This window comes from Bufo bufo, chromosome 5 (genome assembly GCF_905171765.1).
Source record: "Bufo bufo chromosome 5, aBufBuf1.1, whole genome shotgun sequence".
Lineage (NCBI taxonomy): Eukaryota > Metazoa > Chordata > Amphibia > Anura > Bufonidae > Bufo > Bufo bufo.
In genome coordinates this window covers 7,959,683-8,081,578 of record NC_053393.1, presented here as the reverse complement: position 1 = coordinate 8,081,578, position 121,896 = coordinate 7,959,683, and the positions used below count along the sequence as shown (strand labels likewise).

Below are 121,896 nucleotides of genomic sequence, written 5' to 3'. Positions count from 1 at the left end.
CCACACAATATACAGTATACCTCTACACTGTGCCACACAATATACAGTATACATCTACACTGTGCCACACAATATACAGTATACCTCTACACTGTGCCACACAATATACAGTATACATCTACACTGTGCCACACAATATACAGTATACCTCTACACTGTGCAACACACTATACAGTTTCTTTTGTATGAACGTCCACAAATTAAATCTCCAGACCGATTGATGAACCAGATGTGTGGGCCAGACACGATTAACGTAACAAAAACAAATACAGGTGCACTCTGCGGTCTTACTAACCCTCATACTGGTGTAAAATTGAGAATTAGCCAACATATCCTACTTGGAGGACATGTCTGAGCCCGAGCACTGCGCCAAGGTTTCTCAAGTAGCTCGAGAACTTAACGCTAAACCTACCTGGGCCGTATGGGCAATACCAGGAGCCAGTGGGCAAATTACAGGTGCACAAGGTCCGACTCAAGCCAATAACCAGTAACCTCCAGCATGTGACCATGCATACAATGGGAGGAGGCAGAGAGCTCTGAGCCCCACCCAAGACTGGCTGATATAGCCCGGGCCTCACATGTGCACCAGAATGCTGCCTGTGGATGGAAATAAAGGCACATTCAGACTAGGAGTTTCTACACCTCCAAAAATTCAAAATACAAACTACAAATTGGCGTGGTATTAAAAAGCAGGAAGTGCTCAACCCCATATGCAGTGGTGCATCTACACCGGGGGGGCAGATCCTGCACTTGTGGCCCGTTGCTAATGGCAATCCCCAGCAAAAATGCATACAATGGAGGATGCCTGCAGCGGACCACAAGTACCACAATGGACATCCTACACAGGATAGCAAATGTGTGGATGTGATAGACAGTCAAAATAACATAACAAAAACAAATACAGGTGCACTCTGCGGTCTTACTAGCCCTCATACTGGTGTAAAATTGAGAATTAGCCAACATATCCTGCTTGGAGGACATGTCTGAGCCCGAGCACCGCCCCAAGGTTTCTCAAGTAGCTCGGGAACCTAACGCTAAACCTACCTGGGCCGTATCGGCAATACCAGGAGCCAGTGGGCGAATTAGAGAGCTCTGAGCCCCACCTAAGACTGGCTGATATAGCCTGGGCCTCACATGTGCACCAGAATGCTGCCTGTGGATGGACATGTCCTCCAAGCAGGATATGTTGGCTAAATCTCAATTTTACACCAGTATGAGGGTTAGTAAGACCGCAGAGTGCACCTGTATTTGTTTTTGTTATGTTATTTTGACTGTCTATCACATCCACACATTTGCTATCCTGTGTAGGATGTCCATTGTGGTACTTGTGGTCCGCTGCAGGCATCCTCCATTGTATGCATTTTTGCTGGGGATTGCCATTAGCAACGGGCCACAAGTGCAGGATCTGCCCCCCCGGTATAGATGCACCACTGCATATGGGGTTGGGCACTTCCTGCTTTTTAATACCACGCCAATTTGTAGTTTGTACCAGCCACGATTAAACCTATTATTGTTTTTATTGATGACCGGAATGTTTTATGGTTTTATCGATATCACCGACGTGACACTCCTAGTGAGGGAGGAGCCACAGGCAGCCACTGGGGTCTGGAGTGATATCGGGTAAACTGAAATTCTGTGTTATTAAATTCACTTTAATACTTAAATATAAAAATAGACTTGAATATAACTATATATATATTTTTTAAGTATATTGTAAGATTATTGGGCCAAGGTGAAGTGATCCTATCTCAGCAGTTCTCAGAAAAAGAAAAAAGCAGAAGAAAAAACAAGGAAGTTGGAGACCTATCCAAAACTAACATCATTCTTTCAACCACATCGAGAATCACAGCAAGTTGAAGCTTCAGCATCCAGTGATGGAACTCCTTTACCACCAGCCACAGAAATGGGAGAGGAAGCTGAAGGTCACGGATCCAAGGACACAGTCTCTTCTGTGGAAGCACCAATGCAATGTGGAAGTGAACCAGTCACCACTGAACCTGCTGCAGAAAGCACTAATTCTGCTGTTTCCATGAGTATTATTTTACCACCGGAAAATGTAGACATTACTGATGTTTTCAGTGACGACCCAGCATTGTGGCCTACTGCAATTTCTGATGCCCAGAGAATGGAGTTAGTGAAGAGAGGCCCGAAGCAAGTTGTGGACATTGTCTTTCCACAGAACAAATCAGCAACTCTAAGACGTTTTACAAAAGAAAATGATTTCATTCAAGTAGGCAATGGAGACAAAATTCTACGTACATGGCTGGTTTACTCTGAGAAAGTAGATAAAGTATTTTGTTTCTGCTGCGTCGTATTTAGAAAACAGGACATCACAATATCCAAAGATGGGTTTAACAAGTGGAAAAATATCCATTCATACCTAAAAGAACATGAGCAGTGCATGTAGGACTGGCATAGCCTACGCACAGGAATGTGTGAAAAAAGGACGGTCCATAGTGCCAACATGCAGCAGATTGAACTGGAAAAAACCTACTGGTGCTCTATTCTAACAAGGATAATAGACATTAGTTGTCATTTGGCGCAACGCAATCTACCCTTACGTGGAAGTACAGATAGACTATATCATCCCCACAATGGTCATTTTCTTGGCTTGGTGGAGCTTCTTGCTAAATATGACTCAGTTATGAATGAACATGTGAGAAAAATTCAGAAGAAGAAAATTAAACAGCACTGCCTCAGTAAGGACATTCCAAACGATCTTATAAGGCAGATGGCTAATACCATACTACAGGCTGTGGCAGAAAGAATTTGTACAGCAAAGTACTATGGTGTGATCATGGCCTGCACACCTGATACAAGCCATGGTGTGATCATGGACTGCACACCTGATACAAGCCATGGTGTGATCATGGACTGCACACCTGATACAAGCCATGGTGTGATCATGGACTGCACACCTGATACAAGCCATGGTGTGATCATGGACTGCACACCTGATACAAGCCATGGTGTGATCATGGACTGCACACCTGATACAAGCCATGGTGTGATCATAGACTGCACACCTGATACAAGCCATGGTGTGATCATGGCCTGCACACCTAATACAAGCGATGGTGTGATCATGGCCTGCACACCTGATACAAGCCATGGTGTGATCATGGACTGCACACCTGATACAAGCCATGGTGTGATCATAGACTGCACACCTGATACAAGCCATGGTGTGATCATGGACTGCACACCTGATACAAGCCATGGTGTGATCATGGACTGCACACCTGATACAAGCCTTGGTGTGATCATAGACTGCACACCTGATACAAGCCATGGTGTGATCATGGCCTGCACACCTGATACAAGCCATGGTGTGATCATGAACTGCACACCTGATACAAGCCATGGTGTGATCATGGACTGCACACCTGGTACAAGCCATGGCGTGATCATGGACTGCTCACCTGGTACAAGCCATGGTGTGATTATGGACTGCACACCTGATACAAGCCATGGTGTGATCATGGACTGCACACCTGATACAAGCCATGGTGTGATCATGGACTGCACACCTGATACAAGCCATGGTGTGATCATGGACTGCACACCTGATACAAGCCATGGTGTGATCATGGACTGCACACCTGATACAAGCCATGGTGTGATCATGGACTGCACACCTGATACAAGCCATGGTGTGATCATGGACTGCACACCTGATACAAGCCATGGTGTGATCATGGACTGCACACCTGATACAAGCCATGGTGTGATCATGGACTGCACACCTGGTACAAGCCATGGCGTGATCATGGACTGCTCACCTGGTACAAGACAGAGATATAGGGAAAAAAGAAGAGGGGATTAGTCACAAACTCTCTGGTGTCTAGAGAGTCTGGGATATCCAGGCAGGGCGCCAAGAGGAACGGACCGTTAGGTGGTGATATGATGTATCTAGGGTCCAAAATATATTTCGGATGAATACTTAATGATTTTTATTATTGTTGTTGTTCTTTTTTGTATATATTTATTAATATATTTTTTTGTGTGTAGGATGTTAAAGGCTGCCACAGGTGTAATGTCCAGATAGAATTAATCTAAAGTGGACATGGTGCATGAAGGAAAAAACAAAAGAAAAAAGGAACCTGTATACGGCGCCAAATCCCTCAGAGGTAGTCAGCTGCTTAATTTAGAATGGTAGAACAGTGGGTAATGGAGTGTCAAAACCAGCCGTCGTCTCATTCACTATTGAAAAATCCCAGATGCTTGTGCAACCCAGCAGGGTTACTTTTAGGATTAAATAGTGATGGTGAATTGAAGGTGGTATATTAGAAATACTATATTAAAAGTAGTATATTAAAAATAGTATATTAAAAATGCCCCAGTGGGAATTTTTCAATCAAGGTATTCCCTCTAGAAAAGAGTTTTCTAAAATGCAATATTTAGAAATGGAAATTTTCAAGTAAAAAAACTTTAGAGTAAGAAAACTCACTTCACCCAGGAGGGGCAGGGTGGGATAAAGCACATAACACCCACTCTGCTTCCTCCTGCGCCTGGGTCGCCTAAACGATCGTCTGGAAATAAACGGCAGTCACAGCTGGAACGTCTGTTAAATTTCCTCTTTATTAGCACAGGGTAGGGTAAAGGTAAAAGTGGGCTCAACGCGTTTCGGGGTCACCAAGGATCCCCTTCATCAGGAGCATAAGTAAATTACAATCGTTCACATGTATTTATACTTAAAAAGAGCGGCAAAAACCTGTTTGCAGGGCATCAGCAGCGGGGAGAGGAAGTGATGTCACTTCCGGTATGCGTTCCAGAGTGGAGCGCATATCGGCCGGCTGAGTTTGAAATAGTTCCGGTTTGCGTTCCAGCGTGGAATGCACCGGAACCTAGGAGGTAAGAAGGCAAGCGCTTAGAAGGAAGTGACGTGGTTCGGAGTTGTGCTCCAGCTTAGAGCGCTTGGAGCGGCTGAGTAGTGAGTTCCGGTTTTCGTTCCACAGTGGAACGCAACGCAACTAGTACAAGATAAATGCAGAATAGTACAATTTCAGGAGTGATATGGGTGGCTTGTCTGGAATGGTGATAGGGGGCATATACGGTGGTGATAATGCAAGGTTTTTTACTCTAATCCTGTATATATGGGCAAGGAGGGGAGGGGGGAGAAGGGTTGGGAGAAGGGGAGGGGGTGAAATTGCACCGATTAGTTGCTCCAGAGTAAAGAGCAATTTGAAAATTACAGATAGTACAGACAGAAGTTACATATATATAAATTGTATACAGATCTGTGTTCAACTGTCATTGAACCAGGAGTGTTCCGCATGAGCTTATACAGAAATTGCGCAAGAATTGTGAACAGTAAGGAGTAAAAGAACACTATTAAAAAACTGTATGGTAGAAAAATTAGATAAAGAATGAATAAAAGTGGTAATACCATATATAAATAGAAAAAATTAAAATTAAAAAATAAATAAAACAGAGTGAAATGAATGTTAGTAAGACTGTGCTTTGGCCTCTCCAAAACATAACCAAGTTTTCCGATCCAAAGGAGACACATATACACATATATATACGCACACAAACACACACCTACATACACACACATATATACATATATACGCATAAAATACATACAAAGATGGATAAAAAATATAATGATAAAAAATAAAATAAAATATGCATTTAGTCATGTGTAGCATTGGTAAAAGATGTGATCTTTGCCAGATCCCTAATGTGCGGTTAGATGTTTTCGTATGTAGGATGCTTAGAGAGATATAGACGGAAATATGTGGAAAATAGGGAAGGTCTTGTGGTGGAGGCTGTGTCTGTGCGCGTGTGCGCAGACCGTGCATGTTGGCGATGTGGGGATATAAGTAGCTTTTTCTGTGTTTTGTTTTCAACTGCATACACATACAAAAACATATGTATACATACATGAATACACATACATACATATACATAAATTTACAAATATCTCGCACCCACACTTTCTGATTATATTCTGTTCTTGGCATAGTGGTATTTAGAGGTTCTGGTTAGTAGTTTGAGTATTCGATCGATTCGTTTAATCCAAAAGGTGTTAATGTATTGAGGCGATAAATCCAGTGCATTTCTTTCTGGCAAAGTTGTTGATAAGAGGTGGTTATGTGTTCTATAGGTGAAACTCTGAGTGTGGATGGGTCCTTGTTATGTTTCTCTGAGTAATGGCGGGATACGCTATGGGTTAGGACGCCTCGTCTGATGTTTGAGCGGTGCGCATTCATTCTTTCTCTGACTGTTTGTGTTGTTCTGCCGACATATTTTAATTTGCAAGGACAGGTTAGTAAATATATCACATGTTTTGTTCCACAATGTAGGTCTTGTTTGATGTTCCATGTTCCACTATGGCCTTCTTTCGGTGTATTGAGAGGCAACTCTTTGGTCCCATGGGTGATCATGGTGCAACATAGGCACTTTTTGAGTTGGCATTTTCGTATCCCTATCTTACTTGTATTTTGGGTGGTCCCTAGTGGTAGGATCATTTTTTGCGTCTCTAGTTTGGGACAGGACGGGGCAATTAAATTCTTTAGAGTTTTTGCTCTTCTGAATGTAAGGGACGGTTGCCTGGGTAGGGAGTCTCTTAAGATTGGATCTTTAAGAAGGATACTCCAATGTTTATTCAGAATCTGTCTGATGTTTTTATGTTTGGCATTAAAACGGGTGATTAAGTTATATTGGTATTTCTCATTGGTTGTAATTTTCGGTCGAGTGGGTTGGAGGGTGACTTTTTGGTTTAGGGTGCATACCTTCTTTGCGGTGGCATTGATTAGTCCCTTCGGATAGCCTTTTTCTTTGAATCTGTTTTTGATGATGTTTAATTGTTCCCTCATTACTTGGTCATTTGAGCAGTTTCTTCTGATCCTTTTCATTTGGCCAAATGGAATGTTGTTTTTCCATTTGGAGTAATGACAGCTGGAATATTCAAGATAGCTATTCGCATCGACTTTTTTGAAATGTGTTCTGGTTGTGATTTTGTTTGAGAGTGTTTTGATGTGTATGTCTAGGAATATAGCTTCCTGAGGGTCATGTTCGGAGCTGAATTGTAAGCCCCAGTTGTTGGCGTTTAGCTCCTTGATGAAATTGACTATTTCATCTTTTCCTCCATCCCAAATTAGTATAATGTCATCAATGTATCTTTTATAAAAGATGATCTGGTTGTGGGAGAGGAGGCCTAACTTTTCCTCAAAAAGGCCTACAAAAAGGTTGGCATAAGAGGGCGCAAATTTTGTCCCCATTGCTGTCCCCTTTATTTGTAGATAAAAATTTTCGTTGAAGGTAAAGAAATTGTGGTGAAGGATGAAGTGGATGGACTTGAGAATGAAATCCTTTTGAACTGAGGGCATTTCATGATCCATGGATAAAAAATGTTCGATTGCTTGGAGGCCTAAATCATGTTGTATATTGCTGTATAGAGAGCTTACATCTAATGTTACCCAATGGTAATTGGTTTTCCATTGGACCGTGTCTAAAATACTGATTAGGTGTGAGGAATCTCGGAGATGTGAGGGAAGTTGGATGACAAATTTTTGCAGGAAAGTATCTACATAGGCCGATAGGTTGGATGTGAGGGAGTTGATGCCGGATATTATAGGTCTCCCTGGTACAAGCCATGGTGTGATTATGGACTGCACACCTGATACAAGCCATGGTGTGATCATGGACTGCACACCTGATACAAGCCATGGTGTGATCATGGACTGCACACCTGATACAAGCCATGGTGTGATCATAGACTGCACACCTGATACAAGCCATGGTGTGATCATGGACTGCACACCTGATACAAGCCATGGTGTGATCATGGACTGCACACCTGATACAAGCCATGGTGTGATCATGGACTGCATACTGATACAAGCCATGGTGTGATCATGGACTGCACACCTGATACAAGCCATGGTGTGATCATGGACTGCACACCTGATACAAGCCATGGTGTGATCATAGACTGCACACCTGATACAAGCCATGGTGTGATCATGGACTGCACACCTGATACAAGCCATGGTGTGATCATGGACTGCACACCTGATACAAGCCATGGTGTGATCATGGACTGCACACCTGATACAAGCCATGGTGTGATCATAGACTGCACACCTGATACAAGCCATGGTGTGATCATGGACTGCACACCTGATACAAGCCATGGTGTGATCATGGACTGCACACCTGATACAAGCCATGGTGTGATCATGGCCTGCACACCTGATACAAGCCATGGTGTGATCATGGACTGCACACCTGATACAAGCCATGGTGTGATCATGGACTGCACACCTGATACAAGCCATGGTGTGATCATGGACTGCACACCTGATACAAGCCATGGTGTGATCATGGACTGCACACCTGATACAAGCCATGGTGTGATCATGGACTGCACACCTGATACAAGCCTTGTGGAACAACTTTCAATAACCATTCGCATTGTGAAATGTCAGTTGGAGTATCAGTTTTTAAACCCTTTGATGAGGAAGAAACCACTGGGGAGGCCTTGGGTGATATATTTTTAAAACACCTGGATGAATTGAACATCAGTATTGATAACTGCAGAGGTCAGAGCTATGATAATGGCAGTAACATGAAGGGGAAGAAAATGGGTGTCCAAACAAGGATTTTGGCTATTAATAAACGAGCATTGTCCTGCCCTGCAGCCGTCATACTTTGTATTTAGTAATACTGGACGCTGCCAAATCTTCCGTCTTTTCTGTCATATTTTTTGGCGTTTTACAGAGAATCTATGTTCTTTTTAGTTCCTCTACACAGCGGTGGGCTATCTTGAAGCAGAACTGCCCTCGTCTCACTGTCAAACCCCTCTCTGACACTCGATGGGAGTGTCGGATTGATAGTGTTAAGGTTCTGCGCTTTAACCTAGGGGATGTTGTTTGTACACTTGAAGATCTTATCATCCAGATGATGTGACAGCTGCAGAGGCTAATAGCCTTTCCGTGGAGATCTCTTCAGGTCCATTCACTCTCTGCACTGTGGTGTGGTATGATGTTTTGTACCACATTAATCGTGCCAGCCAGCTCTTCCAGAGTCCAAGTATTGGGATGGATGTCCTAGCAAAATAAATTGAAGCAGCACTGAGACATCTTGCAAGAATACAGAGATACTGGTTTTGAATCAGCCCATTCTATTGCTAAAGACTTGGGAGAAGAAATCGGTGTGGAATTTGTGTTGCCCATCAAGAGAAAAGAAACAAAAAGAAGAATGTTTGACTATGAGGGAATAGATGAGATGAACTGCACCCAGAAGGACATATAAAACGAGTTTTCTTTCTACCCCAGATTTGATACAAGTTAGCGAGAAGAATTTAGAGTCAGTTTGGGTTACCTTGCAGCTTGATAATCATAAGGTAACTCGTGTAGGTGTGATATATAGACCACCTACCCAAGTCAAAGAATTAGATGATCTACTAGTTGAGGAAATAGCTAAAATGACATTGAAGGGGGAAGTTATCATTATGGGAGACTTCAATCTTCCAGATGTAAACTGGAAAACCAAAATAGCTAGTTCTGCCAGGAGTACAGATATTCTAAATTCCCTACTGGGATTATCTCTACAGCAAGTAGTGGAGGAGCCAACCCGGAAGGAGGCCATTTTAGATTTAGTATTCACAAATGGGAATTTGGTATCTGATATTACTGTAGGGGAAAGCTTGGGATCTAGTGATCACCAGTCAGTGTGGTTTACTATAAGTACAGTGACTGAGTCACACCACACAAAAACAAAAGTTTTAGATTTTAGAAAAACAGACTTTTATAAAATGAGATTAGTGGTATACGAGTCCCTCTCAGACTGGAACAGTTTCATTGGAGTCCAGGAGAAATGGGACTACTTAAAAGTGGCACTATTGAAGGCAACAGAAGATTGCATTAGGCTTCTCAGTAAAAGCAAAAAAAGGAAGAGACCACTGTGGTACTCAGCAGAAGTGGCCAAAATCATTAAAAACAAAAAGATAGCATTTAGGAATTATAAAAAAAAAAAAAACGAGGATGACAGACAAATTTATAAGATTAGGCAGAGAGAGGCCAAACAAGTTATAAGAGCTTCTAAAGCACAGGCAGAAGAGAAATTAGCTCAGTCAGGAAAAAAAAGGCGATAAGGCATTCTTCAGATACATAAATGAAAAAAGGAAACTAAAACAAGGAATTACCAAATTAAAAACTAAAGAAGGAAGGTATATGGAAGAAGATAAAGAACTAGCTGACTGCCTCAATGAATACTTCTATTCAGTTTTTACAAAGGAAAATGAAGGAGAAGGACCTCAGTTGGGAAAGAAGACTAATGAATCTTTTGACGCATGTGTCTTTACAGAGGAAGAGGTTCTAAGTCAGCTGTCTAAAATTAATACAAATAAGTCACAGGGGCCTGATGGGATACACCCAAAGCTATTAAAAGAGCTCAGCGGTGAACTAGCAAAACCATTAACAGATTTATTTAACCAATCACTGGCAACAGGAGTCGTCCCAGAAGATTGGAAATTAGCAAATGTTGTGCCCATTCACAAGAAAGGTAGTAGGGAGGAATCGGGCAACTACAGGCCAGTAAGCCTGACATCAATAGTGGGGAAATTAATGGAAACCATACTTAAGGAGAGGATTGTGGACCATCTAAAATCCCATGGATTGAAAGATGAAAAACAGCATGGGTTTACTTCAGGGAGATCATGTCAAACTAATCTTATTGATTTTTTTGATTGGGTGACTAAAATAATAGATGGAGGAGGTGCAGTAGACATCGCTTATCTAGACTTTAGTAAGGCTTTTGATACTGTCCCACATAGAAGGCTTATCAATAAAGTGCAGTCATTGGGCTTGGACTCCCATATTGTTGAATGGATTAGGCAGTGGCTGAGGGACAGACAGCAGAGGGTTGTAGTCAATGGGATCTGTTCTGGGACCCATATTGTTTAATATCTTTATCAGCTAAATTGCAGAAGGCCTCAATGGTAAGGTGTGTCTTTTTGCTGATGACACAAAGATTTGTAACAGGGTTGACGTTCCTGGAGGAATACACCAAATGGAAACGGACTTAGAAAAACTAGAGGAGTGGTCAAAAATCTGGCAACTAAAATTTAATGTTGATAAGTGCAAGATAATGCACCTGGGGCGTAAAAACCCAAGAGCAGAATATAAAATCAGTGATACAGTCCTAACCTCAGTATCTGAGGAAAGGGATTTAGGGATCATTATTTCAGAAGACTTAAAGGTAGGCAGACAATGTCACAGAGCAGCAGGAAATGTTAGCAGAATGCTTGGGTGTATAGCAAGAGGAATTACCAGTAGACAGAGGGAGGCGCTCATGCCGCTCTACAGAGCACTAGTGAGACCTCATTTGGAGTATTGTGCTCAGTACTGGAGACCATATCTCCAGAAGGATATTGATACTTTGGAGAGAGTTCAGAGAAGAGCTACTAAGCTAGTCCATGGATTGCAGGATAAAACTTACCAGGAAAGATTAAAGGACCTTAAAATGTATAGCTTGGAAGAAAGACGAGACAGAGGGAATATGATAGAAACTTTTAAATACATAAAGGGAATCAACAAGGTAAAAGAGGAAAGAATATTTAAAAGAAGAAAAACTGCTACAAGAGGACATAGTTTTAAATTAGAGGGGCAAAGGTTTAAAAGTAATATCAGGAAGTATTACTTTACTGAGAGAGTAGTGGATGCATGGAATAGCCTTCCTGCAGAAGCGGTAGCTGCAAATACAGTGGAGGAGTTTAAGCATGCATGGGATAGGCATAAGGCTATCCTTCATATAAGATAGGGCCGGGGGCTATCCATAGTACTCATTATATTGGGCAGACTAGATGGGCCAAACGGTTCTTATCTGCCGACACATTCTATGTTTCTATGATGTTGCCCTGACAAGCATAAATGAAAGATTTACTCAAGTAAACACTTTCTACAATCTTTTCGGTTTCCTTTTCAGTACAAAGGAGATGACGGCTGCTAAAGATCAACAAAGACTGGAAGATTGTTGTTAACACTTCTCAGAAGAAATGGGGGACATTGATCCTAATGACTTGAAGCTAGAAATAATTACTGCCATTAGAAGCATGCCTGATGACGTATCTGATTCCACCCTGAATATGGTAAATCACATATACAGAGCCAACCTTTTGGATCTGTACCCAAATCTCAGTGTGGCCTATCCTCCTGAGTGTGCCAGTTACAGTGGCATCCGGAGAGAGAAGCTTCTCACAGTTCAAGCTAATCAAGAACTATTTACGATCCTCGATGTCACAAGATCGGCTAAATGGCCTGGCGGAGATTGCAATTGAGCAAGACATTTGCAGAAATCTAGATTTCTCAAAATTGATAGAAGAGTTTTCCTCAGCAAAAGCCAGGAAGGTTTACTTTTAAGAAGTCATAAAACTTTATTTCAAAGCAATAATTTTGTTGGTTCTCAAACCATTGCACTTTAAAGTATTTATTTTTGATTGATGTTGCAGTATTTTCTTTTATCTAACGTTAAAACATTTCATGTTAAATTATTTGTTAATAATAATTCTATTTATTTCTATTTGTTTATAATAATTCTATTTATTTCGATATGATCATTCTAATTATTTTAATGGAAACTATTTTGTTATAGCTTATGTTGATGTTGCATTTACTTACCTGGGCTGACTTTTTTTTATTCCCATGTCATAGTTGATGTAATTGCACATATAATATAAGAGCACTTTACTTATTTTCAGACCACTTTAAAAATGTTGTTCACATGCCATAGGTTAATTTTGAATTAGCAAAGTTATATTTATCTGAACATTTGTTAGAGACCAGTTTCAGGAATCAATTTTATTTGACTATTGCACGGTATGGTTTACATTGTGTTTTTGTTTGTAGTGTGTTATGTCCCAATTTGGGAGAAAATACCGAATTTTTCCCTACGGAGAGGGTTTTAAGCCTATCCAAAAAATCTAACTGCACTGTCTATTTGGAAAAATACTTTGGTACTTGGAAATTGTGATATTTGATTCCTTTTTTTGTTGAATTTATTTATTGTAATAATAAATATTAAATACATTTTACTTGTACATGTTACTTTGCCACTTGCGTTTGTTTACAATATGGGACGTTAAAGTAAGCAAGTGTCATGTGGGGGGGGGGCCTTATTGTTTTTCGCCCCAAGGCCCCATTTCACCTAGAACCGGCCCTGATTGCTGCCACACACAACAATAGTCCTTAAAAGGACTTTTGGGTCTATAACAAGTATAAAAACGAAAATATTCCTATTTCAATCCCTACACTATCTCTCCATTCTGCTCTCCAGCTCTCCCTGACTAAGACTGAGCTGAACACGTGTCATCGGGAGCTACTGTATATAGCACCCGATGATGCGTTCCGGCCAACCAATCACTGTAATGCCAGCAGCCAACATGGCTACGGCATTACAGTGAATGGCAGTACTTACCTGCACGTTTATTGGCTGCATAGCAGCCAACAAACGTGCGGGGAGGGGACTCGAGCATCACGCTCGAGCACACGCGGTATTCGGCCGAACACCGCGATGTGCCAAGCATCGCGATGCTCGAGGCAAACTAGTGTTTGGCCAAGCATGCACGCCTAACACTAATAATAAAGTAATAGTTAAGTATTTTAATTTTTTTAATTTCTGGAGAACCCCTTTAAGAGCAGTAAGCCTTTATTTCCTCTGTCTAACCCGTTACTTTTTTCTTCACCACAACATATGCAGCCAGCCAGTAGCGCAGGGGCAACACGTGAGGTGCACGGTGGACCGATGAGGGGCCAAATAATAACACACAGTTCATCAGTTTACTCACGGTTAGCAGAAAGCCTCCCTGGGCCGGCAGCACAGTGTTGAGGTGGACAGCACAAAATCCTCCGGGGCACGCTCTGTGGTAGGAAGCATCAGCCAAGATGGTAGTTGAGGTGCCCTTGAAGTTATGGGTGCTTAGGGTGCTTGTTGCGGCTGAGTCCCTTGATGGTTTTTGTCGTGACGCCAGTACCGCTAATGGTGGTACAACCAATAGTGGCAATAATGAGGTAGACAGTGGTAAGATGCAACTCACAACTTTTACTGATGTTGACTTTGGCTGCAGCAATACAAAAATACAGCCTCTTGTTGGTATTAGAGTTAATCAGCAAATCCACTGTTTCTAGGCTTTCTTAGGCTGGATTTGAGCTTAGAGGGATATTTTCTGTATCAGTGTAATTTGGTGAGGTTGCCGGAAGCTATGGTATCGTTCACCTGAATATCCAAAGGTCCTTGATGCCTGATTGGTGGCTTTTATCCTTTGGATGTTTAAGTCTTTTCTCTTGTCCCTTTCTGGACTAAACTTTCATCAGAGCAGAAGTGCTAGATCTGCACTCTCTCACTCTCAGCATCAGTCTACTAATCACTGATCTCCACACTGATCTACTCAGATCTGCTCTAATCTCAACTGACTAACTAGGCCTGAACTAGGTATATATAGAACCTAAGTTTTATCCCCATCTAGTGGTGGAATGTATAAATTACATCTAATCTACCTGGTAACAGGGATTTTGCAGATAAATTAGTACAAAGTCACATAATACAGCATAATACAGTTTTTAGGGTAAAAAGTGCTTTTAAGCAGTGCCCACACATGTAGTGGGACGCTGCACATACAGTCAAGTTGGAGGTTGTAGTCCTATGTCCTAACAATAATAATGAGGATTCCTGTCACAATGTTGTCTGTACCAACCTATTCTGGACAAATGTAGGAGAGCATCGAGTCCACCATGTTCTTGATTATGATCTCTTGGGGGTGAAGGTCTTTGGGCAGGTAATGGCAGGTGGTCATCTGCCAGGCATCTAATAATGTGACTGGAAGTCCTGAGAAGATGGCCCTCATCAGTGTGTCCAGCTGGAGGGACAGCCAGTCACTGCCGTGTTCATAGAGGAAGCCGGTGTTACCGGATTTGATGATGACCTTGGTCTGAGGGCTTCGCTTCAATAACCGCACAACAGCATTACGGATATTTCTTATCCTTTGCAGATAAAATGTCACTGGAAATAAGACAAAGTGCGCCATACAGTTTATGACAATCACCAGGCCATCATCCCCCCCTCCAATGTTATCCAGCTCATTGGCGATGTAGCGTAGCTCCTGCACACGTGTGCGCTTCATGCTGAGAGGCCTCTGGTGTGCCCGCCATTGCACTAGATAGACATGCTCAACATCAGTGGCCAGAAGGGGTCCGGGGGCATAGCTGACATGAAGGTCCACTCTCTGTAGAGCTGCAAACACAAAACACACTGTTATATTAACAGAGGTGACATCATCATTCATCATTGAGTAAAGTTTTTTTTCTAATCACGACCCAGTCACTCGATAACCACTTGTCCTTCCTTGGTCCACTTTTGAAAGGTAATAACTAAAGATGAGTGAACCAGTTCCTACTGAACCAGGTTCGGTCGTAAATTTGCCATTTTTTGCATGACAGACAAACCCGAACCTTTTCAGGTTTCTTTCAGATGAATCCAGTAAAAGAGCACACTAGGGAGGAAGAAGGGTTCTCACATGACCCTGGGAGGAAATGGGCGGGGGGCTTGCCCTGATTGGCTCCTCCATGCTATCAGTCTGGGAGCCAATCAGTGCTGCAGCAGACAAGGAGGTGCCCTAGCAGAACGAGCAAAACACGAGTGCTGGGCTGTGAATGAGGATGGATGGGTCTTACAGTGTCTGACAGAAAAAAACATCTTAGAGAGTCAGGGAGAGAAAAAATATCAATCAAGCTCATTGTATTCTACTGTCAGGGACATTGAACATAAAGGATAGAATCAGAAAGAAGAATTGTGTAGAATAGGGACAGGCAGGGAAAGCTGTCAGCCAGGAAGTGAGAAGTGAGGAGCTGAGGCTGGCTGTCTCTCTTAGTAGAACTGAAGCTGCTACATACCTCAAAAGCAGCGACCTGTAAGGACATTACTTAATTTTTTTTATTTTTTTTTATTTTTTTTTGGGGGGGGGGGGGGTTGGTGGAATAAGTATTTATTCCACAGGTATTTTACCATCAATCTAGCATATCATATAGAATACTACTGCAAACTCTGTGTCAGGGATTCTCACATTTAATTCATTTATTTTTAGTATGTAGGGTAGTGGACAAAATCATCAGTGATCAATAACATAATATTAGGGCTAAATCTGTTTATTTCTCCATACAGTTCCAACCTTCCATTTCGATTTATTTATTTCTCCACACAGTTCTACATTTTTGGGGGTCTGTTCAATTTAATTGATCCAGCATATAGGTGATCATTACACCAATACACTGTAACGCACCTAGTTGATCAGTTAGGATCTCAACTGCAGAAGCAATGGACATCCACTATTATCCCACCGCCCTTGTTTTTGGCTGTGGGATTCGCGGTTACTCAGTATGTACCCCAGGCGTCTCTCTCAGTCTTGGGCGGAGAGTTTGGGGTAACAAAATAATTTACCCATTTACCGCTATCCATCTAGTTTGTTACTGCTGGAAAGGAAGGTCTCCCAGTATTACAGGAGTCACAAGTTAGTATAAACTTGTGCACAGTTCAGAGTTAGTATATAGTATGCCCTCAGTTTAGTCTATAGTATGCCATAGGTTCAGGGTTAGTATATAGCATGTCCTCAGTTTTAGTATATAATAAGCAGTAGGTTCAGAGTTAGTATAGCATGTCCTCAGTTTAGTATATAATATGCAGCAGGTTCAGAGTTAGTATAGCATGTCCTCAGTTTAGTATATAATATGCAGCAGGTTCAGAGTTAGTATAGCATGTCCTCAGTTTAGTATATAATATGCAGCAGGTTCAGAGTGAGTATAGCATGTCCTCAGTTTAGTATATAATATGCAGCAGGTTCAGAGTGAGTATAGCATGTCCTCAGTTTAGTATATAATATGCAGCAGGTTCAGAGTTAGTATAGCATGTCCTCAGTTTAGTATATAATATGCAGCAGGTTCAGAGTTAGTATAGCATGTCCTCAGTTTAGTATATAATATGCAGCAGGTTCAGAGTGAGTATAGCATGTCCTCAGTTTAGTATATAATATGCAGCAGGTTCAGAGTTAGTATAGCATGTCCTCAGTTTAGTATATAATATGCAGCAGGTTCAGAGTTAGTATAGCATGTCCTCAGTTTAGTATATAATATGCAGCAGGTTCAGAGTTAGTATAGCATGTCCTCAGTTTAGTATATAATATGCAGCAGGTTCAGAGTTAGTATAGCATGTCCTCAGTTTAGTATATAATATGCAGCAGGTTCAGAGTTAGTATATAGTATGTCCTCAGTTTAGTATATAATATGCAGCAGGTTCAGAGTTAGTATAGCATGTCCTCAGTTTAGTATATAATATGCAGCAGGTTCAGAGTGAGTATAGCATGTCCTCAGTTTAGTATATAATATGCAGCAGGTTCAGAGTTAGTATAGCATGTCCTCAGTTTAGTATATAATATGCAGCAGGTTCAGAGTTAGTATAGCATGTCCTCAGTTTAGTATATAATATGCAGCAGGTTCAGAGTGAGTATAGCATGTCCTCAGTTTAGTATATAATATGCAGCAGGTTCAGAGTTAGTATAGCATGTCCTCAGTTTAGTATATAATATGCAGCAGGTTCAGAGTTAGTATAGCATGTCCTCAGTTTAGTATATAATATGCAGCAGGTTCAGAGTTAGTATAGCATGTCCTCAGTTTAGTATATAATATGCAGCAGGTTCAGAGTTAGTATAGCATGTCCTCAGTTTAGTATATAATATGCAGCAGGTTCAGAGTTTGTATAGCATGTCCTCAGTTTAGTATATAATATGCAGCAGGTTCAGAGTTAGTATATAGTATGTCCTCAGTTTAGTATATAATATGCAGCAGGTTCAGAGTTAGTATAGCATGTCCTCAGTTTAGTATATAATATGCAGCAGGTTCAGAGTTAGTATAGCATGTCCTCAGTTTAGTATATAATATGCAGCAGGTTCAGAGTTTGTATAGCATGTCCTCAGTTTAGTATATAATATGCAGCAGGTTCAGAGTTAGTATAGCATGTCCTGAGTTCAGTGTTGGTTTGGGAATATCGCCTCACACCAGCAGGAACCACCCCACTCTGAGTTCCAGGACCTTAATCAGAGCAGGTAACAGGCATATACTTGCGGTTAGTTGGTCCTGGCTAGGAAGCCAGCAGTGGGGAAGCCAGTGGCAAGAAGGTAGGCAGTCCTTCACAATGTTGTTAGGGATCCAGGTCTGGATATGTGGACAGAGTCCTCAGATGCAATGGAGCTAGCAGGGTGCGCACTCCATTAGTGGAACACCCTGCTTAACACCTGTCTTCTATTTAAGGCCTGGAGGTAAGTGGGCGGAGTCACAGGGAGCCGCTGCGATCCAGGCTGTACTGTTACATACACAGGGTAGTGAAATTATCTGTGAGTGATAACGAATTTAGGCTGCAGTCCATTTCCCTTCATTTCTATCTCCACATGGTGCCAATTTCTTTAGGGGGTTGTTGAATATATTCAGACCAGCATATATGTGATTACAACACCAATACATAGTGTAGTGAACATAATTATCTGAGATGCCCAAAATTATCAGGGCTGTGGAAGGGTTCCAAAGGAGAGACCCAGAACCAGAATATGGGTAGTGGCAGCACCAGCTATCTGGCCAGTAGAAGTAGTTGCCCCTGCTGGCTTCAGAAAGGCGCAATATTGTTGGGGAGAAAGAGATGAGATTGTGGATTGGATGAATCACTCCTTCTCTCAATCGCAGCAGGATGACGTGGAGGTGACTTCAGAGTCCGACACCATGCGTGGAGCCAGGGGTCACAGCGTTGCTCCTGCTTCTCCCCGTGCAGCCCCAGAGAAGGAGTCAGTGGAGTCCTTTCAGTCTTCACTGCTCATGCCTAGTGGAGCATCTTTCTTTTTCTTAAGAAGTGGCAAGAAAACCCCACCACGCCCTACGTCAGATAGTCAAGAGAGTCTCCCTGTTGACGATTTGTGTTTCAGCAGTCAGCATTTGTACTGCCCTGAGGAGGAGATGCAGGAGAAGGCTGAGGTCCCCCGAATAACTGTGTTGGTGGTGGTAGTAGTGGCACCCGGAGCTGCGTTATTGGCAATGGCGGCAGTGGCAGTTCGGGAAGAGCAGGGGAGTGGGGACAAAGGGAGGCAACATCAGAGGAGGAGGAGAAGGATGGCGGCAGCAATAAAGAGCAGAGGCCACTTACCTCCCAAAGAACAGCCAGAGCCACGTCTGCTTCGGGATCTGGTGATTGTGAGTGGGTTAGGCCCAAAACGTGCCAGAGCTAAGCCGAACTCGGCTGCCTATTCCTCTGCTGCATGAGTATCTCCTATCTGGCTGTTTTCTCCATGCTGCTGGAAGACAGAAGCATTGCCCTGGGCAAGCACAAAAGAAGATGTGGGCAGGCAAACAGAAACGTAAGCACTGCAGCTCTATTAAACCACATGAAGCGCCATCACCCCATCCTGTGATTAAACAAAGTGCAGTTGCTGCCGTACCATTTAGTTGAGTCTGCTGCCTTTAGGGAGCTAATGGCGTGCTCTCAGCCTCAATGGAAGATTCCTAGCCAGCATTTTTTCTCCCAAAAAGCCATCCCTGCCTTGTACTCTCACTTGGCGGACAAGATAGGTTGCAATTCTCACTGTGCGGAAAGGTTTGCACCACACCTGGAGCAGATGTTATGGGCAGGGACAGTGACAGCTCGCTGGAATTCAACATTGCACGGAAAGCCGTGAAAGATTTTGTCAAGCAACAGACAGCCTCAGCAGCAGGAAGCATGTGTTGCTTCGAGGTCAGGCAGTGGTAGCTCATCCGAAACTTCTGTTGAGTGCTGAAGCCCTGGCCGCAAAGTTTGTCAGCAGGGTCAACTGCGGCATGAATGATGTCATCCCCCTCAAATTTATCTTAGAACAGACGCTAATGCTCATGCAGCAGGGGATGATGGCGGAAGAACAGCTGACGCATCTTGTTGTTCGCCCTATAGCTGCTGGGTACACAAAGGGAATCTGCCATAGAGGAGGAGGATGAGGAGCTGCCACTCCAGGAGTTGGATGTGAAGGAGCAAGAGGACGATGATGACGATAGCACCTGCCAGGACACCCAATCGTCTCAGCGGGGAGCGGAGCTGGAAAGAAGTGGCTCCTCTTGCATGCTGGCCAGAATGGTTACTTGTATACTTGCTTGCTTACGCAGTGACAGGAGTGTCGTTGACATCAAGCAGTCTGACGATTACTGGGTAGCCTTGGTTTTAGACCCTCTATATCAAAGCAAAATGGGGGAATGTTTTCCACGGACAGAAGGGTAGGACAAATTATGTTATTACCAGGAAACACTATGCACGCTGCTTGCTGCAGCCTACGGTGAATGTGTAACACCCCAGAGGTGCATTACCACTTCTGCACCCTGCTACTGTCTTTATTGGCTAACCTTATGTCATCTGTGCGTTTGTTTCCAGATCCTATATAATGTGCATATCTCATTCCATGTAACTGTTATGTTCAATTGTGAGATGCCTGGTTCACCAGCCGGCGGCAGCATAAATGGCAGAGTTACAGGGACAGAGAATGGAGCCTTTCCTTCCATTCTAACACCCCCCTCTGTGGTGTGGTGGGCGTTTTCCACTTGCTGCAGGAAGGGTGGGGTCCAGTTCTAGCTTACCCCCTGCTAGGTGAAGGTTCTAGTTTACCCTCTGCCAGGAGGGTGTGCAGCTGGTGCACGTCCCTGTTGAATGTGGCCTCGCTCAGGCCAGCTGGAGCACCTTCAGCTCAGCTGGACATGGAGGCAGAAGCTGGAAGCCTCTGAGGCCAGGAGTAAAGTTTTCCCTGGACAGTTTAGAGACAGACTACAAGAAGGAAGTTACAGCCTGCAGCTAAAGCTAAGTTGCATAGCTATCCTGTCAGCACAGCAGAACCAAAGAGTTACAGACATAGCAGAGAGGAGTTTGCCTGCCCCAGTTAATGCCAAAGCCTGCTGGAACCAAGAGAAAGCCTGAGACTGATTGGAGAAAAGTGTATTGAGAGTAAAGCTGTTATCGGACTTCATCACAAGGTCTGGACTCAATTTATTTTTTTCAAATCCTTCAATTTACCCTATTTGCTCTGCTTTGGACAACAACGCCTGGGGTCCAGCTTATCCAGGTTGGAGCACCCTGACACGTGCACCAACATTAAGGGACATTATAGGCCACCCTATATCACTCTGGCATTCCTACATCTGGGTACCATATACATTATCACTAAAAAGGGGCCCTGTGCCCATGTTGCTTCACTGCAACTAGCGTCACGAAAACAAGTACACTTATTTCTCTTAAAGGGACCCTTTGCCGCTGCAGTGTGTCGCAAATGGATGCCTGCTTCTCCACCCCACAAGCAGCAAAATCTGCAGCAGAAGCCATTTCATGATGGAGCAGTTTTCCACTTGCCACTCCAGGCTAAGGCCAGTCAGCAAGCTGATAGCTCCCACCTCAAAACCCAGGTTCAGGCCTACTTAAACTCTGGCCAGTCTCTATCACATACCCTGTTCCTTGACACCATGGAATTCTGGACAGACAGACTGGAACAGTGGCCCAAACTGGCACATCAGTCTTTTTTTCTTGCCCAACCTCCAATGTCATCTCGGAAAGGGGTTTTTAGCGCTGCAGGTGGCGAGCTGACACCCAAACGGACCAAGTAGTCCTCCGCCAATGTCCAAAACAGAATTTTTGTCACAATGAAACAAGTCTGCATTGGGGAGGATTTTCACACTCCCCTGACTGAGGCCGATGAATAGATCTTGCCAGTGTTGCTGCCTGCCTGCCTCCATCATGCCCCCCTGCCATCATGCCACTGCTATGGCCTGCCAACCATCATGTTCTTTACGGCTGTTGCCTCCATCATGACACCACCGCCATCATGCCACTGCTGCGGGCTGCCGACCATCATGTTCCGTAAGGCGGCTGCTGCAGCCTGCATTATGCTGCTGCCGGCTGGCCAACATGTACCATATGGCTGCTGCTGCTCCTCGCTGCTAATCCCTACTGCCACTGCTTTTACCACAAAGCATCTGCCACTACTACCACTACAACTACCACTACTACTATTACTATTACTACTACTACTACCCATAGACAGCCTAGTATGTTCCATGCTATGCTGCTTCTGCAGCCGCTACTATTGAGGAAAAAAATTCTGAAAAACAAAAAGAGATAACAAGTTTCCCAAAATATTCAGAGTCCTTGGACACTAGAAGGTCTTATACACTATTTTTCAGGGCAACTTTGGTTGGGTCCAAAATGATTTGGATCGAACCAAATTTTAAAAAAATTCGGCAAACCTGAACTAAACCGAATCTCAAGTGGTTCGCTCATCTCTAGTAATAACCACTACATACCAGGAACATCCAAAAAGACCAACTGTTTTGGAGATGCACTGACCAGATATCTTTCCACCACAATTTGGCCTTTGTGAAAGTCACTTGGATCCTTACATTTTCCCAATTTTTCCTGCTTTTATCAAATCAACTTCAACAACTGACTGTCTACTTGCCGCCTAATATTTCCCACCAGGTCACCAGATACTTTGTGTTATTATCTTCCCTTTTAATGCTATGGCTGATGAGTGTAATATACAGACACACACATGCACACTCACTGCATACATGACAAGCGTGATCCATTGTCTTTTTTAGGGGCATCTACAAGAGTTTCATAAATAATAATGAGAAAAACTGATGTACTTTTTGCAGCAACTCACATGGGACGAAATGTATAAGGTATTCCCACCACTGGCGAAGTGTTGAATCTCCAAACATGTAGACAACCTTTCCCTTCAGACAGGAGGTGACGTTGGATGGAGAAGTGAAGCGTCTGTTCCTGCAGACACGAGACTGCCACACGTCCTGATAATAATACCCTGAGGGGTCCGGAATGGGGAGTCCAGGTCTACAAACACTTCTTTCATCTGCAACGACATTGTGCAATGACTTTTCATGTTACCAGAAGTAAAACATCCCTGAGTGTCCCACCTCCTGAATGTTCTCACCTGTGCTGGATGTCCGGGGAAGGATGGTGATTTTTCTCAGAGTTGATGAAATTGTCTGATCAGTGATTGACCTGTGAGAACACAGCAGATAGACTGGGATATGGTGGTTCTTGACTTGAGACATTATGTTTCTTGTGTACAGTGGTTGCCCTATGGAGATCTACAAAACCTTAACACTTTAAACCTACTCGTAGATATGATAAGCAATCCCCCAAAATTCAACTGAATTGGGTAACAATCATCTATTGTCTATGGTCACCTTCCCCCTATAAATGTTTCATGTATATCAATTCTATGTTCAGTATGAACCATCTAATACCCCTCATATTCCCTATGTAAAGATAAGATTTATCAGAAGGTTTCAGTTGGGTGACCATTGGGCACAACACATAGAAGAATGACATGATGTAATACCCAATGTCCATTCTTACTTGTACTCACTTTTGTAGGAATTGCTGCTCGGTGGCATTGAGTATTGGGCGCCTGGCACCTGCTGAATGCTCCCGGTAGGCACTGCAGGGAAAGCCCTTTGGCCGGTTGCAGAACCACTCCTCTCTGGATTGTACGTCACGGTATGTACAGATGTCAGGTCCTGGAGGCTGCACATTACACTCTACTGTAGCGCTGCTTCCATTGTGGATGAAATATCCGTGGTAGTAAATCTGTTAAAACAAAACAGCCAGAGTGAGCGGGGTCACTTATTATGCAACACGTTGTTAATACAATAGTAGGAATTTTTTGGGCAATAATAGCATTGAAGATGCAGTAGGTGCTCGAAACAGAAGTTGAATGTATTGGTCTATCTCATATTCAAGGGTACAACTAGCTTCTCTGCTGCTGCCATACAGTGCTAATGACTCAAAGTCCCTTTACATGATGTAATTTCATGACCAGGAACTTGTAGCTGCAGCGAGCCGGTGCAGAGGATTGGGGTGGTAGTGGCCCTGATGAAATGTCACGGTGTACTCCCTTACGCCGTTGCACCCTGGGGATCGGTGTAGTACTAAAGAAAAAGACTAGAGTTAAACGTATAAAACTCTCTGCAACTTAGAACTTAGATTTTAAGTGCAATCTCCTGGCACCAGTAAGGAATATGGAGGCAGTTTGGATGGCTGTAGTTTAGCGCTAGAATTGTACTGGCCTAGTGGGATTCTTAGTCTTTAAATGCTGGATATAGCTGTTCATTCTGCTGTCTTTCTCCTCAAGGATTTACTTAAGTACTTGATATAGTTGATATCTCTGGAGAATATTGTCCAGGAGCAGGAGCTCTGCAGTGTGCTTTCTCTCCTCTGTAGGTCTCAGCAGGAACTCCCCTCCTGGCAGGAAGCAGGACCAGCCCACTCCTACCAAGAGGGCAGGAACAGGGTGGTTAGCCCTGTTCCTTTCCAACCATAGCCAAACATTCTCTACTGGTACAAACAGCCAAATAACATACAAAAATGCATAACATAACAATGTAAAACAATAACATTATGCTGGTATAGTACCCCCAGGTCTGGGGTACTACATAGCGAACACTCAATTGTTTAAACCTTGCCCTGTATAAGTGTGTGCCCCAGAGGAGATACGGGTGGAAGTTGATGTGGCGGCAGAATATAGAGGTCCTAAGGTTATACGTGTTATGAAACCTTGAGGGGCCACAGATAAAAGAAAGAGGTTTGTCTCTGATTGGTTATGATCACGTTCATGTTCCCAGTCAGATGCAATTTCTTCCCTCCTAGAGATGCCATGATCAACTGTGAGTGCTATGCAAGCCTAACATCACCAAGCACAATGCCAAGCATGGAATGGAGTGGTGTAAGGCATGTTGACACTGGACTCTGGGGCAGTGGAGATTTTTTCTGTGGAATGACCAGTCACACTTCTCTATCCGGCGTCTGATGGACTTCTGAATGCCAGGAGAACATTACCTTCCAAACTGCACCGTGCCAGCTGTAAAGTCTGGTGGATGATACTATGTTATTTTTTTTTCAGGGGTCAGCCTCAGCCCCTTAGTTCCAGTAAAGGGAAAAGTTAATACTTCAGCAGACCAAGACATTTTGGACAATTGTATGGTGACAACTTTGTGGGAACAGTTTAGGGAAGGCCCTTTGTTGTTTCATCATGACTGTGCTCAATGCACAAAGCAAGCTCCACAAAGTCATGGTTGGTGTGGAAGAACTTGACTGCCCGCACAAAGCTCTGACCTCAGCCTCATCCAGCACCAGAACGGAGACTTCGAGCTAAGTTCTCTCCTCCAACATTGGGGTCTGATCTCACAAATGTTCTTCTGGATGAATGGGATTCCGAGGCCCTGGCTTCTTGTGAATCTGCACTGAAGATGTGGAGTAATAGTAGTTTCTCCAAGGGTGTGCCCTTGATATTGAGGTGTGATAGGACAGGCAGGGGACCAAAGTAAAGTAGAACAGTTTACTTCACGGTCTATACTGAGCAAAAAGGTGGGGGGAAAAAACCTTCTACACATGATGGAGGCAGAACATCTTGGTGTTAAATATGATGTGATCATGTATTTATTTAAATTGTATACATCATAAATGGTTACACATCATGCCGATATATACGTAGAGTATCTATCTGTATATACACTTGAAATACATATTGTAGTGTGTGACGGACTGAACCGTCATTGGGGCTGCTGGAGAAGCCTAAGGGCCAGCCTCCTTCCTACAGACTATGGACCCAGAACTATGGAGACCCCCTCAGACCTTTTGGGGTTACAAGGAACTATGAACCCTGATTTATGTGTAAAATTTATATGCCACATATTTCCTATTGCCCATTAAAAAGGGATGGTGTGGATTCAGCAACACAAAAAGGGTTAACTCTACACTGAGACTCCCACTGATTGTGTTAGTGATGGGATTAAGATAGCTGATTATAGGAGCAGCCGACTCCTAGATGAGTAGATCACCCTATGATACACTCAGGAGATAATCCCATCACATCTCTCCCTATTCATTATGGAGGGGGTGAAGATGTCTGTTTGTATGTTGTTCATGGTTGATTGCGTTATGTTGTTAGACTTCTTGAACTGTATATATACTGAGTTGATCTTCAATAAAGGGAGTTCCTGTTTTACCCTTCATCATGTTGAGGATGGTGTTTGGGTAACTGATCGACACTGGGGATTGCTATACGCTGAAGATTTGCTATACTCCCATGGCTATAACTACTAGCTTTTGTAAGAGCTGTTCCTGTTCCTGTCCTTGTTCCTGTGGTGGTTTTGGTGTAGAGCGGAGTGCTTGGAGTCCTCGGAAGCGCTAGGAGCATCCATCAATGGAGGTACCCGGTCGGGGTTCCAGGAGATCCGTTACATAGTGATATAATCAGTCTTGGAAAAAGCTATATAAGCCATACAGCAGTCTTATGAGTATTACATCTGTGGTAGGGCTGCAGCAAATGATTATTTTAGCAATCGAGTATTCTACCGATTATTTTTACGATTAATCGAGTTCTCTAATAAGAAAAAATGAATTAATAGACTGTTTTGCTTTATAAAAACTAATCAGACCCCCTGCCATCAGTCCCCAACACCCTTCATTCCCCCCTGTGCGATCAGCCCAAGTGTATCAAATCCCCCTAGTGCCATCAACTCCACTCTCCCCCAGTGCCATCAACTCCATTCCCCCAGTGCCTTCTGCTCTCCCCCACCCCAGTGCCATCAGCTCTCCCCCACCCCAGTGCCATCAGCTCTCCCCACAGTGCATTCAGCTCTCCCCCACCCAGTGCCTTCAGCTCTTCCCCACCCCAGTGCCATCAGCTCTCCCCCACCCCAGTGCATTCAGCTCTCCCCCACCCAGTGCCTTGAGCTCTTCCCCACCCAGTGCATCAGCTCTCCCCACCCTAGTGCCATCAGCTCCACTCCCCCAGTGCATCAGCTCTCCCCACCCTAGTGCCATCAGCTACACACCCCCAGTGCCTTCAGCTCTCGCCACCCAGTGCCATCAGCTCTCCCCACCCAGTGCCATCAGCTCTCCCCCAACCTAGTGCCATCAGCTCCACTCCACTAGTGCCTTCAGCTCTCCCCCTCTCAGTGCCATCAGCTCCACTCCCCCAGTGCCTTCAGCTCTCCCCAGTCAGTTCCATCAGCTCCACTCCACCAGTGCCTTCAGCTCTCCCCAGTCAGTGACATCAGCTCTCCCTCACCCCAGTGCCTTCAGCTCTCCCCACCCAGTGCCATCAGCTCTCCCCCACCCTAGTGCCATCAGCTCCACTCCACCAGTGCCTTCAGCTCTCCCCCTCTCAGTGCCATCAGCTCCACTCCTCCAGTGCCTTCAGCTCTCCCCACCCAGTACCATCAGCTCTCCCTCACCCCAGTGCCTTCAGCTCTCCCCACCCAGTGCCATCAGCTATCTCCTGCCCCAGAGCTATCAGCTCTACCCCACCCCAGTGCCTTCAACTTTCCCCCAACCCAGTGCCATCAGCTATCCCCTGCCCCAGAGCTATCAGCTCTTCCCCACCCCAGTGCCTTCAACTTTCCCCCAACCCAGTGCCATCAGATCTCCCCCACCCCGTTGCCTTCAGCTCCACTCCCCCTTGTGCCATTGTCTCTCCCCCTTGTGCCATTGTCTCTCCCCCATTGTGCCATAGTCTCTCCCCCCTTGTGCCATCGTCACTCCCCCCTTGTGCCATCATCTCTCCCCCCTTGTGCCATCATCTCTCCCCCCTTGTGCCATCATCTCTCCCCCTTGTGCCATCATCTTTCCCCCTTTGTGCCATCGTCTCTCCCCCCTTGTGCCATCGTCTCTACCCCTTGTGCCATCGTCTCTCTCTCCCCCTTGTGTCATAGTCTCTGCTCCCCCTTGTGTCCTCCTGCCCTCCTCCTGACACCCCGAGTGCACAGCGTCATTGGTTGCTACGGCGCTATGCACTGCGGGTGCCCGGTCATAGTCGCGCCCCCACCCCCTCAGTGTCACCAACTTACATTTCCATCAGGAGCGCCACCGACACTCCATTGTTCCGCGCTGCTCTAGGTCTGACGTCACACAGCGCGTCAGGTCACGGCGTGCGTACGTCAGGAGGTCAGTGCAGCGCGGGACAATGCACGTGCTGTGAAGTGTTCGGAGGTCACCTGCTGGAAAGGTGAGTATTCCAAGTGCATTGCGGGCCAGCAGGAGACCATGGAGCGGGAGTAATAGCAAGCGATTCACTCCCGCTCCGTGGTCACGTGACACAAACAAATCTTTGGTGCAAAAAAATTTGGTGTCGAGTACTCGTTGCAGCCCTAATCTGTGGTGATGTGTACAGTATAAGTGCTGGGAGGTATGTATATCCCAACCAGATACCTCAGCTGGGTGAGATAACTGAAATCTAGAAAGCTGCAGTGGTTTCAGCAAAGTGTAATTTGCTGAGACAGTTTTGTCTAGATGTTGTTCTGGGGGATAAGTTTGGTAGTGGGATCTGCCAGTCCACACCCTTCCACTACATGTATTGTCTTTTGCCAGAGATGATCGCAGGTGAGGCCTGCTGCTGTAATCACAGAAGGATAAAACAACCCTCTGTGTATAACTTAGGGGAAGAAAGGCTGAGGAAACCTGAGAGAGTTGGTGGAGCCTGAGAGGCTCTGTGTGGTCTCAGCCAGGAGGGCTGAGGGGTCACGAGGCTTTGTAAAGCCTAAAGTTTGCGGGGCTAATGAGGGGCTAATGAGGCATATGGGGGCTAATGATGCATAATGGGGGCTAATGAGAGGCATCATGGGGGCTAATTAGAGACACAATGGGGGCTAATTAGACTATTAGAGGCATATAGGGGCTAATGAGGCATATGGGGGCTAATGAGGCATAATGGGGGCTAATTAGAGACATAATGGGGGCTAATTAGGCATATGGGGCCTAATAGGAGGCATAATGTGGGCTAATGAGGCATAATTGCTTATAATGGGGGCTAATGAGGCATAAGGGCTGATATGGGAGTGATGAGAGGCATATGGGGCTAATGATGAGAGGCAGCATAATGAGGGCTAATGAGAGGCATAATGTGTCATCCACAGATGCCCCCATAACAGTGTGTCTTCCACAGATCCACCATAACAATACGCCTGCGCACTAACGAGAGACAGAAAGAAGGGGAAAGAATCCGCGGAAGCAAGCAGAGGACGGCACAGCAGACGACTGAATGGCTTCTTTTGTAAGTAAATTGTTTTATTATAAATGTATCCCTGCAGACCGCAATTCTCTCGTATTTTGTAATCTTATTCATATACAGTACAGACCAAAAGTTTGGACACGCCTTCTCTTTCAAAGAGTTTTCTTTATTTTCATGACTATGAAAATTGTAGATTCACACTGAAGGCATCAAAACTATGAATTAACACATGTGGAATTATATACATAACAAACAAGTGTGAAACAACTGAAAATATGTCATATTCTAGGTTCTTCAAAGTAGCCACCTTTTGCTTTGATTACTGCTTTGCACACTCTTGGCATTCTCTTGATGAGCTTCAAGAGGTAGTCCCCTGAAATGGTCTTCACTTCACAGGTGTGCCCTGTCAGGTTTAATAAGTGGGATTTCTTGACTTATAAATGGGGTTGGGACCATCAGTGGCGTTGAGGAGAAGTCAGGTGGATACACAGCTGATAGTCCTACTGAATAGACTGTTAGAATTTGTATTATGGCAAGAAAAAAGCAGCTAAGTAAAGAAAAACAAGTGGCCATCATTACTTTAAGAAATGAAGGTCAGTCAGTCAGCCGAAAAATTGGGAAAACTTTGAAAGTAAGGGCTATTTGACCATGAAGGAGAGTGATGGGGTGCTGCGCCAGATGACCTGGCCTCCACAGTCACCGGACCTGAACCCAATCGAGATGGTTTGGGGTGAGCTGGACCGCAGAGTGAAGGCAAAAGGGCCAACAAGTGCTAAGCATCTCTGGGAACTCCTTCAAGACTGTTGGAAGACCATTTCAGGGGACTACCTCTTGGAGCTCATCAAGAGAATGCCAAAAGTGTGCAAAGCAGTAATCAAAGCAAAAGGTGGCTACTTTGAAGAACCTAGAATATGACATATTTTCAGTTGTTTCACACTTGTTTGTTATGTATATAATTCCACATGTGTTAATTCATAGTTTTGATGCCTTCATAGTGATGAAAATAAAGAAAACTCTTTGAATGAGAAGGTGTGTCCAAAATTTTGGTCTGTACTATATACTTATTTTGTTTTTGCCCCCCCATTTTTGACTGTGGTATCTTTGTGCCCCCCCTATATATTGTTCCTAGAGTCGCCACTGCCGCGGGCACTTGCAGCCTGGCTGTCACGACGTCACTGGCAATTTTAATTGCATCCCTGTTCTCTAAATGGGCGGTTTTAGGGGCGGTCCTAGGGGTGGGTAGGGGCGTGGCCAGGAGAGGGGGGGTGAGTTTCACCACCTTTTCTCTGAGAAAAAAAGCCCTGGTCGTTCATGTAGAATGATAGATCTGCATCTGGAAGACCAGACCACAGGTAACGGCAGAGATTTATGATCAGACATTTGGCATTTTTACGTATCCAAGATGAGAAACTTTGCAATCCAACCAAGAAAGACTATCATTCAAAAATGTCCATCTGAAATCCCCAATGTGGGACCAGCTTATGCCCAGAGTGTACAGAGGTTATACAACAGATCACACTGGGTGTTCAACCTCAGGGGGCACCTTGGAGGAAACCACAAGTCTGCACATTTACTTCCTATGTCTACAATAGATCTAATTAGAGATGTTAAATCAATTCTAAATGGATCAAATTTGTCCAAATTATCAGAAGTTCATTGTGATTTAAAGGGGTATTCCCATCACAATGATCACTGTTAAATCTGTTAATGATTTGACAGTGATCATTTTTGTAAATACATTTAATTACCCAATTTCCACCCTTTTTGAGAAAAAAAGGCCCCTCTTACCTGATCGTTGTCTTTCGTCTCCAATGGTTACGGCCACCTCTCCTGTCAAATCCCGCCAGGCCGCGCTTGCGCAGAAGACTGAAGATTTTCTTCCGGCTGGGCCGCGCAGTGTCCTGAACGCGCACGCCGCCGCGCACGCGCCTCGATGACTTCTTCCTGGCCAGTATAGTACAGAGCCGCTATGTACTCTGTACTATACTCTGTACTATACAGGCCAGGAATAAGTCACCATGGTGCATGCACGGCTGCGCGCGCGTTCAGGACATTGCGCAGCCTGGCCGGGAGAAAATCTTCAGTCTTCTGGCCGGGAGAAGACGTCAATCAAGCCCAGCCGAATCCAGGAAGTGAACGTCACGCTCAACGAAGGTAAGTATGAAAACTGAAGATGGGAATACCCCTCTAATTCAGGTGAATCACTCAAAATGGCGTCATGTTACAGATCGGAAGACAGCACAGCTGGGCGGGGAAGCTGAAGAAGGAGGATTACATGACCCTGGTGGGGCCCCGGCCATCAAGCTTGCACATAATGCCTTGCAGTCAGCCTCAGCCAATCACGAGGGACAATACTGACACGTCATAGTCATTATATACAACCCCAACCAGGGAAGACATGCGCATTCTGAGCTTTTACATTGATGTGACAGGTCGTCTGTCAGAAAGATAGTAAAGGGAGCTTATCTTTGGACTCACAATACAACTAGTTTGCGGTCCGATAGGGGCAGTTTTAGGGAAGACAATAGTTAATTAATTGATAGACAAAAAGAGAGGTTTTTAGCCAGTGACAAGACCAGGGTTGCCAACCGTCCAGAAAGTTCTGGACTGTCCTTAAAAATAGACAACTTTTTTCATGTGTCTGGGAAAAAATAGACATGATTTTTTTGAGGCTGGTGATACTTGACTAGATTATTTTGCTGGTAATTATTATCATTTTACAGCTCACAGTAACTGCTGGTGATGAGTCCTTATCAGTATATTGAGCTATAGACATGTATTACTTAGAATCTTTATCATTCCTTATGGTTTTCCAATTTGTCCGTAAAAAATGTTGGCTGTCCGTGATTTTGGGATAAGTTGTCCAGAAAAAAAAAATTTTGGTTGGCAACCCTGGACAGGACTGTGTCAGTGTCAGACCCATTGAAGTGCACTAATGTGTGTTACTGGGCTACAGCCATTTCCATCCACTAAGGCTCTGTTTGCAGGTCAAATTTAAAGCTACAGTACAAAATTTTTCCTAATGTGTAGTTGCCAGCTATCAGCCCACTTACACATGCAAAAATCTTAAATGTACTGGCTGACATATTTTTGTGTCATCAGTAGGGTTGAGCGTACCGAACTTTAGGATTTTTGGACCCAGGACCCGAACCCGAACATTTCAGTAAAAGTTTGGGTTCGGTGTTCGGCGCCTTCTTGGTGCTTTTTGAAAGGCTGCACAGCAGCCAATCAACAAGCGTCATACTACTTGCCCCAAGAGGCCATCACAGCCATGCCTACTATTGGCATGGCTGTGATTGGCCAGAGCAGCATGTGACCCAGCCTCTATATAAGCTGCAGTCACGTACCGCTGCACGTCACTCTGCTGATACAAGCGTAGGGAGAGGTTGCTGCTGGACTTGTGATTTCAGGGAGAGCATAGGAGAGAATCTAACTCAGCAATCTACAGACAAATAGTTGTGTGGGTGCAGGGCACTATCGTTTTACCCTGCCCTGAGCCCATTGACCATTTTATGCATGCTCAGTGCACCAGCACTGCATCTGAGCTTTTGGGACATTGCAAATCACCATTTTTTGGGGGGAAACTACAACATCTGTATTAGTCAGTGTGCAATTTAAGCTAGAAATACACCCATCATTTTCTGGGGTTTGAAAAACACACCTTTTTTTTCAAAAAACAGTACAGTCCCTGACAAAAGTCTTGTCGCTTCTCTATTTTGTAGAAACTCCTGCTATTAACCTGACTTTTAATTAATCAATTGGTGTTAGAAATAGCGCATATGAAAAGCTAAAGCCCTCCCAAATGATGTTTAATGCACTGAAATAAATTTGTTTCACTGAAAAAAGATTTATCATTTATTCAAGACAGAAAGGTCAAATTTTGGCAAGACAAAAGTTTTGTCGCCTATACAGAAATTGAAGAACTTTACTGCAAATCCAAAAATATGTCAGCAAATTAAGTAATGGTGCTGTGAGATCCAAATTTAATATCTTGTATGACTTCCATGAGCTTGAAGGACAGCATCCATGCGGTTTGGCAAGGATTCATACAATTTATTGATGAAGTCATCAGGAATAGCAAAGAAAACAGTCTTGCATGCCTCCCAGAGTTCATCAATATTCTTTGGTTTCGTTTTCCATGCTTCCTCTTTCATCCTACACCACATATGCTCAATGATGTTCATGTCTGGTGACTGGGCTGGCCAATTCTGGAGCATCTTGATCTTCTTCGCCTTAAGGAACTTTGATGTGGAGATGGAAGTATGCGATGGAGCACCATCCTGCTGCAGAATTTGGCCTTTTTTATGGATGGGAATATAAGAGGTAGCTAAGATTTCTTGGTATTTTAGACAATTGATGTTGCCTTCCACCCTGCAGATCCCTCGTACACCCCCATACTTAATGTAACCCCAGACCATGATTTTGCCTCCACCAAACTCCACTGTTTTCTGGGTAAATCTCAGCTCCATGCGGGTTCCAGTAGGTCTCCTGCAATATTTGCGGCGACTGTGGTGTAATTCAACAGAAGATTCATCTGAAAAATCCATCTTCTGCCACTTTTCCAGAATCCATCCTTTTAGCAGGCTGTGGGCCTTGGCAAATGCCACACGGTTTTTCAATTGTCTTTTGTTTAGTGCTGGCTTATGGGCACTGATTCGACCATGGAGGCCATTTCGAGACAGAATCCGACAAACTGTTCTGGTTGACACAGGGACTTCAGGTGACCAGGTCTTGTGGAGCTCTGCTGCAGTGGAAAATGGGCTGGCCTTGGATTTTCGAGTCAACAAACGGTCCTCTCGAGCAGTTGTCTTGCGGGGTCAGCCTGACCTGGCCTTGTCCAAAACGTCTCCAGTCTCTTCAAATCTTTTTTTTATCCTCTGAACTTGACGCTGAGACACATTGAAGGTGTCTGCTGCATCAGCAGTGGATCTGGTCTTCAGCCTCTTGATAATCAACACTTTAGTCTCCGGGTGAAACTTTGGCATGTTTGCAGAGGTCTAGTTGCAGTTGATGTGAAGGTCTAGTGTACTGGGGTTCTTTTTATACACACCTGAGACCTAATTGATCCATTATTAGTCACAGGTGAAGCTCATATGACAAGGCGACAACACTTATGTCTTGGCAAAAATTGACTCAATGGGCTTTACCAAGCTGTGAATATTAGAATACTTTGTCAGTTTCGTTTTGCACTGAAACATTATTACAAAAGCTGTTGGGATTAAAATGACCCATTTCTTGTAACAAAATCTTGATTAGAAATATATTTTAGCGGCATTTCAGGTCAATTTGTACACAAGCGACAAGACTTTTGTCAGGGACTGTATTTGCCAGATCTGCAAGTGCTAAATTCAAGTTAAATATATACATCATTCATATTCTGTTAGCAAAAAAAGACTTTTTGTGCAATCTACAACATCTGTATTAGTCAGTGTGCAAATACAGGGGTTTGAATTAGGCATTTGAAATACAGCCTTTTTGTGCAAAGATATATTTACTTCAGGCCTACAGAGGTCCAGGCCCTCTGAGATACTACCTCTACATACAAGGGTTTGAATTTGGCATTTGAAATACAGCCATTTGAAATACACCCATTTGAAATACCGCCATTTTGTGCAAAGAAATCTTTAATTGAGGCCTAGTCTGGTTCAGGCCGTGTGAGATAAACCCTGTACATACTGTCGTTTTTTTTTACTATTAATTAAACACCCATTTTGGGCAAAATCCTAAATTCAAAAAATATGAGGAGAGCGTCAAATAAGGGACGTGGCCCAGGTCGTGGTGCTGCTGGTGGAGCTCCTGTTGCAGGGAGAGGACGTGGTCGATCTGTGCCAGCTACACGCACAAGTGAAACCCCTTCCTCAGGTGCGAGTAGGCGACAAAACCTGCAGCAGTATTAGGTCGGGCCTAATGCTGCTCTACGAATGGTGAGGCCTGAACAAGTACAGGCGATAGTAGATTGGGTTGCTGACAGTGGATCCAGTTCCTTCACATTGTCTCCCACCCAGTCTCCTGCTGAAAGACCACAGTTGGCACCTGCAGCCGATGTCCATCAGTCTTTCACCTAACCCCCTTGCAAATCAGCCAAGCAGTCTGAGCCCCAAGTCATGCAGCAGTCTCTTCTGCTTTTTTATTACTCTGTTAGCAGGGTTTCCCAGGGGCATCCACCTAGCCCTGCCCCAGAAGTGGAAAAGATTGAGTGCACCGATGCCCAACCACTTATTTTTCAAGATGAGGACATGGGAGGACCATCGCAGCATGTCTCGGATAATGACGAAACACAGGTGCCAACTGCTGGGGCTTTCGAAAGCGTGCAGACCGACAAGGAAGTTATGGGTGAAGACTGGGTGGAAGATGATGTGGAGGACGATAAGGTCCTCGACCCCACATGGAATCAAGGTCATGCGAGTGACCGATGTAGTTCGGAGGAAGAGGCGGTGGTCGCACATAGCCACCAGCACAGCAGAAGAGGGAGCAGGGTGCAAAAGCGGAGTGGCCGTCCTCTAGACAGTACGCCTGCTACTGCCCACCACAGCAAGGGACCAAGCACACCAAAGCCAGCTCCAAGGAGTTCCCTGGTGTGGCAGTTCTTCAGACAATGTGCTGACGACAAGACACGAGTGATTTGCACGCTGTGCCATCAGAGCCTGAAGCGAGGCATAAACGTTCTCAACCTGAGCACAACCTGCATGACCAGGCACTTAAGTGCAATGCACGAGCTGCAGTGGAGTAGACACCTCAAAAACCAAGAAAGGTCTCTGGCTCCTCCTGCTTCCTCTTCTACTGGAGTCGCGGCCTCTTCATCCACCTCTGGAGTGACAGTGCCACCTGGCACCCCACAAACAGATGATCTGCCAGCAACACCTGGGTCACCAAGCATCTCCACTATGTCACACGGAAGTGTTCAGCTCTCCATATCACAAACGCTGGATAGGAAGAGGAAGTACCCCCCTACCCCCCGCGATCCCTAGCCCTGAATGCCAACATTTCTAAATTACTTGCCTTTGAAATGAAGTCATTCCGTCTGGTGGAGACGGATAGTTTTAAAGGCCTTATGGCGGTGGCTGTCCCACAGTACGTTGTGCCCAGCCGCCACTACTTTTCAAGGCAAGCCATCCCTTCCCTTCACAACCAAGTAGGGGACAAAATCAGGTGTGCACTGCGCAATGCCATCTGTGGCAAGGTGCACCTGACTACGGATACGTGGACCAGTAAGCACGGTCAGGGCCATTATATCTCCATAACAGCACACTGGGTAAATGCAGTGGCGGCTGGGCCTAAGGCGGATAGCAGTTTGGCGCATGTCCTTCCACCACCGAGGATTGCAGGGCGCTTCAGTTTGCCTCCTGTTGCTTCCTCCTACTCTGCTTCCTCATCCTCTACCAGCTCCTCATCCGGTCAGCGTAACATCTTCACCACCAACTTCAGCACAGCCAGGGGTAAACGACAGCAGGCAGTTTTAAAACTTATATGTTTTGGGGACAAACCCCACACCGCGCAGGAGCTGTGGAAGGGCCTTGAACAACAGACCGATGAGTGGTTTGTGCCAGTCAGCCTCAAGCCCGGCCTGGTGGTGTGCAATAATGGGCAAAATCTCGTAGCAGCTCTGGGACTAGCCGGTTTGACACACTTCCCTTGCCTGGCGCATGTGCTGAATTTGGTGGTGCAGAGATTCCTTAGAAATTGCCCAGACATGTCAGAGCTGCTGCATAAAGTGCGGGCCGTCTGTGCGCGAGTTCGGCGTTCTCACCCTGCTGCTGCTCGCCTGTTAGCGCTGCAGCGTAACTTTGGCCTTACCGCTCACCGCCTCATATGCACCTTGCACATGGTGGCCAGGCCATAGTGGAGTTTCAGCTGCAGCACGCACGGGTGAATCGCTTGGCGGAACAGCACCACTTCACCACCAATGACTGAGCCTCCATGCGAGACCTGTGTTCCTTGTTGCGCTGTTTCAAGTACTCCACCAACATGGCCAGTGACGATAACGCCATTCTCAGCGTTACTATCCTACTTCTATGCCTCCTTGAAAAAACGCTGCTGGCGATGATAGAAGAGGATGTGGCACAGGAGTAGGAGGAGGAGGAAGAGGGATCATTTCGTAGGGTTTACGGCCAGTCATACCCAAGTGGCTCCGAGGGTGGGTTCCTGCACCCACAAACTCAAGGTGCACAATTGTCCAGCCAGGGCACAGTTCTGGAGGATGACGAGGTGGAGGATGAGGAGGAGGAACCATGTTCACAGCAGGGTGGCACACAGACCAGCTCATGGCCATCACTGGTGCGTGGATGGGGGGATACAGAGGACACAGACGATACACCTCCCACAGAGGACAGCTTTTTGTTGCCTCTGGGCAGCCTGGCACACATGAGTGATTACATGCTGCAGTGTCTCCGCAATGACCGCCGAGTTGCCCACATTCTAACTTGTGCTGATTACTGGGTGGCCACGCTGCTGGATCCCCAGAAGAAGGACAACGTACCATCCTTAATTCCGTCACTGGAGTGTGATCGTAAGATGCGCGAGTACAAGTGCACGCTGGTAGACACGCTGCTGGTGGAATTCCCACCTGACAGCGGGAGCACAGTGGAAGCACAAGGCAAAGGCAGAGGACGAGGAAGAGGTCGCCAACGCAGCTGGGGCACCGCCAGCACCTCAGAAGGCAGGGTTAGCATGGCCGACATGTGGAGAAGCTTTGTCAGCCTTGGAGGTGCTGACCTGCCCTGCAGCCAGTGTATAGTGGCACCGCCAGCACCTCAGAAGGCAGGGTTAGCATGACCAAAATGTGGAAAAGCTTTGTCAGCACGCCACAACAACCAGCACCACCAGCTGATATGGAACGTCTTAGAAGGAGGCAGCATTTCACCAACATGGTGGCGCAGTATGTGTGCACACACCTACACGTACTGAATGACGGGTCTGCCCCCTTCAACTTCTGGGTCTCCAAATTGGACACATGGCCTGAGCTTGCCCTTTACGCCTTGGAGGTGCTGGCCTGCCCTGCAGCCAGTGTAATGTCTGAACATGTGTTTAGCACGGCAGGGGGCGTCATCACAGACAAGCGCAGCCGCCTGTCTACAGCCAATGTGGACAAGCTCACGTTCATTAAAATGAACCAGGCATGGATCCCTCAGGACTTGTCTGTACCTTGTGCAGAATAGACATTTATACCACCATCAAACATACTGTACATTCTTGTACTCAAGTCAAGTGCAATGATTCTTTGTTTTCTTTTTTTTTATTTGTCCCAATATTTTAGGGGCTACCTACCCCAATAAAAAAATAAAAAAAACATTCTTGGCTACCTGTTCCTCCTCATTTATTGCTGCCTCCACCTACAACACCACATTCACCGCCTCCTCAACCTCCGACTCCATATCAACCTCCTTCTCTGAGTTGCAGGTTAATAATTTGTAATTTTTAGTTATTTTATTTTATTTTAAGTTATTTCCCTATCCACATTTGTTTGCAGAGCAGTTTCCACGCTCTTAAGCACATTTTACTGCCTTTTACATCCCTCTAGCCTTTTCAAGGACTATTTAAGAGCCATTTTAATGCAAAAAAGTGCCAATTTTAGTGCCCTAAATTGAAACAATTCTTATTTTCAATTGTCGTGTGACATTTTACCATTTTTGGCGTATACAAACCCCTGCTGTGCCTGGGTGACAGGGGCCTAAATCTCTCAAAATCCTCTGTTGTATTGCTGGGTGACATGAACCCCCTTTTGCTGTGAATGAACCCCTGCTCTGCATTGCTGACAGGGAACTACATTTAGTGAAAACATGTGTTACTGATCGGAAGATGACCGACTACAAGCGCACGCTGCTGATGGCATTCCCACCTGACAGCGGGGCACAGTGGAAGCACAAGGCGAAGGCAGAGGAGGAGGAAGAGGTCGCCAACGCAGCTGGGGCACCGCCAGCACCTGAGAAGGCAGGGTTAGCATGGCCGACATGTGGAGAAGCTTTGTCAGCCTTGGAGGTGCTGACCTGCCCTGCAGCCAGTGTATAGTGTGAACGTGTGTTTAGCGCGGCAGAGAGCATTATCACAGGCCGCAACCAATGTGGACAAGCTGACGTTTATTATAATGAACCAGGCATGGATTCCACAGGACTTGTCCGTACCTTGTGCAGAATAGACATTTATACCGGCCTCAACCATCCATTCTTGTACTCAAGTGCACTTATTCTTTGTTTTATTTTGTTATATGTCCCAATATTTTGGGGGATACCCCAATTTAAAAATTTAAAATAACACAAATCAGTGTTGGCTACCTATTCCTCCTTCACCGCCGCTTCCACCTACACCGCCACGTCAACCTACACCGCCAAATCCACCGCCTCCTCAACCTCCTACTCCTAGATCCAGATTGTTATTTTTAATTTTTCTGTATTTTATGTTATTTTAAGTCATTTCCCTATCCACATTTGTTTGCAGAATAGTTGCCATGCTCTTAAGCACATTTTGATGCCTTTTGCAGCCCTCTAGCCCTTTCCAGGACTATTTTAGAGCCATTTTAGTGCCCAAAAGTTCGGGTCCCCATTGACTTCAATGGGGTTCGGGTTCGGGGTCAAGTTCGGGTCAAGTTCGGGTCCCGAACCCGAACTTTTTTTTCAAGTTCGGCCGAAACTCATCGAACCCGAACATCCAGGTGTCCGCTCAACTGTAGTCATCAGTGCACTGATCTCTGTCTAATTGTGCATTTTATTCTGAAAACTGTTGCAAATCTTATTACATTAAATAAGTGTAACGAACCTGATTGGATGTATTTTCCTACATCACAGTCACTACATGTTGAGTAGTGTTGAGCGCGAATATTCGAATAGCGAATTTTTATCTCGAATATCGCAACTTCAAGAATTCGCAAATATATTGAAAATAGTGCTATATATTCGTTATAGTGAATATTCGTCATTTTTTCACATCTGAACACATGATTCCTTCCTGCTTCTTGCTTGTTTGGCCCACAAACAACTTAATCAGGGAGGAATCATGACTTCAGATGGAAAAAAATGACGAATATTCTAAAAAACGAATTTATAGCACTATATAGAATATATTTGTTTTTTAGAATATTCGTCTTTTTTTTTTTTTTCAATCTGTACAGTTGTTCCACTTTGGCATACTCATCCCCAACAAGCGTCCCCGTCACCATAGGAACGCCTGGGGGTTAGAATATACCATTGGATCTGAGTTTTCACGATCTCACTGAGATTGTGAAAACTCTGATCCGATGGTATATTCTAACCCCCAGATGTTCCTATGGTGACTGGGACGCTTGTCGGGGAGGAGTATGCCGAAGTGGAACAACTGTACAGATTTAAAAAAAAAAAAGAATATATTCTATATAGTGCTATATATTCGTTTTTTACAATATTCGTTAATGACGAATATTCGTTTTTTTGAATATTCGTCATTTTTTTCCATCTGAAGTTATGATTCCTCCCTGCTTAAGTTGCTTGACAAGCAACTTAAGCAGAAAGGAATCATAACTTTAGATGGAAAAAAATGACGAATGTTCTAAAAAACTGATATATAGCACTATATCGAATATAGTGCTATATATTCCTTTTTGACCCATGCCTGTATTGATCACGTATTATTTGCATATTACGCGATCATTACATTGCCAAAAAGTAGAATATAACGAATATTCAAATTCGAGAATATTTGACGAATATTCTATAAAATATTTGCAAAATATCGCAAATTGGAATATGACCCCTGCCGCTCATCCCTAATATTGAACTCTATTCAATTGTTTCCCCTATACAGTCACTAATCTCCTACCTTATTGGTCAGGTTTCATACTGTGCTGCTGTCATGGCTACTGCTGCAACATTATTATTGCCCATCTCCTGCTTTGTCTGTCAGGTTCCATACTATATAGCTACTGCTATGGCTACTGCTGCCGCTACCACTACCCCTACACGCTTCCACGTCTCCTTCCTTGTCCGTCAGTTTCCATACTGTGCTGCTGCCACAGCCACATACTAAATAGAATCTGCCGAATAATTTGTTAGAATCAGACCAGAAACCAATTTCAAGAAATTCACTCATGTCTAGCCATAATGTATGAAGGCCACATGCAGAATAGTAATTTCTTGCACTATACCATCAGAATAATTTTTAATCCGCATAATATGAACCAAAACTAAGAAAAACCTCTGTTTTCACCTTGTCGGGCCGAGAGTCCCTCTTCCTGCTCAGAATGGAAACGGCTTCACTGGAATGTACCAGAGAGATGTGAACCTCAGCGTCTCCAGGCCAGAGCAGAAGGAACGTGGCTGAATAGTTGCCATTTCTGTGGTCAATGACTGAACCTGTTACTCCAGCTTTCAGCTTTGGAGAATGTAACTTGGCCTGAAAATAATCTCCTCCATAGGACTTTGGTCGACCATAATGATCCCGAGCAAATATGACAACAGTTATACGATCTCCTACGTGGTAGACTTCTTGTGGATGCAGGAAAGCATAAAATGTGGTCTTTGGACTTGTAGAAGACATGAAGTCCACTCCACTGGCAACCTCTGGCCATTCAATGAGCTTGATTAGTCTCTGTATCTCTTCTTGGTCTGAATCTGGTGAGGTTTTTGGGCTTTGTGATGTGTTTGAAGACAAATAACTCATGACAGGCGGTGGATGCCATTTACCTGGAGATCTTTGGGTAAGCAACTGAAATATAATCTGTAAATGAAAGCAAGAAGCAGCCGGTCAATTGTCAAAGAAAACATGGGATTTAAGAAAAATGGATTTAGTATCTTATAAGACACAAGTTGCACTTGAAGGAGAATTTTTTTAGAAATATTCTTCAGAATTGCCTACAGGTCTGTATTTGTATGTGAGAGAACTGCTTTCAAGATTGGGAAGTGCAACGGGCGCCTCCACCCAAGGCCCTTCCTATCGCGTCCCAGGTGTAGGAAATGCCGAGTGGTATGTTGGGGCCTAAATTGTCTATTTATGTGTTTCACGGTGCTCCTACCTGGATACGGCTGGACCCCAGGCTTTGGCTCCGACACAATAAATAGGGGGAATAATTAAGGGATTTGAAGAAATAACTTGAGTCCAGACCTTGAAATGAAGCTCAATGGCAGCTTTACTTGAATAAACGTTTCTCCAAACAGTTTCAGGCTTTGTCTTGGTTCCAGCAGGCTTTAGCATTAAACTGGCAGGCAAACTCAACTCTTCTATATTTTTCTCTCACTCTGCTGTACTGACAAGCTTACTTGGTGTCTTTGTGTCCTTTTTATGCTGCACTTCACTCTTGTAGTCAGACTTATGATCAGCCAAAAAGTAGGTTAGAATCCTGGCAGCTCCAACATGGAGTCTCAACCAGAACAAACCAGAACTGCCCCACCTCCTTCTGGTATCAAGCAGGACTGGCCCACTTCTGGCCAAAAGGGGGGAGAATGGAATGGTGAGTTCCCTTCTCTTTAAGGATAGCTCTGCCATTTACGCTGCCACCTGCTGGTGAACCAGGCACATTACATGTAATAAACAGTTACATAACAAGATTATGAATGCACATTGTTGTGGACCTGGAAAGACATACATAAGATGACATTATATTAGCCTATTAGAGATAGTAGCAGGGTGCAGTAGTGGTAACACCACTCTGGGGTATTACAGAAGTAGGCAAACGGTCGTAGTGTTTAGCAGCAAACTAAGTAGCAGACCACATGCAGTGTCCCACTCCTTAATAGTAGTGGGGCCCTGTATCTTTAAGCCTGTCTTTGTATGATATATATATATATATATAAATATATATATAGTATATATATATTGTGGGGTTTTGTTCTAGTAGATAGGGTAAGCGGGCGCAGTACAGAGGAAAAATACAAGTTCTTAAATCAAAACGTCAGTGTTTATTCACACTTGAGGCAATTGCACAAAACAGCATGTAACTTTGCAGTCTAAGGCCTCTTTCACACTTGCGTTGTTGGGATCCGGCATGCACTTCCGTTGCCGGAGGTGCCTGCCGGATCCGGAAAAACGCAAGTGTACTGAAAGCATTTGAAGACGGAACCGTCTTCCAAATGCTTTCAGTGTTACTATGGCACCCAGGACGCTATTAAAGTCCTGGTTGCCATAGTAGGAGCGGGGAGCGGGGGAGAGGTATACTTACAGTCCGTGCGGCTCCCGGGGCGCTCCAGAATGACGTCAGAGCGCCCCATGCGCATGGATGACGTGATCACATGGATCACGTGATCCATGCGCTTGGGGCGCCCTGACGTCACTCTGGAGCGCCCGGGGAGCCGCACGGACGGTAAGTACACTGCTCCCCCGCTCCCCACTACACTTACCATGGCTGTCAGGACTTTAGCGTCCCGGCAGCCATGGTAACCACTCTGAAAAAGCTAAATGTCGGCTCCGGCAATGCGCCGAAACGACGTTTAGCTTAAGGCCGGATCCGGATCAATGCCTTCCAATGGGCATTAATTCCGGATCCGGCCTTGCGGCAAGTGTTCCGGATTTTTGGCCGGAGCAAAAAGCGCAGCATGCTGCGGTATTTTCTCCGGCCAACAAACGTTCCGTACCGGAACTGAAGACATCCTGATGCATCCTGAACGGATTACTCTCCATTCAGAATGCATTAGGATAATCCTGATCAGGATTCTTCCGGCATAGAGCCCCGACAACGGAACTCTATGCCGGAAGACAATAACGCAGGTGTGAAAGAGCCCTTAGTGTTAATTCACACACAATAGAAAGTTCATATAACACAAGTCACCTTGCTGGCAGTTCTGCCTCTAGTAGTCCACAGCAGGCTTTAGGGAGCCTGTTTCCCCAGCATGCGGCTCTCAGCCCTCCAGCACGGCACAAAGTCTCAGATCCCAAAAACAGCTAGTTATCTGGCAGGCCGGGCAAGACTTACAAAACTCTTCCACCTCTCTGAATATGCTGCGCCAGTAAAACTGCTGTAGAATTCGATCCTGAGTTTTCTGCAGCCCCAGGTGACCCCTGAGAACGTGTTGGTGGACTAGATCTAACACAAGCTTGCGACAAGCCTTGGGGACCACCAACTGTTCAATAGGCTCACCCCGTAATTGATTTACTCGATATAACATATCCTGATGAACCACAAAACGGGGAAACACTGACTCTGCCCCAGGTTTTTGTGGTTCACCATCTACTAATAACACATTTTCCCAGGCAGTGGATAGGGTTGGGTTCCGACGTTGGGCAGTACCAAAATTATCCCCGGAGACATTTAGGTCTGCCAATTCAGGACCTGACATCAAGTTCTCCATGTCTCCCACCATCACACTTAGCGGGGTTGTCTCCCCCTCTTCCACCGAAGTGGCGGTCACCCCTACCGCTGGCCCTTCGGTCTCAGGTTCCCAGGGTTCTGGTCTCCCACCTGAGCCGGGCCACTCTGCTAGGTTACCCCTGTCTCAGGTTATCAGTCACTCTCATAGCAGGCCACAGTGCCGGGAAGCCTGGGAACTAGTGTTGATCGAGCATGATCGGCCGACCACCTGTTCGGCTCGAGCATCTTGATGCTCGGCACATGGCGGTACCCAGGGTCGGGCCGACACAGAGGCTGGGGATATATTCTAACCCCCAGGCGTTCCCATGGTGACGGGGACGCTTGCCTGGGGGTTAGAATATTCCATCGGATCAGAGTTTTCACGCTCTCAGTGAGATCGTGAAAACTCAAATCCGATGATATATTCTAACCCCCAGGCATTCCCATGGTGACAGGGACACTTGCCTGGGGGTGAGAATATACAGGGCCACACCGCTCACAGGAGTACATTTATAAACTAATCAGTAACTTTAACTTTAACTTTAATCATTGCTCATTGCTGATCTCTTTACTTGGATTATTTGGATACCGTACTCTGTCTTAGCTCCGGTAATAGCAGGCAGTGCGGGGGGCGGCCCTCCCACTAGGCGGCGCAGGCGCATGACGTCAGTGAGTGAGCGCCGCCCGCACTTACTGCTGTTACCGGAGCTAAGACAGAGTAAGGTATCCAAGTTAAGAGATTAGCAATGATTAAAGTTAAAGTTACTGATTAGTTTATAAATGTACTCCTGTGAGCGTCGGGGAGGGGGATCTGTGGATGGCACTATTTAGGGAAGGGAGGATCTGTGGATGGCACTGTTTAGGGGAGGGGGATCTGTGGATGGCACTGTTTAGGGGAGGGGGGATCTGTGGATGGCACTGTTTAGGGAAGGGGGATCTGTGGATGGCACTGTTTAGGGAAGGGGGATCTGTGGATGACACTGTTTAGGGGAGCCGGATCTGTGGATGGCACTGTTTAGGGGAGGGGGGATCTGTGGATGGCACTGTTTAGGGGAGGGGGATCTGTGGATGGCACTGTTTAGGGGAGGGGGATCTGTGGATGGCACTGTTTAGGGGAGGGGGATCTGTGGATGGCACTGTTTAGGGGAGGTGGGATCTGTGGATGGCACTGTTTAGGGGAGGGGGATCTGTGGATGGCACTGTTTAGGGGAGGGGGGATCTGTGGATGGCACTATTTAGGGAAGGGAGGATCTGTGGATGGCACTGTTTAGGGGAGGGGGATCTGTGGATGTCACTGTTTAGGGGAGGGGGGATCTGTGGATGGCACTGTTTAGGGAAGGGGGATCTGTGGATGGCACTGTTTAGGGAAGGGGGATCTGTGGATGACACTGTTTAGGGGAGCCGGATCTGTGGATGGCACTGTTTAGGGGAGGGGGGATCTGTGGATGGCACTGTTTAGGGGAGGGGGATCTGTGGATGGCACTGTTTAGGGGAGGGGGATCTGTGGATGGCACTGTTTAGGGGAGGGGGGATCTGTGGATGGCACTGTTTAGGGGAGGGGGATCTGTGGATGGCACTGTTTAGGGGAGGGGGGATCTGTGGATGGCACTGTTTAGGGGAGGGGGATCTGTGGATGGCACTATTTAGGGGAGCCGGATCTGTGGATGCCACTGTTTAGGGGAGGGGGATCTGTGGATTGCACTGTTTAGGGGAGGGGGGATCTGTGAATGGCACTGTTTAGGGGAGGGGGATCTGTGGATGGCACTGTTTAGGAGAGGGGGATCTGTGGATGGCACTATTTAGGGGAGGGGGATCTGTGGATGGCACTGTTTAGGGGAGGGGGATCTGTGGATGGCACTGTTTAGGGGAGGGGGATCTGTGGATGGCACTGTTTAGGGGAGGGGGATCTGTGGATGGCACTGTTTAGGGGAGGGGGATCTGTGGATGGCACTGTTTAGGGGAGGGGGATCTGTGGATGGCACTGTTTAGGGGAGGGGGATCTGTGGATGGCACTGTTTAGGGGAGGGGGATCTGTGGATGGCACTGTTTAGGGGAGGGGGATCTGTGGATGGCACTGTTTAGGGGAGGGGGATCTGTGGATGGCACTATTTAGGGGAGCCGGATCTGTGGATGGCACTGTTTAGGGGAGGGGGATCTGTGGATGGCAATGTTTAGGGGAGGGGGGATCTGTGGATGGCACTGTTTAGGGGAAGGGGATCTGTGGATGGCACTGGTTAGGGGAGGGGGATCTGTGGATGGCACTGTTTAGGGGAGGGGGATCTGTGGATGGCACTGTTTAGGGGAGGGGAATCTGTGGATGGCACCGTTTAGGGGAGGGGGATCTGTGGATGGCACTGTTTAGGGGAGGGGGATCTGTGGATGGCACCGTTTAGGGGAGGGAGATCTGTGGATGGCACCGTTTAGGGGAGGGGGATCTGTGGATGGCACTGTTTAGGGGAGGGGGATCTGGATGATGATTAATAACAAACATACATATCTAAATGGCGGGGGGCGGGGGGCCGCACTTGGGCAGCTCAGCCTCTGTTGGTGGTGGACCTTGTCCCAGCCCTGGCGGTACCGCATGTGCTTGAGCGCCATGCACGAGTCTCCTTCCCGCACGTTTCTTGGCCACTACGGAGCCAACAAACGTGCAGGTAAGTACTGCCCTCACTGTAATGCCGTAGCCATGTTGGTATAGCACCCGATGACGCATGTTCAGTTCATTCGTAGTCAGGGAGAGCTGAGCATAGGAAGGGACAGACAGTGTAGGGAGTGTAATTGAATTTTTTTTTGTACAAAAAAACGTTTCAGAGACGCAAAAGTCCTTGTAAGGACTATTGTGTGTGTGACAGCAGCAATATATGTTTGTAGCGCAACCTGCGCTAAATTGGCCAGTGTTAGGGAGAGCTGTGCATAGGAAGGGATAGACAGTGTAGGGAGTGTAATAGGAAGATTTTTATACAAAAAACTTTTCAGAGACCCAAAAGTCCTTTTAACCCTTTCATGACCAAGGGTCATTGATGCCCCAGTGTCCAGGTCAAAATTTACAAATCTGACATGCGTTACTTTATGTGGTAATAGCTTTGGAACACTTTTACTTATCCACGCCATTCTGAGATTGTTTTCTCGTGACACATTGTACTTCATGATAGTCATATATTTGAGTCAATATATTTCACCTTTATTTATGAAAAAATCCCAAATTTACCAAAAATTTAGAAAAATTCACAATTTTCCAAATTTCAATTTTTCTGCTTCTAAAACAGAAAGTCATACCTAATAAAATATTTATTACTTAACATTCCCCATATGTCTACTTTATGTTGGCATCATTTTGGAAATGTCATTTTATTTTTTTAGGACGTTAGAGGCTTAGAAGTTTAGAAGCAATTCTTACAATTTTTAAGAAAATTTCCAAAACCCACTTTTTAAGAACCAGTTCAGGTCTGAAGTCACTTTGTGGGGCTTACATAGTGGTAACCCCCATAAATGACCCCATTGTAGAAACTACACCCCTCAAGTTACTCAAAACTGATTTTACAAACTTTGTTAACCCTTTAGGCGTTCCACAAGAATTAAAGGAAAATGGAGATGAAATTTCTAAATTTCACTTTTTTGGCAGATTTTCCATTTTATAATTTTTTTTCTTTAACACATTGAGGGTTAACAGCCAAACAAAACTCAATATTTATTACCCTGATTCCGCGGTTTACAGAAACACCCAACATGTGGTCGTAAACTGCTGTACGGGCACACGGCAGGGCACAGAAAGAAAGGAATGCCATACGGTTTTTGGAAGGTAGATTGTGCTGGATTGGTTTTCTGAACGCCATATGTTTTTTATTTTTCTGCCGATCGTCTTGCGCAGGGGCTCGTTTTTTGCAGAAAGTGTTGAGGTTTTCATTGGTACCATTTTTGGGTACATAGGATTTTTTGATCATTCATTATTACACTTTATGGGGCAAGGTGACCCAAAAATTGGCTGTTTTGGAACAGTTTTCATTTATTTATTTTTACAGCGTTCATCTGAGGAGTTAGGTCATGTGATAGTTTTATAGAAAAGATCGTTACGGACGTGGCAATACCTAATATGTAAACTTTTTCTTATTTATTTAAGTTTTACACAATAATAGCATTTCTGAAACCAAAAAAATGATGTTTTAGTGTCTCTATAGTCTGAGAGCCATAGCTTTTTTATTTTTTGGGCGATTGTCTTAAATAGGGTATCATTTTTTGCGGAACGAGGTGACGGTTTTATTGGTACTATTTTGGGGGTCATAAACCTTTTTGATCGCTTGCTGTTGCACTTTTTGTGATGTAAGGTGACAAAAATAGCTTTTTTGACACTGTTTTTTTTATTTTATTTTTATGGTGTTTATCGGACGGGGTCTATCATGTGATATATTTATAGAGACGGTTGTTACGGACGCGGTGACACCTAATATGTGTAGTTTATTTCATTTTTTCATTTTTTTTTATAGAAAAAGGCAATTTATTTTTTTTATTTACATTTTTTTTTTTTTCATTTTTATTATTTTCACTTTCTTTTTTTATCAAGTCCCACTTGGATCATGAAGATCCAGTGAAGCTGATGGCTGTACTATACTTTGCAATGCTCTTGCATTGCAAAGTATAATACTATTAGATGCCCTGTAGGTGGCAACAGCGGACGCTTTTGCAAAGCGTCCGGTTGCCATGGCAACCATCGGGTGCCGCAATCACAGCGCTGCAGCCCCGATGGTTGAGAGAGGGAGCTCCCTCCCTCTATTAACCCCATAAATGCCGCAATCGTGGCATCTATGGGGTTACAGGAGAGTGTCAGCATAGAGCTGACACTCTCTGCAGATGGCGGCGGCTCAGTAATGGAGCCGCCGCGATCACAAACAGCAGGGGGATTGGGGGGTTCGGGGGCAGAGCTGGAAAGGGGAGGGATCGGGGGGGGTATGGCCGCCAATATTGAGGGAGGCTGGGGCAGGATGGGCGGGTCAGAATGAAAGCATGGGGCGGGGAGGGGGCGGACCGCATCAGGGCAGCTGCCTGCCTCTAGAAGATGATCTGCAGACGGACACAAGGGGGGGCTTGGAGGAGCACAGCCACAGATCGGGGGCACAGATGGGGGGGTATTATGAGGACCCTACCTGATTTCATGCTCTGATCTGCAGAGCGCAGATCAGAGCATGAAACCGGCATTTTTTTCACTGCCGATCCGATTGGTTAGTCTGCACAGATTGTCGGCAAGGGGCCACTCTGATTGGTCCCTTGCCGGCATTACTGCACTGTATGCTGTCCGTGACAGCAGCAGGGCTCGGGCAGAAGCTTTAATCCAAGCGCTTTGCAGCGCTTGGATTAAAGAGCTGGTTTGACGTTTATACACGTGGTAGCTGCACGGGGTATGTGCAGCTGTCACGTATATATACAGATTGCGGTCGGGAAGAGGTTAAGGACTATTGTGTGTGACAGCAGCAATATATATTTTTAGCGCATCCTGCGCTATATACCGTGTAATAGGCCGCTGTAGACAGTTAAATTATTTGCGTCACATCTCCTGTGTAAAGTAACATAGTAACATAGTACATTGTCCATCCAGTTCGGCCTGTCATCCTGCAAGTTGTGCGCATTCCTAAAATATCAGTGACATCCAGTGCACTTTTTCCATAGATGGTGTCCACATCTGACAGTGAGATTAGCTCCGCCACATCTCCAGTGTAAAGTGTGCGCATCCAAAAAATATCTGTGACATCCAGAGTAATTTTTCAATAGACGGTGTCCGCTTCTGACTGTGAGATTAGCTGTGCTACTTCTGCAGTGTAACGTATGCGCTAAAAAAATGTATCTGTGTAGTTTTACAATAGACGGTGTCCGCTGCAGACAGTGACATTACCAGGGCCACATCTAAAGTGTAAGGTGTGTGTTTAAAAAAATTTCAATGACATCCAGGGTACTTTTTCAATAGACGATGTCCGCTGCTGTCCGTGACATTACCAGGGCCACATCTAAAGTGTAACATGTGAGTTAAATTTTTTTATCACTGACATACAGTGTACTTTCTCAATAGATTCTGTCCGCCTCTGAGAGTGACATTACCAGGTCCACATCTAAAGTGTAAGGTTTGCGTTTAAAAAATGTATCACTGACATACAGTGCACTTTTTCAGGAGACACTGCAAACAGTGACATTAACTGTGGTACCTGTCCTGTATAACGTTTTCTCACCACAAATACCTTTTTAAATTTGTTTGTGCATACACTTCCAAATCCTACGCTACTGAACTGTACTTTTAAGCATATGTACCATTTAATATAAATAAGGTGAGCAGTAAGGTACAGGAAGTGGCCGTGCTGCTGATGGTGCACGCAGACACCGTGGCCCTGGGAGCAGTGAAACTGTGCCTGCTGCCAGAGCACAAGAAAAACAATCATCCACGATACCTGGCTTCATGTCCCAGTTTGCAGGGCAGCGCAGGACACCACTCTTGAAGTCAGACCAGTGCGAGCAGGTGGTCGGTTGGATTGCAGAAGATAATGCTTCTAGTCGGTTAAGCACCACCCTGTCTTCCACCAAGTCCAGTCTCAGTAACCAGGAGTCTGGTCAACACAATCCTCATCCTGATCCTCCTTCCTCCCACCATGTAGAGTCCGGCCAAACAAGTGATCCCACACTCGGATATTCCAAGGACCTCTTTTCATCGCCATTACTTGATTTGGCCCCCTCGCCAAGCACGCTTGAAGAGGGACATGAGATCTTGTGCCGCAATTCCCAACCTCTTGAGCATCCACAGTCACATGAACATGACAGTGGGAAACGGCAATTAGTGTTTAATGAGGTGGATGATGATGAGACACAGTTGCCAATGAGTCAACCGCAATTACTATCTCAAGAGGTTGATGAAGAGGATGAGACACAGTTGTTAATCACTGAGGTTGTGGTTAGGTCAACAAATCAGGAGGATGAACAGAGTGAGGAAGTGGAAGAGGAGGTGGTCACTGACCCAACCTGGGAAGGTGGCAAGCCAAGTGAGGACAGCAGTACAAAGGGGGAGGGATCTGCAGCACCGCAACAGGCAGGAAGAGGCAGTGGGGTGGCAAAAGGGAGAAGGCGGGCCACACCAAACAGGCCCGCAACTGTTCCATGGAGCACCCCCTTGCGGAAATCTCCCTTGCCAAGTGGTAGATGTTCCGCAGTCTGGCGCTTTTTTGAGGAATGTGCGGACGACAAAAGAATAGTAGTTTGCAACCTGTGCATATGAAAATGAGCAAGGGCGTGAACAGTAGCAACCTCACCACCACCAGCATGATCCACCACATGGCATCCAAGCACCGTAATAATTGTGAAGAAAGCCTGGGTTCACAATCTGTGTCTGCGGGTCACACCACTGCCTCCTCTTCCCCTGTGTTACGTGCTGGCCAATCCCCTGTCGAAGGCACAGGCCCGGATGCAAGCACCATCAGCGACCGCATCCACTTCCATGTCCCAGCGCAGCGTCCAAATGTACTTACCCCAGGCCTTTGAACGCAAGCAAAAATACCCAGCCACCCACCCACAGACTATAGCACTAAATGCGCAGATTTCCAAATGACTGGCCCTGGAAATGTTGCCATTTAGGCTTGTGGACACTGAGGCCTTCCGCAGCCTGATGTCAGCAGCTGTCCCTCGTTACGCAGTCCTGAGCCGCCACTATTTTTCAAGGTGTGCCGTGCCTGCCTTACACCAACATGTGTCCCGTAACATCACATATGCCCTGACCAACACAGTTACTAGGAAGGTCCACTTAACCATGGACACATGGACAAGTGCATTCGACCAGGGATGCTACATTTCCCTGACGGCACACTGGGTGAATGTTGTGGAGGCTGGGAGCGAGTCATACCCTCGGATGGCATAGGTGCTACCGTCGCCAAAGATTGCGGGCCCTACGTCAATCAGGGTTTCCGCCAGCACCTACGTTAGTGGCTACAACCCCCACATCTCCTCCTCCGCCTCCTGCTCCACCTCCACCTCCAAATTATCCGTGTGCAGCACCAGTCAGTCATCAGTCTGGAAGCAGTGTAGCACTGCAGTGGGGAAGCGGCAACAAACAGCACACCGCCGCAGAGCTGTGGCAGGGGATAAGAGACCAGACTGAGCTGAGGCTTTCACCACTCAACCTAGAACCAAGCATGGTTGTGTCTGATAATGGCCGTAACTTGGTGTGCGGCTTTGGAGCTCGGCAAGCTCAGACACATCCCATGCCACGTCTTAAACTTAGTGGTTCAGCGGTTTCTCAAAACCTACCCCAATTTGCCTGAGCTACTGGTGAAGGTGCGCCGCGTGTGTGCACATTTCCACAAGTCATCGACAGCTTTAGCTAGTCTGTCAACACTGCAGCAGCGCTTGAAATTGCCAGCTCACCAGCTGTTGTGCGACGTGAGCACGCGCTGGAACTCGACGTTCCACATGTTGGCCAGGCTTTGTGAGCAGCAGAGGGCAGTAGTGGAATACCAGCTGCAACATGGTCGTCGCCTTTCCAGTCAGCTTCCGCTCTTCACAAGCGAGGAGTGGGCATGGTTGTCTGACCTCTGTGAGGTTTTAAGAAACTTTGAGGAATCAACACAGATGGTGAGCGGCGATAACACTATTATCAGCGTAACCATCCCACTTCTGTGTCTACTCAAACGCTCGCTGCTCACAATTAAGTACAACGCTTTGCATGTGGAAGAGGGGGAAATGGGGGAAGGCATTACACAGGGTGATAGCCAGACCACCCTCAGTTTCGTCTTCTCAGCTCGAATTGGACGATAAAGAGGAGGGGGAGGAGCAGGAGACAGTTGCCTCCGCTACACAGGGTAGTACCCATGGAAGTTTAATTCCATCTGTTCAGCGTGGGTGGGCAGAAAAGGAGGAAGAGGATGAGAAGATTGAGAGCGATCCTCCTGATGATGACAGCAAAATCTTGCCTGTTGGTACTCTGGCACACATGGCTGACTTCATGTTAGGCTGCCTTTCCCGCGACCTGCGCGTTATACGCATATTAAACAACACGGATTACAGGTTGTTCACCCTTCTCGACCCCCGCTACAAAGAGAACTTCTCATCTCTCATTCCTCTGGTGGAGAGGACGAGCAAAATGGTGCAACACCAGAAGGTCTTGTTGAAAATTTCCATCTCACAACGCTGGCGGCAGTGTCCGTAGTTCTTTGGCTAACCAAAGAGTGTAGACAAGGGGAACACACAGCAGTTCCAACAGAGGCAGGGCAACACTCTTCAAAGCCTGGGACAGTTTCATGACACCCCACCAGCACCCTCACCCTGATGCACGGCCTAGTGTCACAAGGAGGGAAAATTTTTGGAAGATGGTGAAGGAGTACATAGCAGACCGCGTCAGCATCCTCAATGATCCCTCAGTGCCTTACAACTACTGGGTGTCCAAGCTGGACACGTGGCACAAACTGGCGCTTTACGCCTTGGAGGTACTGGCCTGCCCTGCCCTGCCACCAGCGTTTTGTCTCAGCGGGTATTCAGTGCTGCTGGAGCATAATAACTGATAAGAGTATCCGCCTGTCAACTGAGAATGCTGACAGGTCGACTCTTAAAAAATTAACAAGGCCTGGATTGATCATGACTTCTCGACTCCACCAGAGGAAAGCTGATGAACATAAAGGCACTTTAAATGTGTTGTTTATAATGTACTGAATACACTGTATTCTTATGCACCCCTTCCACCACAAACAGGTGTTGTGACAAACTCCCCTCTTTTGAGGTTGCCACGAGTGCTTGGAGAGGACTACTTGCTAGCCTCTTACCATGCGATTATGGTCCCATGTTGAATGCACCGGTTTTGTGCAGAAAAGCCATAAGTACAGCCAGGCCAAAAAGACTTGTACTAACTTTTAAATTCCTGGTCTAATTCGTGTCATTTTGGGATGTGTTAAATGTCTATGTGTATTGTAAAGGGTGGGACATTGTATGTTTGAGTAAGTGATGTCTGTTCCATTGTCTCTCTGTGTGTATTGGCGATTGTCCTCTGTCCTAGAGACAACCAAGTTGTAATTCGATTGTCTCTCAGGACAGAGGGCAATGTGTATTCTCCTGCCTGTGTTGATTATGTTAACCATGGTGTCTATGTGGGTTGTAACCTTTGTGTTATGGGTTAATGTATGTTTGTTGTGGGTGTCTCCCTTGCATGGGAGTAGGGGATAAGAATAGCAATGTAGCGGGGGCGCAGACCTAGCGGAATGCGGCTTGACTTGGGGGGGAGACTTCAGGCAGGTAAGGGTTAAGAAATCGGGAGAGTGTGAAGAAGGGAGGTAGTTAATGGGGGGAGTTAGAGAGTGGTTTGGCGGGCATTATATAAAGAAGGAGAAGGGAGGAGCTTAGGGAGTTGAAGAGAACGAGGAAGTTATGGCGGACCTGGAGGCTTTGATGACGGCGGTGAGAGACGCGGCGCGGCAGCACGGGACAGCGTGGCTGCAGGATCACCTTACTGGGGCTTTGAGCGCGGTTCCGGTTCCGAGTGCAGCGATGGAGGTGAGGACCAGGACACGCCGTTCGGTCCCCCCGGAGCGGCTTAGTCCTGAAGCGACCCCACCGGTCAGGAGGCGGGTGCGGAGTCCTCCCCGTGGCCCACAGAGGAGTGCGGCGGTGCCGGCGTCCCGCTCGGCCCCCCGGCGCAGCGGGAGGTCGGTGGCTGCTCGGGCCGGGTCGGCGGGGGGGGCTCAGTCACCTGCTGGGCCTGCCCCCAGGTCCGTTAGAGAGTCGCGCGGCGGGTCTAGGCCCCTGACGAGGCATAGAGCGACGGACTCACCTGCGGATGCGGGGGGAGTCCTGCTTGAGAGCGAAGATGCGGCCGGGCGGGGATCCGCCGCGGCCTTGCGCGAATCGGTGGGGGAAGATGGAGCGCGACCGGAGGCCTCGGCTGGCAGGAGGGGACATGCGCTGAGGGCGGCGGCGGGAAGCAGTCGAGATAGGGGCGCGTCGCGGCCCCTGGAGGTGGGCCGGCGACAGGACTATGGAGCGCCGACTGGTGGGCCGGATTTGCTGCCGCACCCGGTGCGGCGGTGTAGCAGGAATAGTTCAGCAGGAGAGGAGAGGGTGGCGAATGCGGTGGCCGGGGCCAGGAGGTCCTTAGGTGCAGCGGATCAACATGGAGGCAGGGACCAGGAGCCCGGTTCCCACACCCTCGCTAGGAGCCCTGGCGGTGGGTCATCATCGGGACAGAGCATGGAGGAGGGAGAGCTGGAAGCAGAGCATTCCCAGGCGGCAGGTGGCCTAGCTGAAGAAGAGGTGTCGGATGCTGTGCCGTGTCCGTGTGGAGGCCCGTCGGCGTCATACAGTGGAGGAACTGCGGCTGCTGGGTCTTCTTCCCAGGGACGGCCAGGTGAGAAGACATCTGGACATGTTACTGTGGGGTCGGGTATTGGGGTTGCTGGGCCTAGTCAGGTGGGGGGAGGGGGTCCTGCGGTTTTAGCACAGGAATTGGTATCCGGTATGTTGGCTTTGTTGGCAAAATTGGGACAGGGAGCAGCTGTGTCTCCAGCGGCGGTTTGGGATCCTTTGCAGGGAGTCAGTAGTCCGGGAGCGGTTGCTGGGCCGGAGTGTTTGGGTTCGCAGCCTGGGTTGTCTGCGGGACCTTCGGTGGGGGAGTCAGCTAGGCAAGGGAGTGTGCTGGGTGATGGTGTGCGGTTGGCGGATGCAGCTAAGGGGGAAGTTTATGTGTGCTTCGAGGGTCCGTTGGGTGCACACCTGAAGCAGGATGTTAAAGAGAAAATATGGCGGGATGAATATGTGGAGATATTTTCCCTGCTTCCGTTAGAGAAGTTTAATTTGGATAGGGGAAAACCTGACGAAAGTAAGCGGGAGGAGGAGGAAAAGCGGAGGTATAGGCTCATTCCGCGCACATTTCAGAATTGGCTTCAGGCGTTTGCCATTTTTGCTAGTGTGGTGGGTGAAAAGGCTCCGGAACATTGCTCTGCGTTGTTCGGTTATATGGATGCCATCGGGGAGGCTCATCGGGTTTATGGGGGTGTGGCGTGGCTTAGATACGATGAGCAGTTTAGGCAGAGGAAGGCGGTCAGACCGAGCATCAGATGGGATCATAAAGACATTAGTCTTTGGATGAAATTGATGACGGCTCCAAAAGGGGGGTCTATGCCCTTTCGAGGGGGGGCCGGGGGTTCCTCGGCCGGTGAGGGTCAAGGTGTTGGAAGGAAGGGCTGTTGCTGGCAATACAACGAAGGCCATTGTCGGTTCATGGCTGAGTGCCGGTTCAGACATGAGTGCTCCGGTTGCGGAGGCGCCCATAGTTTGTCAAAGTGCTTCAAGAGGGGGAGAGGCAAGGGACCCGAGGTTGGGCAAAAGAGGGGTGACGCCGGTGAAGGTGGGAGAGATGGTGCCTTATTTAGAGAAGTACCCAAATAGGGAGGCGGCTGCATTGTTGCTGGCAGGTTTTCAGTGGGGGTTCAAAATTCCGTGTCAGTCGGTTGGAGATGGTACCGTTCCGCGGAACTTGGCTTCGGCGTTGAGTTGTCCAGGGGTGGTGACGGAGAAGATTGCTAAAGAGGTTGCTGCAGGAAGGGTTGTTGGTCCTTTTGTTTATCAGCCGTTGCCAGATTTTTGGGTATCACCGTTGGGGCTAGTGCCAAAGAAAGAGCCCAAAAAATTTCGTTTAATACATCACCTGTCTTTTCCGCCGGGTGGGGCGGTGAATGATGGTATAGCGGAGGAGTTGTGTTCAGTTTCATACACTTCTTTTGACGCGGCGGTTCGGTGGGTACGTCGTTTTGGTCAGGGGGCCCTGTTGGCTAAGACCGATATTGAGGCCGCGTTTAGGCTGTTACCGATTCATCCAGAGAGTTTTCACTTGTTGGGTTTTCAGTGGGAGGGGAGTTTTTATGTAGATTGCTGTTTGCCGATGGGTTGTGCGATTTCCTGTTCGCTGTTTGAATGTTTTAGTACGTTTTTGGAGTGGGTAATCAAGGTAGAATCAGGTTGGAACTCGGTGTTACACTATCTTGATGACTTTTTGTTTATCGGCCCGGCGGGTTCACAGGTTTGTTCGGTTTTGTTGAGAACTATGGAGCGGGTGGCGGCTCGTTTTGGAGTACCGTTGGCCCCGGATAAGACTGAAGGACCGGCAACGGTTCTTCGTTTTTTGGGGATTGAAATAGATAGCGTGGCTATGGAATGTCGGTTGCCGGTAGATAAAGTTAGGGATTTGTTGGAGGATTTGGCCTTTTTGGTGCAGGCTAGGCGGGTTCAGTTGCGGAAGGTTCAGTCGGTGCTGGGCAAGTTGAATTTCGCCTGCAGGATACTGCCAATGGGGAGGGTGTTTTGTCGCCGGCTGGCACAGGCCTCGGCGGGAGTAGTGGTTCCGTTTCACTATTTGCGTTTGTCCTCGGAGGTGAGGGAGGATTTACGGGTATGGCAGGCCTTTCTGGTGGGTTTCAATGGCCGAGCGATGTGGATGGAAGCGCCTGTCTCTAATGTGGACTTGGAGTTATTCTCGGATGCATCGGGTTCCGGCGGTTATGGGGTGTATTGTGGTAGACAGTGGAGTGCGGGGCCCTGGCCGGTGGAATGGCAAGAAGCTGGTTTTCTTGGGAACTTGGTCTTGTTGGAGCTGTTTCCGATAGTGTTGGCTACAATACTGTGGGGTGACAGGTTGCGTAATAAACGGGTGCGTTTTTACTGTGACAACATGGGGGTGGTGCAGGTGATTAATAGTCAATCGGCTTCGTCTCCTCCGGTGTTGAGATTACTTAGGTTATTGGTGTTACAAGGTTTGCGGTTGAATGCTTGTTTTGTTTCTGTTCACCTGCCGGGGGTGGAGAACTCCATAGCTGATTCTCTTTCTCGTTTCCAGTGGGATCGTTTTCGAGGATTGGCACTGGAAGCGGAGGTTCAAGGGTTGTCCTGTCCCCAGTGGCTCTGGAGCGTGGCCTTGGGGTCTCGGCTGACTTGATTCGGCGGTCAGTGAGTAAAGGGACGTGGTCGTCTTACTCGGCAGTGTGGTCGCTTTGGGAAGGTTTGTTGGAGGAAGTGGGGGTGGGTGATGCAGTGGAGGAATGGCATACCTTGTTGGTATATTGGTTGGGGGTGTCATTCAGTGAGGGGTTGTCCTTCTCGGTTGCTTCCAAGAGGTTAGCTGCAGTTTCCTTCTGGTTGCGTTTGCGCGGGTTGGCGGACGTTACCAAGAATTTTTTGGTGCGGCAGGCGTTAAAAGGCTATCGCCGTGGGGCTGTTCGCAGGGATTCGCGGCGCCCAGTGTCTTTTGAAGTGTTGTTGCAGTTATGGGAGCAGGCTGGGGGTATTTGTGTTTCGTCTTTTGAGGTTGTGCTGTTTAGGGTGGCGTTTTCCTTAGCTTTCTTTGGGGCGTTTAGGATATCAGAGTTGGTGTCTCCAACTCGGAAAGGGTCCGGGGGTCTTTTGTGGGAAGATGTTAGTATTCAGGATGGAGTATTGCGATGTAGGTTGCGCAGGTCCAAAACGGATCAGGTTGGGAAAGGGGCAGTGTTATGGTTGCGGCCGTTGATTGGGTCTGTGCTGTGTCCGGTGCGCTGTGTGCAGGAATTTTTGGCAGTGCGGCCACGTGGTTCCGCTCCTTTGCTGGTGCATCAAGACGGATCTAGTTTGTCGGTTTTTCAGTTTGTGGCAGTGTTTCGGTCTTGTTTGAGGGCAGCTGGGTTGCCGGCCCAGGAATATGCGTCGCATTCGTTTCGGATTGGCGCAGCAACTGAAGCGGCCCGATGGGGCTTGGGGGATAATGTTATTAAAAGGATTGGCCGGTGGGAGTCGGCATGTTTTCGGTCATACGTTCGACCACATTTGTTATATGGAGGTGCTATTTAGATGTGGCCTTAAGAAATGTTTTGCTGGGTGTTAATGTCAGTGGTTTGCTGTTTTGTTTTTGTTTTACAGAACCGGTGACAGGATTGGCGTGGATTTTCGGACACTCTTATGTCTACTGGGGTGCCTTGCGGGCGGACGTGCGGCGGAACGGTCGTCGTTTGGGTTTTTCTCCTGAGCAGCTACAAGTACGGTGGATCGGGCTGCGGGGCCTCATGTGGGGTCGTGTGTTGCCGGAATTTCAGGCTTATGTAGCCTTGGATCGGGCGCCTGATATTGTAGTGATGCATGTGGGGGGGAACGACTTGGGCGTCCGCACGTCGCGTGATGTTATCAGAGATATTAAGCTTGATCTGCTCCGATTGCTGTCACAATTCCCGGACCTGATCGTGGTATGGTCCGAGGTAGTAGCCAGGAGATCATGGCGATTTGCGCGGTCGGTGGACCGTATTAATAAGGCTCGGGCCAAATTAAATAAGGAGGTAGGGCGATTTGTTCGTCGCCAGGGTGGCTTGGTGGTGCGGCATCAGGAGTTGGAGGCGGCTTCTCCTCAATTTCTGAGGTCGGATGGAGTACATCTGAACGATCTAGGGATTGATATGTGGGCTTTGGGGATTCGGGACGGTTTAGAAATGGCTTTCAAGGTGTGGCGTGACTCCCACAGGTGAGGTTTCACCGGCGGTCGTCGGTGGCAGTTTCTGATGTGGGATCCTGGGGGGCAATTCATGGTTAAGAGATGCGCTAGATGGTGGAATGCGCGTCTATTGGAGTTAAAATAAGCTGGTTAATGCGCTTCCTGTTCGGCCTAAGTTGGCCTAGGGGAGTTGTATACTTGGAATTGGTGGATTTGGTGTCCTTGGGTCGGTGAATGCGGCCAAGGGCAAGGAAAGTCATGAGAAAAGGAGATCGGGAATAAGACGTGTTTTTTGGGTTGCCTCCCAGGATCTCTTGGAGGGGTAACAGCGGAAAATGTTAAGATAATGTTTTGATATTATTGTTTAAATAATATGCATGTTTGAAAAAAGGTTGTAATTTTATATGTTAAATTAATAAAGGTGGCCTTGTACGGCCATATTTTACCAACAAGATTGTGGTTGAGTATTATTAGAGGAACAAAGGGGGTTGTGGTAAGAGTATACGGTAGCCGGAAGAGTTCTGCCATCCCATTAAGTCAGAATAGCAATGTAGCGGGGGCGCAGACCTAGCGGAATGCGGCTTGACTTGGGGGGGAGACTTCAGGCAGGTAAGGGTTAAGAAATCGGGAGAGTGTGAAGAAGGGAGGTAGTTAATGGGGGGAGTTAGAGAGTGGTTTGGCGGGCATTATATAAAGAAGGAGAAGGGAGGAGCTTAGGGAGTTGAAGAGAACGAGGAAGTTCCCTCCCACCCGCCCTGGTTTAGGAGTTTAGTTCTTAGTATGCTCGATCAGGGGTGCGTTTGGTTTAGGTGGGGCAGTTTCTGATGTGGGATCCTGGGGGGCAATTCATGGTTAAGAGATGCGCTAGATGGTGGAATGCGCGTCTATTGGAGTTAAAATAAGCTGGTTAATGCGCTTCCTGTTCGGCCTAAGTTGGCCTAGGGGAGTTGTATACTTGGAATTGGTGGATTTGGTGTCCTTGGGTCGGTGAATGCGGCCAAGGGCAAGGAAAGTCATGAGAAAAGGAGATCGGGAATAAGACGTGTTTTTTGGGTTGCCTCCCAGGATCTCTTGGAGGGGTAACAGCGGAAAATGTTAAGATAATGTTTTGATATTATTGTTTAAATAATATGCATGTTTGAAAAAAGGTTGTAATTTTATATGTTAAATTAATAAAGGTGGCCTTGTACGGCCATATTTTACCAACAAGATTGTGGTTGAGTATTATTAGAGGAACAAAGGGGGTTGTGGTAAGAGTATACGGTAGCCGGAAGAGTTCTGCCATCCCATTAAGTCAAAGCAATTGTATTTTTTCAATGTGAAGCCTTCCAGTAAAGTATTTCTAGCATTCAGCTTGGGCTAATGTATAGACTTATTTGGCGATACCGGCGATACCAGCGATACTAGCGATAATAGCGATTTATTGCTCTGTGGATTATTTGGCTGTGCTATTTCAAGGGGAGAAGGGAATACTAGATGGTGACACGGATGATACCGTCACAACTGGTGGCAAGCAGCGGGATTTTCCCTTCTTTTTCCCTGCACAGAGGATTCAAGGAAGGCACTAGTGTATGGTGCATGGAGGGCAACGCTGGCACTCGTGCAGTGACCCTGGCTTTGAAGGAGCTCAAGGGACAGAGCTAGCTACCGGGCAGCGTTCCTAACCACAGCAACATGGAAGAGGAGTTTCACTGGAGGTTGCAGCAGTACTTGGCCCAACAGGATGTCCTTTATCAGAGGAGGGCATACTGGACTACAGAGATGCCACTCGAAAGGGGCTGTGGTATGATGCTTTGGAGGAGGTACAGCGGCAGCGGAGAGAGAGTCTTCCCAGTGAGGAACAGAGGCTCCAGGTACTCGTGGCCCTGCGGTCACCCTTCCTAGGAAAGCAACCCTTGGCTGAGTGGTTGACAGAACTGTGGACCCTGAGTTGGAGGGAGTTGTGGCTGGACAAAGCGTACCGGGCACTAAAGTGGTATGCCACCCAGCGCAACCCATGGATGACTAACCACTGTCTGCCGGAGGGAGAGGATTATAATGGTCCGGGCTTACTGTGGGAAGCCTTTGATGAGGGCGATGACTTTGGATGCCCCACAGAATGTCGGTTCTGGGACATCCACGACATCAGGGAAACCGAGCTGGACCTTCCCCGAGCGGACGACCTGGGGCCAGACCTGATTCATCTAGTCACCATGGAGTGGGAGCTGGAGCAGAGCTACCGTCAACTGTTCAACCTAGCTCAACCACCATCCCTCAGCCCAGAGGATTGCCTGGAAATTATACCCTCTTTTGCCTACCAACCTCAGAGGTGAGCAACCTCATAGACTTGTCCTGGGAGGACCCACAGATGTCAGGTGGAGATGGGACCGAGGTCTCTCTACCAGCCCTACAGGGATGCTGGGCCGCCTGCCCAGATCTCCAGCGGCAGTGCATATCACAGGGAGAGGAGACAACCGGTCTCTCTCCCCTGCGGCAACCTGAGTTCCAGGCGGAGGAGATGCTGGGTCCCTCTGCCCTACAGCAACCAGAGTCCTGGGAAAGAGAGGCAACCGGCCTCACCTTCCAACAGAAGCCGGAGATACCGGGAAAAGGGGAACACAAACCCCTCTACACGGGCACAGATGAGACCGCGGGCTCTGTGCCAGTCCTACAGGGATGCTGGACGGTCGGTCCAGATCCCCAGCCATCTCCGCAGGGATACCAGGAGGAGGAGGTAAGCGAGCCCTCTCCTTCCCAGCTACTTCCCAACCGAGTTCTGGGAGCAGTGGATGAGCCTGCGATGCCCACTGATCCCTCCAGCCGAGTTCTGATGGCAGGGAATGAGCCTGCGATACCCACTGATCCCTTCCCAGCAGAAGAGCTGGCATCCGGGCAGAGCACCGCTAGCCTCTGCTCCACCGACCCCCTTGTTACAGGACTGGATTGCACCCCCCTCGCCCCAGCAGAAGAGCTGGCATCAGGGCAAAGCGCCGCTAGCCTCTGCTCCACCGACCCCCTTGTTACAGGACTGGATTGCACCCCCCTCGCCCCAGCAGAAGTGCTGGCATCAGTGTAGAACACTGCTGGCCTCTGTTCCCCAAGTAGCCCCAGCGGTTTGCCTAGCTGTACCAGGGAGACTAAGGATGCGGAACTGTTTCCCCACAACCTGGGACCTACAGACCAGTACTGTCCCTGGTGGGTGAGCTACCCTGTTAACTATTTACCGTGGGTGGGCAACTCTGCTAATGTTTCTTTGTGGGTGGGCTTCCCGACTAATCTAGGTACTGACCGACAGGAGGTCAGATACCTGTTTAGTCTTAACCCCAAAGGGAAGATATGTGACAAACTCCCCTCTTTTGAGGTTGCCACGAGTGCTTGGAGAGGACTACTTGCCAGCCTCTTACCATGCGATTATGGTCCCATGTTGAATGCACCGGTTTTGTGTAGAAAAGCCATAAGTACAGCCAGGCCAAAGAGACTTGTACTAACTTTTGAATTCCTGGTCTAATTCGTGCCATTTTGGGATGTGGTAAATGTCTATGTGTATTGTAAAGGGTGGGACATTGTATGTTTAAGTAAGTGATGTCTGTTCCATTGTCTCTCTGTGTGTATTGGTGATTGTCCTCTGTCCTAGAGACAACCAAGTTGTAATTCGATTGTCTCTCAGGACATAGGGCAATGTGTATTCTCCTGCCTGTGTTGATTATGTTAACCATGGTGTCTATGTGGGTTGTAACCTTTGTGTTATGGGTTAATGTATGTTTGTTGTGGGTGTCTCCCTTGCATGGGAGCAGGGGATAAAAGCAATTGTATTTTTTCAATGTGAAGCCTTCCAGTAAAGTATTTCTAGCATTCAGCTTGGGCTAATGTATAGACTTATTTGGCGATACCAGCGATACTAGCGATAATATCGATTTATTGCTCTGTGGATTATTTGGCTGTGCTATTTCAAGGGGAGAAGGGAATACTAGACGGTGACACGGATGATGGGAGCAGGTCATCTCCTATTGCGCCCCTAATCCTCTCCCTAACTCCTAACCATATGAGCGGACCCCGATGGTGGGACGGCTCATACCCTGGATACCTAAAATCCTGAGTCTCTCTGGAAATCCCTCACTTAGGAGCAGGGGAGAGACGGCCTGTTCATCCAAAACACGGATGAACAGGAGTCTCTAAAGGCCTAGAAGCAGGGAAAAGGGAAGCCCATACACAGCTAGAGGATCGGCAGGTAACGACAACAAGACAATTCACTCACCTGCCGAAGCCTCCACAACTGGAACCCGTGCAACAGTACAGGAGCCCGAACACACAGCTGATCATAGTACAAACAACCACACAGGAATCCAACATACCAACTCTGCCAGAGCCCCCCATGATCACACAGTGCATGGCAGCCCCAAGCAGCGCTGCAAACAGGCTTCAACATACAGGGCAAACGTCTAACATACATGTAGGGACAAACACCAACAACAGCCCAGACATGTAACAACTATCAAGACGTACAACACACCCTGAGCATAAACCCACACCTAGCAAATAACAAGTGAGGTAGGAAATCAGGAGCAAACATAAGGAAAGACAATTTTTGTCCAATAAGGTGGTCCTCAAGGACTGGGCAGAATCACCCAGGCAAGGAGCAGAGCTCCATCACCAAATAAGGCTGCAGTACCACTGCCCCCAGCTTGCAGCCAACAGGTATATAACAAGCTTGTGGCCACACCCAGGACACACCATAATCCCCACTAGCTAGAAGATTAACCCCTAGCACACCAAACAGCAGGGAGGCACACCTAAAGGGGAATTGCACATGCAAACCAAAAACTACAAGTTGCCACCAGCGAGTCTGCACGGCAACCGCGTCACGGTCAAACAACAATATGACCGTGAAACAGGCCCTTGCATATAATGTTTTACAGGGTCAGCTCACCAGTAGGCCCTCGCATATAATGTCTTACAGGGTCAGCTCACCAGTAGGCACGCACCTAAAATGTTTTACAGGGTCAGATCACCAGCGGCCCTCGCATATAATGTCTTACAGGGTCAGCTCACCAGTAGGCACGCACCTAAAATGTTTTACAGGGTCAAATCACCAGCAGGCCCTCGCATATAATGTCTTACAGGGTCAGCTCACCAACAGGCCCACACATATAATTTTTTAGAGGGTCAGCTCAGCAGCAGGCCCTCACCTACAAGTCTATTCTCACTATCCAAGAGTCTGGTCAGCACAATCCTTGCGTAAATAGTTATCACGGAGGAGTCTCTTTCGTTATCAGAATTAAACAGACAAATCACTCCACCAACTAAGAACGTTCATGCACTGCCACCCACAGAATTGAGAAAGAGCTATCAATTTGTCAATCCTTTCCGTGTCCGGGTGAGGTTTACCGTGGTGAGTTAAATTAAGCCGCTGGCTCTATTCCTGGTGGTGCCCTTCCATCAATTCCTTTAAGTTTCAGCTTTGTAAACATACTTCCCCCGGAAACCAAAGACTTTGGTTTCCGGGAAGCTGCTCGGCGGGTCATGGGAATAACGCCGCCGGATCACCGGTCGTCATTGTTTATGGTCAGAACTACGACGGTATCTGTATCGTCTTCCAACCTCAGACTTTTGTTTTTGATTAATGAAAACATTCTTGGCAAATGCTTTCGCTTTGGTTCATTTTGCGCCTGTCCAAGAATTTCACCTCTAGCGGCGCAATACGGATGCCCCCCGCCGTCCCTCTAAATCATGGCCCCAGTTACGAAAATCAACAAAATAGAACCGGAATCCTATTCCATTATTCCTAGCAGAAGTATTCAGACGGCCCGGCCTGATTTGAACACTGTAAATTTTTTCAATGGTCAGCTAAGCAGCAGGCACTCTCCCATAATTTTTAAATGGTCAGCTCAGCAGCAGGCCCTCAACCATAATGTTTCACAGGGTCAGCTCAGCAGCAGGCCCTCGCATATATATTTTTTAGAGGGTCAGATCACCCGCAGGCCCTCGCATACAATGTTTGAGAGGGTCAGCTCACCTGCAGGCCCTCACCTACAATCTTTTAGAGGGTCAGCTCACCTGCAGGCCCTCACCTACAATCTTTTAGAGGGTCAGCTCACCAGCAGGCCCTCACCTACAATCTTTTATAGGGTCAGCTCACCTGCAGGCCCTCACCTAACTATATCTAATAGGTAATTTGTGCGCATGCTGCCTTGCTTGGAAGTGGTAACCATGATTCCCCGTTACCCATGGTCACCATGGTTCACTCTGAAAATAACATTGAAAGTTGATAGGGCAGACATCCGAATGGATTGTTGATGTCAGGGGGATGTGCGATCGGGCCCAGGTTATCTAGAGTCACCAAAGCGACAGCAGGCCCTCGTCCATAATATTTTAGATAGTCAGATCAGCAGGCCCTTGCTCAAAATGTTTTTGAGGGTCAACAGCGGGCCATCAATCATAATTTTTTAAGGGTGTGTATGATGCCCTCCTTTATGTGTAATAAAGGGTGTATTGGAGTGCCGGTTCCTTGTAATTTTTGGCAGCCTTTTCACTTAGTGCATAGGCTTTATGAGTGTAGAAGTCCCACTACCTGAACAATTGTACCACAATGTGAATGAGGCCCTCCTTTATGTGATACACAAGTTGTATCGGAGTGCCTCTTCCTTTTAATTTTTGCCAGCACTTGCACTTTATATACAAGTAAATATACAGGAAAGAACATTTCCTAACAATTGTTCCTCTAAAATCGATTTTATCTTCGGTTTTGTACGTATTATTGTCAGTCTGTAAAAATGACGTACTACTCGGACAACATCGTTCCCAGCAGCAACCTGGGAGTAGTGATGGAGGAACATCTGCCGGGACGGTTCGCGAACGCGATCAAATGTTCGCAAACCGCAAGTTCGAGGCGGGTCCCATTCATTTTAATGGCAGGCGAATTTGAAAAACCTTCAGCTCATATTTGCAGCCAAGAAAAAATTACTAGAAGTGCACAAATAGTCTCACAACATGGACAGTGACACCAGATGGATTATTCGAATTTGCGATTTCTTGTGAAGGACATTCACGCACAAGAAATGTATACAGAAATGGGTGGTTCTTCTGCACAAGTGACAGGAGAGAAGAAGGAGGAGGTAGAGGGAAATAAAGAACGCCAGGCAGATAACTCTGAGACACCATGGCAGTATGCAGTGAAGATGGAGGCAGGGAGTCCCTCTGAGTCCCTTGCGCAAATGGCCAGATGCATGCTTGCCTAGTGACAGCAACATTGTCATCATTTGTCAGAGGGATGACTACTGGCTTTCCACCATGTTAGACCAACGCTACTGCTCCAAAAAGGGGCCCTTTTTTTGATCTACTGAGAGGGAGGATAAACTCAACTACTATCGAGACATCCTATGTAGTCAGTTGGCCACTGCCTATGTGCTCCATCGCCCATCCTCATGAAGGTCTGAGCATGGGAGCACTCTGTTCTCACACTCCACTGACATGACTTCTGGAGGGGAATGGGAGGTTAGGAGCATCAGGTAATGGCATACTTGGACTGCACCCTGCCACCCCACATCCAAGAGCCCCTGGACTACTGGGTAGCCAAACTTGATTTGTATCCGCAACTGGCTGAGTTTGGCCTGGACAAGCTTTGCTGCATGGCCAGTAGTGTGGCATTAGAGCGGGTGTTTAGTTCAGCGGGGAACATAGTTACCCCAAGGAGAACTCGCCTTTTCATGCAAAATGTTGAGAGACTGACCTTTTTAAAGATGAATCAGGCATGAATCAACCAGGATTTCCACATGCCAGTGCCTGTTGCATCAGACTAGATCATACTGTGTGCCACACCAAAGATTGGGAAAAATGACACGTTTCTTCTGGCCACTTGCTTCAGCCACTATTCTGATGTTGCCACCCGCCTGATGCCACACACCTGCTGCCTCTACTGCCATCTTCTCGTGATTGCACCCACCATCGTGTTCTGTTACTGTGGTTGCAGTTGCCTCCCCACCTCACCACTCTGTGACTAAGCCACTATGTTGACTCCTCATGTGGTTGCCACCCTCCCGACTCTATAACTGGGCCACTATGTTGACGCCTCATGCAGTTTCCACCCTCATCACTCTGTGACTGTGCCATTATGTTGACTTCTAATGCGGTTGCCACCCTCCCTACTCTATGACTGGGCCACTGTGTTGACTCCTCATGCGGTTGCCAACCTCACCACTCTGTGAATGGGCCACTATCTTGACTTCTCATGTGGTTTCCACCCTCCCTACCCTATGACTGGGCCACTGTGTTTACTCCTCATGTGGTTGCCACCATCACCAGTCGCGCGTCGTCACAAATAAATTCAGATCAAATCAAATTTTTTGAGAAAATTTGGTGAAGCGTCCGAAGCAAGTTTTTGAAAACTTCGCTCATGTCTAGTTGTGACACCCAAATTGACAAAGATATCCTCTGATAGAGTACAAAACATCATTCTAATAAAAAATGAATGGGCATGAATCCATGTGGATTTTCACTCTCCTCTGGCTGCGGTCAATAAGTCCATCTGCAGTATCCTGAAACACACTGCGAGACACTGCAATTGTGTTTCATGGAAATGTGCTAACTGTAATGTAAAATAAAAAAAAAAATCTCCAATGTAATATGTAAAGTTCCTATTAACAGGCTGGTAACCACCACTTCACATTAGTCCCCACTAGATGGTGCTGGTATGTTCCCCTATAAAAGGGTCAGGCTAGACACAGGAAGGGAGGAAGTGTGTAGTGAGAGTCAGAGGGAAGTCCACCATGTAGCTACTACTTTAGCTCCCTTGGCAGTTGCCAGGTTGAGGGAGGTTGGAGGAGGAATCATCAGAAGCTACACAGCACAGACCAAAGTAACTGTGGGTATAGAGAAAGTCTATTGGAGATAGCAGCAGTCTGATCTTTTGCACCCAGTGACCAGATGTTGTGTGTTACCACATTCCTCTATGGACCATGTGGATCTGTGTCTATTAGAAAACATTACAAAATGGAGCAGAAGATGGATGCCTGCTGCTAGAGAGAACCGCCCTGTAGGTTGCAAAAAACAAAGTGAGAAATATATTATATCCAGTACCTGGCTGTTAGAAAGTTGCGCAGTGAGCATAGATAAAGGGCTCTCATACTAGCACATGGAAGCCTGTTAGGCCCTCACCTGAGCCTGTTAGGCCCTCACCTGAGCCTGTTAGGCCCTCACCTAAACCTGTTAGGACCTCACCGTAGCCTATTACCTGGAATTACAGCAAAAGTGAGAACAGAAGTGTTTGTGATACCTCCATGATAACTGAACCTGGAACTGTCACCTCAAGGCAAGTGATTCTGAGGAAATATTCCAGTTATTTATCTAACGGACTCCTCTTTATTTCTGTCACCTCCTTTGCACCCAAGGGTGCTGGCATCACAACATCAGGGATCCTGCCTTCCCTGCACCTAAAACCCTGTACCGCCAACCTGGCAGGAGATCCCTCAACATCAGAGTGTGCCCTGAAGAAATCCGGTGCCTTTCTTCCTGCCACTGCACAGCAGCCCAGGGAGCTGCAGAAACATGAGTACCAACAGCTGCACCCATGAGGACACCACACTCACACATTGCCCCTGTACTCCTGGTCGCTGCACATCTGCTGCTGCTTACTGTCTGCCTACCATCATAATCTGTACCATATGGCTGCTGGTGCTACAGTACAATGGGTATCTGCTATGTAATGTTATTCTGTGATTTACTATATTGTACCCAGCATAGCTATGCATGATGTAGGCCCAGCCAGGGTTAACTCATCTGGGCCCAGCCCTCATAGGAGATTAAGGTGTGGGCTGGCTCCACTCCTAGATCCAGAGTGTACTAGTCAGGTTAAGCTGGGAGATAGCAAGGGAGAAGGGGCAGACACTATAATTTAGGAAGATAGCGTATATAGGGGGCCATAACTTCCAGCATTGCCAATAGCCATATGTAGCTATCTATGTACAGATCAGGCTGTGTTTCCTTGTTGTTGGATGTACTACAACTCCCATTTTTCACTACAGTAAAGAGAGACGTCTATTCCGTTTCTATAGCTTGCCTGGTTTACTAGCTACAAACCACTCCACACGCCGACCATTGCATGCTCTACACGCCCTGCCTTGCTGAGGCTCTTTACTTCTTCCCCCTGCTTATCTTCCTATTACCACTTCCCTTACCCCTACTGCCACTCCCATTACTGATACCACTACTACTACCAACCTTATACAGCCGATCTACTAATTTTGAGGACTATTGGAGTAACTTTTATTCATGTAGAATTGATTTTGACACAAATCAAATTAAAAAAAAAATGATGAATCGGACACAAATCAAAATTTGAGAAGTTTGCTCATCTCAAATTATAAGATTATGCCCCACCTTCCTGGGCTGTAGATGCAGCTCATAGACATTGTGCTGTTATTTAGTCAGTGATCTACCATGCACCAAGCATCTTCTCTACCAGGGATTCCTCCAATTTCAATCCCAAGGACATGCAGCAAGAATCGTACAGATTATTACCCTGAAGTGCAGAACACTGAAACTTCTACCCAAGAGGATCCAAATATTCAGTGTTGTCACCTTGTAATCTATTGTGTTATTCTACACTGCTCAAAAAAATAAAGGGAACACTTAAACAACACAATGTAACTCCAAGTCAATCGCACTTCTGTGAAATCAAACTGTCCACTTAGGAAGCAACACTGAGTGACAATCAATTTCACATGCTGTTGTGCAAATAAGATAGACAACAGGTGGAAATTATAGGCAATTAGCAAGACACCCCCAATAAAGGAGTGGTTCTGCAGGTGGTGACCACAGACCACTTCTCAGTTCCTATGCTTCCTGGCTGATGTTTTGGTCACTTTTGAATGCTGGCGGTGCTTTCACTCTAGTGGTAGCATGAGACGGAGTCTACAACCCACACAAGTGGCTCAGGTAGTGCAGCTTATCCAGGATGGCACATCAATGCGAGCTGTGGCAAGAAGGTTTGCTGTGTCTGTCAGCGTAGTGTCCAGAGCATGGAGGCGCTACCAGGAGACAGGCCAGTACATCAGGAGACGTGGAGGAGGCCGTAGGAGGGCAACAACCCAGCAGCAGGACCGCTACCTCCGCCTTTGTGCAAGGAGGAACAGGAGGAGCACTGCCAGAGATCTGCAAAATGACCTCCAGCAGGCCACAAATGTGCATGTGTCTGCTCAAACGGTCAGAAACAGACTCCATGAGGGTGATATGAGGGCCCGACGTCCACAGGTGGGGGTTGTGATTACAGCCCAACACCGTGCAGGACGTTTGGCATTTGCCAGAGAACACCAAGATTGGCAAATTCGCCACTGGCGCCCTGTGCTCTTCACAGATGAAAGCAGGTTCACACTGAGCACATGTGACAGACGTGACAGAGTCTGGAGACGCCGTGGAGAATGTTCTGCTGCCTGCAACATCCTCCAGCATGACCGGTTTGGCATTGGGTCAGTAATGGTGTGGGGTGACATTTCTTTGGAGGGCCGCACAGCCCTCCATGTGCTCGCCAGAGGTAGCCTGACTGCCATTAGATACCGAGATGAGATCCTCAGACCCCTTGTGAGACCATATGCTGGTGCGGTTGGCCCTGGGTTCCTCCTAATGCAAGACAATGCTAGACCTCATGTGGCTGGAGTGTGTCAGCAGTTCCTGCAAGACGAAGGCATTGATGCTATGGACTGGCCCGCCCGTTCCCCAGACCTCAATCCAATTGAGCACATCTGGGACATCATGTCTCGCTCTATCCACCAACGTCACGTTGCACCACAGACTGTCCAGGAGTTGGCAGATGCTTTAGTCCAGGTCTGGGAGGGGATCCCTCAGGAGACCGTCCGCCACCTCATCAGGAGCATGCACAGGCGTTGTAGGGAGGTCATACAGGCACGTGGAGGCCACACACACTACTGAGCCTCATTTTGACTTGTTTTAAGGACATTACATCAAAGTTGGATCAGCCTGTAGTGTGTTTGTCCACTTTTATTTTGAGTGTGACTCCAAATCCAGACCTACATGGGTTAAAAATTTGATTTCCATTTTTTTATTTTTGTGTGATTTTGTTGTCAGCACATTCAACTATGTAAAGAACAAAGTATTTCAGAAGAATATTTAATTAATTCAGATCTAGGATGTGTTATTTTTGTGTTCCCTTTATTTTTTTGAGCAGTGTATAAACTGGGGGAACAATTACAGTAAGAGATAATGACACTGACACGTGGGGTACAGGATAATGATGCTGACACTTGGGGTACAGGATAATGACACTGACACTTGGGGTACATGATAATGACGCGGACACTTGGGGTACAGGTTAATGACACTGACACTTGGGGTACAGGATAATGACACTGACACTTGGGGTACAGGATAATGACACTGACACTTGGGGTACAGGTTAATGACGCTGACACTCGGGGTACAGGATAATGACACTGACACTTGGGGTACAGGTTAATGACACTGACACTTGGGGTACAGGATAATGACACTGACACTTGGGGTACAGGATAATGACACTGACACTTGGGGTACAGGATAATGACACTGACACTTGGGGTACAGGATAATGACACTGACACTTGGGGTACAGGATAATTACCCTGACACTTGGGGTACAGGATAATGACACTGACACTTGGGGTACAGGTTAATGACACTGACACTTGGGGTACATGATAATGACGCTGACACTTGGGGTACATGATAATGACACTGATACTTGGGGTACAGATTAATGACGCTGACAATTGGGGTACAAATTAATAATAATAACACTTGGGGTACAGGATAATGACACTGACACTTGGGGTACAGGTTAATGACACTGACACTTGGGGTACATGATAATGACACTGACACTTGGGGTACAGGATAATGACACTGATACTTGGGGTACAGATTAATGACGCTGACAATTGGGGTACAGATTAATAACACTAACACTTGGGGTACAGGATAATGACATTGACACTTGGGGTACAGATTAATGACGCTGACACTTTGGGTACAGGATAATGACACTGACACTTGGGGTACAAGATAATGACACTGAAACTTGGGGTACAGGATAATGACACTGACACTTGGGGTACATAATTGGGTTATTGGTTATTCCCCAGGGCCTCTCACTTCACTTAAGTAAGATAATCTGAACCCCAACCCTTCTACCCAAAGACAGGGTTGGATTAAATCGGCCACAGCAGCCGTTTTATTAATAAAGTAAATAAATACATAACATGTATATATCAATGACAGTAACATACCCCCTGACGAGGGAGGTCATAGAAGCCCCAAATTCTTAATCATATATGTACAGTACAGACCAAAAGTTTGGACACACCTTCTCATTCAAAGAGTTTTCTTTATTTTCATGACTATGAAGGCATCAAAACTATGAATTAACACATGTGGAATTATATACATAACAAACAAGTGTGAAACAACTGAAAATATGTCATATTCTAGGTTCTTCAAAGTAGCCACCTTTTGCTTTGATTACTGCTTTGCACACTCTTGGCATTCTCTTGATGAGCTTCAAGAGGTAGTCCCTGAAATGGTCTTCCAACAGTCTTGAAGGAGTTCCCAGAGATGCTTAGCACTTGTTGGCCCTTTTGCCTTCACTCTGCGGTCCAGCTCTCCCCAAACCATCTCGATTGGGTTCAGGTTCGGTGACTGTGGAGGCCGGGTCATCTGGCGCAGCACCCCATCACTCTCCTTCATGGTCAAATAGCCCTTACTTTCAAAGTTTTCCCAATTTTTCGGCTGACTGACTGTCCATCATTTCTTAAAGTAATGATGGCCACTCGTTTTTCTTTACTTAACTGCTTTTTTCTTGCCATAATACAAATTCTAACAGTCTATTCAGTAGGACTATGAGCTGTGTATCCACCTGACTTCTCCTCAACGCCACTGATGGTCCCAACCCCATTTATAAGGCAAGAAATCCCACTTATTAAACCTGACAGGGCACACCTGTGAAGTGAAGACCATTTCAGGGGACTACCTATTTAAGCTCATCAAGAGAATGCCAAGAGTGTGCAAAGCAGTAATCAAAGCAAAAGGTGGCTACTTTGAAGAACCTAGAATATGACATCTTTTCAGTTGTTTCACACTTGTTTGTTATGTATATAATTCCACATGTGTTAATTCATAGTTTTGATGCCTTCATAGTCATGAAAATAAAGAAAACTCTTTGAATGAGAAGGTGTGTCCAAACTTTTGGTCTGTACTGTATAAACACCCCAACATGGCAATTCCATCTTGCCTCCAGCCGCAAACTTCAGCTCGGAGACACTAACTGATGGACGCCTCTCTGAACCCCCTCTTCCTCTCTTTTTTTTTTTTTTTATCATTAACCCACCAATCTCTAACCCAAAAAAGGGGAGGGTGGGCGGGAGATGCCTGCTCCTCTATGTTTCCTCCAAAATGGCGCCGCACTGCACGCAACTGCCCCCCTTTATTACCTATACCCCGCCCCTTCTTACAGCCCGTCCCACTAGCTCCTTGCTAACCCCTTCCCTCCCGGCCCTGTACCCCAAAACCCATCATGTCGGCCTACCTTAATTCGTCCAGCCTCACTGGATAATAACACTGACACTTGGGATACAGGATAATGACACTGACACTTGGGGTACAGGATAATGACACTGACACTTGGGGTACAGGATAATGACACTGACACTTGGGGTGCAGGATAATGACACTGACACTTGGGGTACAGGATAATGACACTGACACTTGGGGTATAGGATAATAACACTTGGGGTACAGGATAATGACACTTGGGGTACAGGATAATGACACTTACACTTGGGGTACAGGATAATGACACTGACACTTGGGGTATAGGATAATAACACTTGGGGTACAGGATAATGACACTTACACTTGGGGTACAGGATAATGACACTGACACTTGGGGTATAGGATAATAACACTTGGGGTACAGGATAATGACGCTGACACTTGGGGTACAGGACAATGACACTGACACTTGGGGTACAGGATAGTGACACTGACACTTGGGGTGCAGGGTAGTAATGTTGCTTTCAGTCTGGTTATATTAGTTGAGGAGCTCAGTGATTTCCAGGTCATGGATTTGGTGTTCCCTCTTTCTTTGCATCTCCTGGTTTTGGGGTCCCCCCGGTTAGCTCACATTATATAATAATCAGCCCTCTTACCCCAGTGATGATGAGTATGATGAGGAGCCAGAGGCACACGGCTCGGTGGAAGCTCTTGCTCCTGGTCATGATGATTTCCTTGGTCTTCAGTTGGCTCCTTGAGGTTGTGGCTCCCCCTTCGGTCAGAATCCTGAGAAGTGCAGACGATGACCTCGCTGTGTATTCTGGCAGAGAGTCACTTCTCTTCTGCTATCCAGACCTACCCTTCTTCTCCACCGTCCTGCCCGCCATCTCATCATAGTTATCTCCACCTTTCTGTACTGACAGGTTTGCGATATTTCTCGTTAAACAGAGCGTCCTAGTTCTTCTTGTGTAAATCTATTTATATCCGGGGGTCTCCATTCTGCGCTTCCTGCTGTCAGCCATCATGCCCTGCGGTGGTCTGTGATGGAGAATATACTCTGTTCTGTGCCGTCTATAGTGATGGTTACTGGTGAGACATCTGCTTTTCTCACACTGGGCAGGTCACGTGTTAACCCTGTAATTACTGTGGAGATAGTCAGCCCCATTATAACAGTATAATGTATCATGTCTGTACAGCACACAGACACTTGTAGAGGTGAATCATTACTTACGGGGCTGTATGTTCAGAAAATATAATTCCTCAGCCCCTCCGCCCTACAGTCCCATGTAAATAACATTATTTCCCTCTCTCTATCATAGAGTCCCATGTAAATAACCTCACACATCATAAATAACCTCACCCTGCCCCAGCCACCTCCAACATGCAGTCCCATGTAAATAACCTCACCCCCTTAACATTGTGTCCCATGTAAATAACATTACTCTCTGCCTGAGGAGGTGGTGACGGTGAGTTCACTATAAGAGTTCAGGAGGGGCCTGGATGTATTTCTGGAGTGTAATAATATTACAGGCTATAGCTACTAGAGAGGGGTCGTTGATCCAGGGAGTTATCCTGATTGGAGTCGGGAAGGCATGTTTTATTCCCCTAAAGTAAGGAAAATTGGCTTCTAGCTCTCAGTTTTTTTTTTTTACTTCCACTGGATCAACTTGCAGGATAACAGGCCGAACTGGATGGATAGAGGGCTTTTTTCGGCCATATATACTATGTTACTATGTTACTCCACCCCACTGCAAAATACGGTCCCATGTAAATAACATCCGTCCCTTCAGCCCTAACATACAGTCCCAGTTAAATAACCACAACTCCCAGCATTGCTCTGCCTCTCCCTTCACTTACCTCTCCTCATGTAGTAGACATCTCCACAGCTTCTTCTCCTCTTTACTGACGTCCTCTACTGCACTGGTCACATGATGGTGACATCATCGCAGGTCCTTCTCAACCACTGCCTTTAGCACTGATCACGTGACCTGTGATGTCCTTCAGATCTTCCAGTGCATTTGATTTAATTGTATTGCCACCCTAAGGACTTACAGTTGTATCTAGCTGGCAGGCAGGACATCTGGGGCCCGGGACAAAACATTAGGGGCCCAGGCCCCGAATGTTTTAACCTAGCAACACCCCTGCTTCAGGGAATAGAAGCTGAATACTTCAGAGTCATTGGGGCTGGAGCTGAGGGGTAAAGGGAAGCCACCTAGTCTGTTCATCCTGAAAGCAGCCGGGGCCTGTAAGAGACCATCCAGCCTGTAAGCACTATTGTGTGAGAGACTGGGTGCCATATTGTATACTGTCAGGCAGAGATACCACTATAGATAACGGTATACGCAGTGGTTTTGTAGAAGATATCACAACCTGCGAGCACCTGTTAGAGTCCGTCCAGATTGTGTGATACTGTGCCACGTGGAAGCAGTTGTCACATGAAGAATTCACCTTCACACACAGGATTTGAGTTTGGACTGACCAGAACACTAGTGGGGTGAGTGGAAGTGGAAGCTCACCCATTTCTCCCCTCACTCTGACAATCCAGGATGTTCTCCATGGTTTACAGGTAACTCTAGTGTTCAATCCCAGAGCTAGGCAGGAGATTTAAGTCTACTTCTCTTCTAATGAACAGACCTCTAGGAACATCCAGAACAGTTTCCAGCATTTATAAAACTTGGAAATGTTCTGGATGTATAACTTACTGTAGATACATGAAACCCTTGAGGACTGAATGAAACATCTGAAACCATTTTAAAGTTTTTCATCCCCCCCCCCTCGAGAATATATTTCAGTATCGATATATACACTCCGATTCATTCCAGTCACTCACTACAACCAGCTACAGAGGTCTCGCCCATCACCAGTTCATATATACAACTACGGAGGAGGGGAATCGTCTATATATCTGTATGGATACTGATCACAGACGTTCCTTGCTAATATACGACTTGTGTCAGGGTTGGGATTCTTTTATCCTCTGACATTTTCAGTAATATATCATTTTTCCAATCACTGTAAACCTTTTATCCTCCCGAATGTTTCACCCTTTCATCATGTTAGTTCAGTGTTCTTATTAAGCACTGAACTCGTTTTCTCCCGGCTGACACGGACCGCACTTTTTCCTTTGATCGTGTTATTTATACCTCACGTCCCGGCTAGATGAGTTTAAGAAAAAATATAAAATCATCAATCACTGTTTTATTGCCTAAAAGGTGTAAATCTTGCCTTGATTTATTTGTCATTTATTGTCATCCATTTGGCCACAAGATGACACTAAACTGCTCGATATATTTTATGAAGCGTTTGCTGTACAATCAGTCAGCAATAGATACTTTGTATTGTTCTCTTCACACAATGGGGGGTAATAGGAGGCCCCATCCCATGTATGACATATAGGTTTTCTACTAATTGCAATCACCTTTGACTGTTTCAGTGATCTAACCCTCTGGTCCTGCACCTACTTGGGTTCTCGGCATCCAGCCCTGATCATGTGACCACAAATGGTACCCACAAGTTGGCCTACACATTGGCCTTTGCATTCATGGGCATATATATATATATATATATATATATATATATATATATATATATATACACAGTACAGACCAAAAGTTTGGACACACCTTCTCATTCAAAGAGTTTTCTTTATTTTCATGACCATGAAAATTGTAGATTCACACTGAAGGCATCAAAACTATGAATTAACACATGTGGAATTATATACATAACAAACAAGTGTGAAACAACTGAAAATATGTCATATTCTAGGTTCTTCAAAGTAGCCACCTTTTGCTTTGATTACTGCTTTGCACATTCTTGGCATTCTCTTGATGAGCTTCAAGAGGTAGTCCCCTGAAATGGTTTTCACTTCACAGGTGTGCCCTGTCAGGTTTAATAAGTGGGATTTCTTGCCCTATAAATGGGGTTGGGACCATCAGTTGCGTTGAGGAGAAGTCCGGTGGATACACAGCTGATAGTCCTACTGAATAGACTGTTAGAATTTGTATTATGGCAAGAAAAAAGCAGCTAAGTAAAGAAAAACGAGTGGCCATCATTACTTTAAGAAATGAAGGTCAGTCAGTCAGCCGAAAAATTGGGAACACTTTGAAAGTAAGGGCTATTTGACCATGAAGGAGAGTGATGGGGTGCTGCGCCAGATGACCTGGCCTCCACAGTCACCGGGCCTGAACCCAATCGAGATGGTTTGGGGTGAGCTGGACCGCAGAGTGAAGGCAAAAGGGCCAACAAGTGCTAAGCATCTCTGGGAACTCCTTCAAGACTGTTGGAAGACCATTTCAGGGGACTACCTCTTGAAGCTCATCAAGAGAATGCCAAGAGTGTGCAAAGCAGTAATCAAAGCAAAAGGTGGCTACTTTGAAGAACCTAGAATATGACATATTTTCAGTTGTTTCACACTTGTTTGTTATGTATATAATTCCACATGTGTTAATTCATAGTTTTGATGCCTTCATAGTCATGAAAATAAAAACTCTTTAAATGAGAAGGTGTGTCCAAACTTTTGGTCTGTACTGTATATATAGGACCTGAACTTTATCCCCATCTAGTGGTGGGATGTATAAATTGCACCTAATAGGCCTGTTAACAGGGATTTTGCAGATACACAAATGCAAAGTTATACCATACTGTACAATGCAATTGCTAGGATCAAAAAGTACTTTTAAGCAGTGCCCACACACACGTAATGGGATGCTGCACACTCACTGGGGATTGTCCAATGGGTGATCTGGGAGAGCCATTAAAGTTGGTGTCAAGTGCATTTTCTGCCCCCCTGTGCCCGCCGGTAGCAGCATTGATATCTTTCAACATCAGGTTATGAGAGATGTTCGGGCCGTTATATATTCTAAAGCTCAGTTCAACATTAGTCACGAGGAGCAGAAAGCTTTGCATTGGCTTAGCTTTAAGAGTGATACAGTGGTGAAACCGGCAGACAAGGGGGGCAATGTGGTACTAATGTCAAGGGAATATTATGTGAGTTAAGCCCTCAGACAACTGGGGGATGTACACACTTATGAAAGAGAACGGCGGGACCCAGTACCCATTATCCAACAACAACTCAGATGCCTTATTGTGAAATATGTAGAGGTCGGTTTTCTTCCCAATTACATGGTGGATAAATTAATACCCTCATTTCCAGCCAGACCGTCATGGTATTATCTTCCGAAGATCCACAAGTCGCTGAGCCAACCCCCGGGACGTCCCATCGTGGCGGGGATCGGCTCGGTGATAGAGCCCTTATCAAAATATGTTGACTGGCTCTTGAGACCTGCTTTGGTGAGTGCTCCCGCATATCTTAGGGACACCAATGATTTTCTGTTGGCATTGAAAGAAATACATTGGCAGGAGGGTTACCAGCTGTATCCCTCGATGTGGAAAGCCTCTACACCCACATACCCCATGCTTCGGGTGTGGAGGCGGTCCTGGACATCGTGACCAATTTGGGTAAAAGTGGAACAGATCCGTTCTGCGATATTCAAGAATTGGGTGAACTTAACCTCTTAAGGACACATGATGTACCGGTACGTCACGTGTATTTCCGATTAGTGATGAGCGGGAGGTGCAGTATTCGATTTCGCGATATTTCGCGAATATTCACATGAATATTCGTGTTATATTCGTCGAAATCGAATATTCGCAATTATTCCAATTATCGCGAAATTATTTTTTCGCATATTGCGAAAATTTATCTTGATAGTATAAGGCAACGTTCCTATGCTAATGACTATGGCTAGGCTAATATGTGTATTTTACGAAATTTCGTAATATTGCTCTAACTTCGTCTCTTAGAATATTACGAATATTCTAAAAGACGAAGTTAGAGCAATATTAAGAACATTTGCAAAAGTCGAAATTGCGATGCGAGTAATATAACACAAAATAGTCGCATGAAGATTTAAACTTAGCACTGCTATATTCTATATTAGGCTAGAATATGGAATATAGCTGTGCTAAGTTGAAATCTTCATGCGACTATTTCGTGTTATATTACTCGCATCGCAATTTCGACTTTTGCAAATGTTCTTAATATTGCTCTAACTTCGTCTTTTAGAATATTCGTAATATTCTAAAAGACGAAGTTAGAGCAATATTACAAATTTCGTAAAATACACATAGATTGTATTTAAGCTAATATACTGCTATAGTAATATTTTTTAATAGTGTACATATTTTACAAAACTTAAGTTCAGAAGAGGCAAAAAAAAATACAGGAAAAAAAAGGGATTATAGCACTATATTAGCTAAATTACAATCTATATGTGTATTTTACGAAATTTCGTAATATTGCTCTAACTTCGTCTTTTAGAATATTCGTAATATTCTAAGAGACGAAGTTAGAGCAATATTACGAAATTTCTAAAAGACGAAGTTAGAGCAATATTAAGAACATTTGAAAAAGTCGAAATTGCGATGCGACTAATATAACACGAAATATTCGCATGAAGATTTCAACTTAGCACAGCTATATTCCATATTAGGCTAGAATATGGAGTATAGCAGTGCTAAGTTGAAATCTTCATGCGAATATTTCGTGTTATATTACTCGCATCGCAATTGCGACTATTGCGAAATTTCGTAAAATACACATATAGATTAGATTGTAATTTAGCTAATATGGAATATAGCAGTAAGTTGAAAACGCCACTGACTGGAGCAGCCAGGAAGCCAGGAATCCAAAGGACAGGTAAGAACAACTTTAGGGAAGTGGGAAAGAAAAAAATATAATAAAAAAAAAAAGAAAAAAAACGAATATTCGATTTCGCGAATATATAGAACGATATTCTAAATATTCGCGAAATCTCGAAATTGCGATATTCGAGAAAAAAATTCGCAATTCGAATATTCGCGCTCAACACTATTTCCGATCACCGCCGACCGGCGGGCTGTGATCGGGACAGGGTGCCTGCTCAAATCATTGAGCAGGCACCTTGGCTAAATTCAGACCTGCGGTTTGCGGCTTTTACCTGCAGTTGCGGAGTCGGCGGGCGGTGCCATCGGGTACCCATGCTGTTGTAGGGGGGACCTGTTGGCATGAAAGGCAGCGCGATGTCTACGGAAGGCATCGGGCGGCCTTCCGGTGATGAGCCTGTGAGATCCAGCCCCCTGGATCTCACAGGCCGGAAGCTGTATGAGTAATACTCACTGTATTACTCATACAGCCAATGCATTCTAATGCAGAAGTATTGGAATGCATTGTAAAGGGATTAGACCCCCAAAAGTTAAAGTCCCAATGTGGGACAAAAAATAAAGTGAAAAAAAAAGTTGAAAAAATAAAGTTTCCCCCCCAAAAATTCAAAGATTCAAGTAAAAATAAACAAAAACGTCATTTTCGCCAAATAAAGTAAAAAAAAAGGGTACAAAATAGGTTAAAAAAAAGCATACATATTAGGTATCGCCGCGTCCGTATCGACCGGCTCTATAAAAATATCACATGACCTAACCTCTCAGATGAACACCGTAAAAAATGTGAGATCAAAAAGTCACACGCACCCCAAAATAGTGCCAATCAAACCGTCATCTCATCCCGCAAAAATCATACCCTACCTAAGATATTCGCCCAAAAATTATGGCTCTCAGACTATGGAAACACTAAAACATGATTTTTTTGCTTCAAAAATGAAATCATTGTGTAAAACTTACATAAATAAAAAAAAGTATACATATTAAGTATCGCAGCCTCCATAATAACTTTCTCTATAAAAATATCACGTGACCTAACCCCTCACGTAAATACCGTAAAAAATAAAAAATAAAAACGGTGTAAAAAAAGCCATTTTTTGTCACCTTACATCACAAAAAGTGTAATAGCAAGCGATCAAAAAGTCACACGCACCCCAAAATAGTGCCAATAAAACTGTCATCTCATCCCTCAAAAATCATACCCTACCCAAGGTAATCGCCCAAAAACTGAAAAAACTATGTCTCTCAGACATTGGAAACACTAAAACATGATTTTTTTTGTTTCAAAAAAGAAATCATTGTGTAAAACTTACATAAGTAAAAATAAAGTATATATACAGTGATACCTCGGTTCACGAACTTAATTCGTGAACTGACTCTGGTCGCGAACCGAATTGGACGCGAACCGAGGCACATTTTCCCATAGGGTTCAATGTAAATCCGGTTAATCCGTGCTGACCTTTTTTTGGGGGTTTTTGAAGCACAAAAATATGAAACAAATTACAATACACATTAGTACAGTATAGTATAGCTCAATGGTTATTTTCTTCACAACCTTGCTGTCACCTTTACTACTGCTCTGCACTTTCTTTTTGCCACCATGCTTGCGCTGCCCATTCTTGTCACCTGCATTTCCACTTTGCACATTGTCACCTGCATTGCTGTTCTTGTCACCTTCATTGCTGCTCCGCACTTTCTTCTTTCCACTATGCTTCTTGGGAGCCATATTGGGTGTCCAGTGAACTGTACAGTACTGTATGTGCTAAAAAGCACACCAAAAATCAAAAAATCTCTTAAAATGTTTGCAGAGTACTCACAGTACTTCTTTCTGTGTCTCTTCTTCTCTCCACGGTCTTCCTACAGGAAGTCACGACCATGTGACAGCCTGGAAATAGCATTAAAATGGTCGCGGCTCCTGTTCGTGAACCGAGGCGGAGTTCGTGAACCGGAGCATATTTTTATGAACTTTTCTGTTCGTGAACCGAGTTGTTCGTGAACAGAAGCGTTCGTGAACCGAGGTATCACTGTATTAGGTATCGCCGCATCCGTGACAACCTGGTATATAAAAATACCACATGCTCTAATCCGTCAGATGAATGTTGTAAATAACAAAAAATAAAAACGGTGCCAAAACAGCTATTTCTTGTTACCTTGCCTCACAAAAAGTGTAATATAGAGCAACCAAAAATCATATGTACCCTAAACTAGTACCAACAATACTGCCACCCTATCCCGTAGTTTCTAAGATGGGGTCACTTTTTTGGATTTTCTACTCTAGGGGTGCATCAGGGGGGCTTCAAATGGGACATGGTGTCAAAAAAAACAGTCCAGCAAAACCTGCCTTACAAAAACCGTATAGCATTCCTTTCCTTCTGAGCCCTGCCGTGTGCCCGTACAGCGGTTTACGACCACATATGGGGTGTTTCTGTAAACTACAGAATCAGGGCCATAAATATTAAGTTTGGTTTTGCTGTTAACCCTTGCTTTGTAGCTGTAAAAAAAATTATTAAAATGGAAAATCTGCCAAAAAAGTGAAATTTTGAAATGTTATCTCTATTTTCCATTAATTCTTGTGGAACACCTAAAGGGTTAACAAAGTTTGTAAAATCAGTTTTGGACACCTTGAGGGGTGTAGTTTCTAGAATGGGTCATTTTTGGGTGGTTTATATTAGGTAAGCCTCACAAAGTGACTTCAGACCTGAACTGGTCCCTGAAATTTGGGTTTTTGAAAATTTCTGAAAAATTTCATGATTCGCTTCTAAACTTCCAAGCCTTGTAACATCCCCAAAAAAATAAAATATCATTCCCAAAATGATCCAAACATGAAGTAGACATATGGGGAATGTAAAGTAATAACTATTTTTACTATGTATTACTATGTATTATTGAAGTAGAGAAATTGAAACTTGGAAATGAATAAAAAATTTTTATAAATTTTTGTTAAATTTGGTATTTTTTTATAAATAAAATTTTTTTTTTTTTACTTCATTTTACCAGTGTCATGAAGTACAATATGTGAAGAAAAAACAATCTCAGAATGGCCTGGATAAGTCAAAGCGTTTTAAATAGAGATGGGACGGGGGATTAGTCTAATCCACAAATCCATCGAATCTTGCTGGATTCGTGGGATTCGTGGACTCGAATCCCGATGTCATTTCCGTAATTCGAATCCGACGAATCCCGCCGAGCCTGCGACGTAATCACGTCCCCGCGCCTCGCGAGAGCAGTGTCTGCCGCTCGCCACCAGAGAGAAGAGACGCCAGCAAGCCCCGGACTTCCTGCACTGCTGGAGCCTGCCTCAGCCTCACTGAGCACCCCAGCCACACATACAAAGGTACTACAGCCTGGAGCGGGAGCACTTCATGTTGGAGGAGTGTGGCCCGTAGTCCGCCTGCAGGTTCAGAGTCTTCACCGACACATGGGGGCACTGTACAGCACATGGGGGCACTGTATGGCACATGAGGGCAATGTGGGGCACTGTATGGTACATGGGGGCACATGGGGGCACTGTACAGCACATGGGGGCACTGTATGGCACATGAGGGCAATGTGGGGCACTGTATGGCACATGGGGGCACTGTATGGCACATGGGGGCAAGGAATGGCACATGGGGGCACTGTACAGCACATGGGGGCACTGTATGGCACATGAGGGCAATGTGGGGCACTGTATGGAACATGGGGGCACATGGGGGCAAGGAATGGCACATGGGGGCACTGTATGGCACATTGACGCAAGGAATGGCACATTGGGGTACTGTATGGCGCATGGGGCATTGTATGGCACATGGGGGTGATGAATGGCACATGGGGGCACTGTATGGCACATGGGGGCAAGGAATGGCACATGGGGCAAGGAATGGCACATGGGGGCAAGGAATGGCACATGGGGCAAGGAATGGCATATGGGGGCACTGTATGGCACATGGGGGCAAGGAATGGCACATGGGGCACTGTATGGCACATGGGGGCAAGGAATGGCACATGGGGGCAAGGAATGGCACATGGGGACACTGTATGGCACATGAGGGCACATGGGGGCATTGTATGGCACATGGGGGCTAGGAATGGCACATGGGGCACTGTATGGCACATGGGGCACTGTATGGCACATGGGGGGCATTGTATGGCACATGGGGGCACTGTATGGCACATGGGGCATTGTATGGCACATGGGGGCAAGGAATGGCACATGGGGGCACTGTATGGCACATGGGGGGCATTGTATGGCACATGGGGGCAAGGAATGGCACATGGGGGCACTGTATGGCACATTGGGGCAAGAAATGGCACATGGGGCAAGGAATGGCACATGGAGGCACTGTATGGCACATGGGGGCAAGAATTGGCACATGGGGCAAGGAATGGCATATGGGGGCACTGTATGGCACATGGGGGCAAGGAATGGCACATGGGGCACTGTATGGCACATGGGGGCAAGGAATGGCACATGGGGGCAAGGAATGGCACATGGGGACACTGTATGGCACATGAGGGCACATGGGGGCATTGTATGGCACATGGGGGCTAGGAATGGCACATGGGGCACTGTATGGCACATGGGGCACTGTATGGCACATGGGGGGCATTGTATGGCACATGGGGGCACTGTATGGCACATGGGGCATTGTATGGCACATGGGGGCAAGGAATGGCACATGGGGGCACTGTATGGCACATTGGGGCAAGAAATGGCACATGGGGCAAGGAATGGCACATGGAGGCACTGTATGGCACATGGGGGCAAGAATTGGCACATGGGGCACTGTATTGCACATGGGTGCACTGTATGGCACATGGGGGCAAGGAATGGCACATGGGGACACTGTATGGCATATGAGGGCACACGAGGGCACTGTATGGCACATGGGGGCTAGGAATGGCACATGGGGGCTAGGAATGGCACATGGGGGCACTGTATGGCACATGAGGGCACACAAGGGCACTGTATGGCACATGGGACCAGGCTTTGACGTGGAAGGGGCACCATGGATCAGTTTCGCACTGGGGCCCCATGGAATGTGTGTAATCCACTTGCCTGGGCTAACCTATACTGGGGCATCTATATCTGGCTACCTAATACTGTGGGCAACACTACCTGGCTACTTATCCTGGGGGCAACTATACCTGGCTACCTACAAATGGGGGCAGCTATACCAGGCTCCATATACTGGGGGCTACTATACCAGGCTACCTATACCAAAATTCAAGTGATATAGCTAAGCTTTCTGTTGCTAACTGCACTATTCTCAATTGCATATATTGACATCTTCTATGCAGGTCCCGCTCAAGTACCGCTGTTGCCTGCAGTGGAGACCAGACCTTGTTTGGAGCCGCCGAGCAGGACATCAACCTTGCCTGGAGCAACACAGCTGGTCCTTCTGGTTTGTTGTGCAGGTAGGTACTTTTGACAACACCAATACATGGCTACCTAATACTGTGAGCAACTATACCAGGCTACCTAATAGTGTGGGCTACTATACCTGGCTACTTATCCTGGGGGCAACTATACCTGGCTATCTACAAATGGGGGCAATTATACCTACCATGCTACCTATACTGGGGGCAACTATACTAGGCTACCAATAACAAAATAAAATTCAAGTGATATAGCTCACTACTGCACTTTAATTGCAAATGCACCTCTTCTGTGCAGGTCCTGTTCAACTACCAGGGTATATCTTATGTGTTTTGACTGGGAGGCTTATATTGCTGTGTTACTTACTAGAGGGGGTTCTATACTGAGGGGCAGTATCTAGTCTACTAAGGGGGCATTATATTGAGGTGGCAGGCATGAGAAGAAGGGAGCAGTGACATGGAGCAATACAAAATGTAGGGTTAAAGACTTTTTTTTATTCATGTCACTTTCAGGCAGAGTGGGCCAATAGCACCCCATATGATGGTATAATCTCAAGCGGCATCAAACATCTAGAACTATTTCAAAATATCACTGAATGTAAATGATGCAAATTGCACCCTGTGCCCAGCTAAAATGTCCAGAGGAAAAGACTCCCATACCACCTCAGCTATGTGGAAACATTTGAAAACAAAACATTTCTCCAAATTTCAGGAACTGAAAGGCACACGTTCACCATCGCCACTATTGCCTCCAGCTCCACCCTCAGCCCCTCGGTCTGTCAGTGAGGATTTTACATCCGAAGACCTAGATGAAGAATTAGCTTTTGTTCACTGTCCGGCATCAACGTCTAGTCCAGCTCCTAGTCCAGGATCAGAGTCATCGTTTACTGAAAGTCTGTTCAAACCACCCCCAGTGAAACGCAAAGCAGTAACACCACCTTCTCAGCAATGGACTATGCCAGCCTTTCTAGACAAAAAGCAAATTTTCAAACCAGGAGACAAAAGAGCTAAAACAGTTACACGATTAGTCGCTGAAATGATCTGTCAGGACAACCAACCACTATCCATAGTAGAGGATAAAGGTTTCAGAAAGTTTGTAAACCACCTAGAGCCAAGATATGTCATCCCAAGCAGGAAACACATTGCAGAAAAGGTAATTCCAGAAATGTATGAAGAGGTAAAGACAAAGGTTCAAGACCTTCTAGAGAAAACCAATTTTATTGGAGTAACAACAGACGTGTGGACATCTACATCTTATGATGATTATCTCAGTTTGACAGTTCACTTCATAGATGACAACTTTCTGTATCATCACCTGTGCTTGGAATGTATTCCCTTTCCTGAGGTTGCACATACAGCATCTGCCATAGAAGCTTTCATCACCAGCACTATGACAGAATGGAATCTGTCACAAAAAGTTGTGTGTCATGAGAGACAATGGTCCTAATGTGGTAGCAGCTTTACAGCGCAGTCCGTTTCACCACTTGCCTTGCCTGGCTCATACCTTTCAATTAGTTCTGAAAGATGGTTTATTGAACAAGAGTGAAATTAAGGAAATTATGGCATCCTGCCGGAGTATTGTAGGACATTACAAACACTCTTCAAAAGCCATGAAAACCTTACGATCCGCTCAAGACAAGTTAAATCCGAAACCTCATCGTCTCATACAAGACGAACCAACTAGATGGAACTCTCAGCTTCACATGCTAGCTCGTCTCCTGGAACAAAAGCCAGCTGTTTTACTATCTGCTTCTGACCTAAATTTTCAGGTAGATCTTAGTGCTCGGCAGTAGACAATTATAGAAGAAGTGGTACGAATCCTTGATGTGTTTGATAGAGCTACTTTTGTGGCCAGTTCAAGCCAAGTGACAATCTCTGAAATAATTTATTTAGTCAACAGTACAATTCGTGCTTTGCAGAATTTCAAATCCACTACTATAGCTTCCATACAGGGATTCAGAAATTATTTGCTTGCATCAATGAAAAGGTGCTATCACTCTGTTGAGTCTGAAAAATTCTATGCTCTTGGTACTTTACTGGATCCCCGATTCAAGGGAACTGTGTTTATCAATAGAGAAAAACTTGAGGAAGCTAAATCCACACTGGCCATTGAGATGACAGATTCAGATCTAAGTATGCAAGGCGAGGACACTGATCGACATTCATCAGCACAAGGACTAGGAGCAGATAACAGTCAAACATCACAAACTGAACAACAAGGAGGTCACAGCATGTGGAGTTATTATTCTCAATTGATGGTGGTACCATCTTCCAGCAGCAGCGAGCATTCTCTATCTCCGGAGGAAGAAATAAATGCCTACTTAGCAGAACCACTGATTCAACCATCCTCTGATATTTTCAAGTACTGGAAAGAAAACAAAAAATATCAGAATTTGAGAACACTCTCTAAAAAGTTCTTAATTGCACCTCCTTCCACTGTAATTTCAGAAAGACTATTCAGCACTTCAGGCATCATAGTTGATAGGAAACGAAGTAGACTGGACCCAGAACGAGTTTGTATGCTGGTTTTCCTGAACAAAAATCTTCCTTGAACGAACAACTTTAATAAATTGGGATATGGAGGAGGGTGCATTGTTTTAGCTTGAGGCCGGGATATGGAGTGTGCCATGTTTATATACGGGTTGCCTGTTGACCTGTTGATCTTTCCTGCATCTCTTAATCACATATCAGTAGGTGCAAACATGATCTTTAAAATTCCTGTAAAACTTCAGTCTCAAGTAGATAGAAAATCCAACTGCCTGCTTCCTCAGGGCCTATGTCTAAATAGCTGAGGTGGTATGGGAGTCTTTGCCGGGCACAGGGTGCAATTTGCATTTCAGTGATATTTTGAAATCGTTCCAGATGTTTGATGCTGGTTGAGATGAGTCCTGTACGTGAGATGAGTCAGGGACAGGACTCATCTCAGGCAATTTGCATATGTATCACATCGGTTTTTTACACAATAAAAGCACACAGAGCTATGGGGACTGGGTATTGTGGATGTGCTAGCGGCCATCTAGCAACCCATGTCCTCAGCTCTGTACACAAAATCCTGGTGACAGGTTCCCTTTAAGGTTACTTTCTTTCTGTGTTGACGAATACTTTGTTAAAAAAATAAGGACTCTTTTTATTTTTTCATATTAAAAGAATATTGAGTTTGGATCACTTTGTTTCTTACACCGTTCACACAATTCTTATGTACAGGATTCGTAGGATTCGAGATTCGAAAGATTCGAGAACCTATTTGGATTCGAATTTGAAAAAAATTGGATTCGTCCCTCCTCTAATTTTTATGCAATATCGTATGGCGGCCTGCGAGGTTTGTGTGCCGGGGCTGTTTCGTAATCCCAGTCCTACCCTGATGGCACGCTATATAACACGCAGCAGCAAGCACAGTCCATGGAGAAAGAGGAGGGGCCAGGAATGATTAGTGGGAGGGGCTAGGAATTGGACAAGGGGAACAAATTTAGATTTTTGCTATAGGGCCCAATGATTTCACTGTAAGCCCTGTCCCTGGGAATGCAAGGAGTAGGAGCAAGATGAATGCTGTGACCCCGGACTCCAAAGCACGGTGTCAAACTCCAAAGTCACCCCCATGTCATCCTGCTGTGAGAGAGGAGGAGTGACCCATCCAATCCACAATCTCATCCTCTTTCTCCTCAATGATCATACTGTGCCCTTGCAATGCCAGGAAGAACTGCAGCCTACTATTACTACTACTGCAAGTGCTGCTGCTGCTACTTCTACTACTACTGCAAGTGCTACTACTACTACTACTGTTTAGAGTTGAGCGAACACCTGGATGTTCGGGTTCGAGAAGTTCGGCCGAACTTCCCGGAAATGTTCGGGTTCGGGATCCGAACCCGATCCGAACTTCGTCCCGAACCAGAACCCCATTGAAGTCAATGGGGACCCGAACTTTTGGCCACTAAAAAGGCTGTAAAACAGCCCAGGAAAGAGCTAGAGGGCTGCAAAAGGCAGCAACATGTAGGTAAATCCCCTGCAAACAAATGTGGATAGGGAAATGAATTAAAATAAAAATTAAAAAAATAAAAATGAACCAATATCAATTGGACAGAGGTCCCATAGCAAAGAATCTGGCTTCATGTCAGCAGAGAATCAGTCTCTTCATGCCATAGCAGAGAATCTGGCTTCATGTCAGCGCAGAATCAGTCTTCATGTCATAGCAGAGAATCAGGCTTCACGTCACCCACCACTGGAACAGGCCACTGTCACACATTTAGGCCCAGGCACCCAGGCAGAGGAGAGCGGTCCCGTAACAGAGAATCTGGCCTTATGTCAGCGCAGAATCTGTCTTCATGTCATAGCAGAGAATCAGGCTTCACGTCACCCACCACTGGAACAGGCCACTGTCACACATTTAGGCCCCGTCACCCAGACATAGGAGAGCGGTCCCGTAACAGAGAATCTGGCCTTATGTCAGCGCAGAATCTGTATTCATGTCATAGGAGAGAATCAGGCTTCACGTCACCCACCACTGGAACAGGCCACTGTCACACATTTAGGCCCCGGCACCCAGACAGAGGAGAGCGGTCCCGTAACAGAGAATCTGGCCTTATGTCAGCGCAGAATCTGTATTTATGTCATAGCAGAGAATCAGGCTTCACGTCACCCACCACTGGAACAGGCCACTGTCACACATTTAGGCCCCGGCACCCAGACAGAGGAGAGCGGTCCCGTAACAGAGAATCTGGCCTTATGTCAGCGCAGAATCTGTATTCATGTCATAGTGTAGTGTACGGGGACTGTAATGCCCGTCACTACAAAAGGGTCACTTGGCGTGCTGTCGTCCCTCCTTATTTGTGGGGAAGTTGGTATATGTCATCTTTATAAAATGTCATGTAATGTAATGCTATGTATTTCCCTGTTACTATGAAACTTGCATGTACAGGCCTGCTAGGGGTGTCATTTCAGCTCTTAGTCACTAGAGGGAACTAGAGAGCCCTAGTCTATATAATTGCTAAGTAGTGGTCCCTAGGGACCTATTTACGTTCTTGGATCAAGTACTGTTTTTCCTTTTAAAACTTCACTTTTATTTTATTCCTTTAATAAATACTGACCTTTTATTCAATGTTCATATTATTACTATGCTAAAGACATTGTTTAAAACTATCAGTGATGCGGAGTGGCTCTATTTTCTTTGCTCTTAGTAATATATATTCTTATAATAGTACATAGCATTTTCTGCGACCTTCTTGATATATGGCTCTTTTTTCCTGTTTGTGTGTAACAACTATTGAGAACAGGGAGGAGGGCAGGGGGAGGGGAGGGTGAAGAGAGGTTGTTCTGTTCTTTATTACCCTCTCTATGGAGACGATGCGTTCGCGGAGCGTCAGGATCTATTGTTTATTACCATTCCCTTAGGTATATAGGGACATATATTGTGCTGGTGCACTGGTAGTAGCACCTATTGATTCTTTATTCCTCCTCTCGCTTCATATCAATCTCTCTCCATCTCCTATACACTCCTTATAGCCACTGCCTTCTATGCTGACTGCATCTGTTCAGATCTAGGCTCTATGGTTCGCTGCTGCTATAGTAGTATCTTTGTTAGTACTATTGTTAGAGCTTCTCCCGCATATCACTGCCTAAAAAGCTAACTCTCACACTCCCTGCATCCCGACATGTTTCGCTGTAACACAGCGTCTTCAGGGGATGATGCAGGTGTGAGTGTTGGGGGCGGGGTCCAGCCTTTGAAGGCTCGCTTTGGGTCACATGCTTTCAATCACCAATCCCTCACAGGTACGTCATACCCATATGTTTTCTTTATACACACCCTCTTTTTTAATTGGCTCCAGTCCGTCATGTGCTAGTGACTCATAGGTATTCATCACGTCACTAGGATCGTACTGCTCCGCATTATAATTTATTCACGCCCCCGTCATGTGATCATGACTTATATTTGCATGTCACATCGCTATGCTCTTCCCTCAATGCGTCACTACGAGACCTCCGCTATTCTCGCGCATGCGCGAGAACTTATACCTTTCTGTCATTAGGTTTATTGCTGCGTCACTACGAGACCTCCGCTATTCTCGCGCATGCGCGAGAACTTGTACATTTCTGTCATTAGGTTTATTACCTCCCCGATCCGCGCATGCTTGCGGACTTAAACTTTGACAGTGCGCTTCTATACTGTTGCATTGTCGACGCAGGCGCAGGCTTTTAGCTGGATTACCCTGGCCTTTCATTATTTCTGTGGTCCTTCATTCTTCCTGCTGGTACTGTATTCTATTTCTATTCAGTGCATATCTTCAGTATTAGTTTAATATATTTCTTGCCACAGTCTTCATATATCCATATTTTTCCTAATTGTATGTTACAGATTTGGGTTTTTTCTCCAGTTAATCCTCCTTTTTCTAAATGGGTCTCTGTTAGGATGTCATAACTCAAATTAATTTTTCCCTCATGACATATCTAATGGTGCATGCATGTTTACTCATATACACTATGTGTATACATTATCCTTTACACCAGATTTACATTTTACTTTCATTTCCTTGATGTTTAACATTCTTCTCCTTCCAGGGGGTGTTTAGATTATATATATGTTTTTGTTTATATGGTCTGTTCTTAAATTGAGCCTGTTATTTTTTATTTTTTAAAAAACCGATTCTCTGACCTCTGGAGCCTTAGGGTTACTATTTCATTCTCAGGGTATGCATGTACATGTATATACCTATATCTATGCCTATATATACTCATAGGGATAGGGGGAAGTGATGGACTTATTTTGATGTCTCATTTTTAGATGTTTACTTTATGGAATATAATGTTTTGTCATTTATTTTGGTTTCACTAACTGCTCATAGCCAAAACACATTTATTTTAGGGCCGTAACCCTTCATCCATACTTTCATCTCCAAGAACTCCCCCCACTTCAGGATGAGCCTCCAGGATGAAGCTCCACACGGTCTGGACCCCTTCATCCGTTCGTATAGTAAGTATTATCCTATATTGTTAGTCATTTTTTAATATTATTTTTTGAAAGGTTTACTAGTTCTTTTTTTATAAAAATTCCTTTTTCACTTTCCTTTTTATATATATATATATATACGTCTTTTTCTATTCTCGGATGATCTTTTTTCGCCCCTCTGACTAGTCTATCTACAGTACATAGCCTTATTGTTCAATAAACTGGAAATACTTTAGATCTATTATTGTTCGTTATTTTAATTTTCCATTTTCTTTTTACTGCTGAATTGCTTCATAAGAAAGGTTGGAAGGTAAATCCTTCATTTATTCCTATTGGTGACAGGGATTTCAGCCGGTATATCCACTTTGCCTCTTCCTGTTGTAGTTTATTATCTACATCTCCTTGTCTAGGGCCCAGTTTGACCTTCTGTATTCCCCAAATTTCTAGACCTGCTGGATTTCCCTTGTGATATTTATTTATGTGTCTCACTAGGGGTGTGTCATCATCAGTATTGAGGGTACTTAGATGTTTCGAAATCCTCCTCCTCAATTCCTGTATCGTTTTTCCAACGTAAATTTTTGGACATCTACATTGTATTGCGTAGACAACGCCAGTACTTTTACAATTGATGTACTCTCTGATGGTATACTTTTTCCCATCATGTGGGTTCATGAACTCTTTCTTTGGCACCATGTATTTACAAAATACGCATCCCCCACACGGGTATGACCCCTGTGTGGATAACCAGTTCTTTTTTGTGCTCATTTTTTTCTGGAAATGGCTATGGACCATAATATCTTTTAGATTTTGTCCTCTCCTATATGTCACCGATGGGTTTTTGGGCAGCACCTCCTTTAGATCTTTATCTGAGGTCAATATATGCCAATATTTTTTAAGTATCCCATATATTCTCTGGTGTTGGTAGTCAAAAGTGCCTATACATCTTATTGTTTTATCGTTTTTTGGTACCTTTCTTTTGAACAGACTCTCCCTCTCTATCTTCTTGACCCTATTATAAGCTCTATAGAGCACCTTCCTAGGGTATCCCCTCTCTAGGAATCTCTGATACAGTATCTTGCATTCCTCTTCAAAGGCTGTCTCGTTTGTACAATTTCTTTTCGCTCTCAGATATTGTGCGACGGGTATGCCTCTTTTTAGAGGTTTGGGGTGGCAGCTTTCCCAGTGAAGGAGACTGTTACTGGCTGTGGTCTTCCTATATATTTCAGTCGTCACTTCACCCTCATTTTGTAAATGAATAGTGGGACATATCCCAACATACTATAGACCTCTCTAATTACTGCAAAAATTGACAAGTCAGCTAGGTGATATGGCAGGGTTCCTGTCCAATCAGCCTAACAGCCAAAATTATCTCCTAGAAGCAAATAAAGTGTTCTCCAATGAAAGTCTCCCCATCAACATACAGGATATAACCCAGGCATTTAGAGAAATTAATAGAACCTATAAAAAATACATCAGATCGATTTGGGAAATCACAAGCTTAGAAACCTACCTACAACAAAAAATTGTGTACAGGGGTATGAGAGTTAACATCATTCCCAACTCACATCAGGAAGACGTAGAATTTATTAGAGGTTGGGAGTCATTGCTAACTGAGAATTCACTCCGCATGCAAGCGTACATCTTAGAACACGAGAAAAAACAACTAATAAAAGTGGTAGCACAGCTTGAGAAAGAGACCCAAGAAATTCAACAACTAAGATCTCAGCCGGAATTTAGTTCCCTGGAAGTTAAATTACAAAAAAACGTAGAAAGCCTACAAACTGAGGTGAAAGAGAGGAAGCACAGGAAGTACATCAGGGATAAGCGAGACTTCGAGACAGGCCAGGTATATAACAAACCAAATAGTCAGTCACTATATACTGGTAGAACTGAGTACAAACAATATACAGATATATCTGAATCTGAAGCGTCTGAGTCAGAAGGAAGTCTCCCCCAGACAAATAGGAGAGGCAGAGGTAGGTATAGGGGGAAATACCAACAAAGGAGAAATCCACAATCAAAAAATAGTAATCAAGAATGGCAGCAGAACCAATATCGGGTCCAAAACAATCAAGGACCAAATATAAACCCACAAACATCCTCCTATTCATTACAACCTACCTCTGCGTCTACAACCATGTCGCTTCCACAAACAAATATGCCCCAGTTAGTGACACCTACTGCCCAGGTTCCTTTTTTAATGACGGGGATACAACTCAGAGACCGAGACAAATGGGGGTACAGTCAGAAAATGTAAATAGGAATACGGCAATGCAGATTATAAACAGGTCCTCCGTAGTGTTAAAACCTGAGCACGAATCATTGATACGGAAGGGACTGTCGTACACCCCCACTCCAAAATTTGAGTGTTTTACGTGGGTAAAAGACATCCACCTATTTGCTCGGAAACTAGCTCTACATAAAGAGTTTAAAGACAAAGAGGAACATGGGTATGAGCCATCAAGTGGGGAAAAACAAGCCCTAGAGACTCTAGAAGAATTATCCAGGGAAGGAGCAGGCGAGATAATAAGACCTGTCGCCCCCTTCAGTAAAATGCGACCTAAATCTAGATACACTCCGTCAATAGCTAGATTTGCAAATATTCAGGCATTTGTGAATCTCGTAACAGGTGATCTAGAAAAAATAGAAAAAAAGAAAAATGAAATGGGCGAAAACCTGTCTCCTGAAGAAAGAAATGCCATCAGTGAAATTACTGAACGACAGGATCTTACAATAAAACCCTCAGATAAAGGGGGAAATATTGTATTAATGAACACAGAGGAGTATATAGGGATGGTGATGAGACTACTAGGAGATAAGACCACCTACAAAAAATTAGACAGTAACCCCACAGAAAGATACAATAAAGACCTGAAAAAAATATTGATGGAAGCAAGAGGGAAAGATCTGATTACAAAAGAAGAGTACAAAATCCTCTATAAACCATATCCAACAATAGCGACGTTTTATGCGTTGCCGAAAATACACAAAAAACGGGAACCAATACCCGGAAGACCAATCGTTTCAGGGAACAACAACATATGTGAGGGCATAAGTGCCTACGTAGACGCCATTATAAAACCCTTTGTGCAGACTCTCCCCTCATATCTGAAGGATACGAGTGATACAGTTATGAAATTGCGAGAAATTCATGTGAATGACAACACCCTGATAGCAAGCCTAGACGTTGAGGCTCTATATACAAGTATTAATCACGACCTAGGGATTAAGGCAGTAGAATATTATTTAGGCACGAAAGGCACACAATTCCATGAGCACAATAATTTTGTTATCACTTTATTACGGTTTTTACTTACACACAATTATTTTATTTTCAATGGTCAATATTATTTACAGGTTACCGGCACTGCGATGGGGACGGTATGTGCACCTAGTTTTGCTAATTTATTTTTGGGGTGGTGGGAAGACAAACAAGTCTTCACCGATAAGAATGCACATCACACGGAGCATATAATGTATTGGGCTAGATACATAGATGACATTCTGATATTTTGGAATGGCACCATACCACAGTTTGAGACATTCACTAGAGACCTCAACGTGAATGACATCGGCCTGCAATTCACAAATGAGATAAATAAAAATAGTATTAACTTCCTCGATCTAAAGATCAATATAGAAAATGAGGGTGAAGTGACGACTGAAATATATAGGAAGACCACAGCCAGTAACAGTCTCCTTCACTGGGAAAGCTGCCACCCCAAACCTCTAAAAAGAGGCATACCCGTCGCACAATATCTGAGAGCGAAAAGAAATTGTACAAACGAGACAGCCTTTGAAGAGGAATGCAAGATACTGTATCAGAGATTCCTAGAGAGGGGATACCCTAGGAAGGTGCTCTATAGAGCTTATAATAGGGTCAAGAAGATAGAGAGGGAGAGTCTGTTCAAAAGAAAGGTACCAAAAAACGATAAAACAATAAGATGTATAGGCACTTTTGACTACCAACACCAGAGAATATATGGGATACTTAAAAAATATTGGCATATATTGACCTCAGATAAAGATCTAAAGGAGGTGCTGCCCAAAAACCCATCGGTGACATATAGGAGAGGACAAAATCTAAAAGATATTATGGTCCATAGCCATTTCCAGAAAAAAATGAGCACAAAAAAGAACTGGTTATCCACACAGGGGTCATACCCGTGTGGGGGATGCGTATTTTGTAAATACATGGTGCCAAAGAAAGAGTTCATGAACCCACATGATGGGAAAAAGTATACCATCAGAGAGTACATCAATTGTAAAAGTACTGGCGTTGTCTACGCAATACAATGTAGATGTCCAAAAATTTACGTTGGAAAAAACGATACAGGAATTGAGGAGGAGGATTTCGAAACATCTAAGTACCCTCAATACTGATGATGACACACCCCTAGTGAGACACATAAATAAATATCACAAGGGAAATCCAGCAGGTCTAGAAATTTGGGGAATACAGAAGGTCAAACTGGGCCCTAGACAAGGAGATGTAGATAATAAACTACAACAGGAAGAGGCAAAGTGGATATACCGGCTGAAATCCCTGTCACCAATAGGAATAAATGAAGGATTTACCTTCCAACCTTTCTTATGAAGCAATTCAGCAGTAAAAAGAAAATGGAAAATTAAAATAACGAACAATAATAGATCTAAAGTATTTCCAGTTTATTGAACAATAAGGCTATGTACTGTAGATAGACTAGTCAGAGGGGCGAAAAAAGATCATCCGAGAATAGAAAAAGACGTATATATATATATATATAAAAAGGAAAGTGAAAAAGGAATTTTTATAAAAAAAGAACTAGTAAACCTTTCAAAAAATAATATAAAAAAATGACTAACAATATAGGATAATACTTACTATACGAACGGATGAAGGGGTCCAGACCGTGTGGAGCTTCATCCTGGAGGCTCATCCTGAAGTGGGGGGAGTTCTTGGAGATGAAAGTATGGATGAAGGGTTACGGCCCTAAAATAAATGTGTTTTGGCTATGAGCAGTTAGTGAAACCAAAATAAATGACAAAACATTATATTCCATAAAGTAAACATCTAAAAATGAGACATCAAAATAAGTCCATCACTTCCCCCTATCCCTATGAGTATATATAGGCATAGATATAGGTATATACATGTACATGCATACCCTGAGAATGAAATAGTAACCCTAAGGCTCCAGAGGTCAGAGAATCGGTTTTTTAAAAAATAAAAAATAACAGGCTCAATTTAAGAACAGACCATATAAACAAAAACATATATATAATCTAAACACCCCCTGGAAGGAGAAGAATGTTAAACATCAAGGAAATGAAAGTAAAATGTAAATCTGGTGTAAAGGATAATGTATACACATAGTGTATATGAGTAAACATGCATGCACCATTAGATATGTCATGAGGGAAAAATTAATTTGAGTTATGACATCCTAACAGAGACCCATTTAGAAAAAGGAGGATTAACTGGAGAAAAAACCCAAATCTGTAACATACAATTAGGAAAAATATGGATATATGAAGACTGTGGCAAGAAATATATTAAACTAATACTGAAGATATGCACTGAATAGAAATAGAATACAGTACCAGCAGGAAGAATGAAGGACCACAGAAATAATGAAAGGCCAGGGTAATCCAGCTAAAAGCCTGCGCCTGCGTCGACAATGCAACAGTATAGAAGCGCACTGTCAAAGTTTAAGTCCGCAAGCATGCGCGGATCGGGGAGGTAATAAACCTAATGACAGAAATGTACAAGTTCTCGCGCATGCGCGAGAATAGCGGAGGTCTCGTAGTGACGCAGCAATAAACCTAATGACAGAAAGGTATAAGTTCTCGCGCATGCGCGAGAATAGCGGAGGTCTCGTAGTGACGCATTGAGGGAAGAGCATAGCGATGTGACATGCAAATATAAGTCATGATCACATGACGGGGGCGTGAATAAATTATAATGCGGAGCAGTACGATCCTAGTGACGTGATGAATACCTATGAGTCACTAGCACATGACGGACTGGAGCCAATTAAAAAAGAGGGTGTGTATAAAGAAAACATATGGGTATGACGTACCTGTGAGGGATTGGTGATTGAAAGCATGTGACCCAAAGCGAGCCTTCAAAGGCTGGACCCCGCCCCCAACACTCACACCTGCATCATCCCCTGAAGACGCTGTGTTACAGCGAAACATGTCGGGATGCAGGGAGTGTGAGAGTTAGCTTTTTAGGCAGTGATATGCGGGAGAAGCTCTAACAATAGTACTAACAAAGATACTACTATAGCAGCAGCGAACCATAGAGCCTAGATCTGAACAGATGCAGTCAGCATAGAAGGCAGTGGCTATAAGGAGTGTATAGGAGATGGAGAGAGATTGATATGAAGCGAGAGGAGGAATAAAGAATCAATAGGTGCTACTACCAGTGCACCAGCACAATATATGTCCCTATATACCTAAGGGAATGGTAATAAACAATAGATCCTGACGCTCCGCGAACGCATCGTCTCCATAGAGAGGGTAATAAAGAACAGAACAACCTCTCTTCACCCTCCCCTCCCCCTGCCCTCCTCCCTGTTCTCAATAGTTGTTACACACAAACAGGAAAAAAGAGCCATATATCAAGAAGGTCGCAGAAAATGCTATGTACTATTATAAGAATATATATTACTAAGAGCAAAGAAAATAGAGCCACTCCGCATCACTGATAGTTTTAAACAATGTCTTTAGCATAGTAATAATATGAACATTGAATAAAAGGTCAGTATTTATTAAAGGAATAAAATAAAAGTGAAGTTTTAAAAGGAAAAACAGTACTTGATCCAAGAACGTAAATAGGTCCCTAGGGACCACTACTTAGCAAATGTAAAGTCTAAAACGTTGACAAGTACTGTGAGGTCAAAAGCTATACAAATTTCTAGTCTATATAAGGCCCAGTCAGGGAAAGGAAAGTCAGTCTAGAGTCGAGTCAAAAATGGGAGTCTAGTGTCTGCAGTCTAAAGTTGGAGACTAGACCATGTCAGAGACAAGTCCAGGCCTGAAGCCTGCGTTCCAGGAGAAGGTTCCCCTCCTGAATTCCCATAAGCAGAAACAGGAATATCTTATTTAAAGAGCCTGAGGAAGCTGAGAGAGAGACAGAGGCAAAGCTCAAGAAAGCAAGAGGTACTCAAGATAACAGAGGAGGTACTTTATAAAGCTAAAACCAAGGATATAAGCCAGAGCTAGGTTATTGGGCCTTGGAGAAGATTTTCTATGTTCCAGGATCAGTCAGAAATAGAGTGCAAGCTCCTGTACTGCAAGTCCTGTGTGTCACACTCTGAAGTCACCTTGCTTATTCTGTATTGCCTGCATCAACCGTATTGAAAAATCAACTGTATGCCAAGGAACTGCGCTTCCGTTAATGTCTCTATATGAAAACTACTAAAGTTGGAGTTCTGTTTTAACAACACGGTGTTCCTCAGTTATTCCTGCTATCAGCAAACGGCGTGCCACCGTTTAATTGGCACTGGCGTCACGAACATTTCCTATCATCACCTGCCCTTGCAGAGAGTCAGCCGTCTCAGGTTAGTGTCTATTGCACTACAACACCCAGGAACACTATTAAACACAACTTGAGTACGCTGCACCTCTCTTTTTGGCGTCACGAACAGGATACGCATGCTTTCTAGTGCAAGAAGCGTGAACTTTGTGCCTTATACAGTTTGCCCTGTGACCAAAGTGACAAATTTGCCTGTTTATTAAAGTGGACTTTGTGGACTGAAAATCATACCCAAAGTGTGACTAAAACCTCCAAAAAAGCGCTGTGCAGTGTTGCGCTATCAAGAGGAAGAAAATCGCCACATTGGAGTGTGGTTTTGTGGACTTTTCATCATCCTGCTTGCTGTCAGTGAATAGACAGCGCTTTTACCCAAAGATGGCCGCTGAGGCTACTGAAATAGCTGCTGCGTCATCTTCATCCCGAAAAGGCGGGAACAATTGGCGCCTTTTTGAGGAAATAGCGGGAAGGAGTTCAAGGTCAGGCGCCACTGCTTATCTGGACATTTGCATGTCGGCCAGCATGGACTCCGCCTTCCATATACTGGAATCCCTGGGGGGCGGCCTCCCAGTGCAATGGGAGGAGCTGGCTGATTTAATTGACGCGACCCTATCGCTCTCCACAGAAGGATCGAGCATGTTGGAGAGTGAGCATCATTTTGCTGCAACGTCCGCGCCTGAAATACCAGAGATGTCTGAGATTGGTGTAGAGCCAGAGGAGGCTCCACCGGCCTACTCTCCGGGACCGGAGAAACCCGCCTGCCGCCCACGGGAGAAAGAACCAGAGCATCATTACAGCTCATAGAGAGACTTCTTTCAGCCCTCGTTCAAGTGGTCATCACTTATGGCAGAGATCCGGGAGGCCGCCATAAAGCGGAATACAAAAACTAAAATCTATTATGAAGAGTTGACTAAGACTATCCATGAACGACACACCAACACCCAACCCCGCCTGGAAAGGAGAAAGGGAGTGGTGGTGTCCTTTGACAAAACCCGTGGCTACGGGTTCATCCAAGATTACCTGACTGGCAGAGACCTATATGTTAATAGAAGGTCTGTCAAGAGAGACTACCTCCCTTCCTATCAACACAGCCTCCGCGAGGAAGAGGAAGTGGAGTTCACCCCTGCCGAGAGCCTGAGAGGCCCTTATGCGACTGCTGTGACCCGTCCCAAGCGAAAACCTGAGAACTGGGAGGCAGAAGAAGAAGACTACTCTGGCTGCGAGCGGGAACCGGAACGCTCTCCAGAGTCGGCCCATCACGCCTTCCAGGAGCGGAGCTCCTTCATTGGGCCTAACGTCTTCTGGCAGCCAACCGTGTTGGAAAAATGGGTGAGCCCCTACCCTTCCCCCGAGCTGCCTCGTCGGGAGAAGACCATACAAGATATGAAAAACTTAAAAGGACTTTATGCTACCTTGGAGAACATCCGGAGGGGTCGGAGACCCGATGCGCCACCAGAACCTGCAGAGGCCGAGTCCAAGCCAGCATTCCCTGTACCTGCGCCGGCGGCGCCAGCAGATGACAGCGACTCCGACACAGAGAGCATCGGTGACCAGATTGTCCGGCTGGAAGAGAAGTTGCGGGAGCTGCGCAAGATCGCGACCGCCAGGATCCGGACGCTGCCGAAGAAGGACGAGGTAAGGGTGCCTGTCACCACCCATAGACCACCTTCTGCCACCACCGCTCCGTTGCGGCCCCAAAGAGGACCCGCGATTGCTGTGAACTGCTGCACAGAGCGCACCGGACCGCTTGCGGCGGCGGTACCAAGTGCATCACATCCCACAGTTATCATGCCGGGACCGGTACGGTCCACAAGAGGGTTTACCCCTAGGCCCATGGGGCCAATACCTATCAGGGGCCCCTTTACCTTGCAGCTGCCCCCTGACACCGTTATGTGGGCACATCCTCCTGTAGAGGACTACTACAGGCCGTACTTGCCAGCAGAGCCAAGTGGTTATGATATGCCACTGTGAATCAGCCTGCTAGGCCTTTGATTTATTTCACCAAAGAATTATGGTGTTAACCCTTCCAGGACAGGAGTCCTATGTTTTCTGGTCCTTTGTTGGTGCTGCCAGTTCGTCCACGGCTCAGTGGTAGGTGTCGGCCACTGAAATAAGAAAATCAACAAGGCCAAGTTTGTTTCCAGGAGCTCCTGCCTGCTTTTGCTATTTTTTTTCACCACCGGTGCCTGTTCCGTTGTTGCACTTTTACCCTTACCCCCCTTTTCAGGTTGATCAGGGGTATTACAGCGCTTGTTTTAAATTATGCAATTTTATTGTGCAACTTGATACTAAGGAACCGTGCCCGGAGATAGACTCAAAAGAACCTGAGCCTCTGAGATTCTTATTCTTTTAAAAGTAATGTGCCCAGAGATGGACTCCACCGCATGAGAGCCTCTGTGATTCATGTTTGTTCTTTGAGCCTCCAAGAACTTTTATACTGTTTTACCGTTTCTTGCTGTTCTATTATGGACTTATTCATTGTCATGGACTATCCTGGTTATAATGTTACGCTGTGCCAGGTCAGCGCCCCAGTTCCATTCACTATCCTGAGAGAGGAGAGAACGACGCCCCTTGTCACCACACTTCACTTTTGCTAATTGGACCTGATATGAATGTAAATGCAGATGAATTACATATATGTATGCCTGCATGTGTCTTTTTCTGTTTCAGGTAGAGATTCCAGTTGGGAGAGCCCTGATGGAGTACGAGGCCGTACTCAGCTTAAAGCAGTGGGGTATGTAGTGTACGGGGACTGTAATGCCCGTCACTACAAAAGTGTCACTTGGTGTGCTGTCGTCCCTCCTTATTTGTGGGGAAGTTGGTATATGTCATTTTTATAAAATGTCATGTAATGTAATGCTATGTATTTCCCTGTTACTATGAAACTTGCATGTACAGGCCTGCTAGGGGTGTCATTTCAGCTCTTAGTCACTAGAGGGAGCTAGAGAGCCCTAGTCTATATAAGGCCCAGTCAGGGAAAGGAAAGTCAGTCTAGAGTCGAGTCAAAAATGGGAGTCTAGTGTCTGCAGTCTAAAGTTGGAGACTAGACCATGTCAGAGACAAGTCCAGGCCTGAAGCCTGCGTTCCAGGAGAAGGTTCCCCTCCTGAATTCCCATAAGCAGAAACAGGAATATCTTATTTAAAGAGCCTGAGGAAGCTGAGAGAGAGACAGAGGCAAAGCTCAAGAAAGCAAGAGGTACTCAAGATAACAGAGGAGGTACTTTATAAAGCTAAAACCAAGGATATAAGCCAGAGCTAGGTTATTGGGCCTTGGAGAAGATTTTCTATGTTCCAGGATCAGTCAGAAATAGAGTGCAAGCTCCTGTACTGCAAGTCCTGTGTGTCACACTCTGAAGTCACCTTGCTTATTCTGTATTGCCTGCATCAACCGTATTGAAAAATCAACTGTATGCCAAGGAACTGCGCTTCCGTTAATGTCTCTATATGAAAACTACTAAAGTTGGAGTTCTGTTTTAACAACACGGTGTTCCTCAGTTATTCCTGCTATCAGCAAACGGCGTGCCACCGTTTAATTGGCACTGGCGTCACGAACATTTCCTATCATCACCTGCCCTTGCAGAGAGTCAGCCGTCTCAGGTTAGTGTCTATTGCACTACAACACCCAGGAACACTATTAAACACAACTTGAGTACGCTGCAATAGCAGAGAATCAGGCTTCACGTCACCCACCACTGGAACAGGCCACTGTCACACATTTAGGCCCCGGCACCCAGACAGAGGAGAGCGGTCCCGTAACAGAGAATCTGGCCTTATGTCAGCGCAGAATCTGTATTTATGTCATAGCAGAGAATCAGGCTTCATGTCACCCACCACTGGAACAGGCCACTGTCACACATTTAGGCCCCGGCACCCAGACAGAGGAGAGCGGTCCCGTAACAGAGAATCTGGCCTTATGTCAGCGCAGAATCTGTATTCATGTCATAGCAGAGAATCAGGCTTCACGTCACCCACCACTGGAACAGGCCACTGTCACACATTTAGGCCCCGGCACCCAGACAGAGGAGAGCGGTCCCGTAACAGAGAATCTGGCCTTATGTCAGCGCAGAATCTGTATTCATGTCATAGCAGAGAATCAGGCTTCATGTCACCCACCACTGGAACAGGCCACTGTCACACATTTAGGCCCCGGCACCCAGACAGAGGAGAGCGGTCCCGTAACAGAGAATCTGGCCTTATGTCAACGCAGAATCTGTCTTCATGTCATAGCAGAGAATCAGGCTTCAAGTCACCCACCACTGGAACAGGCCACTGTCACACATTTAGGCCCCGGCACCCAGGCAGAGGAGAGAGGTCCCGTAACAGAGAATCTGGCCTTATGTCAGCGCAGAATCTGTCTTCATGTCATAGCAGAGAATCAGGCTTCACGTCACCCACCACTGGAACAGGCCACTGTCACACATTTAGGCCCCGGCACCCAGACATAGGAGAGCGGTCCCGTAACAGAGAATCTGGCCTTATGTCAGCGCAGAATCTGTATTCATGTCATAGCAGAGAATCAGGCTTCACGTCACACACCACTGGAACAGGCCACTGTCACACATTTAGGCCCCGGCACCCAGACAGAGGAGAGCGGTCCCGTAACAGAGAATCTGGCCTTATGTCAGCGCAGAATCTGTATTTATGTCATAGCAGAGAATCAGGCTTCACGTCACCCACCACTGGAACAGGCCACTGTCACACATTTAGGCCCCGGCACCCAGACAGAGGAGAGCGGTCCCGTAACAGAGAATCTGGCCTTATGTCAGCGCAGAATCTGTATTCATGTCATAGCAGAGAATCAGGCTTCACGTCACCCACCACTGGAACAGGCCACTGTCACACATTTAGGCCCAGGCACCCAGGCAGAGGAGAGAGGTCCCGTAACAGAGAATCTGGCCTTATGTCAGCGCAGAATCTGTATTCATGTCATAGCAGAGAATCAGGCTTCACGTCACCCACCACTGGAACAGGCCACTGTCACACATTTAGGCCCCGGCACCCAGAAAGAGGAGAGCGGTCCCGTAACAGAGAATCTGGCCTTATGTCAGCGCAGAATCTGTCTTCATGTCATAGCAGAGAATCAGGCTTCACGTCACCCACCACTGGAACAGGCCACTGTCACACATTTAGGCCCCGGCACCCAGACAGAGGAGAGCGGTCCCGTAACAGAGAATCTGGCCTTATGTCAGCGCAGAATCTGTATTTATGTCATAGCAGAGAATCAGGCTTCATGTCACCCACCACTGGAACAGGCCACTGTCACACATTTAGGCCCCGGCACCCAGACAGAGGAGAGCGGTCCCGTAACAGAGAATCTGGCCTTATGTCAGCGCAGAATCTGTATTCATGTCATAGCAGAGAATCAGGCTTCACGTCACCCACCACTGGAACAGGCCACTGTCACACATTTAGGCCCCGGCACCCAGACAGAGGAGAGCGGTCCCGTAACAGAGAATCTGGCCTTATGTCAGCGCAGAATCTGTATTCATGTCATAGCAGAGAATCAGGCTTCATGTCACCCACCACTGGAACAGGCCACTGTCACACATTTAGGCCCCGGCACCCAGACAGAGGAGAGCGGTCCCGTAACAGAGAATCTGGCCTTATGTCAGCGCAGAATCTGTCTTCATGTCATAGCAGAGAATCAGGCTTCAAGTCACCCACCACTGGAACAGGCCACTGTCACACATTTAGGCCCCGGCACCCAGGCAGAGGAGAGAGGTCCCGTAACAGAGAATCTGGCCTTATGTCAGCGCAGAATCTGTCTTCATGTCATAGCAGAGAATCAGGCTTCACGTCACCCACCACTGGAACAGGCCACTGTCACACATTTAGGCCCCGGCACCCAGACATAGGAGAGCGGTCCCGTAACAGAGAATCTGGCCTTATGTCAGCGCAGAATCTGTATTCATGTCATAGCAGAGAATCAGGCTTCACGTCACACACCACTGGAACAGGCCACTGTCACACATTTAGGCCCCGGCACCCAGACAGAGGAGAGCGGTCCCGTAACAGAGAATCTGGCCTTATGTCAGCGCAGAATCTGTATTTATGTCATAGCAGAGAATCAGGCTTCACGTCACCCACCACTGGAACAGGCCACTGTCACACATTTAGGCCCCGGCACCCAGACAGAGGAGAGCGGTCCCGTAACAGAGAATCTGGCCTTATGTCAGCGCAGAATCTGTATTCATGTCATAGCAGAGAATCAGGCTTCACGTCACCCACCACTGGAACAGGCCACTGTCACACATTTAGGCCCAGGCACCCAGGCAGAGGAGAGAGGTCCCGTAACAGAGAATCTGGCCTTATGTCAGCGCAGAATCTGTATTCATGTCATAGCAGAGAATCAGGCTTCACGTCACCCACCACTGGAACAGGCCACTGTCACACATTTAGGCCCCGGCACCCAGACAGAGGAGAGCGGTCCCGTAACAGAGAATCTGGCCTTATGTCAGCGCAGAATCTGTATTCATGTCATAGCAGAGAATCAGGCTTCACGTCACCCACCACTGGAACAGGCCACTGTCACACATTTAGGCCCCGGCACCCAGACAGAGGAGAGCGGTCCCGTAATAGAGAATCTGGCCTTATGTCAGCGCAGAATCTGTATTCATGTCATAGCAGAGAATCAGGCTTCACGTCACCCACCACTGGAACAGGCCACTGTCACACATTTAGGCCCCGGCACCCAGACAGAGGAGAGCGGTCCCGTAACAGAGAATCTGGCCTTATGTCAGCGCAGAATCTGTCTTCATGTCATAGCAGAGAATCAGGCTTCACGTCACCCACCACTGGAACAGGCCACTGTCACACATTTAGGCCCCGGCACCCAGGCAGAGGAGAGAGGTCCCGTAACAGAGAATCTGGCCTTATGTCAGCGCAGAATCTGTCTTCATGTCATAGCAGAGAATCAGGCTTCACGTCACCCACCACTGGAACAGGCCACTGTCACACATTTAGGCCCCGGCACCCAGACATAGGAGAGCGGTCCCGTAACAGAGAATCTGGCCTTATGTCAGCGCAGAATCTGTATTCATGTCATAGCAGAGAATCAGGCTTCACGTCACCCACCACTGGAACAGGCCACTGTCACACATTTAGGCCCCGGCACCCAGACAGAGGAGAGCGGTCCCGTAACAGAGAATCTGGCCTTATGTCAGCGCAGAATCTGTATTTATGTCATAGCAGAGAATCAGGCTTCACGTCACCCACCACTGGAACAGGCCACTGTCACACATTTAGGCCACGGCACCCAGACAGAGGAGAGCGGTCCCGTAACAGAGAATCTGGCCTTATGTCAGCGCAGAATCTGTATTCATGTCATAGCAGAGAATCAGGCTTCACGTCACCCACCACTGGAACAGGCCACTGTCACACATTTAGGCCCCGGCACCCAGACAGAGGAGAGCGGTCCCGTAACAGAGAATCTGGCCTTATGTCAGCGCAGAATCTGTATTCATGTCATAGCAGAGAATCAGGCTTCACGTCACCCACCACTGGAACAGGCCACTGTCACACATTTAGGCCCCGGCACCCAGACAGAGGAGAGCGGTCCCGTAATAGAGAATCTGGCCTTATGTCAGCGCAGAATCTGTATTCATGTCATAGCAGAGAATCAGGCTTCACGTCACCCACCACTGGAACAGGCCACTGTCACACATTTAGGCCCCGGCACCCAGACAGAGGAGAGCGGTCCCGTAACAGAGAATCTGGCCTTATGTCAGCGCAGAATCTGTATTCATGTCATAGCAGAGAATCAGGCTTCACGTCACCCACCACTGGAACAGGCCACTGTCACACATTTAGGCCCCGGCACCCAGACAGAGGAGAGCGGTCCCGTAACAGAGAATCTGGCCTTATGTCAGCGCAGAATCTGTATTCATGTCATAGCAGAGAATCAGGCTTCACGTCACCCACCACTGGAACAGGCCACTGTCACACATTTAGGCCCCGGCACCCAGACAGAGGAGAGCGGTCCCGTAACAGAGAATCTGGCCTTATGTCAGCGCAGAATCTGTCTTCATGTCATAGCAGAGAATCAGGCTTCACGTCACCCACCACTGGAACAGGCCACTGTCACACATTTAGGCCCCGGCACCCAGACAGAGGAGAGCGGTCCCGTAACAGAGAATCTGGCCTTATGTCAGCGCAGAATCTGTATTCATGTCATAGCAGAGAATCAGGCTTCACGTCACCCACCACTGGAACAGGCCACTGTCACACATTTAGGCCCCGGCACCCAGACAGAGGAGAGCGGTCCCGTAACAGAGAATCTGGCCTTATGTCAGCGCAGAATCTGTATTCATGTCATAGCAGAGAATCAGGCTTCACGTCACCCACCACTGGAACAGGCCACTGTCACACATTTAGGCCCCGGCACCCAGACAGAGGAGAGCGGTCCCGTAACAGAGAATCTGGCCTTATGTCAGCGCAGAATCTGTATTCATGTCATAGCAGAGAATCAGGCTTCACGTCACCCACCACTGGAACAGGCCACTGTCACACATTTAGGCCCCGGCACTCAGACAGAGGAGAGCGGCCCCGTAACAGAGAATCTGGCCTTATGTCAGCGCAGAATCTGTATTCATGTCATAGCAGAGAATCAGGCTTCACGTCACCCACCACTGGAACAGGCCACTGTCACACATTTAGGCCCCGTCACCCAGGCAGAGGAGAGAGGTCCCGTAACAGAGAATCTGGCCTTATGTCAGCGCAGAATCTGTCTTCATGTCATAGCAGAGAATCAGGCTTCACGTCACCCACCACTGGAACAGGCCACTGTCACACATTTAGGCCCCGGCACCCAGACATAGGAGAGCGGTCCCGTAACAGAGAATCTGGCCTTATATCAGCGCAGAATCTGTATTCATGTCATAGCAGAGAATCAGGCTTCACGTCACCCACCACTGGAACAGGCCACTGTCACACATTTAGGCCCCGGCACCCAGACAGAGGAGAGCGGTCCCGTAACAGAGAATCTGGCCTTATGTCAGCGCAGAATCTGTATTTATGTCATAGCAGAGAATCAGGCTTCACGTCACCCACCACTGGAACAGGCCACTGTCACACATTTAGGCCCCGGCACCCAGACAGAGGAGAGCGGTCCCGTAACAGAGAATCTGGCCTTATGTCAGCGCAGAATCTGTATTCATGTCATAGCAGAGAATCAGGCTTCACGTCACCAACCACTGGAACAGGCCACTGTCACACATTTAGGCCCAGGCACCCAGGCAGAGGAGAGAGGTCCCGTAACAGAGAATCTGGCCTTATGTCAGCGCAGAATCTGTATTTATGTCATAGCAGAGAATCAGGCTTCACGTCACCCACCACTGGAACAGGCCACTGTCACACATTTAGGCCCCGGCACCCAGACAGAGGTGAGCGGTCCCGTAACAGAGAATCTGGCCTTATGTCAGCGCAGAATCTGTATTCATGTCATAGCAGAGAATCAGGCTTCACGTCACCCACCACTGGAACAGGCCACTGTCACACATTTGGGCCCCGGCACCCAGACAGAGGAGAGCGGTCCCGTAACAGAGAATCTGGCCTTATGTCAGCGCAGAATCTGTCTTCATGTCATAGCAGAGAATCAGGCTTCACGTCACCCACCACTGGAACAGGCCACTGTCACACATTTAGGCCCCGGCACCCAGGCAGAGGAGAGAGGTCCCGTAACAGAGAATCTGGCCTTATGTCAGCGCAGAATCTGTCTTCATGTCATAGCAGAGAATCAGGCTTCACGTCACCCACCACTGGAACAGGCCACTGTCACACATTTAGGCCCCGGCACCCAGACAGAGGAGAGCGGTCCCGTAACAGAGAATCTGGCCTTATGTCAGCACAGAATCTGTATTCATGTCATAGCAGAGAATCAGGCTTCACGTCACCCACCACTGGAACAGGCCACTGTCACACATTTAGGCCCCGGCACCCAGACAGAGGAGAGCGGTCCCGTAACAGAGAATCTGGCCTTATGTCAGCGCAGAATCTGTATTTATGTCATAGCAGAGAATCAGGCTTTACGTCACCCACCACTGGAACAGGCCACTGTCACACATTTAGGCCCCGGCACCCAGACAGAGGAGAGCGGTCCCGTAACAGAGAATCTGGCCTTATGTCAGCGCAGAATCTGTATTCATGTCATAGCAGAGAATCAGGCTTCACGTCACACACCACTGGAACAGGCCACTGTCACACATTTAGGCCCCGGCACCCAGACAGAGGAGAGCGGTCCCGTAACAGAGAATCTGGCCTTATGTCAGCGCAGAATCTGTATTCATGTCATAGCAGAGAATCAGGCTTCACGTCACCCACCACTGGAACAGGCCACTGTCAGACATTTAGGCCCCGGCACCCAGACAGAGGAGAGCGGTCCCGTAACAGAGAATCTGGCCTTATGTCAGCGCAGAATCTGTATTCATGTCATAGCAGAGAATCAGGCTTCACGTCACCCACCACTGGAACAGGCCACTGTCACACATTTAGGCCCCGGCACCCAGACAGAGGAGAGCGGTCCCGTAACAGAGAATCTGGCCTTATGTCAGCGCAGAATCTGTATTCATGTCATAGCAGAGAATCAGGCTTCACGTCACCCACCACTGGAACAGGCCACTGTCACACATTTAGGCCCCGGCACCCAGACAGAGGAGAGCGGTCCCGTAACAGAGAATCTGGCCTTATGTCAGCGCAGAATCTGTATTCATGTCATAGCAGAGAATCAGGCTTCACGTCACCCACCACTGGAACAGGCCACTGTCACACATTTAGGCCCCGGCACTCAGACAGAGGAGAGCGGCCCCGTAACAGAGAATCTGGCCTTATGTCAGCGCAGAATCTGTCTTCATGTCATAGCAGAGAATCAGGCTTCACGTCACCCACCACTGGAACAGGCCACTGTCACACATTTAGGCCCAGGCACCCAGGCAGAGGAGAGAGGTCCCGTAACAGAGAATCTGGCCTTATGTCAGCGCAGAATCTGTATTTATGTCATAGCAGAGAATCAGGCTTCACGTCACCCACCACTGGAACAGGCCACTGTCACACATTTAGGCCCCGGCACCCAGACAGAGGAGAGCGGTCCCGTAACAGAGAATCTGGCCTTATGTCAGCACAGAATCTGTATTCATGTCATAGCAGAGAATCAGGCTTCACGTCACCCACCACTGGAACAGGCCACTGTCACACATTTAGGCCCCGGCACCCAGACAGAGGAGAGCGGTCCCGTAACAGAGAATCTGGCCTTATGTCAGCGCAGAATCTGTCTTCATGTCATAGCAGAGAATCAGGCTTCACGTCACCCACCACTGGAACAGGCCACTGTCACACATTTAGGCCCCGGCACCCAGACAGAGGAGAGCGGTCCCGTAACAGAGAATCTGGCCTTATGTCAGCACAGAATCTGTATTCATGTCATAGCAGAGAATCAGGCTTCACGTCACCCACCACTGGAACAGGCCACTGTCACACATTTAGGCCCCGGCACCCAGACAGAGGAGAGCGGTCCCGTAACAGAGAATCTGGCCTTATGTCAGCGCAGAATCTGTATTTATGTCATAGCAGAGAATCAGGCTTTACGTCACCCACCACTGGAACAGGCCACTGTCACACATTTAGGCCCCGGCACCCAGACAGAGGAGAGCGGTCCCGTAACAGAGAATCTGGCCTTATGTCAGCGCAGAATCTGTATTCATGTCATAGCAGAGAATCAGGCTTCACGTCACACACCACTGGAACAGGCCACTGTCACACATTTAGGCCCCGGCACCCAGACAGAGGAGAGCGGTCCCGTAACAGAGAATCTGGCCTTATGTCAGCGCAGAATCTGTATTCATGTCATAGCAGAGAATCAGGCTTCACGTCACCCACCACTGGAACAGGCCACTGTCAGACATTTAGGCCCCGGCACCCAGACAGAGGAGAGCGGTCCCGTAACAGAGAATCTGGCCTTATGTCAGCGCAGAATCTGTATTCATGTCATAGCAGAGAATCAGGCTTCACGTCACCCACCACTGGAACAGGCCACTGTCACACATTTAGGCCCCGGCACCCAGACAGAGGAGAGCGGTCCCGTAACAGAGAATCTGGCCTTATGTCAGCGCAGAATCTGTATTCATGTCATAGCAGAGAATCAGGCTTCACGTCACCCACCACTGGAACAGGCCACTGTCACACATTTAGGCCCCGGCACCCAGACAGAGGAGAGCGGTCCCGTAACAGAGAATCTGGCCTTATGTCAGCGCAGAATCTGTATTCATGTCATAGCAGAGAATCAGGCTTCACGTCACCCACCACTGGAACAGGCCACTGTCACACATTTAGGCCCCGGCACTCAGACAGAGGAGAGCGGCCCCGTAACAGAGAATCTGGCCTTATGTCAGCGCAGAATCTGTATTCATGTCATAGCAGAGAATCAGGCTTCACGTCACCCACCACTGGAACAGGCCACTGTCACACATTTAGGCCCAGGCACCCAGGCAGAGGAGAGAGGTCCCGTAACAGAGAATCTGGCCTTATGTCAGCGCAGAATCTGTATTTATGTCATAGCAGAGAATCAGGCTTCACGTCACCCACCACTGGAACAGGCCACTGTCACACATTTAGGCCCCGGCACCCAGACAGAGGTGAGCGGTCCCGTAACAGAGAATCTGGCCTTATGTCAGCGCAGAATCTGTATTCATGTCATAGCAGAGAATCAGGCTTCACGTCACCCACCACTGGAACAGGCCACTGTCACACATTTGGGCCCCGGCACCCAGACAGAGGAGAGCGGTCCCGTAACAGAGAATCTGGCCTTATGTCAGCGCAGAATCTGTCTTCATGTCATAGCAGAGAATCAGGCTTCACGTCACCCACCACTGGAACAGGCCACTGTCACACATTTAGGCCCCGGCACCCAGGCAGAGGAGAGAGGTCCCGTAACAGAGAATCTGGCCTTATGTCAGCGCAGAATCTGTCTTCATGTCATAGCAGAGAATCAGGCTTCACGTCACCCACCACTGGAACAGGCCACTGTCACACATTTAGGCCCCGGCACCCAGACAGAGGAGAGCGGTCCCGTAACAGAGAATCTGGCCTTATGTCAGCGCAGAATCTGTATTCATGTCATAGCAGAGAATCAGGCTTCACGTCACCCACCACTGGAACAGGCCACTGTCACACATTTAGGCCCCGGCACCCAGACAGAGGAGAGCGGTCCCGTAACAGAGAATCTGGCCTTATGTCAGCGCAGAATCTGTATTTATGTCATAGCAGAGAATCAGGCTTTACGTCACCCACCACTGGAACAGGCCACTGTCACACATTTAGGCCCCGGCACCCAGACAGAGGAGAGCGGTCCCGTAACAGAGAATCTGGCCTTATGTCAGCGCAGAATCTATATTCATGTCATAGCAGAGAATCAGGCTTCACGTCACCCACCACTGGAACAGGCCACTGTCACACATTTAGGCCCCGGCACCCAGACAGAGGAGAGCGGTCCCGTAACAGAGAATCTGGCCTTATGTCAGCGCAGAATCTGTCTTCATGTCATAGCAGAGAATCAGGCTTCACGTCACCCACCACTGGAACAGGCCACTGTCACACATTTAGGCCCCGGCACCCAGACAGAGGAGAGCGGTCCCGTAACAGAGAATCTGGCCTTATGTCAGCGCAGAATCTGTATTCATGTCATAGCAGAGAATCAGGCTTCACGTCACCCACCACTGGAACAGGCCACTGTCACACATTTAGGCCCCGGCACCCAGACAGAGGAGAGCGGTCCCGTAACAGAGAATCTGGCCTTATGTCAGCGCAGAATCTGTATTCATGTCATAGCAGAGAATCAGGCTTCACGTCACCCACCACTGGAACAGGCCACTGTCACACATTTAGGCCCCGGCACCCAGACAGAGGAGAGCGGTCCCGTAACAGAGAATCTGGCCTTATGTCAGCGCAGAATCTGTCTTCATGTCATAGCAGAGAATCAGGCTTCACGTCACCCACCACTGGAACAGGCCACTGTCACACATTTAGGCCCCGGCACCCAGGCAGAGGAGAGAGGTCCCGTAACAGAGAATCTGGCCTTATGTCAGCGCAGAATCTGTCTTCATGTCATAGCAGAGAATCAGGCTTCACGTCACCCACCACTGGAACAGGCCACTGTCACACATTTAGGCCCCGGCACCCAGACATAGGAGAGCGGTCCCGTAACAGAGAATCTGGCCTTATGTCAGCGCAGAATCTGTATTCATGTCATAGCAGAGAATCAGGCTTCACGTCACCCACCACTGGAACAGGCCACTGTCACACATTTAGGCCCCGGCACCCAGACAGAGGAGAGCGGTCCCGTAACAGAGAATCTGGCCTTATGTCAGCGCAGAATCTGTATTTATGTCATAGCAGAGAATCAGGCTTCACGTCACCCAACACTGGAACAGGCCACTGTCACACATTTAGGCCCCGGCACCCAGACAGAGGAGAGCGGTCCCGTAACAGAGAATCTGGCCTTATGTCAGCGCAGAATCTGTATTCATATCATAGCAGAGAATCAGGCTTCACGTCACCTACCACTGGAACAGGCCACTGTCACACATTTAGGCCCAGGCACCCAGAAAGAGGAGAGAGGTCCCGTAACAGAGAATCTGGCCTTATGTCAGCGCAGAATCTGTATTCATGTCATAGCAGAGAATCAGGCTTCACGTCACCCACCACTGGAACAGGCCACTGTCACACATTTAGGCCCCGGCACCCAGACAGAGGAGAGCGGTCCCGTAACAGACAATCTGGCCTTATGTCAGCGCAGAATCTGTATTCATGTCATAGCAGAGAATCAGGCTTCACGTCACCCACCACTGGAACAGGCCACTGTCACACATTTAGGCCCCGGCACCCAGACAGAGGAGAGCGGTCCTGTAACAGAGAATCTGGCCTTATGTCAGCGCAGAATCTGTATTCATGTCATAGCAGAGAATCAGGCTTCACGTCACCCACCACTGGAACAGGCCACTGTCACACATTTAGGCCCCGGCACCCAGACAGAGGAGAGCGGTCCCGTAACAGAGAATCTGGCCTTATGTCAGCGCAGAATCTGTATTCATATCATAGCAGAGAATCAGGCTTCACGTCACCTACCACTGGAACAGGCCACTGTCACACATTTAGGCCCAGGCACCCAGAAAGAGGAGAGAGGTCCCGTAACAGAGAATCTGGCCTTATGTCAGCGCAGAATCTGTATTCATGTCATAGCAGAGAATCAGGCTTCACGTCACCCACCACTGGAACAGGCCACTGTCACACATTTAGGCCCCGGCACCCAGACAGAGGAGAGCGGTCCCGTAACAGACAATCTGGCCTTATGTCAGCGCAGAATCTGTATTCATGTCATAGCAGAGAATCAGGCTTCACGTCACCCACCACTGGAACAGGCCACTGTCACACATTTAGGCCCCGGCACCCAGACAGAGGAGAGCGGTCCTGTAACAGAGAATCTGGCCTTATGTCAGCGCAGAATCTGTATTCATGTCATAGCAGAGAATCAGGCTTCACGTCACCCACCACTGGAACAGGCCACTGTCACACATTTAGGCCCCGGCACCCAGACAGAGGAGAGCGGTCCCGTAACAGAGAATCTGGCCTTATGTCAGCGCAGAATCTGTATTCATGTCATAGCAGAGAATCAGGCTTCACGTCACCCACCACTGGAACAGGCCACTGTCACACATTTAGGCCCCGGCACCCAGACAGAGGAGAGCGGTCCCGTAACAGAGAATCTGGCCTTATGTCAGCGCAGAATCTGTATTCATGTCATAGCAGAGAATCAGGCTTCACGTCACCCACCACTGGAACAGGCCACTGTCACACATTTAGGCCCCGGCACCCAGACAGAGGAGAGCGGCCCCGTAACAGAGAATCTGGCCTTATGTCAGCGCAGAATCTGTCTTCATGTCATAGCAGAGAATCAGGCTTCACGTCACCCACCACTGGAACAGGCCACTGTCACACATTTAGGCCCAGGCACCCAGGCAGAGGAGAGAGGTCCCGTAACAGAGAATCTGGCCTTATGTCAGCGCAGAATCTGTATTTATGTCATAGCAGAGAATCAGGCTTCACGTCACCCACCACTGGAACAGGCCACTGTCACACATTTAGGCCCCGGCACCCAGACAGAGGTGAGCGGTCCCGTAACAGAGAATCTGGCCTTATGTCAGCGCAGAATCTGTATTCATGTCATAGCAGAGAATCAGGCTTCACGTCACCCACCACTGGAACAGGCCACTGTCACACATTTGGGCCCCGGCACCCAGACAGAGGAGAGCGGTCCCGTAACAGAGAATCTGGCCTTATGTCAGCGCAGAATCTGTCTTCATGTCATAGCAGAGAATCAGGCTTCACGTCACCCACCACTGGAACAGGCCACTGTCACACATTTAGGCCCCGGCACCCAGGCAGAGGAGAGAGGTCCCGTAACAGAGAATCTGGCCTTATGTCAGCGCAGAATCTGTCTTCATGTCATAGCAGAGAATCAGGCTTCACGTCACCCACCACTGGAACAGGCCACTGTCACACATTTAGGCCCCGGCACCCAGACAGAGGAGAGCGGTCCCGTAACAGAGAATCTGGCCTTATGTCAGCGCAGAATCTGTATTCATGTCATAGCAGAGAATCAGGCTTCACGTCACCCACCACTGGAACAGGCCACTGTCACACATTTAGGCCCCGGCACCCAGACAGAGGAGAGCGGTCCCGTAACAGAGAATCTGGCCTTATGTCAGCGCAGAATCTGTATTTATGTCATAGCAGAGAATCAGGCTTTACGTCACCCACCACTGGAACAGGCCACTGTCACACATTTAGGCCCCGGCACCCAGACAGAGGAGAGCGGTCCCGTAACAGAGAATCTGGCCTTATGTCAGCGCAGAATCTATATTCATGTCATAGCAGAGAATCAGGCTTCACGTCACCCACCACTGGAACAGGCCACTGTCACACATTTAGGCCCCGGCACCCAGACAGAGGAGAGCGGTCCCGTAACAGAGAATCTGGCCTTATGTCAGCGCAGAATCTGTCTTCATGTCATAGCAGAGAATCAGGCTTCACGTCACCCACCACTGGAACAGGCCACTGTCACACATTTAGGCCCCGGCACCCAGACAGAGGAGAGCGGTCCCGTAACAGAGAATCTGGCCTTATGTCAGCGCAGAATCTGTATTCATGTCATAGCAGAGAATCAGGCTTCACGTCACCCACCACTGGAACAGGCCACTGTCACACATTTAGGCCCCGGCACCCAGACAGAGGAGAGCGGTCCCGTAACAGAGAATCTGGCCTTATGTCAGCGCAGAATCTGTATTCATGTCATAGCAGAGAATCAGGCTTCACGTCACCCACCACTGGAACAGGCCACTGTCACACATTTAGGCCCCGGCACCCAGACAGAGGAGAGCGGTCCCGTAACAGAGAATCTGGCCTTATGTCAGCGCAGAATCTGTCTTCATGTCATAGCAGAGAATCAGGCTTCACGTCACCCACCACTGGAACAGGCCACTGTCACACATTTAGGCCCCGGCACCCAGGCAGAGGAGAGAGGTCCCGTAACAGAGAATCTGGCCTTATGTCAGCGCAGAATCTGTCTTCATGTCATAGCAGAGAATCAGGCTTCACGTCACCCACCACTGGAACAGGCCACTGTCACACATTTAGGCCCCGGCACCCAGACATAGGAGAGCGGTCCCGTAACAGAGAATCTGGCCTTATGTCAGCGCAGAATCTGTATTTATGTCATAGCAGAGAATCAGGCTTTACGTCACCCACCACTGGAACAGGCCACTGTCACACATTTAGGCCCCGGCACCCAGACAGAGGAGAGCGGTCCCGTAACAGAGAATCTGGCCTTATGTCAGCGCAGAATCTATATTCATGTCATAGCAGAGAATCAGGCTTCACGTCACCCACCACTGGAACAGGCCACTGTCACACATTTAGGCCCCGGCACCCAGACAGAGGAGAGCGGTCCCGTAACAGAGAATCTGGCCTTATGTCAGCGCAGAATCTGTCTTCATGTCATAGCAGAGAATCAGGCTTCACGTCACCCACCACTGGAACAGGCCACTGTCACACATTTAGGCCCCGGCACCCAGACAGAGGAGAGCGGTCCCGTAACAGAGAATCTGGCCTTATGTCAGCGCAGAATCTGTATTCATGTCATAGCAGAGAATCAGGCTTCACGTCACCCACCACTGGAACAGGCCACTGTCACACATTTAGGCCCCGGCACCCAGACAGAGGAGAGCGGTCCCGTAACAGAGAATCTGGCCTTATGTCAGCGCAGAATCTGTATTCATGTCATAGCAGAGAATCAGGCTTCACGTCACCCACCACTGGAACAGGCCACTGTCACACATTTAGGCCCCGGCACCCAGACAGAGGAGAGCGGTCCCGTAACAGAGAATCTGGCCTTATGTCAGCGCAGAATCTGTCTTCATGTCATAGCAGAGAATCAGGCTTCACGTCACCCACCACTGGAACAGGCCACTGTCACACATTTAGGCCCCGGCACCCAGGCAGAGGAGAGAGGTCCCGTAACAGAGAATCTGGCCTTATGTCAGCGCAGAATCTGTCTTCATGTCATAGCAGAGAATCAGGCTTCACGTCACCCACCACTGGAACAGGCCACTGTCACACATTTAGGCCCCGGCACCCAGACATAGGAGAGCGGTCCCGTAACAGAGAATCTGGCCTTATGTCAGCGCAGAATCTGTATTCATGTCATAGCAGAGAATCAGGCTTCACGTCACCCACCACTGGAACAGGCCACTGTCACACATTTAGGCCCCGGCACCCAGACAGAGGAGAGCGGTCCCGTAACAGAGAATCTGGCCTTATGTCAGCGCAGAATCTGTATTTATGTCATAGCAGAGAATCAGGCTTCACGTCACCCAACACTGGAACAGGCCACTGTCACACATTTAGGCCCCGGCACCCAGACAGAGGAGAGCGGTCCCGTAACAGAGAATCTGGCCTTATGTCAGCGCAGAATCTGTATTCATATCATAGCAGAGAATCAGGCTTCACGTCACCTACCACTGGAACAGGCCACTGTCACACATTTAGGCCCAGGCACCCAGAAAGAGGAGAGAGGTCCCGTAACAGAGAATCTGGCCTTATGTCAGCGCAGAATCTGTATTCATGTCATAGCAGAGAATCAGGCTTCACGTCACCCACCACTGGAACAGGCCACTGTCACACATTTAGGCCCCGGCACCCAGACAGAGGAGAGCGGTCCCGTAACAGACAATCTGGCCTTATGTCAGCGCAGAATCTGTATTCATGTCATAGCAGAGAATCAGGCTTCACGTCACCCACCACTGGAACAGGCCACTGTCACACATTTAGGCCCCGGCACCCAGACAGAGGAGAGCGGTCCTGTAACAGAGAATCTGGCCTTATGTCAGCGCAGAATCTGTATTCATGTCATAGCAGAGAATCAGGCTTCACGTCACCCACCACTGGAACAGGCCACTGTCACACATTTAGGCCCCGGCACCCAGACAGAGGAGAGGTTCATTCAACTTTGGGTGGCCCCGCAATATAATGGTAAAATGAAATTAAAAATAGTATTGAATGAGGAAGTGCCCTGGAGTAGAATAATATATTGTTAAGGGGAGGTAGTTAATATCTAATCTGCACAAGGGATGGACAGGTCCTGTGGGATCCATGCCTGGTTTATTTTTATGAACGTCAGCTTGTCCACATTGGCTGTAGACAGGCGGCTGCGATTGTCTGTAATGACGCCTCCTGCCGTGCTGAATACACGTTCAGACAAAACGCTGGCCGCCGGGCAGGCCAGCACCTCCAAGGCATAAAAGGCTAGCTCTGGCCACGTGGACAATTTTGAGACCCAGACGTTGAATGGGGCCGAACCATCAGTCAGTATGTGGAGGGGTGTGCACAGGTACTGTTCCACCATGTTAGTGAAATGTTGCCTCCTGCTAACACGTTCCGTATCAGGTGGTGGTGCACTTAGCTGTGGCGTGTTGACAAAACTTTTCCACATCTCTGCCATGCTAACCCTGCCCTCAGAGGAGCTGGGCGTGACACAGCTGCGTTGGTGACCTCTTGCTCATCCTCTGCCTTCGCCTTGGGCTTCCACTGGTTCCCCTGTGACATTTGGGAATGCTCTCAGTAGCGCGTCCACCAACGTGCGCTTGTACTCGCGCATCTTCCTATCACGCTCCAGTGTAGGAAGTAAGGTGGGCACATTGTCTTTGTACCGGGGATCCAGCAGGGTGGCAACCCAGTAGTCCGCACACGTTAAAATGTGGGCAACTCTGCTGTCGTTGCGCAGGCACTGCAGCATGTAGTCGCTCATGTGTGCCAGGCTGCCCAGAGGTAAGGACAAGCTGTCCTCTGTGGGAGGCGTATCGTCATCGTCATGTGTTTCCCCCCAGCCACGCACCAGTGATGGGCCCGAGCTGCTTTGGGTGCCACCCCGCTGTGAACATGCTTCATCCTCATCCTCCTCCACCTCCTCCTCATCCTCGTCCTCCTCGTCCTCCAGTAGTGGGCCCTGTCTGGCCACATTTGTACCTGGCCTCTGCTGTTGCAAAAAACCTCCCTCTGAGTCACTTCGAAGAGACTGGCCTGAAAGTGCTAAAAATGACCCTTCTTCCTCCTCTTCCTCCTGGGCTACCTCCTCTTCCATCATCGCCCTAAGTGTTTTCTCAAGGAGACATAGAAGTGGTATTGTAACGCTGATAACGGCGTCATCGCCACTGGCCATGTTGGTGGAGTACTCAAAACAGCGCAACAGGGCACACAGGTCTCGCATGGAGGCCCAGTCATTGGTGGTGAAGTGGGTCTGATCCACAGTGCGACTGACCCGTGCGTGCTGCAGCTGAAACTCCACTATGGCCTGCTGCTGCTCGCACAGTCTGTCCAGCATATGCAAGGTGGAGTTCCACCTGGTGGGCACGTCGCATATGAGGCGGTGAACGGGAAGGCCGAAGTTACGCTGTAGCGCAGACAGGCGAGCAGCGGCAGGGTGTGAACGCCGGAAGCGCGAACAGACGGCCCGCACTTTATGCAGCAGCTCTGACATGTCGGGGTAGTTGCGAATGAACTT

At 46.7% G+C, this 121,896-nt stretch overlaps 1 protein-coding gene across 1 annotated transcript; it reads right to left on the bottom strand.

Moving 5' to 3' along the window:
• Positions 1–14,629: 14,629 nt before the first annotated feature.
• Positions 14,630–74,972, bottom strand: LOC121001180 (NXPE family member 3-like). Its single transcript, XM_040432129.1, has 6 exons — positions 74,943–74,972; positions 41,249–41,758; positions 23,435–23,655; positions 22,994–23,064; positions 22,706–22,912; positions 14,630–15,237 (listed from the first exon to the last, which is right to left on the bottom strand). The coding sequence occupies exons 2-6, from the start codon at positions 41,699–41,701 to the stop codon at positions 14,702–14,704; spliced, it is 1,488 nt and encodes a 495-aa protein (XP_040288063.1). The 5' UTR covers positions 41,702–41,758; positions 74,943–74,972; the 3' UTR covers positions 14,630–14,701.
• Between the last annotated feature and the right edge of the window lie 46,924 nt (positions 74,973–121,896).

Excerpts from the sequence above, each read along its gene's own strand:
- LOC121001180 (XM_040432129.1), bottom strand. The coding sequence starts at position 41,701 with ATGAGTTATTTGTCTTCAAACACATCACAAAGCCCAAAAACCTCACCA. Across the intron at positions 23,065-23,434 it reads GAGCAGCAATTCCTACAAAA|GTCAATCACTGATCAGACAA; the intron begins GTGAGTACAAGT and ends GTGTTCTCACAG. Across the intron at positions 22,913-22,993 it reads TCCCCGGACATCCAGCACAG|ATGAAAGAAGTGTTTGTAGA; the intron begins GTGAGAACATTC and ends ATGTCGTTGCAG.